Source organism: Pyrus communis, chromosome 5, assembly GCF_041283825.1.
Source record: "Pyrus communis isolate YQ-2024b chromosome 5, ASM4128382v1, whole genome shotgun sequence".
In the NCBI taxonomy this organism is placed as follows: domain Eukaryota; kingdom Viridiplantae; phylum Streptophyta; class Magnoliopsida; order Rosales; family Rosaceae; genus Pyrus; species Pyrus communis.
This window is the reverse complement of record NC_142569.1, coordinates 17,674,763-17,818,941: the sequence shown is the minus strand read 5'-3', so window position 1 is coordinate 17,818,941 and position 144,179 is coordinate 17,674,763. Positions and strand designations below refer to the sequence as shown.

The following is a 144,179-nucleotide window of genomic DNA, read 5'->3' as shown; positions in this document are numbered from 1 at the left end:
TCTCTAGCATCAATCACTAAAAACCTAAACTGCTAGACCTGATCAATTTCTATTCTCTGTGACCTAACACCATGTCCGATAACTTTTTGACACATAGTTTTAAGCATATCTGCTCAATTCTTAACTTTGCACCACATGTCAATCACTGCCAAGGAAAATAACATATGGAAAGCCCTCAACTATAGCCCACTTGCCCAGAAAGAAGCCTGATAAACAGAGCCCATATTTATGAAATCTCATCCCCGGATTTCACTATTTAAAATTACATATCTCGTATTTTGTATTCATATTCGTAGTTTTGACGTGTTTATATTTACGGCGTATAAAAATTTTATTCGATAAGTAAAAAGACAAAATTACCCCTATTGTGTTAAATGAGATTCTTTGTAGACATACTTGATATTTTCATAATTTATCGGATTTCTTTGCATATCTGAAAGGTACATGTTGATACAAACGAAACGTAAATTGGAGTTATAACGAAAGAGTTATTAACGAACAAAGACAAGGGCAAAATGGTCATTTACTTATTAAATATGGAAGGCTCCAGATTTGTTGGAGCAGGAATGGTGGGGATAAACCCACGTGTGTGGCTGTGATAAAGAGAAGAGAAGAGAAAGGGGTGTGGAACTGCCCAATTAGGGGGAAGGCGGATGAATGAGAAGAGAGAGCCGGGATGGGAAGGGAGAGAAGAGAGAAACACCGAATCACCCTAGAACCGACAACCCGACCTAGTTTAGCCAGACTTCCGTGAGTTTTTCGACGATTTTCTGTCAAATTTTCGACAAATTTCTTCGAGCTACCACCTGGAAAACCCTCCCCGATCTTCCCTCTCCCTTTTGTACCCATAATCGAAGAAGTTTGGCCCTAATTTCGCAAAGAATGAAACCTATCAGTGTTAATGGGTGCACGGCGGCGATTCACAGTTTCTGTGAACACTACCGTCGATCACCACCATCAATCGACTCCTCTCAACCCCAGGAGTAAAGCCCAAACATTGGATAAGGCGTTGGAGTTCGTTTGGTGATGAATCGAAGCTCACCTATTTCGGGGTTTCCAATGGTTCAAGGGATTTTCCGGCCAAACTAGGCTTAGCCCAGGTATGAAAAATGTTCCTCTCCTTGAGTTGTACATTTTTGTAAAATTTGGTGAATTTTAGTGTTGGTCGGAATTTGGGGTTTCCATTCGCTAGAAATCGCCTCCCGTGGCGGCCAGTGGGCCAATTTTTCCTTTTTAAGTTAAATTTGATGTTTTTGATTTCAAATTTGATAGTCGTTTGATATAGTTTGATAGTTTGAACCTAGTATGGAATACTATGCGACTTGACCATTTTATGATTCGATGATCCGACCGATGAATCATCACCAAACATTAATATATTATAGTACGTAATATTTGAAGACCATAGGAATTGACGGATTGGGAATCCGACGTACGGATCTTCCTAAATTGAATTTCTATGTTTGTAAAACCAAACGTTGATAGCAACCTAATTCTAGCAATTGGCGGAGATCCGACCGTTGGATTATTCTGAAATTTTATAATATTGTTCTAGAAGATAAATGAGACCCACCCTTAGGAAGTTACCGATCGGAAATCCATGGGCGGATGTTCCAGATTGACTTGTATAAAGTTGTGGACCCCACATTTGACAGAGACTTGACTTTTGTTCAATATGCTACGAATTGATCTTAATTATTAAAATCAGTATTACTAGAGACTATATAGGGATTCGTGGGCCTATATTGGTTAGTGAGTTATCCCAGATAATATATACATCGGTTTACGTGTATGGGACGTCATATTGTGATATATATATATATATATATATATATATATGTTTATTTATCTTCTTAATAATGTGAATGATAAGTATGATAAATGTTATAACAATGTGATCCTAGAATCCTATTAAAAGTATTTTGTAGAACTTATATGCTTGTGTGACATATTAGTTAGTGGCCGTGAGAAGTTGATGGTGTAGGTGACTACGTTGTAACTCATAGGGGGATGAGGTATGGGTAGGCTGTGTGTTGAATTTACTGCACCATGTAGTAGTGGTATATGGATGGTCCTGCTTGGTATATCCGCGATGGGGGACCATACGTTTTTCAGGGGTGATCATGCTTGGTATATCCGTGATGGGTGATCACCGCTTGTATGATTAAACTATGCTTATGGTTCTGCTTGGTATATCCGCGATGGGGGACCATACGCATTCTAGGAGTGATTATGCTTAGTATATCCGCGATGGGTGATCACTACCTAAAGATGTAGGATACAGTCCTGCTTGGTATATCCGCGATGAGAGATTGTTAGGGGTGATTATGCTTGGTATATCTACGATGGGTGATCACTACCTACATTATTAGTCTATGCATATGGTTTTGCTTGGTATATCTGTGATGGGTGATCACTACCTAGAGGTAGGATGTGGTCCTGCTTGGTATATCCGCGATAGGGGCCATACGTATTTAGGGATGATCATGCTTGGTATATCCACGATGGGCGATCACTTCCTGTACAATGAGATTATGCCTATGGTTCTGCTTGGTATATCCGCGATGGGGGACCATACACATTCTAGGGGTGATGAGGATTAGTTGTACTTGGTACATTTTGATAGGCTATCATATTTTGGTTGAATTCCTTTGAGTGGTCTGGAATCCCTACTCTTGCTCATTTCCATAAAATTAGTCCGACCCTAGGTTCGAGTGAGTAGGAATTGCTCATAGTAGACGTTATGTTTATAAACTAAAATTATCATGTTATTACTTGGAATCCAGGTAGGGAATTATGTAGAAGTCCTTTATTAAATTCATGTATTGAAATGCGATCTTACTGATTGATTAATGTAGTTAAATGTTAATATAGTGCATCTCTGATTCTTATGACTGATTAATTGGAGTGATTGTGGAATGATGTTGGATATGATTGCTATTATTATGATTAGACTCGTTGACCAATGTGGCTAGAGAATAACATTGTGCTTCGTTGACTGTTCTTTGAGATGTTGCATACTATGAATTGCGATACTATGTGAAACGTAGTGATTTATATGATGGATAAATTAGAAATCTTGATTGTCATGTGGGTTTGTTATGTAGCCCTGAATCTAGTAATTTCATGCTTGTCAAGTTCTAATGATTGATTGAGGAATTTTATGCCTTTAGGCTTGAATGGACTGTGATATTTGTCAAATTGTAGTAAATGGTGAACTACGAATGATTTGATCCCTATTTAGGATACGTAGGCAGTCTAATGAGGAGGTTAGATGCATCCATAAAGTATACGAAAATTTCTAAGAAATTCGAATCTTGAATTATGCTTTGTACATATCCCAGAGGTGGGGTCTGTTGGATATACGGATACTTGGTGACGTCACTTGTCGATTCTGGACGTATGTCGGGATTGGGGCATGACAATAACTTTTGGACTAAGAAGGCATAGCCTATATAAGGAAGAGCAGAGACCCAAAGAAGGCACTGGATTCTGCAAAGAGAATAGGCTTAATATTGTATCATTGTATGTTCCTTGAAAGCCTTATAACCCAACACATATATTACATATTGTCAGTGAATGTAACCCGTCTCTTTGGATGAACCACTTAAACCCGTTTGTCTTTTAAATGTCAAGTACAGTTGCACTTATCATAGTTAATCGTATAGATCTTTTGTTGATCTCGCCATATTTGAGTGTTAACAAGTATCACAAGCCAATTATGCACTGAACAATGCATAAATGGCTTATGATAGCCACTATAGCATTTTTGTTGCATGATAGTCATTATTAGACTAATGAAGTGGAAAATACTTTTTATGACAGTGTGTAAGTGACTCGTGATAGTGCCATTATGACATTCATGTTGCATGAAAGTTAATTCGATAATTGGACTGATGAAGTGACAAATATTGTTTATGAACAACCAACAACAAGTAATAGTAAGGCAAGGCATTGTCACAACAAAATAGCAACATGGGCGCAAGGATGGCAAGACAAACAAGGAAACCCTAACAAATTTTAGAGGTAAAGGCATAGGCAAAAGCTTAATAAACTAAGATAAGATGAAGGCTAAGGCAAGAGAAAAGTAGGACAAAATCCTAAAAATATAAATTTAGGGTCAAATTTCCTTATACCCAGGTCTACTGAGTTGTAAAATTTTGATAATATTCTAATTCCTCGGCATAATTTCTGAATATGGTCAATTACTCTCCGCCGAAACTTTATTGCCGTCAAGTCTCAATTTCTTCGATTAAAACTTTGAACCTAGACTTATTATGCGACTAATTCATTCCTATCCCACCAGCCACAATCTTCAATCCTTAGAATATTCTAATCCTTATCAGAAAACATCTAAATCCTCAAGAATCCTAACTTATCTAGGACTCGGCTACTCTATCAGCACTACATTTTTCTTCTAAGCCAAGCCCTTCGCCATTGAGCCGAAAATCAATTCGGCCAAAAATGTAGAAAATAAATCAATTCTAATTGAACAAACGAACATAGTTACAAGGACAAACAAACATTTCCAACGATCTAACTTAAAGAGAGATCTTAGACAATAAAATACAATCCTGAAATCCCATAAACTTTTCTATTTTCTGATGCTCCAACAATAACATCCATGTCATCTCTTTTTTTTTTTTTTCTTTTTGGTAAACACCTATATGTCACCTTTATCCTATCCCCACATAGAGTGGGACCAACTTGTTACATACCCTCAACTACAAGGGTCCAAAGTGCAATTAGCTTTAATTTTAATTGATTAATCTTAATGGACAAATCCGTGAAACCCACATTTGATGTGGTTGGTCAGAGTGGCATCCAACCACAGTCCTCTCTGGCGTAAATTTTGGGCACAGCTGTCCGTTAGTTGGAGCTCCGACAGGACTCCAACGGATAGCTCTGTAGTGCAATTTTATTTCCTATAAAGCTCTTTGGTGGGCCATACTCGAATTCGTACGCCAGAACCCGAAAACCGAGAAGGGTCCGAATATTATATGAGTGGCGCTGGCAAATTATAAAAAGCTAAATGGGTGGGTACGTGTGCATTGTGATCCAGAGCGATTTTTCAATGTGATCAGTACATGGGATGTGGTATATCATTTGTTATTATATAAATAGTAAAATATATGTGTTAAAAAATTAATAACTTAAAAAATAAAATTTCCTACCATTCTTATTAAAATACGTGATATACCACGCATGCTGATACGTTTTTAAAAGGAGCCCGAATTATCTGCGGCTTTTTGTCAGTTTCCGTGAGCTGGGCTTTTGATTGCGACACATGTCCACCGTTGGTATTGGCTGAGCCTAATTTGCAATTTTTCAACATTTAAATAGAATATAAAGTAGAAAATTGTAATTTTATAATTTGTTGATTGAATGGTAAGGAATGTGACGAAATGAAAATCTATTGACAACTGGCATTCTGGATGAAATATACACTTGTCAACAAATAAATATTTCATGTGTCATTTTATGAACGTTAAACATGATTTATTATTAATACGTACTTTTCAATTATGCAAGTTATGCAAAGTTTTTCAACATGGAAAATCTTTCCTTATAAATAAGGAAATGTCATCATAACTTTTGTTTTTTTTTTTTTTTGTTCGAAAATTGTCGTTGTATTGACATGCGCATCAGTTTTGACCATTATATGTAGTAAGTATGTGAATTGAATTTTTGTTAGAATATAATTAATTTAATTAAAAACTAAATTGTAATACTCTTATCATTAAATATCCTCACTGTCATGCCATAATGCCGTCCAACAAGACATTTTTATTACTCTTTCAGTTCAGGATTTAAAATTTCTGATCATAAAAACCTATCGTTATTAAATGAGGGGTAATGAAGATATAAATTGTATTAAGACAATATTAACTCGTATTCCTTTATATGTTGAATAGGTATTGTGGCAAAACATATTACAATTAAAATCTCATTTAAAAGTTTCCACACCAGAATGTAATATGCAACACTAAGCATATTTCGGCTCTTTATCGAACTAGTTCTCGAGTATTATCATCACCATAATTTATCTCTTCTAAGTCATAAATCATTAACTTTGTGAAAAGAATTTTTTTTTATCAAAATTTAATTTGTTTATTTCTCCAAATTTTAATTAAATTTATTTTTTATCAAAATCTTCATGTTACGGCCTGTAATTTTTTTTATCTAAAAATACATTTTGACAAATTATAGCGTTAATGTGTTAAATGTTAGGAAGAGCAGTTGGTTAGCAAACTACCATAAAATCCATTTAAATATGAATAAATATTAAATATTTTCCATAAAAATGAAAATCTGAAAGAAGAAAAAAGGAAGAGAGGCCATGCTTAGGTCATTGAGTTCGGCCGCAGCCTATAGATTCTCTGCACATCAGACTCTAGCTGTTTTTACAGCCTGTCTCTCGTCTTCATACTCCATCTTCTTCCAGTCTTCTACCCCTCTCTCCCCCTCTCTCCCCTTATATTCCTAATCCCACCCAAAACCCAACAATCACAACGATCAAACTTCCCAGATCAAACCCTGACCAAAACTCCCAACCCTTTCAATGGATCCGTGCCCGTTTGTACGGATCCTCGTCGGGGACTTGACCCTCAAGTTTCCCATGGCCTCCAGGCCCTCCTCCGCCACCGTCCACCCCTCCTCCTCCCCCTGCTTCTGCAAAATCAAACTCTCCAACTTCCCCCACCAGGTCTCCACGGTCCCGCTCATCGCCAACGACGGCCAAGCCGCGCAGACGGCCACCCACAACCACTCCCTCGCCGCTTGCTTCAATTTGAACAAAACCCAAATCGAGACTTTATCCTCCAAGCGACCCATCTTGAAAATCGCGGTCTACACGGGTCGGGCGGGCTCCACTTGCGGGTTAAACAGCGCGAAGTTGTTGGGTCGGGTTAATGTGCTGCTGTCAGAGCTGGGTGTGGCGGAGTCCAGGCCCGTTGTGTATCAGAACGGGTGGATCGCCATTGGTGGGAAGAAGGGTAACGGCAATGGCTCCTCGTCGGCGGAGTTGTATTTGAGCGTCCGGGCCGAACCCGACCCGAGATTCGTTTTTCAGTTCGACGGAGAGCCCGAGTGTAGCCCTCAAGTATTTCAAGTCCAAGGGAATGTGAAGCAGCCGGTCTTCACTTGCAAGTTCGGCTTCAGAAACGATTTGCAATCGAGGTTAGTTTTCACTTTCCAGTCCTAATCACAAGTTTGGTTGCCGAGAAAATCTCTCAGTTTTGCCCTAGTGCGAAATTGGATTTCCCCAATAGGAAACAAATAAATCGCCACTCAATTACTAATTTTCCTTTTTAATTTCGTTTTGTTTTTCAATAGGTCAATGTCATCACAGCCAGGCACACCGCGAAATTGGCTGCCTTTCGGTGGGACCCACAAGGAGCAAAGCGCGAAGGAGCGGAAAGGGTGGTCGATCACGATCCACGACCTATCCGGCTCGCCCGTGGCGGCGGCGTCGATGGTGACCCCGTTCGTAGCCTCGCCAGGTTCACACCGCGTGAGCCGGTCCAACCCGGGAGCGTGGCTCATCCTCCGCCCGAACGAGGGAACGTGGCAGCCTTGGGGCCGGCTAGAGGCTTGGCTCGAGCGCGGCGGCTCCGACAACGTCGGGTACCGTTTCGAGCTCCAGAACTCGACTCTCGCGAACTCCACCCTTGGCGCAAAAAATGGCGGGAAGTTCTCGATCGACCTGACCTCGAGCCTGACACCGGCGAACAGCTCCCACAGCAGCTTCGACTTAGGGTCGGGGACGTCGTCCAGACCGGGATCGGGATCCGGATCAGACTTCGGGTTCGGGCTGCTTCCCAGCCTGGTACAGAGAGGATTTGTGATGTCCTCTACGGTGGAGGGTGTCGGGAAGTGTAGCAAGCCGGAGGTGGAGGTCGGGGTACAGCACGTGACCTGCACGGAAGATGCGGCTGCTTACGTGGCATTGGCGGCGGCAATGGATCTGAGCATGGATGCTTGCCGGCCGTTTTCTCAGAAACTCCGGAAGGAGCTGAGGCAGCAGTAGATTCGCCGGGGGGTGGTTGTCGTTTAGAGGGAAGGGTTTGTCGTTGCGGAGTCGGCTAGGCATCGGATTCTTTTTTTTCTTGGTGATTAACTGCCAACACAGCATTTTTTTCGGCTGCCGTTTTTAAAATTTTTAAATTTTGTTGGATGAGAGTGTACAGTGAGGAATGAGTCGGCAGGATTTAAAATCTTTAGATCAATTTTTTTTTTTCTTGTAATTTTTGTGAATTGATTGTGCTATTTTGTTAATACATGATTGAGTTTTTGTTTGAGAAGAATCCAATGTTTGGTGGGAAATTTATAAAATTATTTTTGATGGGATGGCACAAATTAAAAAGGCTGGCTGTCCAGAGTGGATATATGTTGATTGATTATTTGATTTAATACTTGGACGTGTGTGTAATTGTAATCCTAATTGTATAATTTTTAGAGGTGGATTGTCTGCCATCTTATTTTCATCTTCTGTTTGTGTGTTGTATAGTTAAAGTTAAGTCACGTTAATATTTTATATTCCTATTACTTTTTATTTTACTATTTCTATAAAAAATTAATATAAAATGTTGACGTGACTTAACCGTAATCACATACGAGAGCATGAGAAGAGTATGAAAATGAAAAGGCAGACAATCTCCTCCATAATTTTTTGGTAGACAATTATGATTTTTCTTTTTATAGAAATTTTTGGTTTTGTAAAAGTTAGACACGTCAATGCAACTAATACCAAAAAGTTCACAAAACCAAACGAATACATAAACATCGGTTTTTTCAGTATTATAGAGTAATGTATAATTGTTGTCTTGTAGCAATTTCAGCCTCTGTAAAACAAGAAAATTGTCAAGCTTTGGTTGTTACGATTTTGGATGCGATTAAGGAAATATTTAAAATGTGCATTATTATTATTATTATTATTATTATTATTTATTTATTTATTTTTTTACAAACTACGAAAGAAGAGAGAGAGATTTCGAACTTAAAATATATGTGGTGTGACTTGAGATACCAAACCCATGCACTATTCTATTTCTCCTGCCAAAAGGCATTGTGCACGATTATTAAACTCTAAATTATTTTAGGCCAGCTAATTTAAAATATGAAAAATGGTGGGATTATTAATCACTCCTGAATTGCCCACCGCTTTCCTCTTTTATCTTCCACTGAACTCTTTTTTTATTAAAAGAATCATATTACTCAGTCCACCCACCCATGTTCTGCCTAAACATAAACTTTGATTGTTTTTAAAAGAAAAAGAATTAAAAACATGTTGCGAGAATCAAACTCATGACTCCTCACATCCAAAGAAAAAATCATACCAATAATCATGAGGTGGTTCAGTGGTTGGCGATGAATTTTAAACCCGTATTCCACACGGCACATCTTAGGTTCAATTCCTGGCGATGGGGAATCGCACGATGGTGGCTATGGGACGCTGAAATGTCTCTGTTAGTCTTTCTGTCCTTCAAAAAAGTGGGTTGTCTTGGCGAAGCCTCCAGCTCATTCTTTTTTATTCATACCACTAGACCAAACACCTAGAATGACATAGTTTTTTTTTTTTTTTTTTTAGTACAACGATATATTTTACACTAAGGGGAAGGGGAGTTCGGCTAAGCTGCACAATGGACAACTTAATTTGGTATCAAATTCTCGAACCTAAACCCTCTCACTTCCAATATCAGACTGTAGTACTAAGTAGCCAGTATGACATAATTTTTAATTTCTAAGTATTTCTTTAAAGATAAAAGGATAAAATTGTAATTATCAATTTAAAGAAAAAGAATTACTTTAAAAAAATAATTTTAATAAAACATTTATGATACTGTTCATTAAAATTAAAATTTTTTTTAACTTTTCGTTAGTTTTTATAAAAAAAGAAAAACAATAGGGTCAGTGACCAGGTGGTTGGGCTGAATGATTTCATGATAATGAACTTATAGCCCACATCCCAACTCGTCCATCAAACGCATTGTGTAGGCTTAAAACCCGAACATACTGGAAACTCCACGGCACAAGGCTGACTTGCCGGTGCTGTGCTGCTCGCCGCTCTGCTGACTTCATTTGCTTTGTTTTGGTTTGCTTTGTTTTGACGCCGCCGCTAGCGGTTTCAAGCTCTCTTGCAATGAAGGCTCTAAGCTGGTGGCTGATGCTAGTGGGTTCGCTCCGGCTGGTCTCCGTCTGGTTCGGGTTCTTCGACATTTGGGCTCTCCGCCTCGCCGTCTTCTCCAAATCCCCCAGTACGTACACCTCTCTCTCTCTCTCTCTCTCACACCTAAATCTCACTCCCATTAATTTTCCTGTTTGGTTGCCGAGAAAATTGTCTGGTTTACTCTTGGTACCTGGAAAGTTGAGAAAAACAACCCCTTTGTCCATTTTTTGTGGTACGTTTCACTGCAGAGAGAGCAAATGTTGATCAATGTGGGAGTTTGGTTGGATATGAATTTATAACTCTTGTGTTCTTAATCGTGTGAGGAAGTTAAGGAAGCTCTCAACTATTTGATTTTATGGATTTTGTGGACATCCAGAGAGATCCAAGGGTCACATTTCATCCATAAGTAAAGTTTGAGAAAGTTTGAGAGTCGTCTCTTTCGATGCAAATCCGTAATGGGATGGTTTTTACTTGAATTATATGTGCTTTGGGGATGAAGGCGTTGTGTGGATGTTCAGATTGTTTGAGATTTTAGATATGTTAAATGCCTCAAATCACTAGCTTTCATGAGGCAGTAGGTACTGTTACTGCATTCGAGATTTGATGTCAAGATCACACCCGATGTTTCTCTCTCGTATTGAGAAAAACCCAAAACTCAGATCACTAGCTTCATTAGGTATTACTACTGTATTCGAGATTCAATCTCAAGATCACACCGAAGTTTATCTTTCATGCTGAGAAAAACCCAACACTTGCTTTGTCTAATTCATGGAAGGGATGCACGTAATCTTCATAGTCCTTAGTTCCCTTATCTCATAGAGTTATCCTCCTAAATTGTTCATTGCTGAATCAGCATCTGCAACCTTGTGATTTTTGTTACTTATGAGACTATTATGTTTCTAATGCAGAATGTAGAGTTCGGTTTTAGTTTCTGCTTCTGGTTCTTAGCTATTCGCTTTGCACTTTTATTGTGTCCTAATTTTTCATGTGTTTTATTTCTGATTCTTTCTTCTGTAGTGACTGAAGTTCATGGGAGGACATTTGGTGTCTGGACTCTTTTAACTTGCACACTCTGCTATCTCTGTGCCTTTAACCTTGAAAACAAACCTCTGTACCTAGCTACCTTTCTGTCGTTTGTCTATGCACTTGGCCATTTCTTGACCGAGTACCTAATATATCAGACGATGGCCATTGCAAATCTCTCAACTGTCGGCTTTTTTGCAGGTATCTATTCACTTGGCTATATTACATCAATATTACTTTGCATCCTATGTTGTTCTGGTAATAATGTGCAGCAATTAGTTTTTGATATCGAAAAAATCTTCTCTACAGCCTGTTGTATGTGATCTTACTTGTTTTAAAGCATAAGAATGTTGCTGTTGCTTTTAAATGCCATAAATCACACTTAAATTTGGGCTGCAAGCACTAGTCGGGACTAAAGACAAATATTTGTATATCTGATGAAACTTATCAGAAAAAAAGAAGAAGAAAGAATTAGAGGATCTATAATTACTTTGCTAATGCCACCTTTTCTGAAGTAAAGTTATTCGGAGAAGAAAATTTTGTTCCATCGGCACTTTTAAAAGAGAACAAGACTCGATTCTCGCTCATTTGATGGAAAAGGAAGTAGAGAAAACGGTGTATTCATAGTCTATTACAGAGTATATTTTTAATTGAAAATGAATCTGTGTGTCTTTCAACTGTTTGCAAACTATTTTTATGTGATAATATCTGATGACAAATAGTGTTTGGATTTCCCGTAAACCCTTAGTTGATGTTTGAATTACTGTCTTATGGTAATACCATATAGTTCTGAATTTCCCTTTCCAGTGATGGTGCTTTTTTCTGATTGCTTATTTTATGTTGAACTGAATTGCATAAGCAATATCCGATGAATTTTCTTCTGATCATGATCAGGCACGTCGATAATCTGGATGCTGTTGCAATGGAATGCACATCAAGCTCAACCTATATTGAAATCAGAATGAAGCGTCTGATTTCTGTCTCGGTTTTCTCTGCACACGTTGATTAAGTGTCTTCTCAATCATGCTTGACTTTTCTGTAACTGTAATTTCAATTTTGTATCTGCTATTGCAATGAAATTTGGTGTAACATTTGAAATTCTAACTCCGAACTGTTCAGAATGCACTGAGTTTTCACTTTCTTTGTAAGCTGCCATTGCGTAACGTTATTTACCTCGGTTTAATTATCACCTGAAATTTGTGCTGTCATTTAAGACGCAGAGTTACCTCGTGCTGTAAGGGCAGCAACGCGAGCAAGTTCCGCTTGTGAGAAGGTTGGATGAAGTTTGGCTTGTGTTCTTGTCAGAGTTTGAGAGTTTGGTTGTCTTCAACGACGAAAACAAGGCACAACCTGTTTCAAAGAAGGTTTGTATGTTCGCGAGGTTTGGTATCTTTACTTAAAGCGGCTCAAGGAAGGTCTTTAGTCCCATGTTTCAAAGGTGTATAAAGATTTGTAAGAAAGCGGACGTTGTTAACAGCTAAGAGATGCAGTCGACATCATTCTCCAGCATATGCTTTGCCTGGCTTTTGCTTGGTCTATTGTATACTAGGTGGTGCATGCTGGTGTACAATTTGACATGAGAGGTGAATATTTTTGCCGTACAACTCTGCAATCTCATTCCATGAATTTGGTGCTGCGGGCTCACGTGCCACAGCATCATTTTATAAGCCGAAGCGAAAGTAAAACTTAAGAGCTATTATTAACACTTCAAAATAGTGATTGTCGTACGTCAAGCCAAAACTTATCCATACGCCAATATGTACCACCAGGTATACAACATACCAAGAAGTTTTAGTTTCATAGCGTCTGGCGAAACTACGTTTTCCAGCACACCAGAGACCACCAACAGGTCAAAGGAAACTGCTTCCAAAACAAAGCACAAACTGTTCAAAACTCAGCAAAACAATTCGCTTATTTTTTTTCCGATTCAATCATTCAAATAACATCCAAATTTTCAACTTGGATCAACAATTCAATTTCATTCTAAAGCATAACGAGCTTCGTCCCAGGAGCTTACAACTTACACAAACAGCAAACAAAAAGAATAGATGAAAAGAAAGATAAAAGGTGCAAATAAACAGCATAGTGGACGGTTGGATTTGGTTTTACAGATTAAACCTGCTGCTGATATAAACTAGCCTACATTTTAATTTTTAACTGCTATATTGATTTTCTCGCCGTGGATTAAAATTCACAAACACTAACCTAGTTGCTTTGCAAAGGCAAGCATGAAAACATGAAGCATCAGAAGAAACCAAAAACCATGATCATCATTCTGCTGCAACCTCTCCATTCTCATCCCCCTCGGTTGTTATCTCTGGCAGTGTAGTTAGATCAGTGCGAGCCTCTTTCTCGTCTTGGGTGATATGGGAATCAGAAGAATCAATTGGCTCATAATGAGTCGTGTCCTCTGTCCCATTTGTGGAGTCTGAACCTTCACCCGTCCTGTCCGATTCACTTGTACCATTAGACTCTTCATTCTGAGCGGCATCTGTGGTCTCCCTTATCGATGAAAATCCAGAACCATCCTCTGTTTCAGCTGCTCCATCAGATCTTACGATATTCTCTGACACATTAGTCGCTACTGTATTAGAGGAGTTAGATGATTCTCCCGACGCCCCATCTGCATTCTCAATTTTAATGGATATTGTTGAATTTGAGACAGATTCATTGTTCTCAGCAACTGTGTTGTTGGCCTGTTCCACAACCATGGTTTGTGCGATCACGTCCTCTCCAGTAGTCCTACCATCCACCGTTCCATTTTCAGAGTGAGCTGACTCAGATACAGTCTCTGTTAAGTTCTGCTGGTATGAACCAGTTGCCTGGTTGATATCTGTTGAGTTATTGCCTGCTTCTGTACTCACCATTGTCAAATTATCTTTAGCTTCGGTACTCACCACGGTTGAGTTATTTCCTGCTGCTTCTGATTGATCATTAGATTGTGTTTTCACCATCGCATTTAAGAGTGAGCTCTCGGCAGGATTGGACATATTACCATCAACTTTCTCTTCACTTGTAGCTACATTTAAAATAGTACCATTTCCAGCCATTCTCTCTTCCACCATTGTTGAATTGTCCTTTTCTAGTGTAGTAGTTTCGGGGTTCTCATTTGAGTTTTCCGAACTTACTTTCTCAGTTTCAGTGCTTATAACTTGATTATCATGGGTCACTGCACTAGAAGCATCATCCCCCTTGTAATTCTCCTCTCGTGCTTCATGAGCATTCTTATCATGGGTATCATTATCTTGGTCATCTGATGAATTCTCATGTTCTTCTTGTTCCTCTCTCTCTTCACCGTCCTTCTTATCACCATCTTTCTCATTCCCATCATCTTCTCTTTCTTTCTCCTCATCTATAAATTCCTCATCATGTTCCACTTCCCCTTCTTTCCCCTCTTGCTCATTTTCATCTATCTCATCATCTCCAGCTCCTCTTCCATCATCTTCCGTCTCCTCGTTCTTGTTTTCTTCCTCCTCTTGCTCTTCTGCCTCATGCTTCAGATCCTCTTCTTCTCGCTTTCCGATTTCATGCTTTGGATCCTCTTCTTCTCCCTCTCCTACTTCATGCTTCTGATCCTCTTCTTCATGCGCGTCTACTTCTTGTTTCTGATCCTCTTCTTCATGCACATCTACTTCAGGTTTCTCGTCTTCCTCTCCTGCTCCTTCGCCTTCCTCCTCTTCCTCTTGTTTCTCATTTTTAGGGATTTCAAGTTTTGGAAGGTCTTTCCTCCCAAGTTTTGGAAGCTCACCCTCACTCAGGCTTCCGGTTGAGATTTTTTCATCTTTCTTATCTAATGCCACTTTCTTATCGTGGGAATGCTTGACCTGATAGAGTAACCAAAAGCAGACCCCAAGCAGCAGACAAATCTGCAGAACATGCTTCACCCTGATTCCTTTGGTTCTTTGGTTCCTACTCGGTGCCCGCTTGATCATGATGTACGCCCCCTAGTACCCTACTCCTATCTTTAGGTCTCCCTATTCGCAAACATAAAAAATATAGTGTCAGAAACCTGCCTATGCTCCAAACTGTAAAACTAATAAACTTAAAAACAATACTCAACCAATGCAAATCAGTCAAATTAAAAGTCTAGAACACAAATCTAGGTTTCATATCATACAAATTTAACACCAAAACTTTAAATTTTTAAAAGAAAACCAAACATTGTCGAAACAGATCCCTTGTGTGCCCATTTTATGTTTAAACTCTCACTCAAACTGCACGTTTTAGGACGCGATTAAGATGACACCAATTTAGAAATTCACCTACTTCTCGACATACTTTGACTCAAAACACCAGAAACATACACCCAAATACGCTAATTTCACTACACAAAAGAAAAGGGAAATTCAGAATCCAAACTAACCCATTCACTTCCTCGTAGGAAAGCGGCAAACTTTACTAGAAGAAGTAAAACCCATAGCCAGAAACATGGTGGAAAATTAACAACGAAACTGAAAGATAGCATCCAAATCATAACTGGATAACGAAGTAAACCCACAAGCAAACCCTACAACACCCCATCAATCAGAAAGATCCTAAATCACGTAAACCCCCAAAAAATCCAATCTGATTAATCCACAAGCAAAACCCATCTTCCAAATTAGTAAATTGTGAGCAGCAAGAAGCTATTCTACACTAATAGATGGAAAATATGGGAAATTACTGATTAATTACTAAAAAAACATACACTTACTAGAGAAATAAAAAAAATGGAAAAGATGTAAAGAAGGAGAGAGATAATGGTGGAAGACAAAGAAGAAGGAAGTACCTGAGAAGCACGCAGTTGGAGTCAAAGTAAAAGGCAGGGGTCGTGGATGTCAAAGCACTTCTCTGTCACACGCGAGTGGAGAGAGAGAGAGGAGTTTCTATACTTCAGTGGAGAATGACCGGATCTAATGTCAACATTAGTTCCAATGAAGCAACGAATAACTAGTAACTTGTATTTGTAGGTAGTAACTAGTAATTAGCGTTCATGTTGTCACCCTCGTGGTTTTTTTTATTTCATTTTAACAAATAATACTATTTTCATTAATGGAGAAGGAGGTGTGCTTAATTTCACAACGGGCGAACAATAATGTAGTTTAAATTCGTCTTTGGCGAGAATCGAAACTAAGACCTCATACTTACAAGTGAAGAAGAATAATATTAGAATGTAGTACTAAGTGAGTCGTTGTCCTAGTGTTTGAAGACCATAATAAATTTATGTGGAAAGAGCTTTACGCATGATATTGATGTTAATAAAAAGTAGCGTTTAACTTGATGGTCAAGTGGACAAAAGAGCCACCAGTGCAATGAGTTTTTAACTTCAATGGTCGTTTTACAAATTTTCAAATACACTATTAAACAGTTATAAGTTTCAAATCATAAGGCTCTGAAGCATAACTGATCATGAAATCAATGTTGCAACAAATCAATTTTTAAAATGTCATATGTCGGTACCATAGATTGGGCTAAACATATATCATTACGGATTTCTCTTTAGGGCTCTTTCGCTATCATTTTTACTTCCTGAAAGGCTCTTATGCATCCATACAAATGTAACTACATTAATATGAATGTAATCCGACTTCGAATAAATCAGTAGATCATTGGATATTTATGTGATTTGCGGTTTAATCTGGTTGCTCTAGTTTGGCATCAACATTATATACTATGGAAAGAAAAATGTAGTAACGTCATGGTAAGTGGCAATTTGTGGACAATGTTTGGTGGGTTGGCGTGTAGCATTCATGCTAGAATTTCCGAAAGAAGAACAATGTAGTGAGCTTGGAAGAAGACAATATATGGCAACACAATCACATACTCCTTGTGGTATTCCTCAACTGTTTGTTCAATTATTACAGTCTGGTGATATTCTTCTTTACTTGAAAATGAGAGGTCTTAGTTTGAATCTCTTGGCTAACAAATCCGATAGCAAATTAGGTAGTACATTATATACATTAGCCGAACTCTCATTCTCTTTAGTGTAAAAATATATCGATGTACTAAAAAGAAAAAAATATTATATACGATTTTCCTCGTATTTGGGCCAAATCTTACAACGTGGGAGGGCCCATACATGTCCCCATTTCTACAGTAGTCGTTGGGCAATGATAAAGTAGATCAGAATAATTTTTGGGCTCCTTTGCCTCCAATGGTCCATCACTAGATGCTGGCATTTATTTATTTTTTATTTATATACACAAAATATTCTGCACTAAATAAAGAGATAATTGGATCAATAATCCCTAATTGTTAGTCTAATTGGAGTTTTTGTACGTGAATTGAAAATGTGTGAGTGTAATGTACATAGGCAAGCTCCATGAATAAAGATGGATTACTACATAGGGCTCCTTCACTATCATATTTAGTCTCCCAAAGGTTCACTATCATCTTTATTTCCCTATTTTCGGTCGGACCGGCGGATCTAGAAGGATTACTAAACATTTTTTGGTTGGATCTGTGGGCGTTCCACCGCATGGCCTAGATTGGTCAACGAAGAAAGGATGTGAAAGTGCAACCTATATTTTTATAGTAGAAATGAATGAAAACTACGCGCTATTTTCCTTTTACTGCCAGATCATGTGACTTAGAAGGATTATTGATCATTCTTTGGTTAGATGTGTGGGTGTGCCACCACGTGGTCTAGTTGGTAGATATAAAATGAAAGTGAAAATCTTTAATCTCTAATATTAGAATGGCAGAGATCAATTTTGGAGTCTCAAAGTTTTTTTGTTCGTAGGAAGAATCGAAGGAAGAGCAGCGATTTCGAACATTTTGGAGACACGTACAACTACATACTAAAAGGAGGCATTTTCATGAGGAGGTAGGTTTCCTTTTGCAATTTGCACCAAGAATAAATTTCTCAAATTTTTATCTCACCAAAGAAGCAGATTATAAACTACTCTTTCGGAAGTAAGACGTTATCCGTCTCTTCCTTCTCTGTTCATTTGTTTTTGTGTTAAAATTGTTTCTATGCGAATATGTCAAATTTTAAAGTCCATCAAGGTGCTAAATATTTTGTTAGATTATTCATTTGCAATTTATAGGGTGAAAAAGGGACAGGGATACGAGAGGAGGGGAGAAAGAGGACAAAAAAAATGGCTCTCCTACTTTAAATGGTTTGGGTAAAAAAAGAAAGGTTCACTTCACTCACTTTGAAGAAATATTTTAGTGTACTCGAAATACGGGAGAAGTATACTACGTGTCATTATACAAGTGACGAAATACTTGTGTTAAAAAAATTAACAACTTAAAAAATAAAACTTTTCACCACTTATATAATAACATGTGGTATATCACTAGTGTTTCAGATACAATGTAAAATTTCTTTCACTTTAATTGAACTTTTCATATTTTCAATTTTCTTTTGTTATATCCATAGACTGTTTCTGATTCAGAAAATGTGTCTCTTTTGTAGAGCATGTTGTGTGAAAACATAGTAGCGGGGCTCACTCACACGAGTTAACATTGCCGATATCTTTAGCCACTTGGGAGATTAAATGGTAAGGGGTTTTAACAAAAGGCATCGACAAAAGGCCTCGGAGATCAAAAGCGTGAAATTAACAAAAATGGGCTGGTATCAATCATTAGGTAGTGTGTTTGGATTATAACAGAAACTCCAACTGATTAGTTATCATCGACTTTGCCAATGTGTTTTTTTTTTTCTTTCTTTCTGTAGTGTTTGGAACATTAGCGACCACAGGTCTGTCAAATTAAAAGTCTAGAACACAAATTGAGGTTTCATTTTTAGACACCCAAGTATAATTTCATAACACAAAAGAAAAGTGACAGTAAAAATCAAAACTAAATTCCCATTTATTTTCGGATGAAAAAGACAAAAGAAAACCTTAGAACACCACACAATCAAAAAGATTTGGAAAAATATATCGACTCACATAACTAACAGCCCGCCCCAAAAAAGAAAAGAAAATAAAATCCCATCTATATTCATTTCACCACAAGCAAAACCGTACTCGCATCTTCCAAAACAGTAAATTGCGGAAATGGACGATGATGAAGCTCTGACCCATCCACCCTATGGTGTTAAGAGTAGGATGGATGAATGACATTGACTTTGCGGTTATTTTTAGAATTTATAAATTCTGCAAATGGACGTCTTCCGGAGTGAAACAGTTGGACGGTAGAAGCAGTTTCCCATCGAAAATAAATTTGTTTTTTAATTTTAGTATTTTTTTTTTTTTTGAGAAGAAACGAAAGAAATTTATATAAAAGAGAGAATTTACACAAGTGGAAAAGAGTTCCACCTAGAACCAGGAGTAAGTAGCAAGGACCTTTAAGATAATGCTAATTAAACAATGGTAAGGCTAAATTGTATCATTTAACAGCGGTTGACAAATCCCTTAGTATAGAAGAGAGAGGTTAATCTCTAAACTCAACTGAAACTTAAGCCCAAAGAGCTGCCCAATGTCTTACTCTATCCTAAAGCTCATCTACCCCAACTCCCTTGTAATCCTCAAAAACTCTTTTATTACGCTCCAACCAAATATTCTAGAAAATTGCAAACAGCAGAGAGCCCCACAAGGCTTTAGCTTTCCTCCATTTTCCTAGGGTGTCGAATTTAGTACTTAGAAGGTCGAAACAACCCTTTGGAGGGACCCAACAACCTCTAGCTTCCTTGAACATTTTCCACCTCAGTTGTATGTTGTACGAACAATGAAGGAAGACATGATTGACGCTCTCCTCCCCGGACATACACAAAACACACCAGTGTGGGGAAAATCATGTGAAAGGCGTTTTCCTTTGGACTTGATTGCACGTATTAACCTTCACGAGCGCCACTAACCACACAAGAATTTTGACTTTTGAAGGCACTTTTGCTTTCCAGATCTGAAATAAAGGAGGAAAGTGTTGTACATCTTCATTGTTGCATAGAAAAGGATTATAGGATTTGCATGTGAACAGGCCTGATCCTTCTAAGTTCCATCTTCCAATATCTTCTCTAGATTGACTCAACCGCATGGAGTCCATCTTTTGTAGTAAACCAGCTGCGTCTTCTATTTCTGTTTCACTGAGATTTCTTCTAAAATCAAAATTCCAGCTGACTGGCTGAAGAGAAGAAACTACAAAATTGGAAATGCTTTGGTTTTTTGTCCTTGATAACAAAAATAATCTTGGGAATTGCTCTTTCAACGGTCCACCCTCCAACCAGCCATTATTCTAAAACCTCAACCTCTCTGTTGCCAACCATAAATTTGCAAGAGTGTAGAAAAGAAGGAAGACCAGCCGAGATATCTGACCAAGGACTTCGACACGAGCCTTGACTCGGGGAATTAGCATCCCAACCATTTTCCTCCAAACCGTACTTGCTCATTATCACCTTATGCTAAAGAGAGTTTGATTCCAGTGGGAATCTCCACAAGCACTTGGCTAGTAATGCTGTATTCCGATTTCTCAAGTTTCCCAGACCCAAGCCTCCTTCCTTCTTACTTTTGCTTACTACCTCCCACTTGACTAGGTGATTTTTCTTTCTTTCCTCTACCCATTCCCAAAGAAACCCTTTCATTAGCTTTTCCAACCTACCAATGACCTTTTAAGGAGCTTTGAACAAAGACATGCGGTAGATTGGCAAGCTTCCCAGGACAGCTTCAATCAAGGTTAATCTTCCGCCCTTAGATAAGAACGCTTTCTTCCAACCTTGAAGTCTTAGTTCCACATTCTCCACCACTGGGTCCCAGAACTTAATAGTTCTTAGCCTTCCCCCAAGAGGAAGACCTAGATACCTCACAACCCTAAGAACTTGCTAGCCTTGTGATTTTCTCATAATCAGAGTTAATTCCCACTAAGGAACACTTTGCTTTGTTAATATTCAAATCTGAAACCATGCCAAAAAGATGCAGCAATTCTAATAAATTGTTCGAACCCTCCTCTGGCCTTGCCAAGAAGAATATGGTGTCATCCGCGAATTGAAGATGAGAGATCTCCACATTATCTTGCCCAATACACAACCCTTTGATCAAGTGATTTTCTTGTGCCTTCTCGAACAATCTACTCAACACGTCTACTAATAGGGTGAACAGAAAAGGTGACAGTGGGCCTCATTGTCTTAAACCTTTTGAAGCTTTGAATATTCCCATAGGTTTCCCATTCATAACTGAGAAGTTTGTTGAACTTAAACAGCCAAGCACCTATTTCCTCCATCTATACGCGAACCTCTTTCTAAGTAAGACTTCTTCCAAAAATCCCCATTTGACATAGTCATAAGCCCTTTCGAAATCGATCTTAAAGACCAAACCCTCCTCATTCTTCTGCCTTACCTCTTCTACCACCTCATTTGCTATGAGGACTGCATCCATAATTTGTTTGCCTTTAACAAAGGTTCCTTGAGATGAAGATATTGTATTACCCATGACCTCCTTTAGCCTTGTAGCAAGGACTTTCACCACAATCTTGTAAAGGCTGGTAACTAAGCTTATAGGCTTATAGTCCCTCAATTTCACAGAATCCGACTTTTTTGGAATTAAGCAAATATGAGTTTGGTTTATCACTGCATTTATAATTCCTTTCTCGAAAAATTCCTCCATTACCTTCAAGATATCAACCTTCAAAATATCCCAACTACTTTGAAACATTTGTGTAGAGAAACCGTCCAGGCTTGGGGACTTATCTTTCATGCAGTCAAATACTGCTTTTTGAACTTCGACTTCCTCAAATAACCTTTCAAGCCAGGCTGCCTCAATAACACTTATTGGGCACCAATTACTTCCTTCCAGCCCCCAATACGCCTCTTCATTGCTGCTGTACAAGGACTTGAAAAAATTAATACTTTCGTTTTCGATCTCTTCTGCCCCCTCTACCATTCCGCCATCTTCCACTTCCAGTCTATCTATATAATTTCTCTTCCTTCTCCTGCTTACTATCTTATGGAAAAAGCTAGCGTTACCATCCCCATCTTTGGCCACTCCACTTTACTTCTCTGCCTCCACTTAACTTCTTCTTTAAACGCTAGGTCTTCCACTAGGAAAAGTAGCTCTTCCCTCTTTCTTTTTGAATCAAAATCTAATCCTTCCTTCCCTTCCTTGATGTTAATTTCCTCTATTTTGGCCTGAGCTTCCTTGAAATTCTCCCAATGTCCTCGAAGACCTCATTGCTCGAAGATTGCAACTTCTTTTTGAGAGCTTTCAACTTACTTAAGAATTTGTAACCCTCCCAACCCTACACTGGCTCAGAATGCCACCACTATTTGAGATTGTTTCTAAAGTCTAGGTGTCGTAGGCATGAGTTTTTGAACCTAAAAGGGACTGGCCTCCACTTCGCCTTGTTGGTATCTAGTTCGATTGGGCAATGATCAGAGGTTACCCTTGCCAGAGCCTTTTGTCTTACATGTGGAAACAACTCTTCCCAACCAATGGAGAATAAGAATCTGTTTAATCTTCGACAAACTGTTTTTTCTCGAAAATTTGACCAAGTGAACTGAACGTTGTGCATTTCTGGATATTTGAGTTTAGAATCTTGGATAAACTAGTTAAATATCCTCATACTTGTAGTCGACCTTCCCCCGTTTGACTTCTCATTTTTGAACCTCACCATATTGAAATCTCCTCCCACACACCATCTTGGACCACAAAGGCCATAAAGGCCTGCTGATTCTTCCTAAAAATCCTGTCTCTTTATTTTTGCAAGGGCCATAGACCCCTAAGAGCCACCACTCTAAGCTAGTTGAAGCTCTAATTTTGATGGAAACTGAAAATGCTCCTACTAGAGACTCAACAACTAAGATGTGTTTTATGTTCCAAATTACTACTATGCCACCTGATCTTCCTTGTGCAGGGGCGAAAACCCACTCTTTAAATCTGCTTCCCCACACACTTGCCTCTAGCTTTTTGTCTATTGAGGCTGTTTTTGTTTCTTGCAAAATAATGATGTCGGGCTGTGCACGACGGAAGTGCCCATTCTAAAGTACCATTTTCCTTCTACTACCCAAACCTCTTATATTCCAGATAATTCTCTTCATTAAATTTGACCGTACCCCTTTTGCTTTTTCTCCTATCCTCTCTTCCCACCAGCACCCTTGAGCTCTTTCCAAAGAATAAGGATTTTTTTAGTGGCAACAACGAAATTTTCACGTGTGACATAAAATCACTGGATCAGCCTGCAACCTCCCATTTTTCTAAGACAAGACCGAACCTTTTGCTCTTGCTATATTTTAGCAACTTCTTATTCTCTTCAGTTGCCATGATTTAAACTTGTTCTACTACCTCTGAGTCTCCTCTGTGAACTTGTAGAGAACCTCCATCTTCGAGCACCGTGATCATTTCTATGGCTCCATCGGAAAAGAGATTGTGAAGTGTACCTTCACAGCTATCAATAGCATCAAAAGTTACCTTTTCATCTTGCGATGAATCCCCAAGCTCTTCTTCTGATTTAGATAGTTGAGACCAATTATCCTCATCTGCATGTGGGACCTGATAAGAGTAATCGAAATCCACAGTTGAACCAAAATTGTTGGCGAAGCTATTATTGATGGCCAGTTCCGTTATCTCTGAGACCGATGGTGAACAACGTGGGTTATGACCCACAATGTCTTCCATCTCTTCGTCTTGTTCGGATTCGTTGTCTAAAAGTTGGAGATTGGATGAACTGCTTTCCTTTGGCTTAGCTTCCTCGAGGAGGTACTGTTGTGACCCAAAGTCTTTTGGAAATAAATGTTTAAATCTTTTGTCAACAGTAGTGGTGTCTCCAAATTTCGCAAGAAATTTTAGATTAAAATAAGTTGGAATGAAGTCGGTTTCCTTATCCAGAATATGAGAAGTGCTCCTTGCTGTTGGTGTCCAAACTGTGTACCTTGGTTCTATCGAAAAAGTTGCCTGCTTATTTTCCTTGACTAAACTTTCCTTTCCTTGTGAGATCAGAAAACTTAGCCCATTGAATTCTAAAGTTATGGGGCCCTGAGGAGGCCTAAGTGCCAACCTAAGTTGAAGCGGTCCAACAAAAAGTTTGTGTGGGCCAAACCCCACCTTCCTTTTAGAGTTAATATTAAAATCCTCCTGAAGGCCCACATGCCTCCCAAGTCTTATCTTTATTCTTATAGAACCTACTTTTTAGAAAATTAAAAGACCCAATTAGGATATTACTAATTGCCTTTTGGGCAAATTAAAATAATACCCGCCGCCTATTGAAGACGTCATTGCATCCTCCAGAACACGCTTTCCTTTTGGGGAGTTACTCCCAACTTCTGTCAACTTTTCTAATCTTAGTAGCACACCTTGCTTTCTGCCAGAACCAGTAGTGACAGGACATTCAAATTCTCCAATTCGAAAGCACACACTTGTCCCCGCTATAGGGCCTGACTGTTGTTTCGTAGTTGAAATTGTCTTCATTGGAGAGAAGATTTCGGTCACCCTTTGTGTCTTCAGTTCAGCCATCATGGGACGTTGCGACACATTTGAGTCAAGAGAATCACCACTATCGGCTACCGAAACCTTAGATCTCCTTGTTAGCGAGAGTTTCTGATTTTAACCCTGAAAACAAAGTTTCCTTCTGCTATCTTAATGAACTTTGGAATAAACCTCATTGTGTTCTGTTTGATTTTTAATTTTGCTTCAAGCAACTATTCAAAATTAGCAGTTCTGCGATCAATTTCTACTAGACCGCCGTAGGCGGTGCCAATTTTTTGAAAAAACGTCGTCGGTCCATAGGTGTGGCGGTAAGCATTCCAGAGTAATCCATCCTCCGTAACTAACCAACTTTCGCTCGCCCGATTTGATACTTTCCCACCACCCAGACAACACCACATCTGAGAACTCACTTATGGAAAGAGTGCCAAGTTGAGCAATCTTTGTTGCTTCCTCGACATTCTGACAAACAAACAAAGCCTTGTTGCATTGGAAGGGCGAAAGGCAAATTTTCTTTCCCATGAGATTTAGAAGTGAGGCTTCCACCTCTCTCTAAGGCTGAAGCACCACTTGTCTCTCGCAGACGATTACACTTCCCTAGTTATAGATTTCCAGGGAGGTGTCTCTCTTGGTCTAGCTTTCCTCGATCCATAATTTATCTTTTACATTTAAAAGCGGAGCCAAATTTGTTGACTTTTTGCCTCCAAGAACTACATCTCTATAACTGAGGGACAACGCCCGAGTGGCTTCTCATGGACTCAGTTATATCCCTCATCACGTTCCTTATTGACTTAAATAGACTACTACGAGAATACCCCGCTTTCTTTCCCCCTTGTAGAATTTCAGATAGTAGCTCCTCCATTCTTCTCTAGCCAAAAAAATTACTTCATTTAGGAACAATGACATTCCTGACAAGCCCATCTTTTTCCGTTTTGGAGAGAACAAGGAAAATCTCATTCTTGTTGTTGAATCTTTCCACCCAAAACTGGTAGTTATGGCCTCTATATTATCTAAAAAACTCTGACCGTTATCTACTACCGCCGCCTTTACCTGAGCAATGAGCCATGAAGCACAATCCAAGTCGAACGAGATCTGGTACCCTCTGAATCTAGTTATCTCAATTAATTGGATCCTTTAACCAAAAGACTTGTCTTCCACTTGTAAGATGAAGACCTTTTGCTCAACTTTGAAGTCCTTGGATAAATGTTTATAGCTCATATTCCTACCGGAAGGCCGAGAGATGGGTAGTTCCCTTTCACCTCTCACCCTTGTGCATCTCTCCCTCCCACCTCTCATCTTATGTTAGCTTTTAATTCGCTTAGAAAAGCTGATGCATGAAAAATTCCTGGAGTTGCTTATGGTTACTCCAAGTCTCTTCAATTTTAGTATAATTGTACGAATATTTTGATTTCAATAATGAAATAATTTTCTTTTAATATTTTTAACTATTTTTTGTTTATAAAGCTTACCTGACTAAAGTTTCATCGGGTTAAATACATTATATAATTTTTTTCCCGTAAATTTAAACTTTTCCCCAGGAAAATATTTGTAGGCATGTGTCTTTCGTTGAGCCTAGTAAGTCAATATAGTTTTGCGCGATGAAATGATCGTCGATAAATCTGTCGGGCTTAACAATGTTCCCTATGGATTCTAATTTTCATCAGCGCAAACCTTGGTGTGACGGCTTTTGCGTAACAAACAGTACCCATTTAAAAAGATCATGCTTCATGCAACAAATTCTTTTCATCTAGCAAGGTGTTTTTTGTAGTGCTTGAATCCATCTGAAAAGATTTTTTTTTTTAGAACAATAGCTGGAAGCGACCACATTTTGTCAAATTAGAAGTCTAGAACACAAATTACGGTTTCATTTTCAAGCACCCGAGTACTAATTTCATAACACTAGGAAAAGTGAAAATTTAAAATCAAAACTAAATACCCAATTCTTTCCTCTCCCCTTGACGGCAGATTGTAATTTTATTTCTTCTTCCAGCTTCCTCTTCTCATCGTCATCTTCAAGCTTCTTCAACAGTTTGCCTTGAGAGGGAATCTTCATTTTTGGATTGCCCTTACGGTTAGAGGTCAGGAATTGAGACAATTTAATCGCCCAAAGATTTCATTGTGTTGATGTGTATGGCCTGTGGATGGTGTTGGTGATGTTGAATGGCGTTTGACTGGAGAGGGCGGTGGTTGTGGGGATTGATTGAAAGGGGGTGTTGGTGGTGTCCGTGTTGATGAACACGGTGCTGAAAATCAAGAAATTGAGAGCTCTGCTTTGCTTTGCTTTCGGAGATCAAAAGGCGAAATTAATAGAAACAGGTTAGTAACGATCATCAGGTAGTGTATGTTTGGATTACAACAGAAACTCCAATTGATTAGTTATCACCGACTCTGCTACTAATTAACCAATCGCTGAAACCATGTCTTTCGCAATAATATTTTTTTCTTCTGGCAAGATTATTTTTTTTTTTTTTTTTTTTTGCAGTGCTTGAATCCATCTAGAAAAACATTTAAAAAATATATATATATATATATATATATATATATATATATATATATATATATATATATTTGGTGGCAGCGACCAGATGATGTCAAATTAAAAGTTTAGAATACAAATTAAGGTTTCATTTTCAAACGCTCAAATACTAATTTCATAACACAAAAGAAAGTGACAGTTAAAATCAAAACTAAATTCTCAATTTTTTTCCTAATAAAAATGAGAAGTCGTAGAACACCCCATAATCAGAAAGATTTGCCAAAATACATCGACCCACATAACTAATACCAGCCAAATAAAAAAAAAAAACAAAACAAAATCTCATATGTATTCATTTCATCCACAAGCAAAACTGTACCACCATCTTCGAAAACAATAAATTGCGGAAATGGACGATGATGAAGTTCTGTCCCATCCGTCCTATGGTGTTGAGAGTAGGATGGAAGAATGGCATTGCTTCTACGGTTATTTTCAGAATTTGTAAATTCTAGAAATGGATGTCTTCCAGGATGAAACAGTTGGACAGATAAAGCAGTTTCCACCGAAAATAAATTTGTTTTACAATTTTATACAATTGTAAGAATATTTTGATTTTTTTTTCAATATAATTTTTAATTTTTTTTAAAGGATTTTTTTTGTTTATAAAGCTTACCCAACCAAAGTTTCATTGGGTTAAATACATTTTATAATTTTTCCCCATAAATTTAAACTTTGCTCGAGCAAAATATTTGGTTGGGCATGTGTTTTTCGTTGAGCCTAGTAGGTCAACGCAGTTTTGTGCGACAAAATTGTGGTCGATAAATGTTGCCCTATGGATTCTAATTTTCATCGGACAAACCTTGGTGCGATGACTTCTGTGCAACAAACAGTGCTCGATTGAGTTTTATCGCCTAAAATTTTAGGTCATGAACTTGTGTTTTATGCAACAAATTTTTTTCGCCTGACAAGGTGTTTTTTGTAGCCCTTGGATCCATCTACAAAGATATTTTTTAGAGCATTAGGTGGAAGCAAATTTGATATTGCCTCGTATGTACCAAAATGAATTACAAGCAAATTTCAAGCTTTACAAGACGAAGCCTCAACTTGTAACAACCCGTTCCAAATTTTACGTTTTTATTTTATTTTAAAAGCGTGAATTTACGAAATTGCCCTAGAGGCAAGGACTTTGACTTCTGTTGACCATCGACTTGAGAGATGTGGGACTTATTCTTTTAGCATATCCTCGTAGTACTCATTGGTACGAACGTATAGGCGAAAACCGTTTGCGAGTCCGGATTATAACGATATACTTATGGACGTTTGAAATTGGTTATTTAAATATTTGAATTCCCACCTTGTGGGATTAGTGGACCAATTAAATTAAAGGGACAAGGAACCAATTAGAAAATTAAAGTGAAGCTTGCAGCCAATCAGAAAGAAAGAAGAAAAGAAAAGAAAAAAAAAAAAAAAAAAAAAGGGGAAAAAGCTTCCCGTGCACCCATACCCGCACCACCGCGAGTCCATTTTCCAAGGCCGATTCCGGCCAACTCCGGTGGAGTTTTTCGATGCCACCACCACCATCTTGAAGCTCTCATTCCCCTCTACAAAACCCACCCAAGAACCACCTTGATTAACCATGGTATGTGGCGGTTTGAGGCCACGAAAGTTGACGAAAATCAATGGTGCTTCGGCCACCCTTTTCGATTTTCCTGCAAATCGGCAAAGCGATGGCCGATGCCACCACTTGGGCTTTGTAGCCCATCATCCCAGGAGCAAAACCCAACCAACCTTGACCCTGTTGGACCACCGTAGACGACGAATCGACGTCGGGAAGTTTTAGGCACCTGCCAGCTTTGTGGGCAAAATTGACCATCTTCCGTCCACTTTTGGACTTCGTGGCAGAGACCAATCATTCAGGACGCCTCGATGTGTGCACTAGAGAATCATAGCGTGGACTCCAGGTAAGTGGATCTTTTCCTTTTTATCGTATATATTGTTGAGAGTTATATCGACACTTTTAAATTGATTAGGTATATTACTTTCATATATAATTATTGTGAATGCTTGAAGTACTATATGAACTACGAATGGCTTGATCCCTGTTTAGGGTACGTAGGCAGTCTAACGAGACGTTAGATGCAGCCATAAAATATTTGAGACAAAAGCCTTGCTTGGGAAATTGACTAATGCGAAGGAAATTGGTAAAGGCAAGTTTTAGTTTTATGAATTAGTTTGTTAAGTTAGTGTTAAGAAAAACTCTTATTTTGTATATTCTTGCATATTTGATATTTTATAGTAGTGTATTGATACCTTTTTTTTTTAAATTTATTAAGCTCTTATTTTAAAGTATGTAGTACTTAATGACAAATGTGTTTTTATGTTTTGAAGACATATTTATGTGACAATGTGTTATATGCAAATTTAAAATAAAATTATATATATATATATATATATATATATATATATATATTCTTAACGAGTTAAACGGATCGGATCATTTTGCCTATTAATTTTAACGAGTAAAGTGATTCGACTTGTTAAGAACTCGTTAAGATTATGAGTATGATATGACACGACCCCTTATGATAACATATGTTACACAAAATAACACGAACATGACAAACACAACCTGTTTGTCAGACTTATTTGTGAGTTTGGCATGAGAGAGAGTGGAAAAGTGATTGGACATGTCAAGAAAGAAGGAAGAGGATCCTCTCCTGAGCTCAGGAGAGGATCGTCCTGACCATAAAATTCGGATCGTTCAAATTTAATCCAACGATTCTAAACAGGAAGGTCTTCTAAAAATTATAATAATTGCAACCGTTAGATTAAATTTGAACGGTCTGAATTTTGTAGTTAGGAGGATCCATATCCTAAGCTCAGAAGATCCTCTTCCAAGAAAGAAGAGAGAAATGGGAAAGAGAGGCTAATGACAGAAGATACAAGGGGCTAGGGCTCGGCGTTAAAGCCTAGACTATATGTATTGACTGGTAAAAGCATGAAACGTATTGTCAGGAAGATCATCTTGCTTGCATTCATCTTTGGACTAGGATTCTTCCTTTTTTTTTTTCTTTTTTCTTTTAATTATTGTTAGGAAGATCATCTTGCATGCATTCATCTTCGGATTAGGATTTTCTTCCTTTTTTGAATTTTTTAATTTTTTCATTCTCTTCCATTTTCATCTTTCATATTTTTTATTTTATCTTTATATTTTATTAAAATAATATAAAATATTAACATGACTTAACTGTAATCGTTTAAATAGGAAATGAGGAAACGAGAGAAGGAGGGGAAAAAAAAAAGGGAGAGAATCCTACTCCCTTTCATCTTCTTGGTCTCTCTCTTTTCCTGACTACAGATTGATTTTTTTTTCTTCTTGCAGCTTCCCTCTTCTCGCCGCATTCTTCAACCCTATTCAACAGTTTCCCTTGTGACGGCATCTTCATCTTTGGAGGGCCCTTGCAGTCACATGTCATTGGAATTGAAACAACCAGGTGTTTGACTCGAGAGGGTGATTGATGGGGTGGGCAAGGGTGGTGGTGATTGATGGGGTGGGCGGCGGCGGTGGCGGTGGTGAAAAGCTGAAAAATCAAGAAATTGATCGGGAGCTCTACTTTGCTTGCTTTCGGAGATGAAAGGACGAATGAACAGAAATGGGGCGGTGTGTTGGGATTATAACAGATTCCAACTGATTCGCTGACCATGCTCTCCAACTGATTACGCGACAGTTAATTACGGAGTTGGTTCCTCTGTCAAATTTATCATCCTTTAGTCCAATTTTTCTTTAATAGGTTAGCCTATTAGTAGTCTAAGAAATAAAAGGTCATGATTGACTCTCAGGAATCCGAAGGCTGGAGAAAGATTTCATGAAACTTTAGTAAAACGGGGGCAGTTTGTTCTACTCATCAAGAATTCATGAAACTTGAGGATGAAGATGATTATTTACTTGATAAAACTTGGTTCAAGTTTCAACTTAACTTAACTATAATTATATGTAAAATAATAATTAGTAGATAAATAATTCAAGTTGGCTAATAAAAAGATAAAAATTACAAAGTAGTTAATGCTTAGATATGTAACCCAAAATCGTCTGTGTATCATAGACTTGGAACAATCCAACTGATGGTCCGAAGCCCTGCTGGAATTTTGATAAAGTATCTCTCAAATCTTCCATTATCTAAAGAAAAGACGCCGATGTCAGGATATGTAAATAATTTTGGAACTACTGAATGGGTTGAATTATCAGCAAAGTAAATGCAATTGCTGTTTAACTCTCTAAAATCACTCGCCCGAAGAGAGAAGGAAGAACAGTCAGTCAAAAATAATACTTGGCCCTCCAAACTTTGTACAACAATAAATTTGCTTCTCTCAGTGTCAATTTTGAATACACAAAAGCAACTTGCCCTATAATATCTGAGATTCTCATCTTCGTCATCAATGTCAGATTCATTGTCGCTGGAATATATGGCATTCTTGTCTTCACTATCAATGTCAGATTCATTGTCGCTCGAATATATGGTATTCTCGTATTCGCTATCAATGTCAGTCAGATTCATTGTCGCTAGAATATATGGCATTCTCGTCTTCGCTATCAATGTCAGATTCATTGTCGCTAGAATATATGGCATTCTTGTCTTCAATGTCAGATTCATTGTCGCTAGAATATATGGCATTCTCATCTTCGCTATCAATGTCAGATTCATTATCGCTGGAATATATGACATTCTCCTCTTCAGTATCAATGTCAAATTCTTTGTCGCTGAAATATTTGCCATTCTCCTCTTCTTCCTCCTCATCATCCTGGTCATCTTGATAATTATCATCAAAGTTGTGTTCCACCTGATCAAAACCATCCTCATTGTCCGCGTTTCTTGGAGCTTGAAAAATATGATGCCATTTATGGATTAACAGGACTTCATTGTTGGTTGATTCCAATAAGAAGGACTTCCATGCGCCATTGTACGTCACTGTGTAGCACTCGTGATGATAAATGTCTGGTTCAATCGGTTCGATATTATCATATATCAACATCAATTCCACTGCATGATCATCTCCAAATTGTAAGCTGTGAGCTACAATAAGCTCATTCTTAGTTTCACTAGTCACCAAAGAGTATAGCTTTCCTGTACTGGAAAACAATAACTGGTCATGACCCTCATTTTCATCTAATACCTCAAAGACACTCCATGTTTTGTCCCCAGGTCTGCATAAACCCAATACATGCGAATCAAAAATTGCCGCCACCATGCATCCTGGATGATCGACATCTGAGGTAGATAACACAGTATGAATGCAGAAACTGGAGGCACCATGAAGTTTCCATGCTTTTGTTTCTACAAAATTTTGGAAAGATGGAATTGTTGTCAAGGATGGAAGTTGGCGTTGGGCTCCCGAAATAGGGTTGAATAGAAACATATCTTTTTGCTTTTCTTTGACCATAAATAACCACCCTTTACTAGAACCAAATAACCTCCCTCTTTGTATTGGCTCTGGCACCCTCAACTTGTGAAATTTGCCGCCATCGAAGGGGCTGAGAAACCTCATGCTGTCGTCACAGATTCGAGGGAGCAATAACCAGGGGAGCTCTTGAGCACCACGGACGTCTCCCGGCATACAAACTGACGCCCAAGACTTGCATGATAAGCCTAAGCGTATTCGATCACTTAAATTCAGGCGCCTTACAACAATCTCCAAGATATCACCATGTGTTCTCTGCCACCTACAATACTCAACGTCTGATGTCTTGAAGAATTCAAGAGGTAATAGTTTCTTGAGCTTGAAGAAAGGGAACCAGCTTCTCAAAAAGCGGTAGTCACCCAAATTTTGATAAACCGAAAATAGATCACTCATCCCTCTCTTTAATTATATGCACAAAAGATTAAAGAAAGATAAATGGTCGATATTCAATTCTGGGATGTCAATGCTCTATTTATAGGACTGCAGCTTATAGTTATTCATATCCATGTAGGAATGAAATTCCTTTATTTACAGTGTTTTATTCTTTTCTCTCTTAATTTTAGCAAATTTCCTAGTCCTAGTGAAAGACTACCTTTTCGTTTGGAAAGACGCGGTTGCAGCTATGGAACCGGACGTAAAGACCCATAAGATTGACGATGTTGTGACCCTCTTTTCAGACAACTTCCGCCCCTTTTACAGAACACCACAGCTGAAACACCTTTCCAAGGTCATTGCTGGAACCGCCCGCCTAGGAGAAGTTGCGACGATAAACTAGATCAGATTAGTTTTTGGGCTCCTTCGCCTCCAAGAGTCCATCTCCGGTGCTGGCATTTGTTTTTTTTTTTTTTTTTTTTTTTTTGTTATTATTTTTTTTATTTTATCCAACAACAATATTTTACACTAATAAAGAGATAATTGGACCAGTCCCTAAATTTTAGTCTAATTGAAGTCTTAGTGCTTGAGTTATAAACATGTGAGCAATAGTACTTGAACTTGTTACAATATAAAACACTAGTTTGGGAAATATAATTAGAACTTTCAATTTTTTTTTACCCCCTTTAAAACTCTTATTTTGGATGGAACTTCCAATAACTTCTCAAAATGACTATTACTTCACACTGCGAGTAATTCAAAGACTAATACTCATGAATTAGTTCATGAACCAAAATTCCAATGTTAAAAATTAACACCAGCTCATTAAGATCAGTTGGTACAAAAAAACTAAATTGTTCTAGTTCAAATATGCATGTGAGGTGGCAGTGCATGCATTGAAAATGCTAGACAATTCTAGCACCAAAGTATAACTAGAAGGTTAGTAAAATGTGAAGCGCATGTTGGTGGGCTGTTTGTGTAAAGAAGTAGAAATCTAGAAAAATGTTTTTGTTTGTAGAAAAGTCTAGAACAACTTATTGCTACTAGGATGAAATGAGCCAAGAGAGAGTAACTAAGAAGAGAGAAACTAAAAACGGAGAAGGAAGAAAGCAACTAAGTAAGAAAGTAAGAGTAGCAAGTAGGCAAGCAAACCAAGTGAGAGTGAGAAGCAAGAGTAGTTTTGTGTGGAGTGAGTGATTTAGAGTTTGTCTCTAAAAAGTGAGAGAGTGTCATAACTTCTAAATTGTGTCTTTAAGAATTGTTGTGTTGTAATATTTTGTGAGTGTAATACAAGTAATTTGTTTACTTGTTTTGTTTCTCCAACACTTGTGCTAGAGTTATGTACTCTAATTTTCCTCAACATCCAATTGAGCCGATTGCTATCTTGCCCATTTTCTTCCTCATAGAAAAGCACATTTTCTCTTTTATGATTGAATGTTCTTTGTTCCCATGCATTTTCCACTCCGCCTCCCATGCACTCAATACCTCCAAGAAACCAGAATCAAAACCATGACTGACAATAACAGGATTATCATCTTTACTGGGCTTTTTCTTACTTGATATCGATTCGCATCGTAGATGCCTCCGTTGTTTCACCTAGCCATGTAAACGCTTCAGCTGATGGCAAGACAAGGAGTTTAAAGCTTGACCAAGAATCCGGTACATGATCAATATTCATAAACTCTCTTAATTAATTTTGGCATATGGCATGTTTTTCCTTTGCAAGATGCCAAAATGTTTCTTCACTTTTTGGTTATATTGAATTTAAAAGAAAAGGCAAAGGATGTATTCGTAGGGCCTCTGACTACTCTAGTGGTAGAAAACCTTGTTTTTTTTTAATTTTATTTTGATTTCCATGAAAAAAATTAAAGGGCTTTCCAATAATTATTCTAATTTAGTGGCACCAATTTCCACTTTGATCATGCAGATTGTTAGTTTAAATATGGTAAATGAGATTTTATATACTTTTAATCAACGAGTGCCTGTTGTGCATGAGATTTGAACTCAAGACTTACAATAAAGTATTAGGTGCTATTAAATTAACGGATCATAATGATTTTGTTATCTTTAATTAGTGATTTAAATATATCATTAATGATCTTTTCATCCCGTATTCTGCATAAGAAGTGGTGGGTGATCCTACTAGACTGACAAAATTAAATATGACGATAACAGTACACAAATCATGTTTCATGAAGGGTTTGTATTTGGCCTTATTAAGTCAGATATGTAACGAGTTGACATGATAAGAATACATTTCTTTCTTAATTGGTCGGATTCTTGATTATTCACGACATTTAACACTCCAATACACGTTTTTATAAATGTTGCATAATGCGGTATATTTAAAATTTTATATCCTATCGACAAAATAAAAAAAAAAATTAATGAGTAAAATTGACAAATACCATAAGATTAAATTTATGAACAGATTGACATTTTCTAGCTCATTGTGAGATTAACCCGAACCCCCTCCTTTTAATTGTAGAGAATATCGTTTGTTAAGAGATTGAATTTGTGGTGGGAATATTTTCACCCGACACGAGTACGATAAAACACGAAACGTCGCTAAACAATCTTTTTCCTGAAAAATGTGATGACAGAACGGTGACCCAATCAAGAAAGGTCCATATTTTAAGAAAAAAAGGCCCATAGTGATTAAATGGTCTGAAGGCCCTAGGGTTGTGAATTAATCAAGCCCATTACATGATCTAAAATTCTAATGCAGCAAAATTAGAATTAAAGAAAATAAAAATTGCCGTTTCGTTAAATGTTGTCGCAGCCAAAAACCCTAAGCCCTTTGAGTGCACAGACAGAGAGGAAGATGGGAAATACAAGCAAGGACCTTCTGCAATTCGAGCACAAAAAGGCTTCAACTTCACCTTTAGGTCTCTCTCTCTCTCTCTCTCTCTCTCGCTCGCTTTCTGTGGAAACTCATGTAGCTTACTCGGTGTATTCTCTTGCAGAAAGCACGCTACTTGTCTGTAAAAATGCCTCAACGAAGAAAGCCCAACCCGAAGGGAAACTCGGCCCTGCTCTTCCTCTTCCCAAAAGCCAAGGTTCTCGATTTTTTCCCATTTAAATTTGGGGTTTTTTTTTTTTTTTTTTTTCAATTGTGAAAACTTCAATTTAAAGGAATTTGAATTGTGGGTTCTTGGTAAGAGATTGAATCTGAGATCGATTTGATATGATGGGCACATATATGAATGTTTTTATTTTCCAGCTGGTAATTTTCTCTGTTGGTTTCTACTTGGCCGGCTAAATAATGTTTAATTCTCAAATGGGTCTATAATTTGGTGATGGATGCTTAATTTCTTTTATACAAGGTCTCGACGCTAATCAGTTAATCAGCATAACGCCTGTGCTGCTTGTCTCCTTTTTACATTTCCTGTATTATATTTTGTGTTCGAACTTGCTAAGTTACTAAGTTGTAGTGGTTTGAGTTATAACTTATAACTTAGAAGGGTGTGACTCAAGTCTCCTGTCATTGGGTTAGTCTCATCCTTCATAAACCTGCGCTGAAATTTCATAGTTTAATTCGACGAGATGGGATTATTTTTGTGCTGTTTACCTTTTCTTAGCCCCTGGTGTTATTATTTTCTTCCTCTTTTGGTTCATTGGCAAGAATCTTGCTTGAGCTAGAGGGTAGTAAGTACTTCATTGTCGGCTTGAGATTGGCTTGAAATCTCTGTTCATGTCTATCCACTACAATCAATTACATACCTTACCTTGGAATTCTGTTTCTCATACATTGTTTCCTTATTCATATTTTTCCGGTTCAGTAGAGAATTTCTACCTTTACATGTCAATTAGTTTTTCGTTCTCTCTTTCATTAGAGAACTTGCTTTACTTAGTTCTAGCTGAATTTTCACAAATGTTTAGTAGTCAATGTGATGCTTTATACGCTAGCTGATGATTGTGTATGTCGTGAAGGGGTCGTAAGAATGGTTTAGCGTTGAGAAAAATCAAATGTGTGGCATGATCTCAGGTTAGAGGATTTCTGCAATTGGGCAAGCCTATGCCCCAAGCATTTAGTTGTTTTAGGCAACTGAAGTCTTCATTGATGATCAGAAATGGTGACGATAGAAATTTGAAATAGATTAGAGAATGTTGTAGTATCAAATCTGAGGCCGAAGAGACAGATGTTCTAAACTGTTTTGCCTTGCCCCTTTTTTTGGCTCAAACATAAGTTTTCAATTTATCATGTACTTGTGATTCTCTGCTTCTGTTTTATTTGTAGTATTGTTTTGTTAGAAGTACCTTGCAAAATTTTGTTCACATTATTTGCTTGTTTGGGCTGCAGTTTTGGGACAAGTAAGGGACTTCTTGGGAGTCATATCAGAAGCAAACGAACGACTAAAGCAGGATGCAAAGGTTGGCATATTGATCTTGCAACCAAATCTAGATTGTTTATCCCAATTCTAACATCCTTTAAAACACATAACCTATGTTTTCTCATTTACTGATATGTAGGATAATCCAGAAAACTATGATATTGAAGTGCTCACTGGAAATGAATCTCGAGTCATTAATATGGTCCCCATCTCTCTTTCACTCTTGCTCTCGTGCATGCACACACATACACATACACGCTCACAGATTGTTGATGCCCTTGGATAATAATTGATTTGTGGGTGGATCTGAATTGACAGGAGTTGATGCTGGGCGTTGCTGATCTTCAAACTCCTGAGGCTGTGGCTGCTGCTGAATCTGCAATTGTTGGTTGTCAGCCTGTTATACCATTGGTCGTAAACAGTAGCGGAGAGGAATCAGAGGGTAGCAGTGATGATGACAGCAGCAGCGATGATAGTGACGATGAAGATAGTTCCGATGATAGTAGCAGCAATGATAATGACGACCAAGATAGTGATGAAATCAAAGATGATACAATTGATAAAGAGGATAAGAAAACAACCTCTCATGCAAGACTCAAAACACGCAAGTCGGATAAAGATAATTCTTTGAGTGAAGATGCTGGTAACAATCGGTCCCAAAAACGACTGAAAATTGTTGAGCTCTCATGAAAGTCTTGTGTGATCTAGTTATATATAGAGTTAATGTTTATGGAACTATCAATTTATTGTAATAGTTGGGCAGTTCTTAAGACTTTCACACAGTGACAGTAACAAGGGCATATGATGAATGATTCTGGGAGAATCTGGAAGAGATAGCGAGTTGTATGAAGAGTACAAAATATCATTATATTGTTAATGTGATTTCATATGTAATTTCACGGTTAAACCCGAATCCTTCTGAGTATGATGTTTGTCGATGAATTTTATGATGAAAGGTAATTGTACTGCAAATTTATCAGTTTTGATAAGTTCTTCTCCCACTCAAACTGTATACAGTTCGAGGTGAATCTATGCATTGCAACTTCTTCCAACATCGAATGAACAACGCTTAAAATGTAGAAGAAAATCCTTTGGCAACATTGTCATGCATTTGGCAAATACCACATAGAGGAAACTTAAAATTTAAGTTACAAGGGCAACTACATCGACGTCCCTAGGATGACAACACGTCGGGCCGGAGTCGGATTTGCCCTGCCATCTCTGGCTCTACAAAAATTTTGCCATCCCTATCCCCGTCCCCATAAACAAAGGGATTTAGTTGTAATAATTTTTATTTATTTATTTTGTACAAGGGATAATGTGGTTCAAATTCATCTTTCACGAAAATAGAACCTAATACCTTTCACTTACAAAGTGAAAAGGAATACCACTAGACCGTAGTATTAGATATGAATAACAAAGAATTCAAGCATTATGTATAGAGGAAATTGTAGCAATGGTCCCTCAACTTTAACGCAATTGGAGTAATGATCACTTAACTAAAATCTATAACTATTAGTCCCTTAACTCATCAAAACATGCAATTATGATCCTTCTTGTCAACTTGGTTAGAACTTTCGTCAAAATGAGTTACATGTCATGCACGTGAGGCTGAATCAAGGGTTAATATGGAAATCCAAATGAGAAAAATTGTAGTAATGATCCCTCAACTTTATCCCGATTAGAGAAATAGTCCCTCAACTTTAACCCAATTGGAGCAATGGCCCCTCAACTTTAACCCAATTGTAGCGATGGTCCTTCCAACATGACTTATTTTGACAGAATTTTGACAGAGTTGACAAAAAAGACCATAGTTGCATGTTTTGATGAGTTAAGGGACCAATATTATGAATTTTTAGTTGAGTGACCATTGCTCCATTTGGGTTAAAGTTGAAGGACTATTGCTACAATTTTCTCTTATATATATGCAAGAAAGCTTACCCCTCAATATTAATCATATATCTTGCTTACCTACCCACAACTACAAGACCAAGCAATAAATTAACAAGGTGCAACGCAAGACAACCATTATTTTATGTCCTTTAAAATGGGCCGGCCACACCCTATGTCAAATATGTAAGGCCCTAGCCCATCTCATAGGCCGAGAAAATTTGGGCCTAGCAGCGGGCCCCTAAACTTTGCTCTTTCGGCCTTTCAATAATTTAAATAAAAGAAAAAGTAATAAGACCTTAAAACGCAAGGTTCAGACCTTACACATTTAAAATAGGGCCAGATAAAGCTCGACTTAAGACTGGATCGGGCCAGCCCAGTTCCAAAAAATAAGGTTAGGCTCGAGCTGACCCATCGGGCCTTGGTCTTATTTCACCCGCATAAAATGAAATTACATAAATACCCTTGATAAGAGTAAGCAAAATTCAAAGATTTTGTGGTTTGGTCATAAAAAATTGACGGTTAGATTGTTGAAATACATTACGGAAGTAAGCCTCACAAAAAAAAGTGTTTCAAATAGATGTCAAAATTGTGTGTCCCTGAATCCTAACCAGAAATATTTTAATACACGTATTTATTTAATTTTATTAATAGTCTCTAAAGTATCAAATTATATCATTCTCTTATTAGCAGTTGAGGTCCAACTCCAAACTTTCGTTAGTCTTTTATTAAATAAACTCACGTGACTATCACATGGAGGGTCAATTTTGTCATTTCAATCCAAATTACATCCTATTCTATGGACATCTAGTATGAGTTAGGGTTTAATTGAAATTAGATTTTACAAAAAAAAAAAAAAAAAAAAAAGAGCTTGAATGTGAAGAGTGAAACTAAACCTGTAAAACCATATCAATGGCTAGGAGAAGAGGTGAATGTGAAGTCGTGCCTTTAGGTATGATTTAATTTCTTTTGGAAATCCTAATACTTCTAATAAAACATTGTTTTTGTCAATGTCAACACGTCTTTGATCATGAATTAGAGTCTTAGTCTCACTTGAATTTACATTCATGTATCAATTTGTACCAGTCTGAATGCATATATGCCTTTCAATTTTATCTTTAATTGGTAGTGTGGTTTGCTGCAGGCCGTAGTTGGCCAGCACACAACCTTTCAAATTTTTTTCTTAATCTTCTTTGAATTTTGATTCTTTAAGTTTCTTCCGCTCTTGAAGTTCACATGCGGAAGGCAGACTTGAAGATTGAATTTTTTGCAATGCCTTTCACCCATTGTCTTGAATTCTCTAATTCTACAATACATTTCACCACGAGGATTTGGGTTTGGATCTCAATTGCTAACAGAGTTCACCACAAAGCTTGAATTAATAGCTTTTTCGCCACAAAGGTCAGATTGATAAAAGTGGCATGTCATCACGGCTATAGTGTGGAAATTGTGAGGCTGACTTGTATGTATTGGGACATTTTTATTTTGCATTGGTCCAATATTTTCGTAGATAAGGTGTTGAGTTTTTATTGATATGTCTTGAGTTCGAAACTCTTTCATTTCTTAAATTATTATACACTATGGCCTGTATGTATTGGGATAGTGTGGAGTTTTTTTTTTTTTTGTTAAACTCCAAATGGATTGGTGATTTTAGGTGTGGGTTACGTTTAGTTCGATTCTGATTTTTGTCAAAATTGAAAACCAAACCGAAATTATTATTCGGTTCGATTTGATTTTTTTTTTTCAATTCGTTTTGTTATTGGTTCAATTTTTCAGTTTGGTTTGGTTTCGATTCAATTATTTAAAAAAAAAAAACCCGAAATTTATTTATTTTGGTTTAAAAAATTCTGAAAATTCTGATGCAAGATCCATTTCCTCTTCCTTGCCTGTCGCTCCCAATCAAATCAAATACAAATGTATATGATTGACTTAACTAACAACAAAGAAGAAAACCCAGAAATGTAAAACCAATTAGCAACAAAATCCGATAGAAAACCGATTGCAGGAAAGAAGAGAGAGAGAGAGAGAGAAGAAGGGGAGAAGTTGCAAAGAAAGAAGATGTTGGAGGAGGAAAGGAGGTTAAGTAACTCAACGGAGAATTGGGGAAGCTTTTGAGTGGGTTTCCAGTGAGGGATGTCGAGTTTGTATGTGAGCGATGCTTGCTGTAGCCAGAGAGAGAAGATGGGATGTTTGTCAGGGATGTGGGGATGCAAGGTTTGCATCGTGTCCAGAGAAAGAAGAAGGGGGAGATACTGAAGAGAAAGAGAAGTCAGGTGGCATCATTTCCTAACAGCCTTGCATTACAAACCGACGTCGCCAAAGTTAAAAAAAAAGGAAAAAAAGGAAAATTAGAATGTCCTACATCTTTTTTATAGTTGTTAGATTAAATATTTATTTATTTTTTTAAATATTTGATTAAAATGCTTTGATCAATTGTCACCTCAATAATTTTTTATTTATTTAATTCCGATGTCATTAATTTAAATGCATTTATATAGAGGCATAAAGTAGCTTAGCAACTAATTGCCTATAATATAGGAATTTAATTTCGTCAATCCCCTTCTACGCATTAAATGATATCTTTTTAATAAAATAAAATAAAAAATTAATTAACTAATTCCTCATTACCTTATTATCAGTATTTAAAAAAAAAAAAAATGTCTCAATAAAAAGTCTTCAATGCATATTTTTTCACGTATAGATATAAAAAAAAATACACTTAAAACTTATGGTACATTTGAGAACAAAAGTATTATGTTTAGATTTCAAATGTACTGAGAAACCAAATGTACCAAAAATTCAAATGTACCATAAAACCAAATGTACCCATTGTTATGTAGCCCTTTTGGTACGTTTAGATTTCAAATGTACAGAGAAATCAAATGTACCAAAATTTCAAATGTACCATAAAACCAAATGTGCCCATTGTCAGGTAACCCTTTTGGTACGTTTAGATTCTAAATGTACCAAAAGACCAAATGAACAAAAAAATCACAAATGTACAACAAAACCAAATGTCTCTATCAGATAACCCTTTTGGTACATTTACATTCCAAATGTACCGAGAAATACAAAAAATCAAATCTACTATAAAACTAAATGTGTCCATATTATAGGTAAATAGACGTAGCTATATAATCAAACAAATCTTTATTATGTGTTGGGTCATCTAAATAATAAAATCTGACAATTTTTTATTATAAATATTCTACTATATTCACAAAAAAAAAAAAAAAAAAGTAAAATTATAACAAACAATAAAAAAAATGCATAGAGATGGATAATAAATGCATAAATATAGGGATAAGAGGAAAAGAAAAAAAAAATGTCCAGGAAGAGTTGTGAAAAACTAAAATTCTAAACGAAATTGAACTTATGTGAAAAATTGAAATTAATAACCAAAATTTTAGGAAAATGTTTGATCAAATTTTCAAAATGAGTGTATATTTAGTCTAAAAAAATTAAAAAACGAGGTGCCTATATCAAGACGTCCCAATAAACAAATTGATGCTGCTGATTAATCAATCTTTAACAATTGGTTGCCATGACAAAATCTTAATTCTTCATTCACTCATTTGGGATTTTATTATCTAAATGGATATAAAGATGAATTTACATATTGAATCGGGTTTGTGAGGGTAGTTTAGGTAGTAAATTTGGGTTAAAGAGAGATTGATTTTTTTAATAAAAATAATGTGGGTGTAAAGAGTAAGTTGGGTGTAAAAAGGGTTATATAGTTCAAATAAAATTTCCCTTAGGATAGGCTAGTGTTTCTAGTTTGGTTTTAGACTTTTATACTTGAGCTTGAAATTGTGCTAGGATTCTGTTAAATTAGACTAATATTTTACTTTAATTTGGCTTCAAAAATGAATACCCAAAATAAATAAATAAAATTTAAATTAATATACATTTAATTCGGTTTGGTTTGATTTTCAAACTACTGAAACCAAAATCGACCAAAAAGAATTCGGTTCCTATTTTTGCTTCGATTGGATGTTCAGTTTGGTTTTTTTTTTAATTTTTAATTTCATTTAATTTTTTTTTTTTGTTTTTGTTTTTTAAAATTTTTTTTATAACCCTTTTTGGCTTCAGATTATTATGGAAAAACATGTGGAGTGTATTAAGATAAATTTTAATTGAAAAAGTCCAAATCTTATAGTTGCCAAGTCCAAATCTTATAGTTGCCAAGTTCAAATCTAACTCCACCAAGTGTTGATTTGTTTAAAATATTGTTATTAAAAAATTCTTTTGGACAACCAATCTAGTTGATAAGGACAAGATTTAAATATAATTACACTAACTTTTTTGCATGCGCTTTGTGCATGCAAAAGACCTTTTTTACATCATGGCGTGCTATGCGCAGCATTCAAAGTTCTTTTTTTCCTTTCACATCTATGCATATGTAAGGACATCTTTACTACAAAAACAATTCATACTTGTTCTTCATGCCTTGCGCGTGCGAAAGTCCTTTTTTACATCGTGAGAAAGTCCCTATATCTTTTACTTTAGATTAATCCATAATATGGAATTTATCTATTGGTTTCTTCCCTTGTTAGGCTTTTATTGATTAAGGGAGCTGCGTGGCCCTAAAATCTTTTAAATATCCGATGTTTATTTGTAATCTAGCTCTAGCTCTCTCTATTTTTACTTTAGATTAATCCATAATGTGTAATTTCTCTGTTGATTTCTTCTTTTATTTTCTACTGGTAGAAAATTTTCACATTTATCTTCTTGTCATATTATATTCTACATGTAAAAGCATAATTAAGATTATTAAAAATTTTTTTTGTTAAAACGCCAGTCATAGGTCTCTTGTGCCTATTAAAACAAACAATGATACTGTCACAACCCGTCCCGGAATTTTAATTCTGAGGACGTGAAGTTATGAAAATGCCCTTAAACGGGACTAAGGGGCGTAAAATATGTTGTAACTTGATGATTTGGGGATTGGGTAGGAACCCACATCCCTCAAATCTCTCCCCCATTTCTGCATCTTGTCTCTCTCTCTCCTCCCTCACAAATCTCTCATTCTCTGTCAGTTCTCTCTCTCTCCTTCGAACTCACACGGACCACCCACAAACCACCCTAAAACTATACCAACGAAGGATCTAAGACCACCATCGTACTCCTGAAGACCACACGAACACGATGGTACCAATTTCAGGTGAGTTTCACTTCGGAAAACATGGATTTCAATTTCACTGTGCGTGTGCACTGTTCATGCACACGTAAAGATTGATGTTTTTTGGGATTTTGAAGCTTGTAGGAAGCTTGGTGAGGTCCTAAGGAAGCTCGGAGTGCTTCGTTTGAAGGATTTGGACGTCGGGATCACGAACTGTAAGTTCGGCCGAATTTTCGTATTTTTGGAAAAGTTTGATTCCGTTGTTTTTAGGCCCTAAAACTAGTCCAACGTGGTAGATTATGATTAGGGCTTCATTTTGGTATAAATTACGTGAAAAATGGACGTAGGAACACGGAGAACGACAAGTTCAAAGTTTGGCCGGAGCTTTCGGGGCTTTTTCCGGCGAATCCACGCCGAGTTAGGGGTCAAGGCAGGTATGGATGTGTTCGTCTCGTCAATACCTTCATTTTGATATATAGTACGTCGAAAATGGTTAAGAAATGAAGAAGTTATGACACTTTGAAATTTACCCAGAAATTCCGGCAAAACACCATCTCCGGCGAAACCAGTCCGGCGACGCGAGGAAGAAGACGCGCGCGTGGGCAGCGCGTGAACAGGGCGCGTGGGGGCGCGTGAGAGCTCCAAATTGAGTTCTGAAAATTGTCACGTGTTCGTGACGTCGTGTAGATCACCGTGGTATATTCATACACCCAAATTGAACAACGTATGAGAAAGTTATAGATGAATGTTTGGTGTATGTGCGTTAAATAACGTCAATTTGGTTACTTTTTGTATAGGTGAAAATTATACAGAGGAAGAATGTAACCAAGCTAGGGGAGGTTCAGGGACCTATGAGACGTCGATGTGATCAGTGAGTGGGCAGTTATTTTTCAGTATATATATATATACGTATGCTTGACGTATTTCCCCGAAAAAGTATTTTAAAAGAAATACGAATTATATATCCTGTCATATATGCATCATATTTTAATATGTGCATTACCATAATTATGCATACTGTTGCATGGTGCTGAGGAGGCCCAGATAAGCTACATTTGAAATACTATCATCACATGCATTAGTAGTGGCATACATTTATATATGTGTATTTGGTGCTGTGGACGCACAGGTAAGTGCAAGGTAAGTGGTATTCCTGTTTGTATTTCAGTAGTAGTTTGAGATGTTAGAGAGCTCATAATCTGCACCCCCGGTGTTAGTGCTCCCGCCCAGGGCCAGGGCATAGTCCTTCACGTGATGTTCACCAGCACCACACGCTCGCCTTGGATCCAAGTTAGGTGCAAGCCTTGTCGGACAGACTACATTAGGTGGTTCCGACTCGTAGGTGACCCGCGATTATTCGCACAGTCTTCACGTGATCGTAGCACTAGAGCGTATATATTACACCCAGTCCTGTCGGACAGACTACATTAGGTGGTTCCGACTCGTGTGCAGATTCAGATGTTGAGTTGAGATTGGAGCTCTATATGCAGCGGTACATGTCACATTAGGTGACTCCCGGCTGCCAGATTATATGTTATTGATGTGAATTACGCTTGAGCATTTATATTTGATTATGAGATTCTGTTGTGGCATATTCTCAAGCATGAATGGCATATTTATGAGCATGAATGATATATCTTTGAGCATGACTGGCATATCTATACATACGTATATATGTTATTTTCTGGGAAACTATACTTGTTTTACGGCGAGGGGTTAGTATATGCAAAAGAGAAAAGAAGGTTTTGAATACGTTCGTTTTGCTGACCCACTCAATTTTGTTTTGCGCCCCTCCAGGTTCAAGAATTGCAAAGGTGTGGTGACTACGAGGAAATTCAACGGTGTTCTGACAGAATGGACCAAATGAGGACTAACCTTCGGGTGTTTCATTTTAGAAGTTGTATATTTTAAAGCTTCCGAACTGTGCAAATGGTTACGTCACTCTCACGTGACGGCCAGCATGCCCTCCTTCGGGACGGGGTGTGTCAGATACAAACCAAATCAAATAGTCTGTAAAGAAAAGGAAAAAGCACCCCAATTGAATACATTGAGCAACAAAATTACATGAAAAAGCTAGCATATAAAAAATAACACACATCAACCAACGAAGAAAAGCTCACATTGTTTACAAAAAAAGTCCTCGAGATGCTTTGATGCATTCCGTATCCTTTTTTGCTGCTTCAAATCCTTGGTAAATTAATGGTTCCTCATGAAACTACAAATTCTTTTTCAAATATAATCACACTAGCTTTTTTGCACGCGCTTTGTGCGTGCAAAAGGCATTTTTTACATCACGGCGCACTACGCGCAGCTTTCAAAGTTTTTTTTTTCTTCCTTTCACATCTATGCATACGTAAGGACATCTTTACTACAAAAACAATTCATACTTGTTCTTCATGCCTTGCACGTGCGAAAGTCCTTTTGTACATCACGCGTAGCTACGTACAGAGTTTCTTACTCAAAGTCCCTCTATCTTTTACTTTAGATTAATCCATAATGTGGAATTTATCTATTGATTTCTTCCTTTGTTAGGCTTTTATTGATTAAGGGCGCTGTGTGGCCCTCAAATCTTTTAAATATCCGCTGTTTATTTGTAATCTAGCTCTAGCTCTCTCTATTTTTACTTTAGATTAATCCATAATGTGACATCCCACATCGCCCAGGGGAGTGATCCTTATATATATATTCTCATACCTACCTAGCACGAGGCCTTTTGGGAGCTCACTGGCTTCGAGTTCCATCGTAACTCCGAAGTTAAGCGAGAAGGGGGCTAGAGCAATCCCATGATGGATGACCCACTGGGAAGTTGCTCGTGAGTTCCCAAAAACAAAACCGTGAGGGAATGGTAAGCCCAAAGCGGACAATATCGTGCTACGGTGGTGGAGCGGGCCCGGGAAGTGGTCCCACCCGGGCCGGGATGTGACAATTCGTATCAGAGCCTAACCCTGGTCGCGTATGTGCCGACGAGGACGTCGGGCCCCTAAGGGGGGTGGATTGTGACATCCCACATCGCCCAGGGGAGTGATCCTTATATGTATATTCTCATCCCTACCTAGCACGAGACCTTTTGGGAGCTCACTGGCTTCAAGTTCCATCGGAACTCCGAAGTTAAGCGAGAAGGGGGCTAGAGCAATCCCATGATGGGTGATCCACTGGGAAGTTGCTCGTGAGTTCCCAAAAACAAAACTGTGAGGGAATGGTAAGCCCAAAGCGGACAATATCGTGCTACGGTGGTGGAGCGGGCCCGGGAAGTGGTCCCACCCGGGCCGGGATGTGACAATAATGTGTAATTTCTTTGTTGATTTCATCTTTTATTTTCTACTCGTAGCAAATTTTCACATTTATCTTCCTGTCATATTATATTCTACACGTAAAAGCATAATTAAGATTATTAAAAAAAAAATTTGTTAGAACGGTAGTCATAGGTCTCTTGTGCCTATTAAAACAAATAATGATACAAACCAAATCAAAATGTTTGTAAAGAAAAGGAAAAACCACCCCAATACATTGGGCAACAAAATTACATGAAAAAGCTAGCATATAAAAAATAACACACATCAACCAACGAAGAAAGGCTCACATTGTTTACAAAAAAAGTCCTCGAGATGCTTTGGTGCATTCCGTATCCTTTTTTGCTGCTTCAAATCCTTGGTGAATTAATGCTTCCTCGTGAAAGTACAAATTCTTTTTTTGCTACTTCACATTGTTTGCAATCAAACTACAAATTCTTTTTTAAAAAATAATTACACTAGCCTTTCTGCACGTGCGAAGGCCTTTTTTACATCACGGCGCGCTACGCGCGGCATTTAAAGTTTTTTTTTTCCTTTCACATCTATGCATACGTAAGGACATCTTTACTACAAAAACAATTCATACTTGTTCTTCATCCCTTGTGCGTGCGAAAGTCCTTTTTTACATCACGCGTAGCTACGTACAAAATTTCTTACTCAAAGTCCCTCTATCTTTTACTTTAGATTAATCCATAATGTGGAATTTATCTATTGATTTCTTCCTTTGTTAGGCTTTTATTGATTAAGGGCGCTGCGTGGCCCTCAAATCTTTTAAATGTCCGATGTTTATTTGTAATCTAGCTCTAGCTCTTTCTATTTTTACTTTAGATTAATCCATAATGTGTAATTTCTTTGTTGATTTCTTTTTTTATTTTCTACTAGTAGCAAATTTTCACATTTATCTTCCTGTCATATTATATTCTACACGTAAAAGCATAATTAAGATTATTAAAAAAAAAAAATTGTTAGAATGCCAGTCATAGGTCTCTTGTGCCTATTAAAACAAACAATGATACAAACCAAATCAAATAGTCTGTAAAGAAAAGTAAAAACCACCCCAATTGAATACATTGAGCAACAAAATTACATGAAAAAGCTAGCATAGAAAAAATAACACACATCAACCAACGAAGAAAGGCTCACATTGTTTACAAAAAAAGTCCTCGAGATACTTTGGTGCATTCCGTATCCTTTTTTGCTTCTTCAAATCTGTCACATCCCGGCCCGGGGCAGATCACTTCCCGGGCCCGCTCCACTACCGTAGCAGGATATTGTCCGCTTTGGGCTTACCATTCCCTCACGGTTTTGTTTTTGGGAACTCACGAGCAACTTCCCAATGGGTCACCCATCATGAGATTGCTTTAGCCCCCTTCTCGCTTAACTTCGGAGTTCCTACGGAACCCGAAGCTAGTGAGCCCTCAAAAGGCCTCGTGTTAGGTAGGGATGAGAATATACATATAAGGATCACTCCCCTGGGCGATGTGGGATGTCACAATCCACCCCCCTTAGGGCCCCGACGTCCTCGTCAGCACACACGCGACCAGGGTTAGGCTCTGATACCAAATTGTCACATCTCGCCCCGGGGTGGATCACTTCCCGGGCTCGCTCCACTACCGTAGCACGATATTGTCCGCTTTGGGCTTACCATTCCCTCACGGTTTTGTTTTTGGGAACTCACGAGCAACTTCCCAGTGGGTCACCCATCATGGGATTGCTCTAGCCCCCTTCTCGCTTAACTTCGGAGTTCCTACGGAACCCGAAGCTAATGAGCTCCCAAAAGGCCTCGTGTTAGGTAGGGATGAGAATATACATATAAGGATCACTCTCCTGGGCGATGTGGGATGTCACAAAATCCTTGGTGAATTAATGGTTCCTCATGAAATTACAAATTCTTTTTTTGCTACTTCAAATTGTTTGCGATCAAACTACAAATTCTTTTTCAAATATAATTACATAAGTTAGTCTATTCAAGAATTGCTTCGTGCTTCATTAACATTATCTTTTTAAACCAAGCTTTTTTTTAATCACGGACGCTACGCGCCTCTTAAGATGTTTTTCATTTGTTTAAAAATAGAAAATATAATATTTTTAATAAACAGCTGATTGTATGATGATTTGATAGAGTCAATGTAACTTTACATATATAGCTCTTACAAATTCAAAGAGTTGTACATGGCATCATTAATGAATCTATCATTGTGTAATAAAAAGGAAAAAACAATCTGAAGAGTTAGAATGAAAGAATTGTACATAATCCATTGAATCGGTTACAGAGTTACTCTAATGAGAAATAATTGTCTCTACGTTCCTCTTTGAAGTACTATACAATAAGTCAAATAATATAGTAATTGTAGCAGCTCTTTCTTGATCAAAATGCTCATATGTCCTGCACCTATTTTCCAAACACTCAAGCGTTAGTGTCTAAATAATTTCGTCCCACAATCCAAAATAAAAAGAACCTTATCTGATGAAAATGCCAATTTTTTCTAAAAATGGAGTCCAAAAATTTATAACATCAACCTCATGTTGGGACTTGGCTAAAATTATATTTTAAGCATCCAAAAAGTAAACTAACCATATTTAGTTCTCTGTACCTTTGTATGAAGATCACACAGGAAACCATTAGTGTTCCTGCATGCTATGTTGGAATTTGGGGGCTTAGGTTACAGCCACATTTGAGTTCGACATGGAAAGTGAGGAGAACCATCTATTAGTACCACACACAATATTGTCGAAGCCCTGTTAAAACCTCTTACCAGTTAATCTCTCTGGTGACTAAAGAATCAACACTATCTACTCGTGTGTGAGGCCCCGCTGGTGTGTTTCCACACCACATGCTCTGCAAAAGAGACACAATATGAGAATCAGAAACACATAAAGAAGAAACATATAGACTATAGATATAGCAAGAGAAACTAAAGAAAACGAAAAGTTCAATCAAATTGAATGAATGAAACCGTTTTTCTTTTACCCAAAGTATTGAAAGTAGCAGGAACCATTTTGTTGTCCTCTTTCTCCACTCTTCCAGTGTCCCTCACTCTTTTTCACCCTTTAAAACGATAACTGATAAGGAAAAATAAAAAATTGCTATTGAATGAATCTAACAAATCATTTAGCACCACCAATTGCCAACCTGCAATCTTGAGTTTGCTAACATTCCAAAATTATTAACATCAGTAGAGTCTCCATATAACCTTTTTGTTTCGCTTCATTTCCTTCTCTTTCCCAACCAACAACACATTTCGTATCATCCTTCTTATTCATATATATGGATCAAAATAGCAACAACATTAGACTGGAGAATTCCCCTTCTCGAAGTGCAATAGGTGTGAAGTTGACTTATTAGTTCCTGCTTGTCGATTTCCCAACCGCCAAGATATGCATACGGAATATCAACGTTGCTGCTGTAGACATTTTCCGTAAACAAAGACAAATAAAATTCATTAATTAGCACACAAAAAAACTCCGTAGTGGAGAACATGAAATAGCTATACAGAATTACTAAATATTATTAGACCAAATTACAGATTCGAGAACACATAATGACGAAGAAAAAGTTAGGGAGAAAGTGATTCTCTTTATCTGTGGCTCTGTTTCCATTCAAATCTTTATCCTTCTACACATTCAAAGAAACAAAGAAAATGAAAATACTGACTTGACAGAGAATTTGGTGAATCGACAAACATAAATGTGTAATTTACCAGACTGCATCGTTTATACATGAAGCCGTGGTCATGTCATGCCTTGTGAGGATCCCATGTTTTCTTATCATGAACTGATTAGGTATGAAGTTAATCCACTAAGAAACGCAACACCTTACCATATAAAAAACCAACCAATCCAACAATTAGTCAAGTAAAAATAATTAATCCAAAATAAATGAACAAATTGAGATAATTAAACTCCACAATGAATTAAAGGAACCAATAGAATTGAACAAATTAAATAAGACAAATGTGCAGATAAGACATTTTGTTTATAACAAAATAGAAAACATAAATGCAAAGGGTTGACCATTTGGTTCCTTCTTCTTGCTTATAACTAATAGAAAACATGAACCCAATTTTTAAAAGTTTATAACAAATAGAAAAGGTTCAAACTTTAATTACCAACGAACAAAAAATGAACATTTTGTTTATATTAGTTAAAACCAAAATCATGGACAGAAGGCAAAATGAAAAGGGATGAAACTATGTTACCCAAAATAGAAAAGGATGACTCAATACTATTTCGATTCCCTCTTCTTCCGCTATTTCTCTTCCTTCCATATTTTCCCTGTGAAACAAACTTCAAAACTGATTACACAAATAAAAGTTCAAACTTTTATTTTCCCAGAAACCATAAGTAAACATTTATACTAAATTAATTAAAATTAATTCATGGACAGGAGGAAAAAAATTTAAACGAAGTTACCCAAAAGAATGGAACTATTTGTTGCCCCTCTTCCGTATTTTTCCTGTGAAACCACCAACTCATATATTGAAAACGCATCATTCACTGGGGGTTCACCCCTATATATTTGATCAAATCTGGAGTTAATGATAACAAGGGAAATTAAAAATAAATCAAACTTCAAAGTAATATACCTGAGAGTGAAGACGATTTAGTTTTTGCGGGAAAGGAATAAAACCAATTGCAACTGCTAATTGCAGTTTCAAATTTGAACACCAATTTTTTTTTTTAACGTGTTAAAATTATAACCGCTCAGTTTAGGAGGATAATGATCTCTTATTTTTTAAAATAGGAAGATAATTATCCAACTTTTTCTCCGCCCATCTTCCCACGTTGGTTTTTTATTTTCTTATTATCTCTCCTAAAATGGAGGAGGAGTTTGATCAGCACGTTCCCTTTTTCTCTCCTTATTATCTTTTATTAACAAATTTTAATTTTTCTGACAAAATTGCCCTTGCGCTTTTATATGTATCAAATTCTATCAGTTTTAGATTTTTTTTTTTTTTTTGTTTTAAGGGTGTTTTAATCCAAAAGTTTTTGGTGAAGCCTTGAGACACCAAAGTAGTCTTCTTGCTTTCTAATATTAGAGATTAGAGATATAAATTGAAGGTGGATGAATAAATTGGTTATAAACATATCATTTACAAGATTTAAACCTGCCTCTATTACATTATTTAACCATAAAACATGTAGAGACACACCAAAACTTGGCCTAAATTGTCCCCGCGCACGCAAGTAAGTGTGAAATCCTGCCATCGAGTTTCATTATTCAATTTTTGCGTTTCATATTTACATGATTTTATTTTAGTTTCTTTAAAATTGGATCTTTGGTTGGTAAGTTAAAGTTTGATTTTCTGCAGTTAGCCAATAAAAATCTATAACTTTTAGGGGGTCAATTTTGAATACTCGAAAGCAACTTGCCCTATAATATTTGGGATTCTCATCTTTGTCATCAATGTCAGATTCATTGTCGTTGGAATATACGGCATTCTCATCTTCATTATTAATGTCATATTCATTGTCGTTAAAATATACAGCATTCTCGTCTTCGCTATCAATGTCAAATTCATTGTCACTGAAATATTTGCCATGCTCCTCTTCTTCCTCCTCATCATCCTGGTCATCTTGATAATTATCATCAAAGTTCGGTTCCACCTGATCATAACCATCCTCATTGTCCGCGTTTCTTGGAGCTTGAAAAATATGATGCCATTTATGGATTAACAGGACTTCATTGTTGGTGATTCCAATAAGGACTTCCATGCGCCATTGTACGTCACTGTGTAGCACTCGTGATGATAAATGTCTGGTTCAATCGGTTCGATATTATCATACATCAACATCAAGTCCACTGCATGATCATCTCCAAATTGTAAGCTGTGAGCTACAATAAGCTCATTCTTAGTTTCACTAGTCACCAAAGAGTATAGCTTTCCTGTACTGGAAAACAGTAACTGGTCATGACCCTCATTTTCATCTAATACCTCAAGGACACTCCATGTTTTGTCCCCAGGTCTACATAAACCCAATACATTATGCGAATAAAAAATTGCCGCCACCATGCATCCTGGATGATCGACATCTGTGGTAGATAACACAGTATGAATGCAGAAACTGGAGACACCATGAAGTTTCCATTCTTTTGTTTCTACAAAATTTTGGAAAGATGGAATTGTTGTCAAGGATGGAAGTTGGCGTTGGGCTCCCGAAATAGGGTTGAATGGAAACATATCTTTTTGCTTTTCTTTGACCATAAATAACCACCCTTGACTAGAACCAAATAACTTCCCTCTTTGAATTGGCTCTGGCACCCTCAACTTGAGAAATTTGCCGCCATCGAAAGGGCTGAGAAACCTCATGCGGTCGTCACAGATTCGAGGAAGTAATAACCAGGGGAGCTCTTGAGCACCACGGACGTCTCCCCGCATACAAACTGACGCCCAAGACTTGCATGATAAGCTAAGCGCATTCGATCACTTAAATTCAGGCGCCTTACAACAATCTCCAAGATATCACCATGTGTTCTGTGCTACCTACGATACTCAACGTCTGATGTCTTGAAGAATTCAAGAGGTAATAGTTTTTTGAGCTTGAAGAAAGGGAACAAGCTTCTCAAAGAGAGGTAGTTTCCCAAATTTTGATAAACCGAAAATAAATGGTCGATATTCAATTCTTGGATGTCAATGCTCTATTTATAGGACTGCAGCTTATAGTTATTCATATCCATGTAGGAATGAAATTCCTTTGTTTACAGTGTTTTATTCTTTTCTCTCTTAATTTTAGCAAATTTCCTAGTCCTGGTGAAACACTACCTTTTCGTTTGGAAAGACGCGGTTGCAGCTATGGAACCGGACGTAAAGACCCATAAGATTGACGATGTTGTAACCCTCTTTTCAGACAACTTCCGCCGCTTTTACAGAACACCACAGCTGAAACACCTTTCCAAGGTCATTGCTGGAACCGCCCGCCTAGGAGAAGTTGCGATGATAAACTAGATCAGATTAGTTTTTGGGCTCCTTCGCCTCCAAGAGTCCATCAGCAGATGCTGGCATTTGTTTCTTTTTTAATTTTATCCAACAACAATATTTTACACTACTAAAGAGATAATTGGACCAGTCCCTAAATTTTAGTCTAATTGGAGTCTTAGTGCTTGAGTTATAAACATGTGAGTAATAGTACCTGAACTTATTACAAAATAAAACACTAGTCCTTTTGGGAAATATAATTAGAAGGGTAAATCTCAGTTTATTACCCTCAAATTTTGTGGTTTTTAACATTTAGTACATGAAGTTTTTTTCATCCCAGAGTCATAGCTAAAGTGTTAATTTTGAGACAGTCTTATACATCCGTTAGTCTGGCTGTTACGTCTTCCGTTAACTGATGACGTGACGTCCATGTGGACAATGACTGGGCGCCACGTGGAAATTAAAATCATTTAATTAAATCTTTAAAACTAAAAAAATAAAATCATTTAATTTTTTTGGGTAAATTACATTTTATCCCCTTAGGTTTAGGTTCGATTTCAATTCCTTACAACATTTTTAAAACATTTTAATTTCACACATGTACTTATCATTTTATTTCAATTTCATACATCCGTTAGAAAAGCTGTTAAGCAAATTGTTAAGTGATGACGTGGCAAATATGAGATCCACATTTGTGTTGACGTGGTTGTCACATTCGTGCCACATGGCTAAACACTTAATAAAAAATTTAAAATATTAAAATAATTAATTAATTTATATAAAATAAAAAAAAAAACCATAAACTCCATCGTCTTCCCCACCCCACCCCTCCTACCCACCCGAGCAGCCCACCCCCAAATCAAATACACTCCCTCCACTTGTTGGGCTCGGTGGGGATGAAGCCGAGCTGGGAGTTGAGGAGGAGAGAGGGTAGAGAGGGGTGGGACCTGGGCCGGGTGAGGAGTTGGAGAGGTTTGGACATGGTGGTAGTGAAGAGCATCGGAGGTGGAGGGGTACGGTGGGGAGGGAGAAGATGGGTTTTCTGGGTTTGTATGTTTTTTTTAATTTTTTAATTTTTTTTTATATATAAAGGTAAATATTATTATATTTTAAATGCATAAAAAATAATTTTTTTTGTCACGTGGCACAAATGTGGCAACCACATTAGCATAAATATGGATTCTATATTTACCACGTTATCAGGTTTACTTAACAGATTTTCTAACTGATATATTAAATTGAAATAAAATGATAAGTAAATGTATTAAATTGAAATGTTTTAAAAATGTTATAATGAATTAAAATTGATGACCGAGGAGGTAAAATAATTTTACCCTTCTATTTTTTGCATGGAGACCCACCTCTTATCTCCCTCGCCTTTCTTCCCCGTTCCGGTCTTCCCCCAACCCAGATCCCACACCTCACACTCCCCCGCCTCACCTGCTCCCTCGCCACTTCCTCCTCTTCTCAGGAGTTCAACATCACATGAAACAAGGCAAGTACTCGATTTGGGATCGGTTCAGTGACCTTTGAAATTTACTCTTTGTTGCTGCAATTCTCTCTCTGTGCTGTGTGAGTCGTCGATTTGCGTCAAATTAATCACCAGGAGAAGCAGATTCAATGGAAAAGGAGGGTTTTTTTTTTTGGTTCTTTTGTGAAAAGTAAATAAATTTGGGGCTTTCTATTGTGTGGAAATTGGTAAAGGTCTGCCTTTTTTGTTGTGTGTTTGTGAAATGTTCTTGTGGCTTGAACATTATTTCGTTTCGAAAAATTGGGAATTGGAGACTTTTTGACAATAGTCTTGCTTGACAGTTGAAATTAGTTTAAGATTGTTAATGTTATGGATAGAGGAAAGCTTGATTGGCAGTATTACTTTGTTCAATTTCAGTAAAAATTAGTTATTTTGGGACGAATACTTCTTCGCGATCATTTGTTGTGAATTTTCTTTGCCTCGATACTCCTGAGAAGCGGGTGGCCACGGCCGAGCCCAAGTACTCGAAGCCGGCCGGAGGTTCTACAACGAGAATTTCAGAGACGCCAAGCAGCAACTCAGCAAGGTGAGGCGGAAGTGGCGAGGGAGCAGGTGAGGCGGGGGAGTGTGCGGATGGGGATGAGAGAGAGGGAGGTGGGATCTGGGTTGGGGGAAGACGAGAGCGGGGAAGAAAGGTGAGGGAGGTAAGGGGTGCGTCCTTCATGCCAAAAAAAAAAAAAAATGATTTTATTTTTTTAGTTTTTAATAGTTAATCAAATGATTTTAATTTCCAAGTGAACTTCTTAATGGCACGTGATGTTTAATCATTGTCCACATAAGCGTTACGTCATTAGATTTAACTGTCAGACTAACGGATGTATGAGACTGTCCTAAACTTTAGGTATGACTCTGGGACAAAAAAAAAACTTTATATACTAAATGTTGAAAACCACGAAACTTAAGGATAGGAAACTAAGATTTACCCTAATTAGAACTTCCAATTTTTTACCCCTTTAAAACTCTTATTTTGGATAGAACTTTCAATAGCTACTCAAAATGACTATTACTCCGCACTGTGAGTAATTGAAAGACTAATACTCATGAATTAGTTCATGGACCAAAAGTTCAATGTTAAAGATTAACACCAACTTATTAAGATTAGTCGGTACAAAGGAATTAGATTGTTCTAGTTCAAATATGCATGTAAAGTGGCGGTGCATGCATTGAAAATGCTAGACAATTCTAGCACCAAAGTATAACTAGAAGGTTAGTAAAATGTGAAGCGCATGTCGGTGGGCTGTTTGTGTAAAGAACTAGAAATCTAGAAAAATGTTTTTGTTTTTAATAAAGTCTAGAACAACTTATTGCTAGGATAAAATGAGCCAAGAAAGAGTAACTAAGAAGAGATAAACTAAAAACTAAGAAGGAAGAAAGCAACTAAGTAAGAAAGTAAGAGTAGCAAGTAGGCAAGCAAACCAAGTGAGAGTGAGAAGCAAGAGTAGTTTTGTGTGGAGTGAGTGATTTAGAGTTTGTCTCTAGAAAGTGAGAGAGTGTCATAGCTTTTAAATTGTGTCTTTAAGAATTGTTATATTGTAATATTTTGTGAGTGTAATACAAGTAATTTGTTTACTTGTATTGTCTTTGCAACACTTGTGCTAGAGTTGTGTATTCTAATTTTTCTCAACATTCAATTGAGCCGAAGAACATTGCTTGAATTTTCTCACAAATAAAAGACGAACACAGATATTAAACTTGCCCATTTTCTTCCTCATAGAAAAGCACGTTTATGCATTTTCCACTCCGCCTCCCATGCAATCAATACCTATATATATATATATATATATATATATATATATATATGTATGTATGTATGTATGTATTCCTCCAAGAAACCAGAATCAAAACCATGACCGACAATAATAGGATTATCATCTTCACTGGGCTTTTTCTTACTTGATATCGATTCGCATCGTAGATGCCTCCGTTGTTTCAATTGGGGACTTCAACAAAGATTTCTTTGTCACATGGTCTCCTAGCCATGTAAATACTTCAGCTGATGGCAAGACAATGAGTTTAAAGCTTGATCAAGAATCCGGTACATGATCAATATTCATAAACTCTCTTAATTAATTTTGGCTTATAGCATGTTGGAATTCCGATGATGATGTTTTTCGTTTCCCCTGGGCGCTGGTTTTGCTTCAAACCAGATGTTTTTATTTGGACAAATTGACTTGCAGATTAAACTAGTACCAGGCCATTCAGCAGGCACAGTTGTGGACTATTAATAAGCTAAAAACAACCATTTTTCCTCAAACGAACATTTTTGCTAATGACTGAATAACTAATGGATTGTATATGATCAACTTGAAATTAATCAATGCAGTTGACATCTAATCAACCTAACCGTGACGAGGTAGACTATGAGTTCCCTGGCAATGTGGAAGGCAAACCATATGTCCTCCAGATAAACACTGGGAAGAGAGGATCAATCTATGGTTTGATCCAACAAAGGACTTCCATTCCATATTATGGAAAGCCATCCATCAAATCTGATCAGTACTACTTCATTTTAGTATTGCTTTTACATATTTTGTTAAGTACACAAAATAAATTTATGGGAAAAATTTGGTGTACTTTTGCTGCTTGTAGATTTATAGCGGATTGGGCTCCTATTAGAGTGTACAGAAACCATGCAGACAAAGGTAGCATTTCCAACGTGGCAGCCAATGAACATCAAAGCCTGTTAGAATTTCTGATCTCAATTATAATACTTCAAAATCTCTCATATTTAGGCCTTACGGGAAGGCTTTGATATATACACCACAACAACAACTTTACAGATTAAACTGTAAGTGACAGCATGCACACACATGCCGCAGCACAATCTATACACCTTTACACATTAAACTACTAGGTAACAGCACACACACATGCAGCAGATAGGTAACAGCACACACACATGCAACAGCACCATCTGCTGTCTTCTGACAGCACACATGGGAAAATGCTTTAACAGTAACCAAGCACGCATGGGAAGACTTCGGACAGCACACATGCACATGCACATTCCTTTCCCTGCTGTTCATGAGTCAGCAAATGCTTGCTGTGCTGTCTGTACAAACAGCTTGAGCTTGACTTCGTCTAACACCCCCCCGCAAGCTAACAGGTTGAGGAACAACTGGAAGCTTGAACACCAACAAATTGAATCGAGACGAAGACAGACCTTTGGTAAATAAATCTGCAAGCTGATCTTGTGAACAAATATAATTAACCAACAGTTCACCACGAACCACTTTCTCCCTGACATAGTGATAATCAACCTCTAAATGTTTGGTTCTAGAATGGAACACCGGATTGGAAGCAAGAGCAATTGAAGACACATTGTCACACCATATTTGAGGTCGAGTAAGATGTAACTGCAAGTCCCGAAATAAAGACCTCAACCACGAAAACTCAGCTGCGGTGTAGGCAAGTTGCCTATACTCGGCCTCAGCACTCGATCGAGAAACAGTTTTGTGTTTTTTTGAACTCCATGAAACCAGATTTGACCAAGATAAATACAAAACCCCCCAGTTGAATGCCGAGTATCCGGATTCCCAGCATAGTCCGCATCTGAAAAAGCAGAAAGATGGGTAGTACCTGGCTTGTAAAGGAGACCATGACTATGCGTCGCCTTCAAGTATCGTAGAATCCGTTTGACTGCCATCCAGTGAAGAGTTGTTGGAGCATGCATAAGCTGGCATACTTGGTTAACTGCATAAGATAAATCGGGACGAGTTATCGTTAAGTATTGTAGAGCACCGACAACACTACGATACATTTCTGGTTTATCAAACGGATCTCCAACATATGCACTGAGTTTTTGACCAGAAGACATGGGTGTAGAAATCGGTTTGGCATCAGTGAAATGTGTGCGTGACAATAAGTCAAGAGCATACTTGGATTGGCACAAATGCATTCGATTTCCATCGTACTTAACCTCTACACCCAAAAAATAATTAAGTAGTCCCAAATCCTTCATGGAAAACAAAGTACCCAGCTTTTGAATTAACTGAATGATGTGAGAAGAACTGTTGCCAGTAATCAGAATATCATCCACGTAGATGAGCAGGATAAGATACACCCCTTTTTGGTTGAACACAAACAAACTATAATCACAAGTTGATTCCTGAAAACCAAGTTGAAGCAGGAAATCTGAAAACCTCTGAAACCATGCCCTCGGAGCCTGTTTAAGACCGTAAATGCTCCGTTGAAGTTTACAAACATGATTGGGTAACTGTTGATCAACAAAACCCGACGGTTGACGCATGTAAACTTCTTCGTTCAAGAAACCATGTAGAAACGCATTTTGGACGTCAAGCTGCCTAACTGGCCAACCTTTGGAAACTGCAAGACTTAAAACAAGCCTAATGGTGCTGTGTTTAACCACAGGACTAAAAGTCTCATTATAATCCACACCAGCCTTCTGATGAAAACCATTTGCAACAAGGCGAGCCTTATAGCGCTCAATTGTTCCATCTGCACGTCTTTTCAATTTGAACACCCATTTATTTGGGAGCAAATTCATCTTTGGATGAAACGGGACCAAACTCCACGTGCCACATCGTTGTAGCGCATTAAATTCCTGTACCATGGCATTTCTCCATTCCTGAGACTTAACAGCTTGACTGAAACAAGTCGGTTCAATTGGAAACTGGTCAACAGTTACATGCATAGCATATTTAGGGTTAGGTTTTTGGATGCCAGACTTTGATCGTGTAGTCATTCGATGGCCATTATTTTATGACAGCACTTGTACTGATTCCATGGATACCACAGCTTGTTCATGTGAAGGTATGGGTGATGACAGAGGTAAGGCCGACACGGGTGTAGTAGGTGCGGTGGGTGGGGCAGGTTGAAACTGTGTAGTGTTTGGAGGATTGGGGACAGGTTCAGACGGTGCAGTGGAGGGTAAGGAAAGAATTTCATTAGAAGGACAATTTTGACGGAGAGGAATAGCAGGTACATTAGGTGAGTGAGATAAAGGAGACGTGCTAATATCATCAAAATTAAATAATACCACGGGAGAGTTAAATGTACCTGAATCGACGACATTTTCTGAGGTAGATGTGAGTCCCTTAAAAGGGAAAGAGTCCTCATCGAATAGGACATGGCGAGACAAGTAAATTCATCTTGTGGACAATTCCAAACATTTGTAGCCTTGGTGATTCAGTGAATAACCTAAGAAAACACAAGCTTTTGATTTTGGTTGCAGTTTATGTTGTGTGTATGGGACTAACCATGGAAAACATCGACAACCAAACACTTTCAACATGTCATACTTTGGAACTCTTTTAAACAACTTCTCATAAGGTGACATATTGGATAAAAGTTTTGTTGGCATGCGATTTATCAGGTACGTAGCGGTAGAACAAGCATCAAACCAAAACTGATTAGGAACGTGAGATTGAGAAAGCATAACTATACTGGTTTCAACAATATGGCGATGTTTCCTTTCTGCAAGTCCATTTTGTTCAGGATGTTTTGGGCAAGAAAAACGTTGTGAAATCCCACTGTCAGAAAGAAACTGTTGAAAAGCACGACTTTTATAGTCCCCCCCTTCATCACATTGAAAGGTTTTAATGGCAAGATTAAACATGTTCTCGACAGTGGCTTTAAATTTTACAAATATCTCAAAAACTTCACTTTTATTTTTCATGGGAAAAATCCAAGAATACCTAGAGTAGTCATCCACAAACAACACATAGTAACGAAAATTTTCATTAGAAATAACGGGAGAAGACCAGACATCAGAGTGCAAAAGTTCCAATGGAGACGTAGAAACAGACTCGGACAAATTGAAAGGTAACTTTTTACTCTTTCCTAAGGGACATGACTCACAAAAGCTTACATGCGGAGTACCATGAAGTGGTACTAGTTTATTGGAAATTAAAAACTTAATTATTGAGTTGGCAGGATGACCAAGTCTAGCATGCCATTTTTGCACTGAACACCGTACACCTACCAAGGCTGACATTGAAGACTGGAACCGTCCACTGCCATTTGGAAATGGGTATAACCCATTCTCACATCTCCCTCGGAAAAGCGTCTTCCGAGTCTTGAGGTCCTTAACAAGAAAAAAATATGGGAAGATTAGCAGGTAGCAATTGTTGTCTAAAGTAAACCTATGAGCAGATATGATGTTTTGAGAAGCAGTTGGGCAGTGAAGAACGTCATTCAAATCAAAAGAACAAGCTTTAGTATTTAGTTGTTGGAAACCAAAATGAGAAATAGTGATGCCAGAATCATTACCTACACCCCCAATAGTTTCATTACCAGTGTACTCTTTGGGATTAACCAAATTTTGAAGGTCAGGAGTGACATGTGCATTCGCACCACTGTCTAACAGCCAGGTACCATTGGATTGCTTGTTGAGAGTAATAGGCGAGAAGGACATGGTTGTGAGTTTGTGAGCAGGAATCCGACCTTCATAAGCAGAATTCATTATTTGGAAGCAATCAAGCGCAGGATGACCTGGTTTGCCACATATTTGGCAAATAATACGCTCACCAGAAAAAGAGGATTTCTCACCATTAAACTGCTGGTTGCGCTGATTGGTGGGATTGCGAGGATTGTTGCCACGCTGATTTGACAGAAAAGCACGGGTGAAGGAAGACATTCCTCTTCCATTCCCACACGATCGTCCACCTCCACGTCCTCTAGTGGCAACGAAGGCGTTGACAGGTGCAGGTTCAGCCAAGGAATTATTCTGATCCACCATTTGTCGTTCAGTTGTCAACAGAAGTGCCTCAAGGGTGGGATAGGTGATCGGGGTATCCCAAGCTTGAGCAGCACTTACTGTCATCTCAAATGCAGGTCCTAGATTATTCAACACAATCTGCATGAGTTCATCATCACTGACCGGTTGACCCGCGAGAGCAAGATTATCAGCAATCGCATTCATGCGATCCAGGTAATCTGCAACAGAAAGATTACCTTTCTTTGTCTGCAGCAACTCATTCCGCAGGAACAAAATTCTGTTCTGAGAAGTGGAGGCATACCTTTGCTCTAAAGCTTCCCAAGTGGCACGCGCAGTTCTCTTGCTTGCCACAGTAGCTAAAACAGACGCTGTCAAGGAGCCATTTATCCAACTCAAGATCATTTGATCTTGTTGAATCCACGCACTGTATGCAGGATTGACAGTGGTAGCACCAGGCAAGTTTTTTGGAGGGCACACCAAAGTACCATCAACATACCCCATCAGATCTCTACTTTTGAGAATTGGGAGAATTTGAGCCAACCACAGTGGGTAGTTGGTTCTGTCAAGCTTGATATTAACAATAGTGGAAAACGGATGAAACTGATTGGTGGTAGGTGGGTTGGTGGAAGAACTGACATTGTTTTCAGCCATTGAAGCGTGGGGAAAAAAAAACAAACAAACAGGATCTAGTCGTTAGACAATGAGAGGCTCAATACCATGTTAGAATTTCTGATCTCAATTATAATACTTCAAAATCTCTCATATTTAGGCCTTACGGGAAGGCTTTGATATATACACCACAACAACAACTTTACAGATTAAACTGTAAGTGACAGCATGCACACACATGCCACAGCACAATCTATACACCTTTACACATTAAACTACTAGGTAACAGCACACACACATGCAGCAGATAGGTAACATCACACACACATGCAGCAGCACCATCTGCCGTCTTCTGACAACACATATGGGAAAATGCTTTAACAGTAACCAAGCACGCATGGGAAGACTTCGTACAGCACACATGCACATGCACATTCCTTTCCCTGCTGTTCATGAGTCAACAAATGCTTGCTGTGCTGTCTGTACAAACAGCTTGAGCTTGACTTCATCTAACAAAGCCAGCCTATGGAATGGCGACAGCTGGGCAACGAGAGGCGGCTGCGACAAAATTGATTGGTCAAAAGGCCCCTTCACAGCTTCATTAAGAAACCACAAGATTGATGCCTGTGTTTGGAAGGGAAATGCCAGGTTTTGCAGGGCAGAGAGCCTTACAAACAGGTGGAACAAGGAGAGGTTCAGTGCCCTATCAAATGCACAGAGAAGGTTGTTCAAATGGATTAGGAAGTACCACATGATTTATGATTATTGCCAAGATAAGGAGAGGTTCCAAGGCAACCCTGGAAGCATAAATATATATATATATATATATATATATATATATATATATATATATATCATAGACTTGGAAGTAAAGTAACATTTTCTTTTGGAATTCCTTTGCAAGATGCTAAAATGTTTCTTCACTTTTTGGTTATATTGAATTTAAACGAAAAGGCAAAGGATGTATTCGTAGGGCCTCTGACTACTCTAGTGGTAGAAAACCTTGTTTTTTCATTTTATTTTGATTTCCATGAAAGAAATTAAAGGGCTTTCCAATAATTATTCTAATTTAGTGGCACCAATTTCCACTTTGATCATGTGGATTCTTAGTTTGAATATCGCAAATGAGATTTTATACACTTCATTGATCAATGAGTGATTGTTGTGCATGATATTTGAATTCAAGACTTACAATAAAGTGGAGATTAGATGCTACGAAATTAACAGATCATCATGAATTTTGTTATCTCTAATTAGTGATTTAAATATATCATTAATGATCTTTGCATCCCATATTATGCATAAGAAGTGGTGGGTGATCCTGCTAGACTAACAAAATTAAATATGGCGATAGCACTACACAATTTTGTCTCATGAAGGATTTGTATCCGGTCTTATTAAGTCAAATATGTAACGAGTTGACATGATAAGAATACATTTCTTTCTTAATTGGTAGGATTCTTGATTATTCTTGACATTTAACACTCCAGTACACGTTTTTATAAATGTTGCATAATACGGTATATTTAAAATTTTATATCCTATTAACAAAATAAAAAAATTTAATGAGTAAAACTGACAATACCATAAGATTAAATTTATGAACGGATTGACTTTTTCTAGCCCATTGTAAGTTTAATCCTACCCCTCATCTTTAATGTAAAGAATATTGTTTGTTAAGAGATCGAGTTTGTGGTGGAAATATTTTCATCCGACACGAGTATGATAAAATGCGAAACGTTGCTAAACAATTTTTTTCCCGAAAAATGTGATGACAGAACAGTGACCCAATCAAGAAAGGCCCATATTTTACAAAAAATAAAAAAATAAAAAGGCCCATGGTGTAAATGGTCTGAAGTCCCTAGTGTTGCGGATTAATCAAGCCCATTACATGATCTAAAATTCTAATGCAGCAAAATTAGAATCAAAGAAAATGAAAATTGCCGTTTCGTCAAATCTTGTCGCAGCCAAAAACCCTAAACCTTTGAGCGCACAGACAGAGGAAGATGGGAAATACAAGCAAAGACCTTCTGCAATTCGAGCACAAAAAGGCTTCAACTTCACCTTTAGGTTTCTCTCTCACTCTTTTTCTATATATATCTCTCTCTCTCTCTCGCTCGCTCGCTTTCTGTGGAAATTCATGTCGCTTACTCTCGGTGTATCCTCTTGCAGAAAGCACGCTACTTGGTTGTAAAACTGCCTCAACGAAGAAAGCTCAAGCCAAAGGGAAACCCGGCCCTGCTCTTCCTCTTCCCAAAAGCCAAGGTTCTCGATTTTTTCCCATTTAAATTTTGGGGTTTTATTTATTTATTTATTTATTTTTTTCTTCAATTGTGAAAACTTCAATTTAAAGGAATTTGAATTGTGGGTTCTTGGTAAGAGATTAAATCTGAGGTCGATTTGATATGATGGGCACATATATGAATGCTTTTATTTTCCAGCCGGTAATTTTCTATGTTGGATTCTACTTGGCTGGCTAAATAATGTTTAATTCTCAAATGGGTCTATAATTTGGTGATGGATGCTTAATTTCTTTTATACAAGGTCTCGATGCTAATCAGTTAATCAGCATAATGCCTGTGCTGATTGTCTCTTTTTTACATTTCCTTTATTTATATTTTGTTTTCGAACTTGCTAAGTTACTAAGTTGTAATGGTTTGAGTTATAACTTATAACTTAGAAGGGTGTGACTCAAGTCTCCTGTCATTGGGTTTGTGTCATCCTTCATAAACCTGCGCTGAAATTTCATAGTTTAATTCGACGAGATGGGATTATTTTTGTGCTGTTTACCTTTTCTTAGCCCCTGGTGTTATTATTTTCTTCCTCTTTTGGTTCATTGGCAAGAATCTTGCTTGAGATAGAGGGTAGTAAGTACTTCATTCTTGGCTTGAGATTGGCTTGACATGTCTCTGTTCGTGTCGATCCGATGCAATCAATTAAATACCTTACGTTGGAATTCTGTTTCTCATACACTGTTTCCTTATTCATATTTTCCTGTTCAGTAGAGAATTGTCAATTAGTTTTTCGTTCTCTCTTTCAGTTGAGAACTTGCTTTACATAGTTCTAGCTTAATTTTCACAAATGTTTAGTGGTCGATGTGATGCTTTATACACTTGCTGATGATTGTGTATATAATGTCATGAAGGGGTTTTAAGAATGGTTTGGTACTGGTTTGGTATTGAGGTGCTTTTATAAAAAGTGGGTATAAAAAAAGCTGAGCTTAAAAAGGTGTTTGGTCAACACTTAAAAACAGCTTATTTTCACAGTTTTGGGTGAAAAAAAGATGAAAACGTGAAGCAACAAAAATAAGCTTATTCTCATAGCACAACAGAAACAGTTTTTTTTTCAAAGCACAACAATATCAAACCAGCCCTTAGTGTTAAGAAAAATCAAATGTGTGGCATGATCTCAGGTTAGAGGATTTCTGCAATTGGGCAAGCCTCTGCCCCAGGCATTTAGTTATTTTAGGCAACAGAAATCTTCATTATTGATCAGAAAGGGTGACGATAGAAATTTGAAATAGATTAGAGAATGTTGTAGTATCAAATCTGAGGCCGAAGAGTCAGATGTTCTAAACTGTTTTGCCTTGTCCCTTTTTTTTGGCTCAAACAGAAGTTTTCAATTTATCGTGTACTTGAGATTCTCTGCTTCTGTTTTATTTGTAGTGTTGTTTTGTTAGAAGTACCTTGCAAAATTTTGTTCACATAATTTGCTTGCTTGGCTGCAGTGGGAGAAGTAAGGGACTTCTTGGAAGTCATATCAGAAGTTAACGAATGACTAAAGCAGGATGCAAAGGTTGGCATATTGATCTTGCAACCAAATCTAGATTGTTTATCCCAAATCAAACTTCCTTTAAACACATAACCTGTGTTTTCTCATTTACTGATATGTAGGATAATCCGGAAAACTATGATATTGACGTGCTCACTGGAAATGAATCTCAAGTCGTTAATAAGGTCTCTATCTCTCTTTTGCTCTTGCTCTCGTGCATGCACACACAAACACATACATGCTCACAGATTGTTGATGCCCTTGGATAATAATTGATTTGTGGGTGGATCTGAATTGACAGGAGTTGATGCTGGGCGTTGCTGATCTTCAAACTCCTGAGGCTGTGGCTGCTGCTGAATCTGCAATTGTTGGTTGTCAGCCTGTTATACCATTGGCCGTCAACAGTAGCAGATAGGAATCAGAGGATAGCAGTGATGATGACAGCAGCAGTGATGATAGTGACGACGAAGATAGTTCCGATGATAGTAGCAGCAATGATAATGAAGACGAAGATAGTGATGAAATCAAAGATGATACAAGTGAGAAAGAGGATAAGAAAACAAGCTCCCATGCAAGACTCAAAACACGCAAGTCGGATAAAGATAATTCTTTGAGTGAAGATACTGGTATCAATCGGTCCCAAAAACGACCGAAAATTGTTGAGCTCTCATGAAAGTCTTGTGAGCTCTAGTTATATTTAGAGTTAATGTTTATGGAACTATCAATTTATTGTAATAGTTGGGCAGTTCTTAAGACTTCCACACAGTGAGAAGGGCATATGATGAATGATTCAGGGAGACTCTGGAAGAGATAACGAGTTGTATGAAGAGTACAAAATATCGTTATATCGTTAATGTGATTTCATATGTAATTTCACCCGAATCCTTCCAAGTACGATGTTTGTCGATGAATTTTATGATGAAAGGTAATTCTACTGCAAATTTATCTGTTTTGCTAAGTTCCAGTGCCACTCAAACTGTATACAGTTCGAGGTGAATCTATGCATTGCACCTTCACGCTTAAAATGTAGAAGAAAATCCTTTGGCACCATTGTCATGCATTTGGTAAATACCACATAGAGGAAACTTAAAAATTAAGTTACAAAGGCAACTACATCGATGTCTCTAGGGTGACAACACGTCGGGCCGGAGTCGGATTTGCCCTTCCATCTCCGGCTCCATAAAAATTTTGCCATCCCTATTCCCGTCTCCATGAACGAAGGGATTTATTATTATTATTATTAATTTTTTTTTTTTGTACTAGTGATACTTCATCTACACTATGAGGGTGGGGAGCTGTTATCCCGAGGGGGAGGGGTGGGGTTAGATAATATGGTTCCAATTCACCTTTTGCGAAAATATAACCTAATACATTTTTCTTACAAGTGAAGAAGAATATCACTAGACTGTAGTATTAGATATGAATAACAAAGAATTCAAGCATTATGTATAGAGGAAATTATAGCAATGGTCTCTCAACTTTAACGCAATTGGAGTAATGGTCCCTCAACTAAAATCCATGACTATTAGTCCCTTAACTCATCAAAACATACAGTTTATGGTCTTTCTTGTCAACTCGGTTAAAACTTTCGTCAAAATGAGTTACATGCCATGCACGTGAGGTTGAATCAAGGGCTAATATGGAAAACCGAATGCGAAAAATTGCAGCAATGATTCCTCATCGTTATCTTAATTGGAGAAATAGTCACTCAAACTTTAACCTAATTGAAGAAATGATCCCTCAACTTTAACCTAATTGTAGCAATGGTCATTCTTACATGACTTATTTTGACGGAATTTTGACAGAGTTGACGAAAATGATCATAGCTGCACGTTTTGATAATTTAAGGGACCAATGATTATGAACTTTTAGTTGAGTGACCATTGCTCTATTTGGGTTAAAGTTGAATGATCATTGCTATACTTTTCTCTCCTTGGTGAGAGTCCCAGGTTTAATTTGTATCTTTTGTTTTTCTGATCTCGTCTATTCCCAATGGGAGTTATGATTTGTATGGTTTTTTTCTGGATTGTTTGTTCAATTGGGTTTCAAGGGTTCTGTCAGCTTTTGGTTCACAGGTGGTGTTGGGGGTTGGTGAATCTATTAATTCCTCAGTTCTGCTGCGGGTTTTTTTAGTTTGGTTTAGGGGAATTTTCGGTCTGACTCAGCTTGCTTTTCCAGAGGGGTGGTGGGGAAATAATTTCCCTTATTTAACCCACGATTTGTTGTAGGCTTGTGAGGGCTAGTCAAGACTTTGTACTTCAATTAATGATGGGGAGTAACTACAAGCGAACCGACTTAGCTATTTTAGCAGATTTGCTGGTTCCACCATATTTCAGTTCAGGATATCCGAGCATCAGGGTTTCGACTGCTTTGGAGCGGAGGTATTTCACTATCTTTCCTACTTTACTTTTATGTCTGGTTTTGTGTGTGGAAGGAGAATACGGCAAACAGAGTCCAACGTAGAGAATTAGTATGCCAAACTAGTCTAGGGTGACTTTGGGTAGGGCATTCACAATTTCTTCTTCATATACTGCAGTACAAGTGGTCCACCAAGAACGCAATTGCCAGAGACAAATGGCAAATAAGGAAGTGGAGGAATTGGTGGTGCACCTGGAACAAACGATGGATTTGTCGACTATGGAACAAGGGATCAAACTAGTGGGTACGGCTCTGGTAAATAGGAACCTGAATAAGTGGGGTATTAGAAATATTCTTCGGTTCTCATGGAAGGATCTGGGGGAGATTGATATCAAATGGGTACGGGATAATACATATATTATCACAGTTCCAGAAGAAAATGTTGCTGTACAGATTTTGAGTCAGGTCCCTTGGGCGGTTATGAAGTAGAATTTTTCGGTTAAGCGGTGGCCTCAGGACCTGGGGTTGGAGAAGGTTTTGTTAGAGTTGGTTCCTTTTTGGATTCAGGTGATACCTCTAGGACTTAGCTCAGAGGCTAATATATGACAGCTAGTTAAAGATGTTGGAGACTTTATTGAATTTGAAGATCCATCCAAAGCTCGGGGTTTCCTTCGAGTTAGAGTAGTTGTCAACACACTTAATCCACTGGTCACTGGATGCTGGTTATCACGGGGGCAAAATAAGGATACGTGGGTGGAATTTTGGTATGAAATGGTGCAAGAATTTTGGTACAGGTGTGGGAGAATTGGTCATGTGAATACTGAGTGCTCTTATGAACCTTCTGGGAGTGGGTCAGCTGGATATGAGGAATGGACTAAGGCTCCTCCAATTAGGGACCTGGTGGTGCCTTCAAGATTTCTTACTATCGGGGTTGGGGAGAGGAGATTTTCAGGAGCTCCTTGCGGAATATCAGGATTTGTGGGAGGTTTTGGAGGAGGAATCGAAGCAGGAGAGGGACGCATTGTTGGCTCGTAAAGTGGGTAAGTCTTCTTGAGGTGGTGGCGGCTGGCCTTCAATAGCCGCACGGTCAACATGAGTTACATCTTTTGGAACTGCCGTGGTCTTGGGTTGGACACGGTAGTTCGGGCCCTTTATGGGCTTATTAGAAAATATAGGCCCTCTATGATCTTTCTCTCCTAAACTAAGATGAAGGATCATAGGATTGGTGGTGTGAGAAGATGTATGGGATTTAAAAACGGTTTCAATGTTTCCCTAATTGGTAAATCTAGTGGATTGAGCCTTTGGTGGGATGATCAGTTAAAATTGGAAATCTGTTTTTCTTCAAAACATGTTATTGATGCTCGGGTTCAGTTGGAAGGGGCGGCTCACTGGGTGAGGGTAACTGGAGTCTATGGTATTGCTTATAGGGGGAGAAAGCTCAGTTTTGGGAATGAATGGCTACTTATCTCCGCCCCTCTAGTATTCCTTGGTTGTGTGGTGGCGATTTTAATGAGTTCCCTTGGGATTATGAGAAATCGGGTGGCTCGCCTGTTTTGTATAATAGACCTCAGTATCTGGCTGATTTTATGGCAAAGGCGGAGTTGGTGGATCTTGATTTTAATGGACCTTCTTTTACTTGGCATGGTTCTCGAAATGGCGAGTTGGTAGAGGAAAGTTTAGATAGGGGGCTTACCAATCAGTTATGGCACTCACGGTACTTTATTGGGGTTGGATCATTGCCCTTTTATAATCCAATGTGATACCCGGAGGATGATGGGTTGTAAGTTATTTCGATTTGAAGCTTTTTGGGCCCAAGAGGAGGAATGCCAATGGTTGGTGAAAGCTTCTTGGGATCGTCCTTGCACTGGTAATGCGTTGGATCATTGGCAACACAGAATAAATAATTGTCGTTCTCAACTTATTGAGTGGAGTAAAAGGAAATTCAAAATGAGGACTCAGGAAATTGCGGAGCTTATGTCCTAGCTCGGTGAGCTTCAAAAAGATTGGGGTGCTCATCTCGATGAGATCAAAGAAAAGTCCCAATTAATTGATCGGTTATCGGCGCAAGAGGAAAGTTTTTGGCAACAAAGGTCAAGGGTTAAATGGCTGCGTGAAGGAGATTCTAATACCAAGTTTTTTCATCAATCCACTATGCAACGTCGAAGGCGAAATCATGTGATGAAACTTAAGAAGGTGGATGACAGTTGGGAGGATCGGCCTCATAGTGTAAGGAAGCTAGTCGATGATTACTTTCTAAATCTTTATACCTCTATGGGTCAACAAGAATGCGGATCAGTTTTGGAGTGTGTAAGTCCGTTGGTTACTGCTGGAATGAATGAGGCCCTGCAGGTTCCATTCTCGGATAGCGAAATCAAAGATGCAACGATGCCAATGGGTGGGTTAAAGGCTCTGGGTCCTGATGGCTTCCTGGGTGTGTTTTATCATTCTTTTGGGAAAGTACTAGGGAGTAAGTTAATGCATTGGTACAGTTGCTGGAATCTAGGTAGGTTTCTCCTTGCCGACTCAATGCCACTCGTATTGTGCTAATTCCAAAGGTTCCAAATTCGGAATCTGTTTCTCAGTTCCGATCGATTAGCTTATGTAATTATTCTTCTAAGATCTTGGCAAAGGTGTTGGCGAACCGGTTAAAGCCATTGCTCCCCAATCTTATTTCTCCCATGCAGAATAAATAAATTCAAGATAATATTGGGATTGCTCACGAATTATTCCATTTTCTTAAACTAAGGAAAGCAAAAAGTCAGTTGAGCTTGGCACTAAGCTGGATATGCAGAAAGCATATGATCGGTGATAGGGATTTTACCACCTGCAAAAGTAGGGATAAAAACACTAAAAAATACTTGCAAGAGAACAAGGTAGTTGTAGTATAATCGGCTCAAGCAAGGTCGTTTTCTGCAGGGATTGAATGAATAATTTATGTAAATATCAAATCTTAATTAATTATTTGAAAATAAAGATTGGAAGAGGTTGGTTTTGAATTTAAAAATAATAAAAACGAATTTAATTAAAAAGGTTAAAGAAATTAGCAAAGTAAAGAAAACAAAGGAAAACGTTTTGAAAACCAAATTGTAAAAGCCTAGGGTTCCGCTGTTCACTTAATAATTCTACGTAGTTCATCTAATTCCTTATGAATTACACATGCATATTTTGAAAATTAGGTTTTCCTAAAGTATGCCCTACTTGGAACCCCCAACATAGAACGTATGTTTAACATGCAACCCGTCCGTGGCGTTCAGATCGAATGTGAACATGCAAGACTTATTAAATTTTGTGAAAACCTTTTGAAAAACTATGTAACTCTTAAGACGTGTCGTCCATCCTTAGTAGTTACACATGTTAACCACAAGAAGCCTTAGTCAATTCAGCCTTCTGCCAAAATTGCATTCAATTACTTATCTAAACATTCTAATGGTAACTAAGTATTAAGATATAGAGACAGTTTAAAGCACAGTGATTAATAATTAAAAGTATGCATGTATAATATCATAAGTAATTAAATAAAAACTACATATTCATGCTAAGGCTCAAGGCATTGCCCTAGCAAATGAAACTAGTTACTAACAACCATAAAACAAAATATTATTAAGAATATGGATAGAAAACACCTTGAAAATAAACTTGAATTGTTAAAAGCTCTCCAAAGCCAAAGTATTGTGTTCTCCCCCCACTCTCCCTTAACCTAATGTCTAAAAAGCCTTATTTATACTACTACAAAATAAAATCCTTCCTAGAAAAGGTCTTAGAATAAAACTAGGAAACATAATTAAATGATAAAACAGAAAATAAAATGTTTCCTATTTGAACTAGAATTCGGACTTCTCAGAAAATTAGTCTTTTGACCGACCAAATCAACTCCGATTTGGTCCCAAAAGGTCGCTTTTAAAGCTGAAGATGTCCCCTACAAATTCTCAGAGGGAATCTTCCTCAAAATACGCCATCTTGACCTCCAAAATACCCAAAACGTCTAGAAACGTCAATTTGGGAAAGCTACGTGCTGGGCCTTAATTTCATCGCCACGGTCAAACAATTGGGTAGAAAAATCTGGAATTTTGATACAATCATGTTAAAAGGCACACGAACATCCTTCAATTGGAATCACTCCAAAATTCATCCGTTTGATCACTATTTGCTTCAGAGGAAGTCGAATGTCCTACATTGAAAATATAATCCAAAGTATCAAAATTCTACCAAAATAACTAATAAATTATAACTAAGAATAGGGTAAAATATATGGTATAATATGGACTCATCAATCGGGTTGAGTGGGATTTCCTCGATGAGGTAATGGAGAAGATGGGATTTAATCTTCGGTAGCGGAAGCTTATCATGGGCTGTGTGAGCTCAGTTAATTTTGCCCTACTTCTTAATGTGTAGCTGGGTCATAAATTTGCTCATTCAAGAGGCTTACGACAAGGGGACCCTTTATCTCCTTATTTATTCCTCATGGTTAGTGATGTCATTTCCAGGATGCTTCAATCGACGGTGGCCAACAGGTGTTTGGACGGGGTGCACATGAATCTGCATGGTCCGGTAATTTCCCATATTTTCTTTGTTGATGACACTCTTATATTTTTGAAGGCCACTAGAATGAATTGTTGCAACTTGGTTAAAACTTATTCATGACTATTGAGAGGCTTCGGGTCAAGTAGTTAACTTCCAAAAGTCATGTGTTTTCCTTGGCGCTAATACGCCAGAGGCTGTGTCGACGGACTTGGGTTACATTCTTAATATGCCTGTAGTTTCTGATCCGGCCACATATGTCATGCCTCTGATCCCGACATACATCCATGATCGACACGTGACGTCATAAAAAACCCGTATATCTAACATACCCAGCCTCTGGGATATGTACCGAGCACAACACAAGCCTCAAATTATGTAGTAATTGTTTGTATACTTTATGGCTACATCTAACCTCCTCGTTAAATTGCCTACGTACCCTAAACAGGGATCAAGCCATTCGTAGTTCATCATTTCACTACACTTGAACATTCATCACATAAATTGCTATGTCTCAACAATATACCACAATTCAAGCATGTAGCACCTTAAGGAACATTCAACGAAGCACAATAATATTCTCTCGTCTTCTTGCCAATCACCCACACATATGCATTCCAACACCATCCAATTATCACACCAATCAATAACACGTACAATACACTGAAACGCAGGGCTAGAGCGACATAGTTCGGCTGAAGCTGAAAATAAATACAAGGAACCAACAAGTCAAATGATAACTTAACAAAATCCATCAACATCCGGTTTTGGACCACTCAACGTAACCAAGACACTAAAGGGATTTCGGACCACTCAACAAAATCCAAACCAGGATACGATTCCAAACCATCACTTAACGGAATCGTGAAGTAGAAGGGATTTTGGACCATCACTCAACGGAATCCTAGTGGATACGATTTCGGACCATCACTCAATGGAATTGTGAAGTACAATGCATATAGAACCACTCAATGAAATACAAGTTGGATACGATTTTGGACCATCACTCAACGGAATCGCGGAATAGAAGGGATTTTGGACCATCACTCAACGGAATCCAAACCAGGATACTATTCTGGACCATCACTTAATAGAATCACGGAGTACAATGCATAACAAACCACTCAATAAAATCCAAGGCAGGATACGATTCTGGACCATCACTCAATGGAATCGCGGAGTATAAGGGATTACGAACCATCACTCAACGGAATCCAGATAGAGCAGGGAACTGGACCTCTCAATGGAACCCCAACGGATACCCAGTTTCGAATCACTCAACAGAACCGAGTGGAAGACCAAGAGAAATAACAACGCTTGAAGAAACAATACAAGAACCAAGTACTCAATTTAGAAAGGCTGAACGAAACAAAAAGTGAAATAGGGAACCAAGATGTGAAACAAGTGTTGAAGCAACAAACCCCATAACAATGGGTTAACGGTCCACTACTAGCCCTTACATTTCATCACATCAAGCCAATCATACAAATCAAACCACACATTCGACAACAAGTTCAATACATAAGTCAAATCACATAAAATAATCAAGCATATCACCATATAATTCCATCATTACGTACATCGAGGTGCACATCAATTGAGGAGACACATCATCACGATGAGCCCATCAAGCTCCAGAAAATCTCAATTGCAGTTTAATATTGGCAACACGCTAAAAGAACTCATTCTAGTTAACTGAAAAGTTAACCACCGATCAAGGTCGAAAGTAGGGTCCACAACCCTAGAAATATAAACCGGAAGATCCACCAATCAGATTTCTGATCTGTAACTTCTCAAAATCCACATTATACTCATAGAACGACATACTAAATTCTCATTGCGATCCGACGGTCAGATCTTCGCAAATTGCTAGTATTAGGTGGCGGTTTACAATTAATTTTACTAACTTAAAAATCCAATTTGGGAAGATCCGTATGTTAGATTCCCGATCCATCGGTTCCAGTTATCCCAAATATTATGTTCTATAATGCATTAAAGTTTGGTGACGATCCAACGATCGGATCATTGATTCATATTTTGATCAAGTAACATATCATAGTGAAATTAGGTTCAAACGATCAAACCATGTCATATGAATATCAAATAAAAAATTAGGACATCAAATTGAACTTAGAAAGGCATTGTTGGCCCACTGGCCACGCGCAGCCGCCTTAACTCGCCGGAAAATTCAACTATTTAAAAAAATTACCAAATTTTTTAGGCAAGTACATCTCAGTCAGGGGAGCAATTTCATACTTGTGACCAGGGCCAATTTGGCCTGGAAAAGCCTCAATGCACCACGGACTCGCCGAAACCCTAGAAAATGTGAGCTTCGATTTGACTTCTCCGGTGCTCCGCCGCCTCCAAGGTTGTTTGGACTTTGCACCTGGGTTCAAGGAGAGTCTAATGGTGGTAGAGATCGAGGGGATTTCATTCAAAAATGATAGATCGTCGTCAATGATGCAGTCAGCATCATGCTTTTACTTTCACGAAATTGAACCCAAAAGCCCTCAAATTTGAGCTAAGATGGTAGATAGGGGGTTGTGGAATAGGTTGTAGGTGATGGAAAGGTGAATTTCAATTGAAAAATGGTGGAAATTGGTTGGAATCAAACCGGGTCAATGTTGGGTACACGGTGGGTGAACCCGTTTCCCCATTTCCTTGCCTTTCTTCTTTCCCTTCATTTCCCTATTTCTGATTGGTCCTCCCCCTATCCTTTCCCTCCTTTATCTCATTTCTCTTATTTTCTTTCCATCACAGCTGTCCATCTCTCCCATTTATTTTCTTTTCCTTTCATCCCAGCCACACACAAGGCACATCCCTTTGCTCCAGAAAATCTAGAACCTTCTAAATGAGGGTCAAATTACAAAAATGTCCCTAACTTTAAACGTTAATAACTTTCTCGTTATAAATTCGTTTCATGAATGATTTACGCCTACGCGTTTGTGAGATCGGGTTCTATTTGAAAATATAAATTGTGACCACAAAAGGTTTACAGATTTTAAATAATTAATTTCCAAACTTCACTCTTTGTAACTAGTTTAATTAAAATCGAAATTCAAATAAATTAATATAAATTCTCGAAAAATAATATAAAATCTTAATAATACAAATACGTAGATTATAACAGTGAAATCCAGGAATGGGATTTCACAACATATCTTGGTCTTCCTGCTTAGTGGGGGCGTTCAAAGAGGGCATGCATATGTCAAAGGCCGGATTTTGCAAAAACTTCAAGGATGGAAGCAATGCATTCTCGTAAGCGGTTGCTCAAGCGATCCTAGCATACCATATGAATTTATTTAAGATTTTGGTGATGGTGTGTAACGAGTTGGATTCTCTGATATCTAGCTTTTGGTGGGGGGCAATTGGTGAGGAACGGCGCATTCACTGGGTGTTTAGCCATATATTGAGTGTTTCGAAGTAGGATAAAGGTATGGGGTTCCACAACTTTACTGCTTTTAATGATGCTTTACTTGCAAAGCAGTGTTGGCGCCTCATTCATAACCTAAACCCTCTTTGGGCATTGGTCCTTAAAGCTTGATATTTTCCAAATTGTTCTTTCTTTGATGCTCAGCGGAGGAGTAGGCGTCCTGGTCCTGGTCTAGTCTTTCGGTGGGTCGGGATTTGTTAATGAAGGAGGCCCACTGGTAAATCATGAATGGGTCTAATGTTAGGTTGTGGGTGGATAGGTTACTTCCTTCCTTTCGTTGGGTCATCCAATGCTTTGTGGGGAGGTGTCTATCACTCGAAATACTATAGTTGCGTCCCTCATTTGTCCTACCTCTCGTTGTTGGGACATAAGTTTCCTACACCCATTCTTGTCGGTAGAAGAGGAAAATGCTATACTATCGATAAATATTGGGGATCCTAGCAGATGTGATAGACTTGTTTGGCCTTCCACTAAGAATGGCTTGCATGTGGACAAGTCTGGGTATCACTATGCGAGATCTTTATGGGGTTCTCCGGTGGATAGTCGACCCTCCTCTTCCCATTCTTTCCTAGCACATTTGGAAAATCATCTGGAAACTTTGAACCCCACCGAAACTTCATCATTTTTTATGGTGGGCTGCTTATCGTGCCCTGCCTACGATAGAAAATTTTTTTATTAAAAAATCTGCGCCTTCACAGATGTGTCTTGTATGCCATAGTTAGGAGAAATCTATTGAGCATTTACTTTTATTATGTCCTTGGGTTGAGACTATTTGGTTTGGTGGCGTTCTCAATTACAAAGTTGATCGAACTGGGATTACTTCATGGGAGGATTGGTTTCATTCCCTTGTTACTCAGCGGTTTGGGTCTTCGGAGGACCATGGTCTTTTGCTTTCCCATGTGGCATTCACTTGTTGGCATATTTGGAAAGCGAGGTGCAAGTTTCTGTTTACTCAAGCTCCCATTTATGCTACCTAATTCTTCTTGCAATTTCAACCTCTGTTGGTGTGTTTTATGATGCCATTGTTGTTCCTCATCTCTCTCCTCCTCATATCACCATAGTGGATAACAAGGTTACACATTGGTCTTCCCTTTCAGCCCCCTTCTTGAAAGTTAACGTTGATGCTAGTTGGTCGGCTTCGGCATGAAATAGCTTTATGGGGATTGTGATTAGGGATTCTATGGGTCACTTCATGGCAGCGGCAAGGTATCCGGTTCAGGCTACATAATTTGCCTTAGCAGAAGCTTTGGCTGTTTTGCGTGGCTGTCAGCTTGCGTTTGCTTTGGGATACCGTTGGGTAATGGCAGATAGGAAGCCTTTCCTACCTTATTGGCTGTTAAGCGGGTTAGGGAGTTTTTTTAGGATTGTCGCTGGTCTTGGGTTCCAAGATCAGCCAATACGGCAGCGGATACTTTGGTGTTGCGACTCAACTTAGAGATATGCAATTTCACTTAGGTCGATAGACCTCCATGTTCGTTGTTTTATGTGCTCAATAAAGATGGATTATCTTGTCCCCATTGATGTTTTTTTTTATTGGTGCAGTTGAAGGGGAGACGCTGGAACTTGGTTCTTGTGTCTTGCTTATTATCCCCTTCACTGCTTTGTTTTGTTTACGTGGTTTGCGTGTTGTCATGTTCGAGGCTTTCTTTGTAGTTCTCTAGCTTTGTGCCCTGGTAATATATTTCCAATTTTCTCTTATATATAAAGGAAAGCTTACCCCTCAATATTAGTCATATTTCTTGCTTACCTACCCACAACTACAAGACCAAGCAATAAATTAACAAGGTACAAGACAACCATTATTTTGTGTCCTTTAAAATGGGCTGGCACACCCTATGTCAAATATGTAAGGCCCTAGCCTATCTCATGGGCCAAGAAAATTTAGGCTTATCAGTGGGCCCTTCAACTCTGCTCTTTCTGCCTTTCAAAAATTTAAATAAATAAAAAAAGTAATAAGACCTTAAAACGCAAGGTTCAAACCTTATCCATTTAAAATAGGGCTAGATAAAGCTCGACCCTAAGACTGTATCGGGACAGCTCAGTCCCAAAAACTACGGTTGGACTCGGGTTGGCCTATCGGGCCTTGGTCTTATTTTACTAGCATAGTTTTTTATTTTCAAAAAGAAATGAAATTACATAAACACCCTTGATAACCAAAAGCAAACAGTGCACCATCCCTTATTTCATCAGAAGTCTCAAAGGATCAATCCTTATATTCTTTTTGTGATTTTAACTAATTAGTAGCCATGCATGCATCCATGGATCTGGGCATATTAGCTTCTAATTATCATAAGAGTAAACAAAATTTAAAGATTTTGTGGTTTGGTCATAAAAATTTGACAGTTAGATTGTTGGAATACATTACGAAAGTGTGCCTGACAAAAAAAGTGTTTCAAATTGATGTCAAAATCATGTGTCCCTAAATCCTAACCAGAAATATTATAATACAAGTATTTATTGAATTTCATTAATAGTCTCTAAAGTATCAAATTATGTCATTCTCTTATATTATAATATGTGAATTAATAACATTATATATTCGCTAAAAGCGAGTTTGAACCATGTTATTGCTAGCCTATTGTGAGATTTAGCCCACTCCCCTACCCCCTTAGTAGAGATAATACTGTTTGTCAAAAAAATAACTCTATATATTGATGGTACTAGGATCACCCCAAATATTTGTTTTTAAAAGCGATATCTATGTGGTTATCCACTTAACTCAACTTTTGTATAATTAACCGAACACCAAATTTTTTTCGTAGTCCCTGTGGTGACACAACATTTTTAATGTGACCCTTATGATGAAAAAGCTTTTAATTAACCCCTCGTGGTGGGCCTTGTTAGCCATTGAGGTTCAAATCTAAACTTTGATTAGTCTTTTGTTAAATAAACTCATGTGACTATCACATGGAGGGTCAAATTTGCCATTTCAATCCAAATTACATCCTATTCCATGGACATCTAGTATGAGTTAGGGTTTAACTGAAATTAGATTTTACAGAAAAAAAAAAAAAAAAAAAAAAGAAGCTTGAACGCGAAGAGTGAAACTGAACCTACAAAACCACGCCAATGGCTAGGAGAAGAGGTGAATGTGAAGTCGTGCCTAATTTCTTAGGTATGATTTAATTTCTTTTGGAAATTCTAATACTTCTAATAAACCATTGTTTTTTTTCAATGCCAACACGTCTTTGATCATGATTAAGAGTTTTAGTCTCACTTGAATTTTCATTCTTGTATAATTTGTACTAGTCTGATTGCATATATGCCTTTCAATTTTATCTTTAATTTGTGGTGTGGTTTGATGCAGGCTGTAGTCGGCCAGCACACAACCTTTCAATTTTTTTTCCTAATCTTCTTTGAATTTTAATTCTTTAAGTTTCTTACGCTCTTGAAGTTCATATACGGAGGGCATACGTAAATATTGAATTTTCTGCAATGCCCTTCACCCATTGTCTTGAATCCTTTAATTTTGCAATGCCTTTCACCACGGGGATTTGGGTTTGGACCTCAATTGCTAACAGAGCTCACCACAAGCGTTGAATTAACAGTTTTTTCGTCAAAAATGATCAAATTGAAAGTGACATGTCATCACGGGACCACAAAAAAAATTTGACCGTAACCGAATAGCATTATCCACGAATATCCTTGGACCCCGACGCAAGAATTCCACCCTAGAGTACACGCATGTTGTGATGGCATTATTGGCATTAACATACTTTTTGGCATATAGCCAATAGGGTGGCTATTCTTGTGACTATGAAGCTAGGCTGTAGCGTGGAAACTGTGAGGCTGACTTGTATGTATTGGGACCTTTTTATTTTGCATTGGTATAATATTTTAGTAGATAAGATGTTCAGTTTTCATTTATGTGTCTTGAGTTCGAAACTCTTCTCTCTCTTAAATTATTATAACTTTCAAATCATTCGCCTCCCTTTAATTATAATATATATATATATATATATATATTTTTTTTTTAAATTAAGACCATATTACAAATATTTGGTTGCGTAAGAAAATGTGGGACACTATGGCCTGTATGTATTGGGATCAAGGTTCTAAAAGACGCTATGCGCTAGTCCGACGGCGGGTTGGGGCCTAACGCCTAGGCGGGCGCCTAGGCAGAATAGGCTGATTTAAATAAATCTATTATATTTTGTGTAAATAAGTGTATGTTTATGCTTAAAATATATATAATTTTCATCATAAACTAGAAAATGGAATGACATATCTATTGTGAGCTATTGGAACATAATGAAAACGTGGGAACAAACATATAATGTATGTTCATTTAAGTATTCAACAAGTCTATTTTCTATCTAAGTGAGCCGCAACCTAGGCGGGTCTGGGCGGCCTAGGCGGTCTAGATGGGCACCTCAGTAGGTCTAGGCGTCATTTTTTAATTTTCAAACGCCTAACACCTAGGTGTGGCCTAGGCGGGGATTTTTAGAACAGTGATTGAAATTGTGTGGAATTTTATTTATTTATTTATTTTTTTTTTTGTTAAAGTTCAAATGGATTTGTGATTTTAGGCATAGGTTACGTTTAGTTCGATTCGGATTTTTGTCAAAATCGAAAACCAAACCGAAATTATTGTTCGGTTTGGTTTTTTTTTTTTTTTGATTTGTTTGGTTATCAGTTCGGTTTTTCAATTTGATTTGGTTTCGATTCAATTTTTTTAAGGAAAACGTACAAAAAGGGTTTGAAAACTTTGACTTTTAACGATAAAGACAAAATAAAGGGTAAATGAAATAGCATCAGGATTGACTTTTTAGTGTAAAAATGTGGTTTTCGTTAAAGTAAATAGTATCGTTGACTTTTCGTTAAAACTTCCTTTTATTTTTTAACAAAACCTGAGATTTATTTATTTTGGTTTAAAAAATTATGAAAATTCTGATACATGATCCATTTCCTCTTCCTTGCCTGTCCCCTCCCAATCAAATCAAATACAAATGTATATGATTGACTTAACTAACAACAAAGAATGAAACCGAGAAATCTCTTTGAACTACCCAATCCTGAAAGCAATACCAGATCTACTCTAACCCAGAAAACCGATTGCAGGAAAGAAGAGAGAGAGAGAGAGAGAGAGAAGAAAGGGAGAAGTTGCAAAGAAAGAAGATGTTGGAGGAGTAAAGGAGGTTAAGTAACTGAACGAAGAATTCGGGAAGCTTTTGAGGGGGGTTCCAGTGAGGGATGTCGAGTTTGTATTTGAGCGATGTTTGTTGTAGGTCTGTGAGAGAGAGAAGATGAGATGTTTGTGAGGGATGTGGGGATGCAAGGTTTGCACCGTGTCCAGAGAAAGAAGAAGGGAGAGATATTGAAGAGAGAGAGAGAAGTCTGGTGGCATCGTTTCCTAACCGCCTTGCACTACAAACCGCGTCGCCAAATTTATAAAAACAAATTGATGCTGCTGGTTAATCGATATATAAGAATTGGTTGCCATGACAAAATCTTAATTCTTCATGCACTCATTTGGGATTTTATTTTCTAATTAAATGGGTGCAAAGATAAATTTACATATTAAATCGGGTTTGTGAGGGTAGTTTAGATAGTAAATTTGGGTTAAAAGTGAGATTGATTCTTTAACTAAAAATAGGAAATTGTTATTAGCACTCCAAACTTTTCATTTAGCACTCCAAACTTTCTATATTTAGAAAGAAAAATACATTTGTGAGGAGTGTCAAATGAAATTTTTGGAGTGCCAATAATAGTTCCCTAAAAATAATGTGGGTGTAAAGAGTAAGTTGGGTGTAAAAAAGGTTATATGGTTCAAATAAAATTTCCCTTAGGATAGGCTAGTGTTTCTTATTTGGTTTTAGACTTTTATACTTGGGCTTGAAATTGCGCTACGATTCTGTTAAATTATACTAATATTTTACTTTGAATTTGGCTTAAAAAATGAATACCCAAAATAAATAAATAATTAAATTAATATACATTTAATTCGGTTTGGTTTGGTTTTTTTAATTCAATTCCTTATTTTTGCTTCGGTTGGGTGTTTAGTTCGGGTTTTTTTAAAATATTTTTTAACCATTTTTGGCTTCAAATTATTATGGGAAAACATGTGGGGTGTATTAAGATAAATTTTAATTGAAAAAGTCCAAATCTTATAGATGAAAAGTTCAATTCTAACTCCACCAAGATTGTTGATTTGTTTATTGTTAAAAAAATTCTTTTGGACATAACACTTCTAGTTGATAAAGACAAGATTTAAAATCTGATACTCTGAAACACTATACAATTCTTTTTATAAAAGATATAAATTGAAGGTGGAGGAATAAATTGGTTATAAACATATCATTTACAAGATTTAAACTGCCTCTATTACATATTTAACCATAAAACATGTAGAGACACACCAAAACTTGGCCTAAATTGTCCTCGTGCGCGTGAGTAAGTGTGAAAATCCCACCATCGAGTTTCATTATTCAATTTTCACGTTTCATATTTACATGATTTTATTTTAATTTCTTTAAAGTTGGATCTTTGGTTGGTAAGTTAAATTTTTGATTTTTCGTAGTTAGCCAATAAAAATCTGTAACTTTTAGGGGGTCACTCTTGGACTTATTGGATAGAGCTCGATCTCATGAGCGTGAAAGCAAAAAACCATTCGCAAAACGAAGTTTTAATGAGGAAGATATAACAAACAAAGGCAAGGAAAAAATTTATAACTTGGATCGTCTATCATAAAAAGCCCGACCAATTTGTAACCGGGCTTATTATTTTTAGAAACCCAGCTAGCGAGTTAACCCGTTAGCCCGATTCGCTTGGCAAAATTTCAACACATTTTCGACGTGAGCAATGCCACCACTAGGGTACTCCTCTCACCACCATGAACAAAAGCCACCAAATTTCACCCAGATCGACCATTAAGCCTGAAAATTCTGAGTTTTCTGTTAGAGAAAATGTAGAATTATGGAGAATAATCCGAAGATTGACTTTGAGTTACGACTTGAATCGTTTCCTTAAAGTGTTATTTGCCCCCACTCGAATGAGTTTGCTAAAGGGTTCTTGGCAAATCACTTCCAGGATACAACAAAGTATGGAATATTCAATTAGCAAAACCGAATTATATTCCCTTAGAAATAACTAGAAACAAATTGTATGAATGTGATGGAGAGAGAAGAGAGTAAGGAATGTAGAAATAAATTTATGAAATTTTGTGTATGAAACATTATGCCACAACATGTATTTATAGACATCAAAGTACCCGTTCATCGAGCCCTTTCATTTTAGTTGAAGATACACAACCCTTCTTAATAGTGTTTACCCAAAAGACATATCTTCTATTTAGAATTTTCAGAAAATAAACTTGACTAATTATATCTTTTAATTTTACTCATACATTTTGAGTAAGCATTATGTCTTTTAACCAAAAGTTGCAATTCAATCAAAAGGTATAAGGTTGAATTAAATCCAACCTTTCTATACATATGTTGCCGCACACATGCTGCGGATCATAGCAGCGCTAGGTCATATATATCCATATATTATATATTAATATATATATATATATATATATATATAATAATTATTGAAATCTCTAACGATCCTTCCTAATTTCAATAATATGGTAAACTATATGATAAAAATTCTCTCTTTATAATTAATCACAAGCATACTGGTATAATCATGCATACAATAAAGGTGTCTTTCAAATTAAACCTTTAATTAGTGTAAGTAATTCAAGGTTATAATGAATGTGATGGTGACCTAAGTTTAGACCACCTATTCTTATGTTAAAACCGGAATCACTACACACATAATTCTGTCTTATTTCGTTAAAGAAATTTCTGAACCAATTAAGCACTATTATGACCTTGTGCTTCATCCTGATTTCATAAACATTTACAAGAGAAAACCCAACTCTTGGTAGAAGCAATACCACTTATGTTCATATAGGTGAGGTTCCTTCCCATGTCCCTACTACTATAGACATAACTACAAATAACCTCATTAAGAGATAAAACTCATCCTCCTAAACGTAGCAGACTTGCATTGATCATCCTGGCATGAGCTATTGATAGGAGCATATTTATGCTATTTAGTTATGTTGTTTCCTTACACTTAGTGAGTTAATTACTATGTATTTCAGTCTTTTAAAGTATTTTCGTGTGTTTTTAGGTTCTAATGGCAAAGGGAGCAATAAAGTGCATTTTGAGGCTATTTGGAGCATTTTTGGGCATGGATTGGATAGCTTAATCATGGAGCAAAGAGGATGGACGAAATTGAAGACTAGAAGAGCTAGGAAAGGCTACAAATCTGGTGGAAGAAGTTCTATTCCAATGAAGATAAGGAAGAAGCAAGAAACAAGGAACCTTATCCCACCTTATCCAAACCTTATCTTATCCTATCCTAGAAACCTTATCCTATCCTATCTCTAACATTATCCTATTCTATCCTATCCAAATCAGATTGGGACCTAAACCTAGCTACTTAGGGAGAATCAAATACACATTTAAGCACATAATTCAATTTCTAGAAGACTTATCCACTAAATTACCGCAAGAACTCCATTCCTTGTAGGTTTAGGAAATGCAATCCTTTTCCTACACAAATATCATGTATCCTTGGCCCTTTAGGTTTAGGAATCTGCCCTAAACCTTCCCTTCTAGAAACCCTATCTCAGCCCTATACATGTGCCGCACCAAAAGCCTTCTAGAACTCCCTAAATCCTAGCCGAATTCCCTATTCCAAATCCCACTTAATTTCTGCCTTGAGTTAACCTTTTTCCAATGGGTTTAGGCAATCCTTTTCCTACACCAAGTGTGCCAAACTAGCCTATATAAACAGCCTTGCCGTGCCATTTAATCACCACCACCCTTCACACAACATTCATACACTCCTCCAGAAATCATCCTTTGCCGTGACCTTGCAAGCACCCATCCATCGTTCCCCTACTTCCATACATCCATCCCAACCTCCATACACCACCATAACCCCTTGCCGCACCACCATACATACCTAAACCCATCCAAAACCCAGAAAATCATCCACAAACTCACCTTAGACCCTTGTGCCGTGACCTAGCAAGGAGGAGGAGAAGGAAGACCAAGCCTTGGGCGTTTGTACATTCAAGTTGGAGTGTTGGACGTTTTTAGGTGTAATCTATCCTTTATTGTTAATGTTTAAATCTATATTGCTTTGTTTTGTCATGAACATGAGAGGCTAAACTCGTTTTAGCCTAGGGATGCTTTGAAACCATGATTACATTTATAATATGAGTTGATTAAGTCCAGTTGTGATTTCATAAATTATGAAGGCAATTTACTTAACCGTTTGATGGATAACTTATTCTTGTATGTTTATTAGGGAGGCCTACTTAATTTGCATGCTTGAATTTGGGGCTAGAATATAAGAGTGTTTCACATAATCGTTACAAACTTATATTCACAAGTAGTTAAGGTTGTTTTCACAATCATGTTAAGTAAATTCCTAGCATGCGTATCATGATGTCATAGTTACAAGTGCTTTGTCAATACTTATGATTTCCATTGAACATAATGATCTTTGACCGTATCTCTATTATGATGTCATGTAGGGGACGTTTTGAAGAATGCTTTGGGTTGTCGTATGATGTCATCCAATCCAATAACTTAAGGGAAATCTGAGGGTTAATTAGTGATGTCACGGTTAATCTGGGGTATTGAGGTTCATGGTTTATCGGAAAAGCAACTGGAAATCAATTTATGTTAGAAAGTATCATGTGTGGAGAAGTATCCCTTGGCTATCCCATCATCCATTAGTTTTACTCAAATTCGTCCAAAAATCTGTTTTAAAGTTTTAAGTTACTTGTTTTCTTTTAAATTCGTCCAAAATCAAAACCCCCTTTCTTATTTGTTCCAAATCTGTCCAAAAGAGTCTTTTTGAGTCTTTAGAGTCAAAACCAAGTGTATTTTCGTCCAAGTTAAGTCCTAGAGTCTAAATTGAGTCTTTTTGGTTGTTTTAAGTTGAATTGAGTCTTTAAAAGTTGTTTTGAGTCATACAAGTTAGTAAGAGTGTTTTGAGTTTATTTAAAGTGTTTTAAAGCCTATTTTCACTTCTTTGAGTCAATTTTCATTAGGTTAGCAATCCCTCCTAATCCCCGGCCTAGAACGATCCCTACTTATATCTATACTACAATTGTCAAAAAGAGGGTTTAATTTGTGTGCTTATATAATTCGCATCAGCTATATATTAATTTTCAGTGCTTTTACAACCACTTATCAATAACTTGTTATTACCCATTAAACTTTTAAACTAGTGATGTTCTAGAAAAGGTCGGGTTACCATTATTGGTGGCTAATGTTCAGTAAAGGGTTTTAGCCCCATTCCACAAGATGTACTAACTACCAAAGCTCTTGAAAGTGCTTTCGTTAACGGATCCGCCAAGTTATTACTTGATTTAACATAAATAGTATTAATAACTCCATCAATTATTAATTGCTTGACATATTCATGTCTCCAGCTAATATGTCTATACTTTCCATTGTATACTTTATTGTATGCTCTAGACAAAGTAGCCTCACTATCGCAGTATAAAGAAATGGATGGCATTGGTTGTGGCCACAACTCTATTTCCAATAACAAATTTCTAATCCATTCTGCTTCTTTACCTGCTGCCGCTAATGCTATAAATTCAGATTCCATAGTTGAATGTGTTATACATGTTTGCTTCTTCGAAGCCTATGATATTGCTCCTCCAACAATTGTAAAAATCCATCCTGATGTAGGCTTATTATCATTAGCACTTGTTATCCAACTTTCATCTGAATATCCTTCAAGTACTGCTGGAAACTCATAGTAAGTTAAACTCAGGTTTATAGTTCTTTTAAGATAACCAAAAATTCTATTTATTGCTTTCCAATGAGCAGTACTTGGATGACTAGTGTATGGATGACTAGTGTATCTAGAAAGTTTGCTTACTGCAAATTCGATATCTGGCCTGGTACAATGCATGGCATACATTAAACTTCCGATCACACTAGCATACTCAAGCTGTGCAACGGACCTACCAGAATTATTAAGCAAAGTTTCACTAGGGTCATAAGGGGTATTTGCTTCTTTTATTTGTAGATACTTAAACTTAACAAGCAATTTTTCTATATAATGTGACTGACACAAAGCGTAACCCCTATTATGTTTCTTTACTTTAATTCCCAAGATAGTATCTACTTCATTCAAGTCCTTCATCTTAAATTTTGAATTTAGATACTCTTTAGTTTCAGATACACCTTTCATGTTTGTACAAAAAATTAGCAAGTCATCGACATATAAACATATAGCAACATCATAATCATTTGTGAATTTAGAGTATATGCATTTATCAGCACTGTAATGTATAAATCCATATGATAAAATGACAAAATCAAACTTTTCATGCCATTGTTTTGGTGCTTGCTTCAATCCATATAATGACTTTAATAATTTACAAACCTTCTTTTCATTCCCAGGGAGAACAAACCCTTCTGGTTGTTCCATATAGACTTCTTCATCTAAATCACCATTTAAAAAAGCCATTTTCACATCCATTTGATGCACATGCAAATTATATAAAGATGCCAATGCAAACAATATTCTAATTGATGTGAGCCTAGCTACTGGTGCATATGTATCGAAATAGTCTATTCCCTTTTTCTGCTTAAAACCTTTGGCAACCAGCTTGGCTTTAAATGTCTGAATAGACCCGTCAGAATTGTATTTTCTTCTAAACACCCACTTACAACCTATTGCTTTTGATCCTTGGGGCAAATCTACTAAAACCCATGTTCGATTAGATGTTAATGATTCAAATTCATCATTTATAGCCTCTTTCCAAAAGGCTGCATCTCTTGAAGTCATTGCTTCGCTTAGACTTTTAGGATCATCCTCAACATTCAACAATATGGGTATTTTTTTTAAGAACTTTTGTTCTATTTCCTTCGACTAAAAATATAATAGATTGAGATGAAATAAAATCAGAGCCTAGAGTCTCTTCTTTTCTTACTCTTTGGCTTTTCCTTGGTTCATTAACAGTTTCAGAGTGTTTTCTTTTCTCACCTTGACAATGATTACTAGCTGGATTAGAGAAAAGTGTTTGATCATTCTCTTTTCCAGACATTGAGTAGTCGTTATAGAATTTATTTTCTATAAATTCGACATCTCTAGACTCAACTATTGTATTTCAGTCTAAATTAAGCAACCTATATGCCTTTGAATTTTCTGCATATCCTACAAATATGCTTTTAATTCCTCTTGGACCCAACTTGGATCTTTTAGGGTCCAGTGCCTTGTAAAAGGCTACACAACCCCATACTCTCAAATATGACAAATTTGGTTTTCTTCCTTTCCAAATTTCATATGGTGACACATATGTCTTCATAGATGTAATTCTATTGTGTATATGGCATGCAGTAAACAATGCTTTACCCCATAAATATTTTGGAGTATTAGCATTAATCATCATAGAATTAATCATTTCAGTGAGTGTCTTATTTTTTCTTTTTGCCAAACCATTTTGTTATGGTGTATAGGGTGTTGTTCTTTGATGTATAATACCATGCTTATCGTGCCCTGCCTTGTTTATTAGAAAATCTGCACCTTCACATATGTGTCCTATATGCCATAGTTAGGAGAAATCTATTGAGCATTTACTTTTATTATGTCCTTGGGTTGAGACTATTTGGTTTGGTGGCGTTCTCAATTACAAAGTTGATCGAACTGGGATTACTTCATGGGAGGATTGGTTTCATTCCCTTGCTACTCAACGGTTTGGGTCTTCGGAGGACCATGGTCTTTTGCTTTCCCATATGGCATTCACTTGTTGGCATATTTGTAAAGTGAATGCCATTGGGTAATTCAATTGTGATTAGGGATTCTATGGGTCGCTTCATGGCAGTGGCAAGGTATCCGGTTCAGGCTACATAATTTGCCTTAGCAGAAGCTTTGGCTATTTTGTGTGGCTGTCAGCTTGCGGTTGCTTTGGGATACCATTGGGTAATGGCAGATGGGAAGCTTTTCCCACCTTATCGGCTGTTAAGCGGGTTGGGGAGTTTTTTGAGGACTGTCGTTGGTCTTGGGTTCCAAGATTAGCCAATACGGCGACAGATACTTTGGTGTTGCGATGCAACTCGGAGATGTGCAATTTCGCTCGGGTCGATAGACCTCCATGTTCGTTGGTCCATGTGCTCAATAAAGATGGATTACCTTGACCCCCTTGATGTTTTTTTTATTGGCGCAGTTGAAGGGGAGACGCTGGAACTTGGTTCTTGTGTCTTGCTTATTATCCCCTTCACTGCTTTGTTTTGTTTATGTGGTTTGTGTGTTGGCATGTTCTAGGCTTTCTTTGTAGTTCTCTGGCTCTGTGCCCTGGTAATATATTTCCAATTTTCTCTTATATATATATATATATATATATAAAGGAAAGCTTACCCCTCAATATTAGTCATATTTCTTGCTTACCTACCCATAACTACAAGACCAAGCAATAAATTAACAAGGTACAAGACAACCATTATTTTGTGTCCTTTAAAATGGGTTGGCACACCCTATGTCAAATATGTAAGGCCCTAGCCCATCTCATAGGCCAAGAAAATTTAGGTTTATCAGTGGGCCCCTCAACTCTACTCTTTTTGCCTTTCAAAAATTTAAATAAAAAAAGAAGTAATAAGACCTTAAAACACAAGGTTCAGAACTTACCCATTAAAAATAGGGCCAGATAAAGCTTGACCCTAAGACTGGATCGGGCCAGCTCAGTCCCAAAAAATAAGGTTGGACTCAGGCTAGCCCATCGAGCCTTGGTCTTATTTTACAAGCATAGTTTTTGACCTTGAAAAAGAAATGAAATTACATAAACACCCTTGGTAACCAAAAGCAAACAGTGCACCATCCCTTATTTCATCAGAAGTCTCAAAGGATCAATCCTTATATTCTTTTTGTGATTTTAACTAATTAGTAGCCATGCATGCATCCATGGATCTGGGCATATTAGCTTCTAATTATCCTAAGAGTAAACAAAATTTAAAGATTTTGTGGTTTGGTCATAAAAATTTGACAGTTAGATTGTTGGAATACATTACGAAAGTGTGCCTGACAAAAAAAGTGTTTCAAATTGATGTCAAAATCATGTGTCCTTAAATCCTAACCAAAAATATTATAATACAAGTATTTATTGGATTTTATTAATAGTCTCTAAAGTATCAAATTATGTCATTCTCTTATATTATAATATGTGAATTAATAACATTATATATTCGCTAAAAGCGAGTTTGAATCATGTTATTGCTAGCTTATTGTGAGATTTAGCCCACTCACCTAGTAGAGATAATATTGTTTGTCAAAAAAATAACTCTATATATTGATGGTACCAGGATCACCCCAAATATTTGTTTTTAGAAGCGATATCTATGTGGTTATCCACTTAACTCAACTTTTGTATAATTAACCGAACACCAAATTTTTTTCGTAGTCCCTGTGGTGACACAGCATTTTCAATGTGACCCTTATGATGAAAAAGCTTTTAATTAACCCCTCGTGGTGGGCCTTGTTAGCCATTGAGGTTCAAATCTAAAATTTGATTAGTCTTTTGTTAAATAAACTCACGTGACTATCACATGGAGGGTCAAATTTGCCATTTCAATCCAAATTACATCCTATTCCATGGACATCTAGTATGAGTTAGGGTTTAACTGAAATTAGATTTTACAGGAAAAAAAAAAGAAGAAGCTTGAACGTGAAGAGTGAAACTGAACCTATAAAACCACCCCAATGGCTAGGAGAAGAGGTGAATGTGAAGTTGCGCCTAATTTCTTAGGTATGATTTAATTTCTTTTGGAAATCCTAATACTTCTAATAAACCATTGTTTTTTTCAATGCCAACACGTTTTTGATCATGAGTTAGAGTCTTAGTCTCACTTGAATTTTCATTCTTGTATAATTTGTACTAGTCTGATTGCATATATGCCTTTCAATTTTATCTTTAATTTGTAGTGTGGTTTGATGCAAGCCATAGTCGGCCAGCACACAACCTTTCAATTTTTTTTCCTAATCTTCTTTGAATTTTAATTCTTTAAGTTTCTTACGCTCTTGAAGTTCATATGCGGAGGGCATACGTAAATATTGAATTTTCTACAACTCCCTTCACCCATTGTCCTGAATCCTTTAATTTTGCAACGCCTTTCATCACGGGGATTTCGGTTTGGACCTCAATTGCTAACAGAGCTCACCACAAGCGTTGAATTAACAGTTTTTTCGTCAAAAATGATCAAATTGAAAGTGAAATGTCATCACGGGACCACAAAAAAAATTTGACCGTAACCGAATAGCATTATCCACGAATATCCTTGGACCCCGATGCAAGAATTCCACCCTAGAGTACATGCATGTTGTGATGGTATTATTGGCATGAACATACTTTTTGGCATATAGCCAATAGGGGTGGCTATTCTTGTGACTATGAAGTTAGGCTGTAGCGTGGAAACTGTGAGGCTGACTTGTATGTATTGGGACCTTTTTATTTTGCATTGATATAATATTTCAGTAGAGAAGATGTTGAGTTTTCATTTATGTGTCTTGAGCTCGAAACTCTTTTCTCTCTTAAATTATTATAACTTTCAAATCATTCCCCTCCCTTTAATTATAATATATATATATATATATATATATTTTTTTTTTTTTTTTTTTAATTAAGACCATATTACAAATCTTTGGTTGCGTAAAAGATGCTATGCACTAGTCGGATGACGGGTTAGGGCCTAGCGCCTAGGCGGGCGCCTAGGCAGAATAGGCTGGTTTAAATAAATCTATTATATTTCGTGTAAATAAGTGTATGTTTATACTTAAAATATATATAATTTTCATCATAAACTAGAAAAGAGAATGACATATCTATTGTAAGCTATTGGAACATAATGAAAACGTGGGAACAAACATAGAATGTATGTTCATTTAAGTATTCAACAAGTTTATTTTCTGTCTAAGTGAGACGCAACCTAGGTGGGTATGGGCGGCCTAGGTGGGTGCCTAGGCGGTCTAGATGGGCACCTTAGTAGGTCTAGGCGTCATTTCTTAATTTTCAAACGCCTAACACCTAGGTGTGGCCTAGGCGGGGATTTTTAGAACAGTGATTGAGATAGTGTGAAATTTTTTATTTTTTATTTGTTAAAGTCCAAATGGATTTGAGATTTTAGGCATGGATTGCGTTTAGTTCGATTCGGATTTTTGTCAAAATCGAAAACCAAACCGAAATTATTGTTTGGTTTGGTTTGTTTTTTTTCGATTTTTTTGGTTATCAGTTCGGTTTTTCAGTTTGATTTGGTTTCGATTCAATTTTTTTTAAGGAAAACTAACAAAAAAGGTTTGAAAACTTTAACTTTTAACGATAAGTACAAAATAAAGGGTAAATTAAATAGCACCAGGATTGACTTTTTAGTGTAAAAATGTGGTTTTCGTTAAAGTGAATAGTATCGTGGGCTTTCCGTTAAAACTCTTTTTTTTTTTTTTTAACAAAACCTGAGATTTATTTATTTTGGTTTAAAAAATTATGAAAATTCTGATGCATGATCCATTTCCTCTTCCCTGCCTGTCGCCTCCCAATCAAATCAAATACAAATGTATATGATTTACTTAACTAACAACAAAGAATGAAACCCAGAAATCTCTTTGAACCACCCAATCCTGAAAGCAATACCAGATCTACTCTAAGATTTTTCCAAGAAATGTAAAACCAATTAGCAACAAAATCCGATAGAAAACCGATTGCAGGAAAGAAGGAGAGAGAGAGAGAGAGAGAGAGAGAGAGAGAGAAGAAAGCGAGAAATTGCAAAGAAAGAAGATGTTGGAGGAGTAAAGGAGGTTAAGTAACTGAACGGAGAATTGGGGAAGCTTTTGAGGGGGGTTCCAGTCAGGGATGTCGAGTTTGTATGTGAGCGATGTTTGTTGTAGGTCTGTGAGAGAGAGAAGATGAGATTTTTGTGAGGGATGTGGGGATGCAAGGTTTGCACCGTGTCCAGAGAAAGAAGAAGGGAGAGATAATGAAGAGAGAGAGAGAAGTCAGGCGGCATCGTTTCCTAACAGCCTTGCGCTACAAACCGCGTCGCCAAATTTAGAAAAACAAATTGATGCTGCTGATTAATCGATATATAACAATTGGTTGCCATGACAAAATCTTAATTCTTCATTCACCCGTTTGGGATTTTATTTTCTAATTAAATAGATGCAAAGATAAATTTACATATTGAATCAGGTTTGTGAGGGTAGTTTAGGTTGTAAATTTGGGTTAAAAGAGAGATTGATTCTTTAATTAAAAATAGGAAATTGTTATTAGCACTCCAAAATTTTCATTTAGCACTCCAAACTTTCTATATTTAGAAAGAAAAATACACTTGTGAGGAGTGTCAAATGAAATTTTTGGAATGCCAATAATAGTTCTCTAAAAATAACGTGGGTGTAAAGAGTAAGTTGGGTGTAAAAAAGGTTATATGGTTCAAATAAAATTTCCCTTAGGATAGGCTAGTGTTTCTTGTTTGGTTTTAGACTTTTATACTTGGGCTTGAAATTGCGCTACGATTTTGTTAAATTATACTAATAATATTTTACTTTGAATTTGGCTTAAAAAATGAATACCCAAAATAAATAAATAATTAAATTAATATACATTTAATTCGGTTTGGTTTGGTTTTTTTAATTCAATTCCTTATTTTTGCTTCGGTTGGGTGTTCAGTTCGGGTTTTTTTTTAAAATATTTTTTTAACCATTTTTGGCTTCAGATTATTATGAGAAAGCATGTGGGGGTGTATTAAGATAAATTTTAATTGAAAATGTCCAAATCTTATAGATGACAAGTTCAAATCTAACTCCACCAAGATTGTTGATTTGTTTATTGTTAAAAAAAAATTCTTTTGGACATAACAATTCTAGTTGATAAAGACAAGATTTAAAATTTGATACTCTGAAACACTATACAATTCTTTTTATAAAAGATGTAAATTGAAGGTGGAGGAATAAATTGGTTATAAACATATCATTTACAGGATTTAAACCTGCCTCTAGTAAATTATTTAACCATAAAACATGTAGAGACACACCAAAACTTGGCCTAAATTGTCCCCGTGCGCGTGAGTAAGTGTGAAAATCCCGCCATCGAGTTTCATTATTCAATTTTCGTGTTTCATATTTACATGATTTTATTTTAGTTTCTTTAAAATTGGATCTTTGGTTGGTAAGTTAAATTTTTGATTTTTCGTAGTTAGCCAGTAAAAATCTGTAACTTTTAGGAGGTCACTCTTGGACTTGTTGGATAGAACTCAATCTCATGAGCGTGAAGGCAAAAAACCATTCGCAAAATGAAGTTTTAACGAGGAAGATATAACAAACAAAGGCAAGGAAAAAAAATTATAACTTGGAGCGTCTATCATAAAAAGCCCGACCAATTTGGAACTGGGCTTATTATTTTTAGAAACCCAGCTAGCGAGTTAACCCGATGGCCCGATTCGCTAGGCAAAATTTCAACACGTTTTCAACGTGAGCAACGCCACCACTAGGGTACTCCTGTCACCACCATGAACAAAAGCCACCAAATTTCACCCAGATCGACCATTAAGCCTGAAAATTCTGAATTTTCTGTTAGAGAAAATGTAAAATTATGGAGAATAATCCGAAGATTGACTTTGAGTTACGACTTGAATCGTTTCCTTAAAGTGTTATTTGCCCCCACTCGAATGGGTTTACTAAAGGGTTCTTGGCAAATCACTTCTAGGATACAACAAAGTATGAAATATTCGATTAGCAAAACCAAATTATATTCCCTTAGAAATAACTGGAAAGAAATTGTATGAATGTGATGGAGAGAGAAGAGAGTAAGGAATGTAGAAATAAATTTCTAAAATTTTGTGTACGAAACATTATGCCACAAAATGTATTTATAGACATCAAAGTACCCGTTCATCGAGCTCTTTCATTTTAGTTGAAGATACACAACTCTTCTTAAAAGATATAATTAGTCAAGTTTATTTTCTGAAAATTCTAAATAGAAGATATGTTTTTTGGGTAAACACTATTAAGAAGAGTTGTGTATCTTCAACTAAAATGAAAGAGCTCGATGAACGGGTACTTTGATGTCTATAAATACATGTTGGCATAATGTTTCGTACAAAAAATTTCAGAAATTTATTTCTACATTCCTTACTCTCTTCTCTCTCCATCACATTCATACAATTTCTTTCCATTTATTTCTAAGGGAATATAATTCGGTTTTGCAAATCAAATATTCCATACTTTGTTGTATCCTGGAAGTGATTTGCCAAGAACCCTTTAGCAAACTCATTCAAGTGGGAGCAAATAACACTTTAAGGAAACGATTCAAGTCATAACTCAAAGTCAATCTTCGGATTATTCTCCATTATTCTACATTTACCTCCACCACTATCGAGAAGCTTTCGACGTCTAGAGAAAAACCCTAGCTTTAGATTGGACGTTAGTGCAACAATGACGCAACAAGGTTCCTGATACCCAGGGGCTTTTCCAGTGAATTTTACCCTTTTTCATCAGAACCAAGCTCCAACAAAGGTATAAACCTTAATCTTTCTTGTTGTGAGCTGCATTTTGGAATTGACTGGATTCTGGCAAAGTTTGGTTGGCCCACTGCCGTGTACGGCGTACGTGGCATGATGACCTAGTTTGTCTTTGTAAGCTAAATTTGATGTCCTAAACCCTTTTCTAATGTCTGTTTAACAAGATTAGACCGTTTGAACATAATTCAATAATTGACTACCACTTGACCTTTATTGTAGGTGTTGATCCGACAGTTGGATCATTATGGAACTGTAGTATATGTTGTTGTTGAAGTAATGTATTGATGCTCTTAAGAACTTATGGATTGGAAATCCGAGGTACGGATCCATCATATTGGAATATTTTGGTTATTGACCATAGCAGGAGCCACTTTGATTGAAGGTTAATTTTTGGTCAACAAGTCCCTAGTTATTCTAGAATATTGAAGTTAGCATTACTAGATAGCTGATACAGCTTAGTAGGCTTACCTTGGTCTGCGTGCCATCCTGGGTGATGTGCATCTCGGGTTGTATGCAAGTTGCACCTTACCTTCATTTAAGTGTTTATTGGGTTTCTCGATGAATGTATTCTATAAATAGTAAGCTAAATAATGTTTGTATACTTTAATAGGTTTTGGCTGACTTATGGGTCTTATGTTGGCGTGCTTTCGAGATCGCATTTGCATTGGACATGAGGTGAGTAGTTTGTTTACTGTCCTTATATAGAATACCAAAATGCGTATATGCCTCTATGTATGTCCTATTGAAGTTAGCATTGCTATATAATATGAGATAGAGATAAAGATATTTGTAATGTGTGGTTGCTAGTATAAAATAATGAGTCAGTGACTCAATTAGAATTTTTAATATAACTAGTAATTAAGGGAATTCTTTGTGATATTGCTTCGTATGATGAGATGCTTGGTTGACACGTTGAACCGATAGTGGATGTGATTATTATGTAAATCATGTTGGGTTGATGTATGGTGTATGACGGGTGATAATGTGACTGCATCATGTAGCAGTATGGTACATGGATGATCTTACTTGGTTAATTTGTATTGGGGGATCATGCAATTATATGCATGTCTATGGTTCTGCTTGGTTAATTTGCATTGGGAAACCATAATCATTCTAAAAGTGATCATCCTTTGTAAATCGCCAATTGGTGACCACTTCCAAGTTGGATTCCATTGAATTGGTCTGGAATCTTACTTCATATATGGTTTTTTTGATTTGGTCTGAAAACCCTATATTCTGTTTATAGAGTTGAAACTTATGGTGCAACCATACATAAAGTAATTAAGATTTAAACCTTATAACAATTCAGTAATAAAGGCAATCGACAGTACAGGGATTTCCATACCAATTCAATGGAATCCAGGGTTTTTAGATCAACTCTGTTATAGAGTTCCAGCCTTTGTGCAACTAGACCTGGATTGTTTTTTCCTTCCTCCCCATTTATTTATTAGTTATAGAGTTGAAACTTACGGTAAAGTGATGTAGTGAGGGTCACGGTATCAACGGGCAACTCTTTGCGGAGCAAAAATTGACCGCATATCCAGTAATTTTCTGTTGAAAAAACCTTTTGAATTTTGACTTCCTGTAATTATGGCCTTCCCATGTTAAAGTCTGACGTAAAAAAAAAAAATAATCTGAATAAGATGACTTCACAATGTTCTAAATATTAAAACGGTCTAGTGATATTATTTTTCACTTGTAAGTGATAGGTTTTAGGTTCAATTCTCATTAAAGTTGAATTTGAATCACATTATTGCTAACCCATTGTAAGGCTAAGCCCATCCTCTTCCCGTTAGTGTAGATAATATCATTTGTTTAAAAAAAAAAAAAAAAAAAAAAAAAAAAAACTACATATTTTTTCCCCAAAAAAAGTCTTAACTCATTAAATTTTGATAATTTACATTTAAAGTGTATCACAAACAAGTTTTTGAAATGTAAATTGTTTCTGGTTATTTGATTTAAGTTGCAATGGTCTACTTAAGTCAATAGATTCAAATGTAGGGCCTCGATTCAATTTATTTATGTATGACTTAGATTGTAGCCAAATGTCTTGCTAGTATTGATGACCGTGTGTATGACTTAGATTGGATTTAGCGCAAAGGTGTAAGAGAATGTTTTGCTAACGTGTGCTCTGCAATGGGTTGAGCCGCACCTTTCCTTACACAGGAATATACAAAACTTTTCGTTCTCGTTCTTTGAGTTTTTCTTCAGTCTTATTTCCCAATCCATAACTTAAGAAAATAATCAAATACTAAAAACCAACACAAGTCACGTAATTTAAGTTTAAAAAAAATTACATAGCTTACAATCTAGTAGAAGGGAAGAATTTGGAGGTTTTAATGAACTTAAGGATATTTGTTTGAAAAAATATCATTAAGGAACTTAATTGTTTAAATGGTTGGATTATGAGAGATATGTTGAAATGTGTGTAATTAAGGAAATGAACTCAAATAAAAACTAAAAAGTATTTTTAACTTGTATTTACTTTGAAGGTTTTGTTTTTGTTCATTTTTCTTTGTTTCTTTCATTCCCTTCCACCAGTATTCTTCATCCCTCATTTTCCCCTCCACTCTTCTTCATCCCACATTTTCTCCAAATAATTTCTCCATAACTCAAACATATAAAAATGAAAACTAAAAATAGAAAACAAAATTTCACAAATATGATCTCACATTTCCACGATATAATTTTCCTTTATATTTATGGAATAGTTATTAGCTCTTAAAAGTCATTATGCATTCTTTAAATATATAGATTTGACAAACCGGCATTATATCTATCAAAGACAAGGAGCAAGAAATAATTGCTTGGTCACAAGTCAATAATAATTTCTTTCTAATTAACATGTGTAGTAGATTACCAAGAGAAGTTTTCCACAAACATTCATCATTTCAGCCAAATAATGTAAATTAGGTTTTTCTTGGTTGAGGCAATAGTAGGACTTCAAGCTAGGCAAGTAATTATGCAACTTTGATCGTAGCATGCATGTCTTACTAGCAAGTTACCAAAATTTATTTTAAATAAAAATAGTGAATTCTTGATCAATTGAAATTTACCGTCCACCATGCCAGTGGAAGATATATACAAATGATCGATCATCACTTATTTATTCATTTTCTTTATTCTTAATAACATAGCTTATCTTCTTAGATATATCCATCAGCAAAAATTGCTAGAGTGGTTGTTGATTCTTCCATAGCTAGTACGGTTTCTCCCCAACATAGTTGCCTGGGGGATCATAGTTGCATCCAATGAAGGTACCCCCACTGCTGCACCTCACTTTTGCGCACCCTACACGAGCCGAGTTACGCCAAACCACCTGTGTATAATGCCCACACACCTTTCCATCAGCACACGAGTTCGACTCATAATTGTAGTCGGCTTTCTCCGCCACCCACAGGTCCACAGCTGCCGTTCCTGACATGTCACCAGTGCTCATGGCAAGGTTTTCACCGTACGGCCCACCGGAGTGCACGAGACTGCAGTCGCCAACATGTTGGTTGGCGTAGTTTTGTGCATAGCCTGCTACATTGTCATCCCACGTCAAGGGACCAACGCCTACTGCTTCTCGAGCGGTGTTGTGGGAATTGAGGTAGTCTTGGGGTGTGTCTTGGGCATGAGAGGATTGGATAAGGACTGAGCCTAAAATGAAAAGGAGAGCTAGGGAAATATTGCACAACCCCATGTTAATGGTTTGTTCTCTTTGTGGATGGGCAAATGAGATGTTATGGTGCAGAGTATTTATAATAGCGGGGAACGGTAAATGTTGATATTATGAGCTCTGAGAAATTGAGGCTGTGGAAATTTATTTGCATGACTATCAAAGTTGAACTTTCATTACGTTATCAACTGAAGAAACCAAACCGTCGCCGAACTGATGAAAGAAAACCCTACTTCTATATTTCTTTACTTACAACGGCTTACTTTTACAAGTCAAATTTACGAGAGGATTAACTTTTTTTAGTACTACAAGCAATATTCTACATAGTCTAGACGAGGATGGAGAGAGTTTGAACCAAGAAAAAAGATTTGAACCACTATGATAATCTACCACTTGCATGAGAAGTACGAAGATTAGTCAAACTTTCTCGAGGTAATTAAATTGTCAGTATAACAAAAATAAGCAATCGCAACAGCAAAAATGTGGCTACTGCTGGGGCAGCAATAATATCGATCACTGACCTAGATATTATGTTGCTATGCAATACTTTAATTTCCCGATATTTGGTAACACAATTAACAATCCCTTGAAACCTTTGAAATTCATGTTGATGATGCAACATTGCAACAAATTGGAACTAATTGCTTTGGTAAATAAGCAGATCTGCTTCTTCGAATTGCGTTTGTCATATCTGTTTACTTCTCTTTTAGAAAAGTATATGATCGATGCATGTAGGAAAAGTATATGATCGATGCATGTAGGAAAAGTATATGTTCATCTGTGAAGGAAAGGTCTACTAAGCCTTCCCGCCAATTTCGGGGAACAAATTGATCGTAATTGTTGGATTCATGTATGCAGTAAACTTTGAAAAAGAAAATTAGGTACGATGTGGAAAAGCATGTTCTATGCACTGTTGCAATACGTGTGGTATACGAGTCTTCTCCGAAGTTCTATTCTGGATTAATTACACAAACACCCTTTGAGGTTTTTTGTGTTTTCACAAAACCCTCTCAGGTTCTCAACATATCACAAACACCCCCTTGACGTTTTAAAATCATTTCATCAACCTCCCTCCATGACAAAAAAAAAAACCCCTAGCAGTCATGACATAAGTTATGAAAATACAAAAATGCCCTTACGAAGTTAAACTAGTGTTTGGCTACAAGTTTTAGTTAGACCTATCATTATTTAGAAGAAGAAGAAGAAGAAGAAGAAGAAGGAAAAAAAAAAAAACTCTAACAGTTCTACCGTATAAAAACCTTTTTTTCACAGCAGCGTGAACACAAATATCTTTCGTTGGTTGGTTTCTCCAACCCTTGTTGCTCTGATTGCTTGGCCTAAACCTAATTAAGCTTCATTAATGAAGGTTGCTGAAATAAAGCAAAAAGCTACCTTTGCCATGCAATTGAAGGTTGGTTTCATTAGGACATGCTTTTATTCGTTATTTTTCCATAGTCTTGTTATGGTGTGGTCTCATTATTCTATTCTATTCTTTCCATAGTATATCTTCTTCTTTTTTAATTTTTTAATTTATTTAATTTTTTAATTTTAATTTTTCTGAAACACTTAGTATGACATTTTTTTATTGGACCAGGTGAAGACGAGTTTGAAGCGAATGACATTTCCCAAAAGCACATTGTGCGATTGCCTACAAGCCACTGCAGTTGTATGGAATGGAAAATGGAAAATTAATGGGATTCGACGTAAGCATGTGTGTGAATGCAATATATGGAAGCGAGCCAACCTAGAAGACTGCTGTCATGAATTCTTCACCAAAGAGAAGTATGTGGCATCATACTCATATCATATTCACCTTATTTCAAACGAGAGATATTGGGCAGACGACCCTTATGATGCCATTCATCCCCCACCCTTAAGGAAACCCTATGGGAGGCCCACAAAAAATAAGAGAAAAGAGGCGGATGAACGTAAGAACGGGTAAAAGAGAAAGAGATCTTGTGCATTATCATGCAAAATTTGTGGTACATTGGATCATAATAGAAGAAGGTGCCCAAATGGAGATCTTGAGACGATTCAAAGAAGAGGTGTGAATGTTGCAAGGGGAACGGGAAGAGCGAGCAGAGGAGTCAATGCACCAAGGAGAACTAGTAACACTAGGAGAAAAGGTTAGAATCTATTTTTTCTACTACAATGTGATATTTTGTTTTTGTTTTCAGTTTTTACATATGAATTCATTATTCACAATTTCATTTAATTTTGGTATTTATGTTGATAGTGCTAAACGAGGGAATTCAAATTGGTGGCACTCATGCAACAAGCCAAAAAAAATTGGAAGTCAAGCTCCTGAACCAAGTCAAAAGATTAATTAGAAGCCAAGCCAATGCAACAAACCAAGTTGTTGGCAATCAACCATTTCGAAGAAGTTGCTACAATTGGATTATGACTTTTATTTTATATTTTGGGTATAATATGATAATCTTATGTTTGGTTGTGCATTGTTTTTAAATTTATCGTGTTAAGTTTTATTTTGAATTGTTGCAGCCTGTTGAAAATATTAGATTGTTGAATGTTGAATTGTTCTTAAATCTATCGCGTTAAGTCTTATTTTGATTGTATATTTCTTTAATGCTTGAAGCACGCAATCATATGATTAGCTGCACTCAGTGAATTGGTTGTTAGTAGAAGGGAATAATATTTTGAACAAGAAAAAGATGATCATGAAACATAGGGGAGAATTTTTTGTATCATGAAACACAAAGCCATTAGGCTAGTCTAATTGGAATAATATGATAAATATTATGTTTGAGGTGTTTGGATGCAAGTGTATCATATTCCTAACTGGAATATCATATTTCTAATTGGAATATAAACAAGGTTAATTTTGTCATTTACTTTTTTTTTTTTTTTTTTTTTTTTTGTTGATGTCAGCATAAAACTTATAGAACTCTAATTGAAGGGGTTTTGTGAAATGATTTTAAAACGTCAGGGGGTGTTTGTGATATGTTGAGAACCTGAGAGGGTTTTGTGAAAACACAAAAAACCTTAATGTTTCTTGATACGATTGCTGATAGGATTGCTTAGCATAGAGGTTCTGTCATGCCCCAGTGCTAAAGTATGTACCAAGACATTCGTTGAGATCTAAGTCCAGTTCACCTTTGGAGAGGCTTGCTACTATGAAAAGCGATAAGGTGGACTTTGCTGCTAAAGTAGTGCCAATGCCTATTCCTCTTGCTGCTGAGACTCATTCGCCTATTGCGAAAGAGGAGACTACTTGCGTGGGCAGTAATGAGAAATCCGCCAAGCCTGTTTCTGGAAAGGCTGCTGAAATTTGTGTGCTTTTGAAGCCATATCTGCTAGAAGATATAGACGTGTGCGCCAAGCTTGTTGATGGTGTTAGAGGGATTATTTACCTCAGTTCCTTTGCGAATCATTCAACCCAATGTCGAAGGACTACTCTTTTAGTTATAATGTTGAAAAATGGCTATTCTGGCATCCGAATCTATGCTCTTTGACCAAGAAGATACCAAGACTGCTAAAGATGTGCCAAAGACTATGACAGCTAAAGCTTATTCCTCAGCTGATAAGATCAAGAGGTTGGAGTCTGAGCTTGTTACTTTGAAGGGGTCTAATATCTTTGCCCCTACTTCTTTGAGTTTGAGACCGCTCGCCAAAAGATTGTTGACTTGAAAACTAGGCTTGACGCAATCCAAGTTAAGTATGAAAGTGCAGATGAGGAGATTGGATGTTACATACCTCAGATTCAAGATCTTGAGAATGGTGTTTCTGAGCTTCGTTCTGCTGCTTACGTAAAGGATAAAGAGTTGATCGTTGTATATAATCAAGTGATCCATTTCAAGAAGATCGTCGATAGGCTTGAACCCCAAGTGTTGAAACTCCAAGGTACATTGAAGATCAACGAAAGTCTGAAAAAATGAGCTGCAGCGCATCTGTTTTGGCCTACTCGAGGAGAACGAGTAGCTAAAGGGCTCGAAGCTAGGCTCCAGGCTTCGCTTGTTTAGAGTCAGGTCAATTTCTTCAAGATGGGTTATGTAGATAATCTCTTTGGTAGGCCGCCTGACTTTGATTTTACTCGGAAAAAGTTTGAGACCTTTTCTATTTCTCCGGAAGACTTGCTTGCCTTTATTTTTTAGGCTTCCATTGGTAAAGTAGTCGGAGAAGTTGGTGCCTAGGTTGAGGCAGTTGGGGGTGAAGTGCTGGATAATGCCGTTGTTGAGAACGTCGTGGCTACTGAAGGTGTGGCGACTGAGTAGTCATGGGATGTTCAAGCTGGTGAAGAGTAGTCTTCTAGGTAGCCATTAGAATTTTCTTGGTTTTCCTTGTTGCTTTTTTCTTTGCTTGAACTCCTTTGACCTTTGCTATTTGTTTGTCAATTTTGCTAGAAAATTTAATAAACTTGCTTCTTTTGTTTTTCTTCATCTTCGCTTCTTTTGTTTACACCTAACCTTAGACCTTTAGACCAGCGACATGCGTGCTACTTTTCTATAAGCAGACAGGCCTGCATAGCCTATGCAGTCGTAGGCATTGGTGTAGAACTTTTGCAAAGTTGTTATCCATAGGGTCGGCAGCCAGACACCTTACTTACAGAAGCAGACGAGTCCGTGTGACCACTTGGCTATTAACCTTGGCTTTCTTCAATCCTTTGAGTTGTGTGGCCTGCATCACAACATACTAAAGATTTTTGGGTTATGAAATTTGCTAACCTTTCGTATCAAAAGTACCTGGTCGTATGGAATTTTGTAAGCATAGGTCTGAGAGAATTCTTTGCTTTTTATGTAGCCAATTTCATGCGTTGCGTAGCAAGTATCACAACATTTTAGGAATTAGTGTAGATCTGAACGATCAATCCACGCTTGGCAGAGGTAAAGCTTATCGACTGCGTAGCATGTCGACAGTGGATAAAGCTTCGTATATGCATGCTAACTTGTTTAACCTTTCACAAAAATGTGTGGTTGTATAAGTTTAGCACGGCTTACTGCTCGAAGGACAAGTTGTAGGCAGTGTTTTGGAAACCGTAGGCTACCTTAGTGCACTCGGAAGCAGCTTTAGGGTTTTAAGGCAGCCATCCATAAGGCGGACAGCATAATGTGCCCCTTTCGTCTCTAGGGCTCGGTTCCCCACAGATTAGGCCAAGAGACCCAATATCCGTCAGTTAGCTAAGCCTTGAAAAAGGCCATTGTGGCTATTTCTAAGAATCCCGACGCAAGCGATTATGCACCTAGTTATACTAGGGCAACCCGACTCATCCACATTTGGATATTTGAATTGTAGAGTTTATCCTCCCGCGTTGGAGAGCAGACCAATGTGGGTGTTGGGGAATTGGTTTACCCTCTCGCACTGGAAAGCATTGTTGGTCCCTCGGGGGGGGGGGGGCACAATTTCTGCGATAAGTCCCTAAGAATGACGCAATGTTCTTTTGAAGTGTATGAGTGATTAGTTGTTGTAAGCATGCAGTTGAGCCAAGTTGTGATTTACTTCTGAATTTCTCGTTGAAAAACGAGTGAAACGAACAAAAACTTAGTTGTAATGTAGAAACTGCGTAACACCTAGATAGTCTTCAGCTCGCGAAGTAGTGCTCGGTAAGCTGCTTGAGTCTTCAGGCTTTGATGTAGCGGGTGGTCACATATGGTACTTCATCAGATTGTAGGCGTTCCACTGCTTTTCGATCTTTTTGTCGTTCATAGTGGCAAGGGTGTAGCTACCCTTACTGCCTACTCTGCTGATCATGTACGGACCTTCCCATATGGGATTTATCTTTTTGAAACTTTCTGTTTAGGCAGTGCTGAAGGCTTTTCTTAGGACTAGATCTCTGGGTTAGAACTACCGGATCTTGGCCCTTTTGTTGTAGCTAGAAAAGAATTGTTGCTGGTAGGTTATGATGCAGGTGATGAGCTTTTCGCATTTCTCTTATGCCAGATCTAGATTTTCGGCCATCTCCTTTTCATTTTGCTCGACGCTTAGCAGTAAAGTGCTAAAACCTGGCACGATGACATTGGGATGAATGATTACTTTTGAACCAAATGCCAAAGAGAAATGAGTGTTATCGGTTGCTTGTCGTTTGGTTGTCAAAGAGGGATTTCTTGAGGCAATCGATGATCGTCTTGTTGGATGATTCGGCTTGCCTATTACCTTGAGGATATCTCGGCGTGGACATGTGCTACTTGATGCGATATTTCTGGAATAACTTCACCAAATCTTTCCCTACAAATTGCAGGCCATTATTTGTGACGATGGATTGCGGGATGCCAAATCGTCAAATGATGTTCCATCGTATGAAATGCTCTATATCCGTCTGAGTTGTGGTTGTTATGGGTTATGTTTCTACCCATTTGGTGTAGTAATCAATTGCCATGATCATCATGTCTCTGCCCCCAGTAGTGGGCAACATCAGCCCTACTGAGTCGATTACCCACTGCATAGATGGTCAATGACTTTTCTGCGGGTGTAGTTTACTGGCAGGCAGTGCTGGTATAGGCTTGTAACGTTGGTAGCTGTCACACTTTTGTACTAATTCCTTAACGTCTTCATGCATAGTAGACCAGTAGTAGCTTGCGTTAAGAGCCTTCTGTGCTAAGGATCGGCCTCCGGAGTAATTTCCATAGACATCTTCGTAAATCCAACTTGGAACCTTTTGGTCGTCGAGAGGTGTTAGGCAGTGAAGATGTGGACCAGTGTAAGATCTTCAAACAAGAATGCCATTCCACATATAGTAGCATGCTGCCTTCGTTTGGAGCTTTCTAGACTCCAACCTTTCCATGGGGAATGTGCCATTAATCTGGTAGTCTATAATGGGACTTTGCCAATTTGGAGTTGTAACCTCTGACACCTCGGCTGCCGGCTCCACCTTTATACTTGGCTTATCTAGATACTTCATCAAAATATAGCGTTTGAGTTGGTGGTCTAGGATGAAGCCTAAGCCGGCTAGTGCGTCCGCATGAACGTTGTCTACCCGTGGAACTTGAGTAAGAGTATAAGTCTGAAATGCCTTAAGTAGCTTTCGTACCTTCTCTAAGTATTACACCATCTTCAGATGTTTTGCCTCGTACTTCCTAGTAATCTGGTTGGTGATTAGCTAGGAATCAAATCGAGTTTTTTCACCGCCAAGTCTTTTGCCATTCTGAGGCTTGCTAATAGGGCCTCGGACCCCGCTTCGTTGTTGGATGCTTTGAAGCCTATAGTGATCACCTGCTCGAGCATCGAATCATCTGGGGTGACAAAGACCACGCCTGTTCTCGAACCTTTGTAGTTGGATGCGCCGTCAACATGCAAATGCTAGAAGTCGGGTGGAGCAGGCGTGGCTAAGATGTGCTCGGCTGCCTCTGGGGCGTCTTCGGGCAGCTTTGTTGCGTCGTTTAGGCTAGACGTGAATTCTACTATGAAGTTTCCCAAGGCTTGGGCCTTTATCGTAGTGCAGGGTCAAAAAACTAAGTCGTATTGGCCAAGTTCCAACATCCATTTCATTACTCATTGAGAAACATCCAGTCTATGTAGAATTGATCGTAGAGGGTATTGAGTCATGACGATGACTGTGTGAGCTTGAAAATATGGAATGAGTTTCCGAGTTGCAACAAATAGCACCAAAATTAGTTTCTCCATCTTCAGGTATATAGTTTTCCCATCGAGAAAAGCATTAGAAGTGCAAAATACCAGCAGTTGGGCCCTCTAGATGGCCTTAAAAAGGGCTTGTATCAATTGGTGGATCGTTAGAGAAAACGGTTGAGGGCGGCTGCTCGTCTGGTCAAGCTTTGGATCTCCTTCAAGGTAGTTGGAGACTTCCTCTCTAGGATTGCTCCAATTTTTTTAGGATGTGCTTCAATTCCTCGTTTGGTTACTAGGTACCTTAAGAATCTGCCTGAAGATACTCCACATGTACATTTGGCGGGATTGAGCTTCATCTTGTATCTTCTAAGGATGTTGAAAGTTTTCGCTAAGTTGCTGATGTGGTCTGATCGCTACTTGCTTTCACCATGATGTCGTTGATATATACCCCTCTATGGTTACTCCAATTTACTTCTTGATCATCATGTTTACTAACGTTTGGTAAGTGGCTTCTGCGTTTTTGAGATTAAAGGGCATGACTTTGTAGTAGTAAGTGCCTCGCTCAATCACAAACGTGGTTTTTTCCTTGTCAGGCTCATACATGGCTATTTGCTTGTAGCTGGAGTATGCATATAAGAAACTGAGCAGCTGGTTCCCAAAAGTTAAATCTATTAATAGATCGGTTCGAGGGAAGTGGATAAGGATCATTTGTTCATGTTTTGTTGACGTTGGTGTAGTTTACGTAAAGCTTCCATTTTCCCTTCTATTTTTTCTTTACTAGCACGACTTTGGCAAGCTATGCTGAGTGTGCTACCTCTTTTATGAATCTAGCCTTCAATAGCTTGTCACATTTCACCTTGATGATCGCCACTCGCTCGTGTGCAAAATGCCTTTTCTTTTAGATCACTAGTTTAGCACCAAGATTGATGTGCAACTTGTGGCAAGTTATCTCGGGGTCAATGTCGGGCATGTCAGAAGGTGACCATGTGAGATGTCACGATTTCTCCTAAGGAAAATCATGAGTTCTTCCTTTTCCTTCTAGCTCAGAAGTGAGCTGATTTTAGCAGTCTTCTCCAGCTGCTGGGGATCAAGAATGATTTGTTCAGTGTCCTCCTCAGGTTTCCATCCCGTCTCGTCTGATGGTGCGTTGGTTTGAACTCTATCTTCTTGATCCGACTGTTGTAATTGCTATTTGGCAGCTTCATTGTCCCTTTGGACCTCAATTACCTCTATGGGGGTAAATGTCTTCTTTTTTTATTCCTTCAGTACTTGCACAGTGCATCGTCGAGATGCGGCCTAGTCAGAGTTGATTTTTCTAACTCTTCATCCCGGGATGTGGAATCAGATTTTTTGATACTTGACGGAAGTGATGGCGTCCAACTTTATTAGCCAAGGTCTCCTTATAATCTCATTGTAGGGAGACGGGTCGTTTACTATTGTGAACGTTTACTTTGAAACAATTGGCGATGTTTTCACGTCAAGTGTGATGTGATCGATGGCTGTCGAGGTGTGTTCGTTGAATCTAATGAATAACTCTGCTCGGCGTATGATTGTGTTTTCCAGGCCCACTTCTGAATTACTGAGAGCTGAAGTTGGTTGACTGCTTTTCCATTGTCCACAATCATTCTGTCGATTATGGCATAAGCCAATGGGATATATACTACTAGTGCATCGTCGTGTAGGAAATCTACACATTTGGCATCTTACTCGGTGAAACCAACAATGGGTCCAGGTTGGGTGTTGGTTGCCTGGACTTATGAGACTAATAGAGCTTGATGCATCTTTTTTTTTTAGAATTGTTGTTGGTCCCCAAGTGCTCAGATTCGGCGAAGATGCCATTGATCCGAATCGTCTTGTTAGGTGGTTCTTTGTTGGCATCCGCGTTTCTTCTAGGCTGCGTAGCCGGCTTCTCCAAGTATCTGATGACTTTTCCTTCTTTCATGAGCTTTTCTAGGTAATTCTTCCAAGTGTAACAGTCGTCAGTTGTGTGATCGGGACCTCAGTGGAATGCGCAGTACTTGGTGTTGCCCAACTTGGAAGTATCTCCCTTTGATTGTTTCGGTAGCTTGAACCATGGTTCATTTTTTATGTCTCGGAGGATTTGGTGAATTGGGATCGAGAACTTAAAATAGTTCTTGGATGCCAGCATTCTTTAGTCGTGGGTCTATCCTTACATTTGGCCTTCTGACTGCTTTTGCTTTACTGTTTCATGTCCTTCTTTTGAGATACTGCCGACTCTTTTCGAGGTTGCTTGGGCGCCTTATTTGCTCACCGAGCCTTATCCCAAAGTGCATGCTTCTCTGCCAGAGCAAAAAAGTCTGCCAAAGTTAGATATTCTTTCATGATAAATTCTCTAAACAATAGGTGGTCTGCTAAGAGTCATTTTTGGAAGGCTGCGCTTGCTATCGAGTCATTGTATTGAATTATCTTCCCCTTTTCTGCTTTGAGCCTCTTCACATAGTCGTGGAGCGACTCATTTAGGTTCTTCTTCATGTTGACCAAGCTGTCGGACTTCTTCTTGATCGAGCAGTAGGACGAATATTCTTTGGTGAAAACCAAAGAAATATCATCGAAACTTCGGATAGACCGTGGCGGCAAGGTATGGAACCAATCTTGCACCTCGTCTTGGAATGTGGTGAGAATATCTTGCACAAAAGGACATCGTTGTTCCGATAAAAGACCATCATGCTTCGGTAGTACTTCAAGTGTCTCTCTGGATCTCCATCTTTTTTGAAAGATATGAAATGTGGCATGCTAAACTTGCACGGAGGTTCTGCCTACTCAATCTTGTCCGTGAAGGGCGACCTGCTTATGTTGGTCATGTCTCGACATAGTGCTTTCATCGGTGACCTCATTACATTGAAAGTTATGCAATTAATTAGTCATGAGCCTTTTTACTTCTTCCTAAATTTGCCTTTGTCGGGGTAGCAAGTTCTCGGCTGCCCCTGTTCTTGACCTGGTGGTCTAGTCTATTATTCTATATGTTCGGCTCGTCCAAGCCATGACTGCGGTGCATGTGGTACATCCCTAGCAAGCGAATGAATTTCTCGTAGGCCACTGGTTAAACTTGAGCTGGATTGAGTGACTACTTTTCTCCATCCGTTGTGTTGCCTACTTTGATGTGAGGTGGATGATGCTCTTTATGGGCCTAACCGCGAATGAACATTTCGACTGGAAGGTTGCTCATGTTGATTGTCAGAGTACGGTCCCAACCATGAATGTATGCTCATCCATGGGCCTAATCGAGAGTACATGCTCTTATGCGTGCTAAGACGGGAGTATACACTATCTCGAAGGCCCAATCGGGAGTGTATACTGCTGGAACGCTACGTCTGTGGTTAGTTAAGTGGCTGCTTGCTGGGACATTGTTGGAGAGGTTGCTCTTCTTCCATTGTCATACTTCTAGGCACCTCGTTAGGGTCAGGTTGCACCTCAAGAGCTAATTCACCTAGGTTGTCTACTATGCGAGGGCTCTCGACAACTCTATAACTTGTCGAGACAAATGTTGTTCGCCATTTAGTGGAAGAGCTTGGACGAAATGTGTCTACTTGAGTAGTGGAAGCGTGGTAGACTCCGAGCGCGTGATTTGAGTTAGGAAATGTCAAATCCACGGAGAAATGTGGTGAAAATGCCCCCGGTTCAATTGTTGGCCCAAAAATCTGAGAGTCGGGATGGTTGAAGGGTTTTTGGACCGGTTTGGGCTGCTTGGGACACCACGGGAGTGGGTTGCGGTGCACATGCATGTTGGGCTTGGGCTCGGCTCAGGTGCGTGGTAAGCTTTGGCCAAGTTGTGGCTCAAGCCGATTTCTCCTAAGCTTGGGCCTATGTAACTTGGAGAAGCGCGAGGCGCTAGGCCATTTTTGGCATAGCTTTGGCCTGCACTTTTTGGGCCGTCCGTTGTGCTTATTGCCCACCATGGGCTATGGGTTTGCCAAATGTTGCCACGGTGGTGGTTGCCGTAGTGGTTACTATGGTGGTGTCCCGTGGGAGTGGCGCTGCTCCACTTGTCGTTGTGTTGAGCCTTGTGGATTGTTGTGGTCCTAATTCTTGAACGTTGGAATTTTCGTTCGTCGTGGTTTTCGAATCTCTTGACATCATACTTTTCTTTTATGTTTATTCAAAGAATTTTTGTATAAAAAATTCTAGAAATAAGAATGTACGAAAAATCTACGAACGAGCAAAAAATTAGAAACCTTGAATGCGAGAGTCTTCTACGAGCGTGTGACTCAAACTCTCAATGAAAGCACTAATTTATGGATGAAAATTTCCGCCTTCTTCTTCTTGGAAGAAAATGCACCTGCAAAACAATCAACACCTAAGATTAAGGCCAAGAGCCTCACGCGCCCACGATGAATATGGGGTTTTGGCCGAAGAATCTCCAATGCCGAAGTTAGAATTTGAGAGAAAATGTTTAAAGAACTTTTGGGAGAGAATTGGACTTAGGTTTTTGGAGAAATGAGGGGCTATATATAGAGGTGTGGCCGGCCCTATTAGGAGAATTGGGACTAGAGGTGGGCAAACGGGTATAGGAACCGCGGGTAGGGGCAGGTCCAAAATTTCTGAACACAAAATGGGGCAGGGCGTTTCGGGTATACGAAATGGCCGGGGCGGGACAAATCTTAAAATAAGAAGGAACGGGCCTTCAGTCCGGCCTGTTTCTAACATGGAATAGAATTAAGACGAAGTCTGAAACCTAGTCTTCTCAATTTCTCCTCCCAACTCCTCTCATTTCACTCAGAGTCTCATACTTCACTTCACTCGTTCTCGAATCATTTGACAATCCCTGTGCATTTCTATTGATCTAAACACCCTGCATCCTCTCCAGAAACCCACACAAAGACATGTCGTTGTTCTCGTACACCTCGAATTCAACCCCACCGGTGACCCTCACGCTATCAATGCTAACATACATCACCTTCGATGACTCCTTATCGACCCGATCGTGGTGGAGCATAAGCGAGGCCGAGTTCGATGCTGGAACTGCCGAGTCTTGTTGATTTAAAATGATACCCCAATCTCGCGTCGAAGGTGGCGGAGCGTGAGGTGGTCGAGAACCAGTCATCTCCTTCGTCTGACTTAGACCCATTTTTGCAACGCATGTCTCTACTCCTCTTCAGTTTTAAGGTATTACGTTTTAGGGATTTAGGATTGAAAATTAAATTAGGGTTTTCTAGACTTAGGGATTTTGGTGGGTTCTTGATGACCTCTGTTATGTTCCAATTTCAAATCTTTTATTGAATTGAATTTGAATCGAGTGAGTTTGAAACTTCTGCTGAATTAAATTGAATTTGAATCGATTATGTGTATGAGTATATATATATATATGTGTAAGAATTGATGTGCAGTGTAACCTTAGTTTTAAAAAACAGCTCCTGTAATTTTCAAATCTGTTTATCTTGGATTGCTTGTGTTATGCTTGGATTGGTTCAATTAGATTGTTATAAGTTGGATTTGTTAATTTGTTTTAAACTGCCCATGCCATCAGGAAGATGCATTTGACAAAGGCTAAAAGGTACTTGGAAGGTGTTTTAGTCCACAAGCAAGCCATTCATTTATGCCATTTTTGTCGCAGTGTTGGTCGAACTGCTCAGGCGAAGAACCACCAGTCCAATGGCCAGGGACGTTGGCCGGTTAAGTTTGCTAATTTCATTCCAGTGTTGTTGTAGTGCACAGTAGCACTGCATTTTATAAATTAAAAAAAGAAAAGAAAAAAAGTTGGACCCATGGACTCGCCCTGAATTGGCCTGTTTGAAACGGGTCGGGTTCGGTTCGGTTCCAAAACTCAAAACCCCTCTACCTGGACCGGCTCACCCCGTTACTGTTTAAAACGAGTAAGGTCCGGTTCATTCAAAATTGAGCCTGGCCCGGCCGTGCCTAGCCCTAATTGGGACCGGCCACATATGGTTGATTTGTAGGATTGATTGCAAGCTATTATGTAAAATAATATCTTGCAATTAATTTGGTAATTAATCCCAATTTAAAAAAAATATTTGGTAATTAATCCAACTCGCTCCATATGTTTTTTGATTATTTTTGGCTCCACAACACATACATCCAATAGACATAAATATAATGAATAAAAAGCTAAAACCGAGCAGTTGTTTTTCAATCAATTAATCAGGCTAGTTTTGAGGGGCATACTTGATATTAGAATAGAAAGGAAAATTGCACTAGTAAATAATGGTTGATTCATCACCCTATTAAGGAAAGTTTGTTGAGGTGGAAAGGTGGTCAGAGGGCTGAAACTTACTTGTCTATTTAAAAGCAAGTAATCCCTTATCACAGTAGTGAAAAGGTGTTGATCCCTAATATGACAGCGCAAGTTCAAATCCTGTCGGTAACTAATCTAACATTTAATCTAACAAAATCCATCATTTGACCAAAACAAAAATGTCTATTTAAAAAAATATTTTTCGGACATCACCACTTTAGTTAACGAAAACAATGTAATTGGCCCTTTATCACAGTGGTGGAAATGTTTTAAGCATTTGTATGGCGGTGTGGGTTCAAACCCCGTCAGTGGCTAATCTAATATTTAATTTAACTAAATCTATCGTTCGACAAAAAAAAAAAAAAAAAAAAAAAAAAAAAAAACAAACACAATGATTTAAAATTCGATACTCCAAAACACGATAAAACTATTGCTATGCCTATGCCATCTTTTATTTTGAGAAATTGCAACACGCCATGCACAATAATATGACAGAAATAACGGCGTTGGAGGATATGCTGGGGCCTAGATTCTGAAAATCCCTTAAAGATCTGTAGTTTACAAATCTTAAACATGAAACCTAGATTCTGGAAATCCCATTAAAAATCACATATTTCCAATGACATGCATACCACATGCACACCACATGCACATGATATACTCACAAATCTGAGCCAACCCTAAAACAAAGAGCTCATAGCTCTCCTCAAAATCAAAAAAATGACATCACCTGTGAATTTTTACATTTTATATGTCGGTATTTTGATCATTTCGCTTTTGTGCATGGTGTGCATGACCGGTTTCTCCTATTTCAGTCCTAAGATTAAGAAAATGGGTAATTTTTTTGGCAATTTTCTTTTTATTTTTAGAAAAACTAATGAAAATGATTTGAAAATTTTGAATGTCAATCAAAAGCCATATAATAACTTTATTTAATAGTTAGGACAAAACTCAACACTAAACCAATCCAAATAAAATGGCCCAAACAATGAGTGCCCCATTTTGCCCCTAATGGCAAAGCATTTCTCCGTTTAATATCTGTTCCTTCATGGATCTTTGTGCTATGTTCTGTCTCCCCCATTTCTTCTCGACATGATGACAATGATCTCCTTAAGAATGAAAGGAGAGGAGATGAGAGATCCCATACTATTTCTTGAACTACAATAAAATTACATACTATTTATGAAAATTGAACCAAAGTAATCAACATTATTTCTGGAAGGGAACAAAATAATTAAACTATCTTTGAAACTGAACTAAAATAACCACACTATGCCTATAACTACATCACAATAAGTTGCATTATTTTTAAAACGAAACCAAAATAACTCACACTATTTCTAAAAAGGAACAAAATAAGCATTATTTCTAGAAATACAGCAAAATAAATCACACTACTAAAATTGAATTGAAATGATTCACGCTATTTCTAAAACTAACACAAAGTTGCAAACTATTTGTGAAATAACTGTAAAAAAAATATAATTTGATATAAATTTCCAGTTCCATCCCTGTAGGTCTTTGAATCTTATGAAGCAAGGTCCAAAAGATACAACAGTAAGTCATATAAAAAGATGAATTAAGATGCCAAAATTAACTGTATGAACGAGGATATAAGATGACCGTAAATTTACTTGTAATTTTTTTTTTTAATTTTTTTTTTTTACTTTTATTAGGAAAAATGGAGATTTTGAAATTATTACAATAATTTAAGAGATGAGAGAGTTTCAAGCTCAAGATGCATGGATAGAAATCCAACACCATTTGTACTAGTGGCTCTTAGCCACTAGTACAATAAATATTCATACCCTTTTCATTAAATAAAATTATTATATGATTTTTAGTTAAATGAAAGTCAGCTCAAGCATTTTTCATTAAAACTCCCTTTATTTTTCTAACTTTCGTTTTTTGCACTTCAAAAAGGGTCAAGTTGGTAGAAAACTATACAATGTTTGTGTTACCCTTGTCTATACTGCATTTCTTATAAACAACATAAACTGAAGGTGGAGGAATAATTCGGTTACGAATATACTATTTACAAGATTCGAATATGCCTATATTGCATTGTTTAACCATAAAACATGTAGAGACATTTCACCAAAACTTGGCCTAAATGGTCCCCCGCGCGCGAATAAGCATATACTATAAAACAATATATAGCATCGTTGTTATTTTCTTGACTGTTTAGTGAGCAACAAATTTAGGTCCATATGCATTGGTATATAAACGCTTCTTGATGAAAATGGATACGATATAATCCTATCACCGTTATATGTACGCAATACGTTGCGTAAATTTTTCTTAGGGATTTACCCCTATCATGCATTGAGGGCCACCGGCGTACATCATTCGGTAGAGAAATTTTTTATTATGATCGAAATACGGATGATACATTACGTATTTTTATATAAACGTTGGAAAATTTTATTTTTTAAAATTATTAACTTTTTAGCATATATATCTCATTATTTGCATAATGATATGTAGTGTATCATCCTATGTTCTGATTACACTGAAAAATATCTCCTTCCATCCTATGTGCCAAGAAATAATTTTTTCAGGGGATGCGCATGACACCTGGTGTTCCCCACCTACTAGCATTTCACACCTTGGATATCATCTTTTGAAATGACTCAATCCTTCGATCTTATTTCTGAGAATATAAATCAAACTAATTTTAAGAAAAAGTAAAAATCAATCAAATAAACAGACAAACAATCCAAATTACGTCCAGGATCTGGAACCCTCCGCCCCACCCATACCCATTCCTCCCTTTCCCTCACGTCTCTGTTGCCCTTTCTCTTTCTTTCTCTCTCATTTTTTTCTTTCACCTCCTCTCCTACGCCGGAGAAGAACACGGGAAGGCCGACCACTTCACCATCAATTAGATCGGGATTGGGGACACCAGATTTCTGGTTAAGTTGCCGCTGAACATCCCTCCGCTTGTATGTCGAAATAAGAGTGGAGAAATAGAGAGCAGATGAGAGAGAAAAATGGGAAGAGAGAGAGAGAAGAGATGGGGTGTTGCCGGTAAAGTAGTCAGCCGACGATGGGGTGGGTAGTTGCTCTCTGATGGGTGATTGGCGTGGACGAGGTGGGGGTTTGTTCACTGGGATAGGGGTAATTTAGAAATTGTGTTAGATAAAAATTCTAATTTGGATTTTTAATTGATTTTTTTTTTGTTAAATTTTTTTATATTTATATTTTGGAAAATAAAATTCAAGGATTGAGTCATAACCAAGGTGTCAAATGCTAATAGGTGGGGAACACCAGGTATCATGTGTACCCGACTCCTGGAAAAATTTCTCGTCCGGTGTCATAAAAGTCTCTCTCATAAGTTGACTCATCATGTATACCTAGCTTTTTGTAAAATCGACACCCTTTTCTCATCCTTGTGGTTAAATTGTACAAAGTACAAACCCTCTTATTTACGGCCTGATGATGCCTAAAAAGCCAAAAAACGAAGTCATTATTGACTAGCTTTTTTAAGGGCATTTACAAATTTATAAGTAAAAAAGTATTTACTTCAGACAATAATCATGTTTTAATCCGTTAGATGAAAGTTTAGCAACTCTAATCTACTGGATGAAAATGATTGACCATAAGGTTTACATATGTTTTATAAGATGATATCATTAATGCACAAAGCCAAATTTGTATTATTCAAATACATCAAAAGGATGTTCTTTCACAAAGCTTAGTAAGAAAAACGACAATCACTTCTTAGTTCATTTTATTCTTGAAAACATAGTTATAGCCTTACATAATATCAGAAAATACTTAATATAACAGATAATTAATGAACGCTTAAGTGATTATCGAATATTAGTTAATTAGTAAGGTCTCTGCCCAGCATAGTTGCCTGGGGGATCATAGTTGCATCCAATGAAGGTGCCTCCATTGTTGCACTGCACTTTCGCGCACCCTAGACGGGTTGAGCTGCGCCAAACAACCTGAGTATAATGCCCACACATTTTCCCAGCAGCACAAGTGTTAGAGTTGTAATTATAGTTAGCTTTCTCGCTCACAAACAAGTTCACGGCTGCTGTGCCCGACAAGTCACCGGTGCCCTTTGCTATGTTTTCGCTGTAGGACCCACCAGAATGAACACGATTGCAGTCATTGATGCGGGAGTTAGCATATCTTTATGCATAATTGACTAAGTTGGTATCCTATGACAAGGGGGCAACGCCCACCTTTGCACGAGCGGCGTTGTGGGCATTGAAGTAGTCTTGTGGTGAGTCTTGGGCATGAGAGGATGGGAGTAGGGTTAAGCTTATGAGACAAACCAAGGCAAATGAAGTCTTCCACAACCCCATAATATTGGTTTCTACTCACACTGCAAATATTTGAAATGAGAAGTGTAGCATGTAGTATTTATAATGAAAAAAAAGGAGAAAGGGGATTGTATTTTCCATGGAGATACCATAATTTCCAACCACGTTAATTTGATATGGTATATCAAAGATCTAATGCATTAATGTGGCGTATCCATGTCATATTGATATTTAATTAATTAGAAGTATTTTTTTCAATATCACATATAAGTCTTCTTTTGGACTCAACTAGTTAGTAGATATTTTATTATCATTTCAAAAGTCATTCTACTGGTGGGGTACCAGTGTATGATGACGTTGTATAAACGCCAGTGTACGATGACATTATTTTTCTCTCTTTGTCTGCAATGTCGTCATGACCTAAATGGCTAAACCCTATGAAGACGTCAAAACTGTTAGAAGGCAAACTAAATCCCGATGGATGAGGGATTATATTTGACAAATACGTGTGTAATATGTAAATTGATTTGTATAGCAGTTAGATGCTAGTTTATAGGAGGACTTTTGTATAAATCTTTCTCACTGATATCAATACATTCATTCTGGCAAACATATTATTTTCCAAGTTGAGCAAGATTAATCATTGCTTTGCTTTGCCTTCTCTCTTCTGCTGCTAGATTCCTCACGTCTTCCATTTGGGACAAGTTCAATTTCTACTGATTGTCCTTTCTCTCTTATACACTGTGACATTTGGGGTCCTCACAAAACCATTTCACTCGCCGGTGCACATTATTTTTTAACCATTTTGATTGCTACTCGAGATATACATGGGTGTACCTCATGTGCCATAAATCTGAAACACAAGGAATCTTAAGTCTTTCTTTGCCCTTGTTCAAACTCAATTTCATTCCAAAATACAACAAATATGAGTAAACAATTGGGGTGAGTTTTATTCTATGCGCCAATTTTTCCAAGATAATAGGGTTATTTATCAACATACATGCGTCTACACACCTAAGTAAAATGGTGTTGTTGAATGTAAACATATGCATCTCCTTAAGACCACTAGAGCATTAATCTTCCAAAGTGTGCTTACCGCTGCCTATATTATTAATAGCTTGCCTACCAAAGTCCTTGCCACGAAAACACCGTTTGAGAAACTTTACAACGAGCCCCCTACTTATAATCGTATGTCCAAAGTCCTTGCCACGAAAACACCATTTGAGAAACTTTACAACAAGCCCCCTACTTATAATCGTCTGTGTGTATTCGGATGCCTCCCCTATGCCACATCTACTGACCCCACTTTTAAATTCACCCCTCTTTCCACAAAAAGCTTTTTTCTCGGTTATCCCATTGGGTAGAAAGCTTATCATTTATATGATTTGGACACCTGCAAAATATTCACTAACCGTGATGTTTTTATTTGAAGAAAATTTTCCTTATCAATCCAAAGATAATACCTACTTAGCCCAAACAAAAAAGGCCACATCAAGCCCACTAACTACACCCGTGCTTCCAATACGCCGAATTCCTCTTTTTCTGATGTAAATTGTCCTTCTCCTTAGCCAAACCCAGAACCTAACATCGGTCCCCATGTACCAAATTCATCTTTACGTGATGTAATTTCTTTTCCTCAGTCAAACCCCGAACCTTCAGCGTCGGTGCCCTCTTCTCCCCAAAAAAATGTCGATAATTTGTTTACCCACGTCAACTCACCACCAACTACCGTGGCACCACCAATCGTGACGCCACCTCTTCATCTTGATTCACTAAATTTTTTTAGTAGTTCTTGTGGTGAGACGGCATTTTCAATGTGACCGTTATGATGAAAAAGCTATTAATTAACCCCTCATGGTAGGCCTTGTTAGCCATTGAGGTCCAAATCCAAACTTTCATTAGTCTTTTGTTAAATAAACTCACGTGACTATCACATGGAGGGTCAAATTTGTCATTTCAATCCAAATTACATCCTATTCCATGGACATTTAGTATGAGTTAGGGTTTAACTAAAATTAGATTTTACAGAAAAAAAAAAAAAAAAAAAAAAGCTTGAACACATAGAGTGAAACTAAACCTATAAAACCATGTCAATGGTTAGGAGAAGAGTTGAATGTGAAGTCGCGCCTAATTTCTTAGGTATGAATTAATTTCTTTTGGAAATCCTAATACTTCTAATAAAGCTTTGTTTTTTTCCAATGCCAACACGTCTTTGATCATAAGTTAGAGTCTTAGTCTCACTTGAATTTTCATTCTTGTCTAATTTGTACCAGTCTGATTGCATATATGCTTTTGAATTTTATCTTTAAGTTGTAGTGTGGTTTGATGCAGGCCGTAGTCGGCCAGCACACAACCTTTCAATTTTTTTTCCTAATCTTCTTTGAATTTTAATTCTTTAAGTTTCTTACGCTCTTGAAGTTCATATGCAGAGGAGGGTAGACATAAATATTGAATTTTTTGCAATGCCTTTCACCCATTATCTTGAATCCTTTAATTTTGCAATGCCTTTCACCATGGGGATTTGAGTTTGGACCTCAATTGCTAATAGAGTTCACCACAAGCGTTGAATGAACTGTTTTTTCATCACAAATATCAAATTAAAAGTGACTTGTCATCATGGGACCACAAAAAAATTTGACCGTAACCGAATAGTATTATCCATGAATATCCTTGGACCCCGACGCAAGAATTCCACCCTAGAGTACACGCATGTTGTAATAGCATTATTAGCATTAACATACTTTTTGGCATATAGCCAACAGGGGTGGCTATTCTTGTGACCATGAAGTTAGGCTATAGTGTGGAAATTGTGAGGCTGACTTGTATGTATTGGGACCTTTTTATTTTGCATTGGTATAATATTTTAGTAGATAAGATGTTGAGTTTTTATTTATGTGTCTTGAGTTCGAAACTCTTCTCTCTCTTAAATTATTATAACTTTCAAATCGTTCCCCGCCCTTTAATTATAATATATATAAATATATATATATATATATTTTTTTAAATTAAGACCATACAAATCTTTGGTTGCGTAAGAAAATGTGGGACACTATGGCCTGTATGTATCGGGATCAAGGTTCTAAAAGATGCTATGCGCTAGTCGGACGGCGGGTTGGGACCTAGTGCCTAGGCAGAATAGGCTGATTTAAATAAATCTATTATATTTCGTGTAAATAAGTATATGTTTATGCTTAAAATATATATAATTTTCATCATAAACTAGAAAATAGAATGACATATCTATTGTGAGCTATTGGAACATAATGAAAACGTGGGAACAAACATATAATGTATGTTCATTTAAGTATTCAACAAGTCTATTTTCTGTCTAAGTGAGTCGCAACCTAGACGGGTCTGGGCGGCCTAGGCGGTCTAGATGGGCACCTTAGTAGGTGTAGGCGTCATTTCTTAATTTTCAAATGCCTAACACCTAGGTGTGGCCCAGGCGGCTTTAGGCGGGGATATTTAGAACAGTGATTGGGATAGTGTAGATTTTTTTTTTTTTTTTTTGGTTAAAGTCCAAATGGATTTGTGATTTTAGGCACGGGTTACGTTTAGTTCGATTCGGATTTTTGTCAAAATAAAAAAACCAAACCGAAATTATTGTTCGGTTTGGTTTGTTTTTTTTCGATTTGTTTGGTTATCAGTTCGGTTTTTCAGTTTGATTTGGTTTTGATTCAATTTTTTTTAAGGAAAACTAACGAAAAGGGCTTGAAAACTTTGACTTTTAACGATAAGGACAAAATAAAGGATAAATTAAATAGCACCAAGATTGACTTTTTAGTGTAAAAATATGATTTTTCGTTAAAGTGAATAGTAACGTGGGCTTTTCGTTAAAACTCTTATTTTTTTTTAACAAAACCTGAAATTTATTTATTTTGGTTTAAAAAATTATGAAAATTCTGACGCATGATCCATTTCCTCTTCCTTGCCTGTCGCCTCCCAATCAAATCAAATACAAATGTATATGATTGACTTAACTAACAACAAAGAATGAAACCCAGAAATCTCTTTGAACTACCCAATCCTGAAAGCAATACCAGATCTACTCTAAAAGCCTTGCACTACAAACCGCGTCGCCAAATTTTAAAAAACAAATTGATGCTGCTGATTAATCGATATATAAAAATTGGTTGCCATGACAAAATTGTGTTAGATAAAAATTCTAATTTGGATTTTTAATTGATATTTTTTTTTTTGTTAAATTTATTTTTATTTATATTTTGGATAATAAAATTCAAGGATTGAGTCATAACCAAGGTGTCAAATGCTAATAGGTGGGGAACACCAGGTGTCATGTGTAACCCGACTCCTGGAAAAATTTCTCGTCCGGTGCCATAAAAGTCTCTCTCATAAGTTGGCTCATCATGTATACCTAGCTTTTTGTAAAATCGACGCCCTTTTTTCATCCTTGTGGTTAAATTGTACAAAGTACAAACCCTCTTATTTACGGCCTGATGATGTCTAAAAAGCCAAAAAACGAAGTCATCCTCGACTGGATTTTTTAAGAGCATTTAGAAAATTATAAGTGAAAAAGTATTTACTTAAGACAATAATCATGTTTTTATCCGTTAGATGAAAGTTTAGCAACTCTAATCTACTGGATGAAAATGATTGACCATAAGGTTTACATATGTTTTATAAGATGATATCATTAATGCACAATGCCAAATTTGTATTATTCAAATACATCAAAACGATGTTCTTTCACAAAGCTTAGTAAGAAAAACGATAATCACTTCTTAGTTCATTTTATTCTTGAAAACATAGCTATAGCCTTACATAATATCAGAAAATACTTAATATAACAGATAATTAATGAACGCTTAAGTGATCGTCGAATATTAGTTAATTAGTAAGGTCTTTGCCCAGCATAGTTGCCTGGGGGATCATAGTTGCATCCAATGAAGGTGCCTCCATTGTTGCACCGCACTTTCGCGCACCCTAGACGGGTTGAGCTGCGCCAAACAACCTGAGTATAATGCCCACACATTTTCCCAGCAGCACAAGTGTTAGAGTTGTAATTATAGTTAGCTTTCTCGCTCACAAACAAGTTCACGGCTGCTGTGCCCGACAAGTCACCGGTGCTCTTTGCTATGTTTTCGCCATAGGGCCCACCAGAATGAACAAGATTGCAGTCACTGATGCGGGAGTTAGCGTATCTTTGTGCATAATTGACTAAGTTGGTATCCCATGACAAGGGGGCAACGCCCACCTGTGCTCGAGCGGCGTTGTGGGCTTTGAGGTAGTCTTGTGGTGAGTCTTGGGCATGAGAGGATGGGAGTAGGGTTAAGCTTATGAGACAAACCAAGGCAAATGAAGTCTTCCACAACCCCATAATATTGGTTTCTACTCACACTGCAAATATTTGAAATGGGAAGTGTAGCATGTAGTATTTATAATGAAAAAAAGGAGAAAGGGGATTGTATTTTCCATGGAGATATCATAATTTCCAACCACGTTAATTTGATATGGTATATCAAATATCTAATGCATTGATGTGATGTATCCATGTCATATTGATATTTAATTAATTAGAAGTATTTTTTCAATATCACATATAAGTCTTTTTTTGGACTCAACTAGTTAGCAGATATTTTATTATCATTTCAAAAGTCATTCTATTGGTGGGGTACTAGTGTATGATGACGTTGTATAAACGCCAATGTATGATGACATTATTTTTCTCTCTTTGTCTGCAATGTCGTCATGACCTAAATGGCCAAACCCTATGAAGACGTCAAAACTGTTAGAAGGCAAACTAAATCCCGATGGATGAGAATATGTAAATTGATTTGTATAGCAGTTAGATGCTAGTTTATAGGATGACTTTTGTATAAATCTTTCTCACTGATATCAATACATTCATTCTGGCAAACATATTATTTTCCAAGTTGAGCAAGATTAATCATTGCTTTGCTCTGCCTTCTCTCTTCTGCTGCTAGATTCCTCACGTCTTCCATTTGGGACAAGTTCAATTTCTACTGATTGTCCTTTCTCTCTTATACACTGTGACATTTGGGGTCCTCACAAAACCACTTCACTCGCCGGTACACACTATTTTTTAACCATTTTGATTGCTACTCGAGATATACATGGGTGTACCTCATGTGCCATAAATCTGAAACATAAGGAATCTTAAGTCTTTCTTTGCCCTTGTTCAAACCCAATTTCATTCCAAAATACAACAAATATGAGTAAACAATGGGGGTGAGTTTTATTCTATGCGCCAATTTTTCCAAGATAATAGGGTTATTTATCAACATACATGCGTCTACACACCTAAGTAAAATGGTGTTGTTGAATGTAAACATATGCATCTCCTTAAGACCACTAGAGCATTAATCTTCCAAAGTGTGCTTACCGCTGCCTATATTATTAATAACTTGCCTACCAAAGTCCTTGCCACGAAAACACCGTTTGAGAAACTTTACAACAAGCCCCCTACTTATAATCGTATGTCCAAAGTCCTTGCCACGAAAACACCATTTGAGAAACTTTGCAACAAGCCCCCTACTTATAATCGTATGTGTGTTTTCGGATGCCTCCCCTATGCCACATCTACTCACCCCACTTTTAAATTCACCCCTCGTTCCACAAAACGCTTTTTTCTCGGTTATCCCATTGGGTAGAAAGCTTATCATTTATATGATTTGGACACCTGCAAAATATTCACTAACCGTGATGTTTTATTTGAAGAAAAATTTCCTGATCAATCCAAAGATAATACCTAATTAGCCCAAACAAAAAAGGCCACATCAAGCCCACTAACCACACCCGTGCTTCCAATATGCCAAATTCCTCTTTTTCTGATGTAAATTGTCCTTCTCCTTAGCCAAACCCAGAACCTAACATCGGTCCCCATGTACCAAATTAATCTTTACGTGATTTAATTTCTTTTCCTCAGTCAAACCCCGAACCTTCAGCGTCGGTGCCCTCTTCTCCCAAAAAAAATGTCGATAATTTGTTTACCCACGTCAACTCACCACCAACTACCGTCGCACCACCAATCGTGACGCCACCTCTTCATCTTGAATCACTAACTGCCATGCCACCCACTACTCTTGTACCGCCCATCACCCCGCCACATGCTCACCTCAAACCTCCATTACCTGCTCATCCTGTCCGTCAATCGCAATGTCCCAAACAACCCTCCGTTCTTCTCAAGGACTTTGATTGTTCGCAAGTGACTCTGTCACCAGACCTTTCGTCTTCGTCGTTGCTCACTTTTTCACCAGGTACTCGTTATCTTCTTTTTCTAAGGCAAACTAAAATTTCCTTTAGCAATACAGAACTTGAGGCCCTCCAATCCAACAACACTTGGACGCTCATTTCCCTTCCTCCGGGCAAATGCCCAATTGATTGCAAATGGGTATATAAAATCAAGCGTTGTTTTGACGGTTCAGTTGAGTTGTATAAAGCTCGACTGGTAGCTAAGGACTTCACCCAAACAGCAGGCATTGACTATCATGAAACCTTTTATCCCACTACAACAATGATTACAGTTCGTTGCCTTCTCGCCATTGCCGCAGCTTGCAATTGGTCTCTCCATCAACTTGATGTCAACAACGCATTCCTTCATGGCGATCTTCATGAAGAAATCTATATGCATCCTCCTCCTGGTCTCCGGCGGCAGGGGGAGCACTTGGTATGTCGCCTCAACAAATCATTATATGTCCTTAAGCAAGCTTCGCGCCAAATGTTTATTCAATCAAAGGCTGATTACTCATTATTTATCAACAGGCAAGTACGTATTTCACAGCATTGTTGATCTATGTTGATGATATATTGATCACCGGAAATGATGAAACGACTATAAGGTCTCTCAAGCAATTTCTTTATACTTGTTTTCGTATCAAGGATTTTGGGGGTTTGAATTTTTCTTGAGGTTTCCCATTCAAGGAAGGGTATTTGCATTTCACGGATGAAGTACACTCCTGAGTCTTGACATTGTTAAAGATGGTGTCATATTAGGTGCTCGTCCAGTCTCATTTCCAATGGAGCAAGGAACCAAGCTAATCGACTGTGGAGAAATGCTAAGGGATCTGTCTCAATATGGGCAATTGGTAGGTCGTCTAATCTACCTCACTATCACAATGCCTGATATTACATATGCCACACATGTTCTAAGCATGTTTATGCATGAGCCTCGTAAACCACGCATGGAGGCTGCATTACGTGTACTCAAATACCTCAAAAAAGCACCTGGACAATGACTTCTATATCAGCCAAAAACAACCTGAAGTGAGTGCATTCTGCGACTCAGATTGGGCTGGTTGCCCAAATAGTCGAAGGTCTACTACTGGGTATTGTGTGTTCCTTGGAAACTTTTTAATTTTATGGAGAATGAAAAGGCAAAAGACTGTCTCTCTTTCCTCAACGGAAGCTGAATATAGAGCAATGACGAGGGAATGTTGTGACAACCAGACAATTTTACATATAGCTACCAGTCCGATCTACCACAAGAGAATGCGACATATTGAAATAGATTGTCATTTCATTTGAGACAAGATTCAGGATGGTTCAGTTAGTACTAAGTATGTTGCTTTATCCCAACAACTAGCAGATGTGTTTACGAAGCCTGTGGGCAAAGATGACTTCTTAGTTATGATACACAAGTTGGGAGTTTTCGACATTTAGTCTCCACCTTGAAGGGGAGTGTTAGAACGCAATCTAAATCCTGATGATTAAGGGATTATATTTTCCAAGTTTTACAAAAACACCCCCTCGAAAGGTGATAGATTGCCATCGCCCTCGAGAAAAATTGGTGATGTACTATGGATTAGGATCATCTCCGGATCTTTTAATCCTAAGTATTTAACATACAATGAACGGTAAAGATTCAAGTCGGAAAAAAAAAAATCGTTGTCATCTTGCCCGCAGTTCGTAATCCCACAACTGCCATCATGTTTAGGCTTCACTGTCGACTTCTCAAAAACCCATGTCGCCACTGCACCAGATTCGCCTACATCACCTGTTGCCTCACATCGCCGCTACATCCACCTGCTAACCTGCGTCTAACTCGCTGCATCCATGTGTTGCCTTACATCGCCGTAGCACCACATCCGCCGTCCATCGATATTGGCAATCTGTTGCATCTTCTCGAACACCTCCTATATCAAAGCTATGTACCTATTATACCAGCACTGACAATCCGCTTCTCCTTCACTCACATACTTAAATCGTGGTCGTTCATAGGGTACTGAATGCTCAAAGATTAGAGGATCCTGATGGTAAGGATCCAGAGATGATCCTAGTCTCTATAATGTAAAGTACAATTTGCATTAGGTCGTTTATATAATTTCAACATGCATGATTACTTTTCAATGTGTGCTAGTTTAAGCACAGTTTAGAAACACACTTCCGGACACAACAGTTGAAAAAAAAAAAAAAAAAAAAAAAAAAAAACTCAACTTATGTACTTTTTTTTAAACTATTATTCATTTCTTTTCTGGCCCAAACCTAAGAGAAAATACCGAAGACCACATCTAGTCATGGGCCCTTGCCTTTGACTTTAAGGTTTGGGCAAACAACCTTAAGGTTTGGGCAAACAACCCTCATCTCTTCTCTTATCTCCTATTCTCTCCTTTCACTTTTCTGGGATTTAGTCTTAACTTTCCTGAGCTTTGTCTCAGTTTTTATCGGCTTTAGTGTTAGTTCTTCTAAGCTCTATCTTAATTGAGCTTTGTCCAAATCTCCTCATTTCTCCTGATTTCAAACAAATCATTAGCCCTGCAGTTTGTTTTTTCCTTTCCCTCCACCACCTTGATTCTCATCACTCCAATACCCATCCCTCTCACTTCGCTCATTTTCCTCAATTCTCACTTGCTTCAATCTTCTATTTCCTCTCTCGATCCAACATCAGTCTATGTCTGCAACCACTAATCTCAAACGAATAATATCACACATTTCTTTGACAATGTGTAGAATTTAAACTCGGGTGCTGAGGGACGTCATTATGTGCATGGCTTTGTTGGTTCTATTACTTATGGGTTGGTTATTCTCACTGGTTTCCTCTATTTCATGGTTGCAGTTCCATTAGCGTGATTTTTTAATTGATAAGTGTGGAGTGGTCGGTTGATCTCGAACTGTATCTTTGGAGAATTTTGGGCTTCTTCTTTTTTGCAATTTTAGGGCTTTGTTTTGGTTGATTTCAAGCTTTGGCAGGAGGTGTTGTGTTGGTTTTTTGGTTGTCTTCTTTTTGTTACGTGTTCATGCAGCTGGTATATGCTTATTGCTTGATTATTGGTGACCGCATCCATGATGTTCTCAAGTCATTCGATTAGATAGTGTTACAATCCTTCCCTAATTTTGTTGTATTTTATTCCCCGAAGTTGTGAAATGACCAAAATTCCCCTGGAAGGACTAAGTGGAAATTTTAAGTGGACATGGAACCAAATTTATGCACCTCCTTAAGCGATGGTTGAGCACAAATTAGTCTAGAATAACCTGCAAAATAGTAAACAACTGTAAGTAAACACTTGGCCGGGGAAGGGGGTGTGTATGCCAGCCAAAGGCTCTCCGACGGTCAAGTTAATGAATGATTTGAGACTCAAGCAATGGCCAAGAGAATTTAAGTGTACATATTACATTACCATAGTTGAATCCTAGACAGGTATATTTATACCCTGGGAGAGAGACCTTTTTAGGATTGAATCCTTGTTCTAAGCTGGGAGAATCCGGAAGGACATTTAGAAGTAGATATTGCAACCTTATAGGAGTGTAATTACTTGTGGCCCATTCTTATCCCTAGATTGTAGAAACTTCATGACTTATAGGATTTGATTGAGTCCATATCCAGATCAAATTGCGTGTCTTGCGGAACAAGCATGTTCATCCAGCGGAGTAACTTGGACTCCACCTATTGCCCCAGAGTAGGATGATAGTGGCATCCTGCTTTGTCTGACACAGCTCTGCCTGGAGTTGGAAAGTTCATGACCGGGTTTCTAAGGTAACAGTATTTGGATCAACCTTACTCTGGCCCTTGAAAATCATGGTCACACAATTGCCCTTAACTATGTATCTGAGAGGCAGCATGTTCCCCTTGAGGATGGATTGTTACAAAAAACCAAGCCTTGTGAAGTAAGTTGGAATACATATTGTTTGGTCTTCATGAATGTGAGGTGACTTTTAACTTTGACGTGACATCGTTTTGGATTTGGGTGTGTATCTTCGTGTAGAGTGCCATAAAATTTGCAATGATGAAACGGCATGTCTGAAGTTTGCTCACAGAAAACGAGAAATTTCTTTTGAAATTCTTTGCTTCTCCTAATTGTCAAATCGATTGGTCCAAATTAAGGGAGTCAGTCCAGATTCAACGGCTTGTAGAACTCTTCAAGCGATGTTTATATATCCTCTAACATCTCTTCATTCTTTCATCTTAAACCCTCATTGTCAGAAAAAGCTCTGACCTCTCTTCATTCTTTCACCATAAACCCTCATTGTCCAAAAAAGCTCCAACTTTTATTTGTACCTATTTCAAAATTTTCTAATCAATTTGAATCTTTACCTGATGGCGTCTTCGAGTAAGAAATGCAAATCGATTAGTGTTTCTCTATACAATCTTCATTTGACGAGAGTTTGTAACCAAGAAGAGGATGAATCTTTTGCCGAAATGCACTGCAATATTCTGAATGATTGTAATATCTGGTGGGAGCCTGGCCACGATATTTATGTTGATCTTCCATCATCGAATCCTAGTCGTCCCTGCACCAGAGTTTATCCCTCCTTTTTGGATTTGAGCCTTCGTTTTCCCTTTTCTGCCTCTATGAAGGGCATTTCATGACCATAACTAGTCTTGCTTGGGAGACTTATATCAGAACATCCCTTGTCATGACAAACATTAGTGGAGTTTGGATCCAATATAGCCCTCCAACCATTCCTAACTTCAAAGACGAGTTGCCTGATATTGGAGTGTGGCGTCCGGACTCGATTCGTCGAGCAATGCAAATTTCACTATTTATCGTAACTAGAAATGGCTATTCTCCACTGAGCGCTTCAATGACCCAGGGAAGGACATTGACGCGTTTCACTGTTTTATATTCCCTTTAAAGGATCCAAAGTGGGTGGAAGCTGGCAATGTTCATAGAAAGACTCATTCCTTTAAACCAGCAGCGACTCTGTCACTTGTCTCAAAAAAGCAAAAAATGCACTGAGAGCTCTTTTTCTCATCTAATTATTGTAACTCTTTAGCCTTAACTGGTGATACTTGCCCTCCGAAGGTTTTGGAGAGGAAGAAGAAATCCATCTTCAAAGAAAAATACACATGGCTGCTCTAGTGTCGCTGATTCCCAATGTCTCTACCCTTGCATCTGTGGTAGATGAATCACCTTATTTAATTCCCTTATTTCCTTTGGTGGTGCTGACCCATTCGTCGCAGCTGGATTCTTATTTTACTTTTTCGGTTCTTCAACCGAGTATTCCATCCATGCCGAGAGAAGTTGTTTTGCCTTCTATTTCCTTGGCGTCACCTTCTGTCCCTCTGCCGCCGGTGTTTGTAGATGAGCACTTAAGTTATAATGATTTTCCCCTAACGGTCCCGTCAAGATCAAAAAAGAAAGCTCATCCTCCTCTTGTGATCCGACCTTTAATTGACCAAATTCCTCTTCTTTCAAACACTAGTGATCTTTGAAATACAGATTATGCACGTGCATTGCTTGGAGTTGCTATTACCCCTGTTAACTTCAAATGAGCTTGTACCTCTTTTGACGATACCATGATGCAGTGTTACGGGAGTCGTTATGAGGTATTTATCTTGATCTTTCCAATTTTACTTCATTGATATTCATAAATTCCCTTTGATATACTCTTTGTGATAGACCAACATTTAGACAAATGTTACCTTATTTCAATAAACAAAGCGGATCTAAGAGTTTAAGTAAGTTGCAGGTCTTGAAACGACATTGAGGATTAAGGCGGAACAACGGTTGTTAACCTAATCTAAAGAACTCAAAAGTCTGCACGCTAAGTAGCAAGCTTCAGACTCTACCCATGAGGTAGAGATAATTCATTATATCGACCTGGCTCATGTCGAAGAGGTGAAGTCCAGAGGTTACTGGGAAAGATTTGACCAAATTCGAGAGGAATTGAGGCTCGAGAAGGAGGCTAAGGCAGAAACAAACCAAGATCTTGCTGTCTTGAAGGAAGAATCAGAGTGTGCATTAACCTCTGAACAGAACACTTGGGCTATGAAGTAGAAAGTTCTTTTAAAATAGGTGAATGATCTTTGTCAGGAGGTCTTCTGTAAAGATGACGAATGCATTGCGGAACTCTAATAGCTTACTGTCAAATATTCTTTCGAGGTGTCTGTGTTCCAAGGTCATAAGAAACTACTTGAAGAGGAGTTCGACGTCAAATTCAATACGCTCGGTGAGAGCATCCCAAGGGATGAAATGTCTTTTGAATTCATGAGGAGATCAAGCACATGGACTTTCTTCTTCACCAGCACTAGGAATAAGTGGTGGAGCGGAATACAGATAAGTTTATGGGGTTGGGATAGAGTACATCAGCTCTCTTTGGTAATGTTGATTCGGGGTGAACGTTGCATTCCAAACTTAGTATTCGTAAAGTATTCTCATTGCGATATCCAAAACACCATATTATAACAGTACTAGGACTTAAGCATTAAACCCATGAAAACACACTTACTTCCACACTTATTGTACTGCATTCATTGAATGCAAGAGTTTCAATGTACAGCTAATGATATTCATTCAAGTGGGAATCAGTTTCTTCGCACCTTGCCCCGACTCTTGAGGCAAGGGTTTCGGAACTTGCAATGTGGTACCAGTAGGATTTCTCCCAGGTCTAAAATTGCATGTTCGTTTCTAGTGCATCTGAAGCTAAAGTTCTTTGGAAACTTGGACGTTAATGTGTGGGTCGGAAATCTTAAGTTAAAGTTTTTTTAATCCTTTTGTCAGACCCTAAGTATTAGACTTGAGCCTTTTTGATCAGACGTAAATCTTAAGCTAAAGCATTTTCGTATATCTTAAGCTAAAGCATTTTCACATATCGAAGCTCCATTTAAATAAATTCTTCTAGGGGATTGCCTAGTTTGGATGCCCTATTTGGACCTGCTAAAACTTGGTGTCGCAGAGCTTACTTAGCTTAGTAAGTTGGTCCGGGATAGAAGTAGTCGTACTTGGGGTCGGATTTCAGAGCCACCCTTGGATGAGTGTCAGATCGCCATTTCGACTATTGATTCAGATGGCTTAGGCCTAGGTTTGAATGTTATAATCTATAACCTTGTTGGCTGCATAAACTTTTCGAAGGCCAAATGTTGCATTCGACTTACAGGTCAATGACTCATGTGCCCGTGTCGATAGCTCGCTAATTGTTACCACTCTTATTATGGTTCGAGTCTCCTAAACTGCTAACTGTTCTAGATGGATTAGGTTAATGAACGCTAATCTGATAGTGTAACTGTGAACGTTTTTAGACTTGCACTGTCGTAAAGTTTTCAAAGTTAAGGCCCTATTTTCAATGAGTAGTGTACTCACTGCATCACCAAAAAAATATAGAAAGTACACATTGAATCCGAGAAGGATTGCCTACATATCTTTGGGATGGAGAATCAAATCACTGGTGTAGTTCTAAAGAAAAGATGATATGACATAAAAAGTTACATCCGAGATCACTTTCGATGATAAGCTTATGGTAGGGTGTTAGGAGATGAGTTCTCTGTGGACTTGTCTTCGCAGAGATAGTGGCATTGCGATTGGGTCTGGATATGATTGCCTACATATCCCGGGAAGGGAATTAAACCGCATGTAGTTCGTGTGGTCTTTGTCTTAAGTCAGCTAGAATGGTCTGCAAAGGCCTTGATTACCTTCAATGAGGACCTCATCTCCTAGCATAGTTCCTCTAGTTTCTCTATTGTTGAATCCTTCACTGCTCGGTAACATTCTAGGGTAGCGAGGCGAGACTCTGTCTTTAAATGAGACATTTCCTATGGCATGTAACCAAGGTGTTGAGCAGGGTTCCCCTAAGGGTTTAGATAGTAGACTTTCTTGAGTTGACCTCATCCAAGATGCCCATTTTTATTGCTGCCCTCTAAAGAAGATGTTGACTTCTAACCCATTATTGATCAAGACTCTTTCGACCATGCCATGTTGGATTTTGTAGCCTGATAACTAGGGTGTCGTGGGGATGTGGGTAAGCAGTTCTTGGTCTGGTTAAAGGATCTTTCACCTGAGGTTCTCTCTAGGTTGTCTTCCTCATCTTTTGTACTTTCTTGAAGTATTCCTGTTTTCTTTTTAGGTGATCAATGTTTGGGAAAGACTTCTTACTTGAGTGCTGGTGAATGACACTCTAATCGAGTGAGGGTTTCCTCTTCAGCTTTCATTCTGTCATTCAGGCTAGCAAATTGCTCTTTCTCAGACCTGTAAATTCTTTTTGAGGTCATTCATCGACGTGTGCACCTTCAGGACGTCGCTCCAAACTTGATTGGTGAAAGAAGTCTCTTCTTCATCCGGGTTCATAGTTTGCCCAAGTAACAACTTTCTGAGTGTGGTTTACATGGAATAAAATGGTTTGATCGAGAGGAATATGGGTATTCTCTAAATGACAACACCAATTCTTGGAACTAAATATGCACACTTCCATAAGCGGTGGTTAAGCATAAATTCGTGTAGTTTGGAACAACTTGCAAAACAATAAACAACTGTAAGCCACCCTTTAGTCAAGGGTGGAGGGGTATACTGGCCAAAAGCTTTCTGATGGTCAAGTTAGCGAATGATTTGAGACTCAAACAGTGGCAAGAGAATTCAAGTGTATATATTGCATTACAGTAGATTAACCCTAGATGGATGCATTTATAGTGTGAGAGATGCATTTTTAGGATAAAATCCTTGTTCTAAGCTGGGAAAATCCGAGAGGATATCTAGTAAGTAAATATTTCATCCTCTTAAGAGTGTGATTACTTGTGGCACACGCCTATCCCTAAATTGTAGGGACTCCAAAACTTATAGGATTTGATTGAGTCAATTTCCAGATCAAATCACGTGTCTTGCGGAACAATTATGGTCATCCAGCGGAGTCGCTTGGACTCCGCTTAACCCGGAGTAGGATGATGGTGGCATCTTGCTTTGTCTGACACAGCATCGCCCGGAGCTGGTGAATCCATGACCAAACTTCTGAGGTAACAGTATTTAGATTAGCCTTACTCCGACCCTGGAAAATCATGGTCCCACAGACATTTGAGCTCATTTCATATTTTATCTCCTTTCGTGCCATATTCTTAAAGTACTCGTCACTACGACCACATGAACACAAACGAAATAAATTTAGAGTTAATAAAAAATTCTATGAAATGTTGGCATCAAGGATATTTTGGTAATTCTATTATTTTCTGGACGCTTCTTATTTTATTTTAGTTTTGTGTTAGTTTGCCTGCCACCAGGACCAGTTCCCTTTCTTTTCCCACAGATCCCCCTCACTCTGGTATATTTTCTCTTCTCATTCAGCTCAACTCTTGATTTCTCGGTCCCTCTCCACACTCTATTTCTTCTCAATCAAAACACATAAATCGGTGAAGTAATCATTGTTCGTTATCGAACTCAACCTTAATCATGTGAAAATTAAGCCACAAACTCCGATCTTGAGGCTCCAACGACGTCCCATTTTCACGGTGAGATTTTTGCCACCTTTGGCGAAGGTAAGCTCCACCAGCATCACCATTCACTTTATATTGTTGAGTAGATAAAGATTCATGTTTGGGTTGCTTTGATTGGCTTCGTTACCAAGCAGATTTACAAAGATCATATTTTCTGCAGCTTCTGGCGAAGTAGTGTAGAAAATCGGCAAGGTTTTTCGGTCGATTCCCGTTAAATTGGGCGAGTTTGAAGTCACCTATCAACTAATCATCATTTGTAGAGCGAGATTCGAGTATTGTATGCTTGAACCTATCTCGAAATCAAGGAGATCCCATAACTCCAGTTCAAGCCTAAATTCTCCTAGTGGTTTCTTGCTATTTCTGGTCATATTTTTGTTGGTATTTGAGAGTTTACTAACTCAATACCAAAAATATGTGGGTGATAAGTTTACAAACTCTATCACACCTCTTTCACTTTGCACTCTCAAATAAAATTGGACAAAGAAAGAAATAGAGAAATGAGGGAAGCAACAAGCTTTGGCAAAACACTTGGACTTTGATATATGAAAAAGGTTTACAAACTATTGGAATAAGAAAGCTTACAAGCTTCTTCACAATTGGAAGTGGGATTAGGATGGGATGATTTACAATGCTTGAGAACTTGGGTATTTATAGCAAACCAAATGATTAAACTAAGATTATTTATTACCACACAAAACACATTAATTGCACCTAATAATTTTTATTCAACCATACCTAACATTGCCTAACTTTCAATGCCTAACTTTGACATTGATTTTCAACAATAGCAACCTGTTTTGATTTGAATTTCCAACACACCTCCTCAAATCAAAACGCCTTCATTCCTAGCATTTCACGCAGTAGCCGGAATGTTTCAATTGGCAATGGCTTTGTGAAGATGTCTGCCACTTGTTCCTTGGTGTGACAGTAGACAAGTTCAATTGTCTTTTGCTTCACATGGTCCCTTAGAAAATGGAACCTGGTATCAATATGCTTGCTCCTTCCATGTTGAACAGGATTCTTTGCAAGTTTGATTGCAGACACGTTATCTACGTGAATCACAGTCGATTCCACTTGTGGATGACACACTGACTTCAACAGATTTCTTAACCAAATTGCCTCACACACGGTTGAGGCTACAGCAACATACTCGGCTTCACATGATGACAAAGCAACAATTGATTGCTTCTTTGAAGTCCATGAGAAAGCTGTTGATCCTAGAAAAAACACATAGCCAGTTGTGCTTTTCCTTTCATCTTGGTCACCTCCCCAATCACTATCTGAATAACCAAATAATTTTGCATCTTCACCAAAATTATAAAATAGACCATAGTTTAGAGTACCTCTTATGTACCTCAAAATTCTCTTGGCGACCAGCCAATGAGACTCCCTTGGTGTTTCCATGTATCGATTCACGAGTCCAACACCATAAACTATATCAGGTCTTGTGATTGTAAGGTACCTTAGGCTTCCAACGAGGCTTTTGTACACTGTTGAGTTTACAAACTCACCCTCTCCTCCTTTGGACAGCTTCAATCCAGTTGCGACTGGGGTATTGACAGTGTTGCACTTGTCCATATTGAACTTCTTCAATATGTCTCTCATGTACCTTTGTTGAGAGATGTAGATACCATCACTTTCTTGCTTTACTTCTATGCCAAGAAAGTATGACATTAATCCATTGTCAGTCATCTCGAATTCACTGAACATGGATTGCTTGAACTCATGGAACATTGCCTCATTGTTTCCTGTAAACAATAAATCATCTACATAGAGACAAATAATTAAGAACTCCCCTTTTTCACCATTCTTCATGTAAACTGAATGCTCGTATAGACATTTCTGAAATCCATTTTGGTGAAGGTAGTTGTCGATCCTTGAGTTCCAAGCTCGTGGTGCTTGCTTGAGGCCGTACAAAGCCTTCTTCAAACGATACACCTTATCTTCTTCTCCTTGTACTTGGAAGCCTTCCGGTTGTTCCACGTACACTTCTTCCTCAAGTACTCCATTAAGGAAGGCTGACTTGACATCTAGTTGATAAATTTTCCATTTATGATGTGCGGCAAGAGAGATTAGCAATCTTACCGTGTCAAGTCTCGCAACTGGAGCATAGACTTCATCATAGTCCACTCCATACTTCTGTTTGTAGCCCTTTGCTACAAGCCTTGATTTGTATCGATCCACACTCCCATCTGCAGTGCATTTGATCTTGTAAACCCACTTGACACCAATAGCCTTCTGATTTGGTGGGAGCTTTGTCAGCTCCCAAGTGTCATTCTTCTCGATGGCATGGATCTCTTCTTCCATGGCTTTCTTCCAACAATCTTCTTCCACAGCTTCATTGAATGAGAAAGGCTCGTGGTCTGCATACAAGCAGAAAATGTTGGTTTCTTCTTCTTCTTCTTGTCCATAAATCTCTGTGAGACTCCTTAACCTCACTGGAGTTGAGGAGCTGCTTTCCTCACTAGATGTAGGACCACTCCTTGCAATTCTGTGCACTGGAGTTGTTGTGATTGTTTGAGCAGGCTGTTGCTCAATCGGTGGTACAACTTCTGGTTCTTCAAAATCAGTGGAGACGATCTTCTCTTTACTGACTTCTTTGTTGTTCCACGTCCATGTCTCTTCTTCACTGAAGATGACATCTCTACTAACCACTAGTTTGCCAGTTAGTGGGTTGTAGAGCTTGTATGCCTTGGACTTTTCACTATAGCCCACAAACACACACTTCTCACCTCTATCATCAAGTTTCCTCCTCTTGGCTTCTGGAACTTGAGCATATGCAACACACCCAAAAATTCTTAGGTGTGTAACATTCGGCTTGTATCCACTCCAAGCCTCTTGTGGTGTCATCCTCTTAACACTCTTTGTTGGACATCGATTCAACAAATCAATCGAACAAGCTACAGCTTCTGCCCATAACTCTTTTGGCAAATTCTTCTCCTTAAGCATGGACCTTGTCATGTCAAGGATGGTTCGATTCTTTCTTTCGGCTATCCCATTTTGCTGTGGGGTATAGGCAGCAGTAAGTTGATGCCTAATTCCTTGCTCTTTGCAGTATGCTTGGAAAGCATTGGAGGTGTACTCTGATGCGAGATTTATACGCGCATAAATTAACCCTCTTTTTATCGATTGTAGTATATGTATAAGTAGGGATCGTTCTGGACCGGGGATTAGGAGGGATTGTTAATCACTTGGATTTGACTCAAAAACGTAAAAACAAAGTTAAAAACGTTCACAAAGACTCAAAGGACTCAAAACAAGTTCAAAAGACTCAAAACTGCCTAAAAACACTAACTAGGCAGTTTCTGACCTTAAATCCAATGTTGGACGAATTTAAGATTATGGCTTGATTCAAATGTAAAAACACAATATAAAACACTAAACTAGACTCAAAGAATGTAAAACTAAACACTTAAAACACTAAAACAAACCAAAAGACTCAAAACAGCACCAAAACACTCAAAACTGCCTTAAAAACACAATCTGGGCAGTTTTGAGCACTTTGACTACTTTGGACGAATTTGGGAAATAAAATGAATCAAAACACTTAGAAACATAAACTAAGACACTTTCTAACTAAAGTGGACAATAAAGTAAAGGGGGATTTGGTTTTTACGAAATTAAACTAAAATGCACAGATTACAATTTAAAACAGAATGTAAATATGAAATAGATGGAATTGAATGGATGGGAACCTAGCTAAGGGGTTCATCTCCATACATGTTACACTTGCATAATAAAATGATTTCCAATTGCATTTCAATAAACCATGAATTCTCAACACCCCAAGTTAACCGTGATGCACTAATTAACCTTCAAATCTTCCTAACATTATTGAATTGGATGATGCATGCGACAATTCAAAACATTCCCCACAAGTCCTCAACATGAATGCATAGAAGAGATACAAGCAAGAATCATTACGCTCTATGAAAATTATAAGTGTTGACGAGGCATTCGTTACTATGGATTGCATGAAACTTATGCCAAGAATTCGTTTAACGCGATTGTTTATAAGCAACCTCCACTACTTGTGAATATAAGTTCGTAACTATTAGGTGAAACTCACTTATATTCTAGCGTCCTATTCATGCATGAAAATTAAGCGTGCACTCTCAATAAACATACATAAATAAGTTATCAATCAAACAGTTAAACAAATTGAATCCACAACTTATGAAACGCAATTAGAAGTAATCAAATTAAAATGCAAGCATAAACATATATTTCGAATCACCCCCTAACCAAGGGGGGTTTAGTTCCTCATAACTTTGAAATCAAAGAAACACCTAAACATTCCAACAACTCAAACTTGAATTGTATGAACGTTTAGGCACTCTTCTCTTCCATTCCTCATACGTACAAAACAAAGAGAATTGAATTTAAACATTGAAATCAAAGAAACACCTAAACATTCCAACAACTCAAACTTGAATTGTATGAACGTTTAGGCACTCTTCTCTTCCTCGTTGTTGTAGCACAAGGTCTAAGGATAGTTTGATGGTGTGAATGGTTTGGGGAGTGGTGTTTGGATTAATAGGGAAACTCACGGCACAAAGGGGGAAGTGTTGGTGGTATGTACAATGTAATGGAAGTGTTTGTGGAATGGGTGAATTTCTGGCACAAAGGCCTTATTTCTGTGGTGAATGGATGATTTTCTGAATATGGACGAATTGAATGAGAATGAATGAATGTTGTGTGAAGTGTGTATGGTTTTTATAGGGAGATGAATGGATGGGAGAGGGAACATGACAGCTAGGTTAAGTGAATGCATGTGCAAAACAGCTAGGATGGCTGAAATTGTAAGGGGAATGCATGTGCAATGTTGGAAATCTGATGGGAGAAAGGTGGATGCATGTGTTGGCTGATTTAAAGAATGTGAGGGAATGATGAAAGGGGAAACATGACAGCTAGGTTATGATGATGAGTGCATGTGGCTGATTTATGAAGAGTGAATGCATGTGGCTGCAAGGTGTGAATGATTATGGGTGCATGTGGCTGCAATGGATTAGGAATCCTTCAATTTCGTCCATTCCTTTTGCACCAAACATAAGCTATCCATTCCAAGTCCAATTTTGCTCCAAAATGCATCTTTTTGCTTCCTTAGCCATATGAACCTAAAAACACACGAAAATAGCTTAAAGTACTAAAATAACTAAAGAAACATAAGGTAAATGCACGAGAACAAGCCATTTAAGTCGCATGAATATGCTCCTATCAAATACCCCCACACTTATCTTTTGCTAGTCCTCGAGCAAAACAAAACAACAAAAGAACACGAAACTGGACAAAACGAACAAAACACCACCTACACCTTCCAACAATCGTCTTACGGATTTCCAATACACATGACAAGTTAAAAATCATTATTCCCACAGATTTTAGCCATCTTTACACTTAAATACATTCTTACTCATAGTCACCACATACTAGTTCACAATTAAGCATTTAAAACACATTTCGAATGTAGTAACATGCCTTAGAGAATTTCCTCAATTCCTTACTAGAATGCACTCTATTTTCACACAGATTTTCTGACTACACACCCTACACTAGTTATATGTGAGAGAATGATGTAAACATGAAAGACTAGTATCTCACATATGTTATAACAAAGAAAGCATTTTCTGGATTTACGACAATGACATGAATATGATCTCATGAATGGAAAGCTACTACTTAGAACGAGAACCAGTGATTCCATATGCTCATACCAAATTCAAACTCCACATATTGAATACATAACATCAAGATAGAAGTTGAGGGTTGTAACGGGGCTAAGGGTAATGGTTTAACAAAGAAAGGTAAAGTAAAACAAAGGTTCTTAAAGTAATAGGAAGCGAAGTAATGAAATTGACACTTAAACTCACTTTTAATGGCAGAAATCAACTTTTAAACACAAGGGAAGATTCATGCAACAACTAGGGTCAAATTCACTCTTTTGGACCCTTCCTTCAATAACCAATGCTTGTGAGATCATTCTCACTTACTTTTCAACTCTTTTTTCTTTCTTTTCAACAATTTTTTTTTTCTTTATTTCATTCTTTGGCTGTGCCCTATTATCTTCCCCCACACTTATTTTCTGCAGTATATTGATCAAAAGGAGTTCATTCTAAGTCATGCTTCACTATCCTTTAAGAACAAGGGGTTAACAAAGAAAATAAGCTTGAAAAGGCTCAAAAGGGTTAAAACTTACAACAAATAAGAAATATGAAAAGGGATAGGCTTTTTGGCTTTGGCTTGACTAACAACTTCATCTTATTCTATGTTATGCAAACAATATCATGCTTTGAATGAATTGGGTATGAGTTCTAGTATTTGGAACTATAATGAAATGCATTCCAAGTAGCAACCAAGCAAAGAATGATGAGATCATGCAACGACTTTAGAAAACAAGAAATCACAGAGAATAACTCTCCAAAGAAAGTAATGGCTCGAGTCTCACAGGGTTGTAGCCTTTGTTTGAGTTCCTTCCTTCAAGCATGTTACAAAAACGAATTTTTCTTTTATGATTGCATGTGAAGTCATATATTATAACCATAACCAAGCATATACCAAGAGTAAATCAAACTTTTCTCTATGTTTATAACTCTTTTTAATAGTCATGCAATTACAAACCAAATCCTTATCATTGTGTTGGAAGGTACCCTAAGACACAAACACACAAAAACGACTCAAAATACTCTTTTTAGGCTTTTCAAAACATGTTTTTCAAATTTTTATGTGATTTTCGGATTTATAAAAACAAAACATACTTTACACTCTAAAACATCTTAAAAACACCTTAAAACAGCAAGGAACAACATTTGAAGTTATGGGTGATAAAATCCCACGAATTTGCATTAACAACATTAGTTACCCCCCCCACACTTAAATCAAACATTGTCCTCAATGTTTTAAGCATAGATTCACACAAAGCATAAGTAAACACACAAAAAGCAACTAAACATACTAAACATGGCAGAATGTAACTAACAAAGAGAAGAGTTTAGGGACGCAAATCTGGTTATGGAGTGTAAATTCCCTCTTCTCCTTGGTGATTGCATTGAGGCTTTGATCTTTGTGATTCCACAGGCTCATTCTTGAACTGGTTTCCTCCCATCGTTGATTTTCCTTTGTGCTACTCTTGAACTGGGCAGCAGGATTCTTTTGGTCTCCCCCGGAGGTCTGAGCTTTCCCCTTTTATCTGTTTCTTTGTTCAATCTTTGCAGGAGTGGTCCCTTCTCTGGAAGTGTATCAACCGTTGAAGATGACTACTCGAGAGCAACGCTAGGTAAGCAATCAGGAATAAATTCCAGACAGTCGGATCCAGATCGGAAGACTGACTCCAAGTGCCGGCTGATTGCTTCTTTCACTTTGCCATGCGAGTAAGAACAAGGACAAAGAAAAAGACAGGGAAAGAGCATGATATGAGATACTTTTGCTTTTGACCTTGATGATATGAGATACCTTTGCTTTTGAAGAAGCGGTGAACGAATCAGCACACTTCAATCCGCCATTTCCTCCTGGGTCATCTGTACTCCAGGCATCTGGTATCATCTTTGGGGAAGAAGAAAGAATTGAGTATTTCGAAAGGCTTTGCTGGGAGTGCACCCTCAGAGGTGAGGGAGAGTTGGGCATTTTCTTCAGGTTTGCCTTGCCATAAAAGACGAAGGTCGACATATATAGAGATAATATCAAGTGGTGGTATTGTTCTTTTACCCGTGTCGACAAACGTCTCTTCGATTTCTGAACGGACGCCTCTTCGATTTCTGCACGACGCCCCTTCGATTTCTGAACGACACGTAGTAGTGCGTACGCGGCTCTGTCTGAGCTCTTTTGACAAAGTCGCACGCGTTTTCTGAAAAAGCAGAGAAAGCGTCGCCGAAATTTACGCTTGTCGGCAAAAGTGTAGCTGCGATGATGACCTCCACGTGAACTTTTGACAAAGTTGCACACGTCTTCTGAAAAGCCGAGAAAGCGTCGCCAAAATTACGCCGGAAATTCCGGCTTTTTGAATCGGTGGACGCGTCGCCTTGGCTTTTTTATTGAGCTATCGATCACCACAACATACACACTCTAAAGATTTTCCATTCTTGAACATCGTCTCCGGCCCTTTGAAATTAACTCCATCCACCCCTTCTCTTTGAACACTTTTGAAAAATGGCAAACCCATCGAACCTTAGCTTAGAATTGAGTCTCAGCAGTGATACGGGCGCGCCCCGTCAAGGTAATGTATGGCGTCCTTCTTTTTTATCTTCTAACGGTCCTCTCACAGGTGAAGACTCCGTGATGCAGGACGCCACAACAGCTACAATAGTAGCTAGAAACCTCCTTACTCCAAAAGATAGTAGGCTGCTGTCAGGACGGTCCGATGAGTTGGCCGTTCAAGAGTCCCTCGCACTTAGTGTTCAGTGTGCGAGTTCTGTGTCCAACATGGGCCAACGCCTGCTTGCCCGCTCCCGTCAGGTGGAATCATTGATGGCGGAGGTGGAAAGTCTTAAGCAAGAAATCAAACTGCTTAAGTACGAGAATAGAAGTTTGCATGTGCTGGCAAACAACTATTCGACGGGCATGAAGAGGAAGCTTGATGAGCTGCAAGAATCCAATGGTCGTATGCAAAGTGACCGTCAAAATGACCGTCAAAGGCTTGCGGCTTACTTCCAGAGGCATATTTTTCCTGGGTTATCCAGCGCTTGGCCAAGTATTGAGGCCTGGAATGCTCTAGCTCCGATGGCTTCCGCTCCGATGGCTTCCGCTCCGATGCCTCCCGCTTCGATGCCTTCTGCTTCTATGCCTTCCGCTTCTATGCCTTCCGCTTCAAGAGTATTGCCACGTAGTGGGGCTTCAAACAAACAACCTCTGTGAAGGCTACATCTGCTTTATTTTTTTTTTCTTTTTCTTTTTTTTTTTTTTTTTTTTTTTTTTTTTTTTTTTTTTTCTTCTTTTTCAATCGGCATGGAATTTATCTTTGAATGGGCGGTGATACTTGAAATGATCCGGTAATAGTTTAAATTCAAGACTGGGTGCCTGAATCATTAACAACAGATTAGTAATAAAGAAAATTGAAATTAGGGGAGGCGGCTTACCTGTGTGCTCCGACATGAACTCAA

General features: G+C 37.8%; 8 protein-coding genes, 2 long non-coding RNA genes and 2 pseudogenes across 18 annotated transcripts; 6 read left to right on the top strand and 6 right to left on the bottom strand.

The window, feature by feature from the left end:
• Positions 1 to 6,346: 6,346 nt before the first annotated feature.
• Positions 6,347 to 8,365, top strand: LOC137725958 (uncharacterized). Its single transcript, XM_068464804.2, has 2 exons — positions 6,347 to 7,179; positions 7,336 to 8,365. The coding sequence occupies exons 1-2, from the start codon at positions 6,563 to 6,565 to the stop codon at positions 8,027 to 8,029; spliced, it is 1,311 nt and encodes a 436-aa protein (XP_068320905.2). The 5' UTR covers positions 6,347 to 6,562; the 3' UTR covers positions 8,030 to 8,365.
• Positions 8,366 to 9,996: 1,631 nt separating this feature from the next.
• ERG28 (ergosterol biosynthesis protein) lies at positions 9,997 to 12,380 on the top strand. Its single transcript, XM_068464045.2, has 3 exons — positions 9,997 to 10,256; positions 11,186 to 11,392; positions 12,086 to 12,380. The coding sequence occupies exons 1-3, from the start codon at positions 10,142 to 10,144 to the stop codon at positions 12,154 to 12,156; spliced, it is 393 nt and encodes a 130-aa protein (XP_068320146.2). The 5' UTR covers positions 9,997 to 10,141; the 3' UTR covers positions 12,157 to 12,380.
• Positions 12,381 to 13,142: 762 nt separating this feature from the next.
• On the bottom strand, positions 13,143 to 16,111 carry LOC137725381 (uncharacterized). 3 transcript variants are annotated; one of them, XM_068464042.2, is made up of 2 exons: positions 15,960 to 16,111; positions 13,143 to 15,165 (listed from the first exon to the last, which is right to left on the bottom strand). In XM_068464042.2, exon 2 carries the CDS (start codon positions 15,121 to 15,123, stop codon positions 13,462 to 13,464), a length of 1,662 nt encoding a protein of 553 aa, XP_068320143.2. In that variant the 5' UTR covers positions 15,124 to 15,165; positions 15,960 to 16,111; the 3' UTR covers positions 13,143 to 13,461. The 3 variants fall into 3 exon arrangements, with proteins under 3 accessions (XP_068320143.2, XP_068320144.2, XP_068320145.2); XM_068464043.2 differs by having other exon boundaries at positions 15,885 to 15,982; XM_068464044.2 differs by lacking the exon at positions 15,960 to 16,111 and adding an exon at positions 15,555 to 15,852.
• Positions 16,112 to 31,543: 15,432 nt separating this feature from the next.
• On the bottom strand, positions 31,544 to 32,851 carry LOC137724899 (uncharacterized). Its single transcript, XM_068463550.2, has one exon. It carries the CDS (start codon positions 32,849 to 32,851, stop codon positions 31,544 to 31,546), a length of 1,308 nt encoding a protein of 435 aa, XP_068319651.2.
• Positions 32,852 to 35,551: 2,700 nt separating this feature from the next.
• LOC137726059 (uncharacterized) lies at positions 35,552 to 37,946 on the top strand. 2 transcript variants are annotated; one of them, XM_068464919.2, is made up of 5 exons: positions 35,552 to 35,718; positions 35,797 to 35,889; positions 37,134 to 37,204; positions 37,304 to 37,366; positions 37,483 to 37,946. In XM_068464919.2, exons 1-5 carry the CDS (start codon positions 35,601 to 35,603, stop codon positions 37,852 to 37,854), a joined length of 717 nt encoding a protein of 238 aa, XP_068321020.2. In that variant the 5' UTR covers positions 35,552 to 35,600; the 3' UTR covers positions 37,855 to 37,946. The 2 variants fall into 2 exon arrangements, with proteins under 2 accessions (XP_068321020.2, XP_088550783.1); XM_088694657.1 differs by lacking the exon at positions 37,304 to 37,366 and having other exon boundaries at positions 35,564 to 35,718.
• A 6,105-nt stretch (positions 37,947 to 44,051) lies between these two features.
• LOC148696908 (uncharacterized) lies at positions 44,052 to 46,134 on the top strand. Its single transcript, XR_015962047.1, has 4 exons — positions 44,052 to 44,218; positions 44,314 to 44,872; positions 44,974 to 45,047; positions 45,974 to 46,134. It is a non-coding gene; the product is annotated as an uncharacterized LOC148696908 (long non-coding RNA).
• A 3,501-nt stretch (positions 46,135 to 49,635) lies between these two features.
• LOC148696907 (uncharacterized) lies at positions 49,636 to 52,262 on the bottom strand. Of its 5 annotated transcripts, none has more exons than XR_015962045.1 (7): positions 52,053 to 52,262; positions 51,880 to 51,922; positions 51,666 to 51,741; positions 51,168 to 51,281; positions 50,600 to 51,082; positions 50,438 to 50,515; positions 49,636 to 50,305 (listed from the first exon to the last, which is right to left on the bottom strand). It is a non-coding gene; the product is annotated as an uncharacterized LOC148696907 (long non-coding RNA). The 5 variants fall into 5 exon arrangements; XR_015962044.1 differs by having other exon boundaries at positions 50,600 to 50,870; XR_015962043.1 differs by having other exon boundaries at positions 49,636 to 49,858; positions 50,061 to 50,305; positions 50,600 to 51,741.
• Positions 52,263 to 65,024: 12,762 nt separating this feature from the next.
• On the top strand, positions 65,025 to 67,855 carry LOC148696906 (uncharacterized; annotated as a pseudogene). Its single transcript, XR_015962868.1, has 5 exons — positions 65,025 to 65,272; positions 65,375 to 65,467; positions 66,930 to 66,997; positions 67,096 to 67,158; positions 67,275 to 67,855. The product of XR_015962868.1 is annotated as an uncharacterized LOC148696906 (transcript).
• Positions 67,856 to 69,241: 1,386 nt separating this feature from the next.
• Positions 69,242 to 70,366, top strand: LOC148696905 (uncharacterized; annotated as a pseudogene).
• Positions 70,367 to 99,626: 29,260 nt separating this feature from the next.
• On the bottom strand, positions 99,627 to 100,536 carry LOC137725748 (pathogenesis-related protein 1). Its single transcript, XM_068464523.2, has one exon. It carries the CDS (start codon positions 100,491 to 100,493, stop codon positions 100,008 to 100,010), a length of 486 nt encoding a protein of 161 aa, XP_068320624.2. The 5' UTR covers positions 100,494 to 100,536; the 3' UTR covers positions 99,627 to 100,007.
• Positions 100,537 to 117,819: 17,283 nt separating this feature from the next.
• LOC148696904 (pathogenesis-related leaf protein 4-like) lies at positions 117,820 to 118,539 on the bottom strand. The gene is given in 1 exon segment (XM_088693279.1): positions 117,820 to 118,539. A coding segment is annotated over 1 exon segment (486 nt). The 5' UTR covers positions 118,518 to 118,539; the 3' UTR covers positions 117,820 to 118,031.
• A 4,590-nt stretch (positions 118,540 to 123,129) lies between these two features.
• LOC137726306 (pathogenesis-related leaf protein 4) lies at positions 123,130 to 123,839 on the bottom strand. The gene has a single exon (XM_068465221.2). It carries the CDS (start codon positions 123,811 to 123,813, stop codon positions 123,328 to 123,330), a length of 486 nt encoding a protein of 161 aa, XP_068321322.2. The 5' UTR covers positions 123,814 to 123,839; the 3' UTR covers positions 123,130 to 123,327.
• Between the last annotated feature and the right edge of the window lie 20,340 nt (positions 123,840 to 144,179).

What these genes read in the sequence shown, in the direction of transcription:
- LOC137725748 (XM_068464523.2), bottom strand. Translation starts at nt 100,493, where the DNA reads ATGGGGTTGTGCAATATTTCCCTAGCTCTCCTTTTCATTTTAGGCTCA.
- LOC137725958 (XM_068464804.2), top strand. Translation starts at nt 6,563, where the DNA reads ATGGATCCGTGCCCGTTTGTACGGATCCTCGTCGGGGACTTGACCCTC. An exon ending in AGAAACGATTTGCAATCGAG is followed by an intron (nt 7,180 to 7,335) that starts GTTAGTTTTCAC and finishes GTTTTTCAATAG; the next exon opens with GTCAATGTCATCACAGCCAG.
- LOC137726306 (XM_068465221.2), bottom strand. Translation starts at nt 123,813, where the DNA reads ATGGGGTTGTGGAAGACTTCATTTGCCTTGGTTTGTCTCATAAGCTTA.
- LOC137726059 (XM_068464919.2), top strand. Translation starts at nt 35,601, where the DNA reads ATGTTGTCGCAGCCAAAAACCCTAAGCCCTTTGAGTGCACAGACAGAG. An exon ending in TCCTCTTCCCAAAAGCCAAG is followed by an intron (nt 35,890 to 37,133) that starts GTTCTCGATTTT and finishes TTTGGGCTGCAG; the next exon opens with TTTTGGGACAAGTAAGGGAC. An exon ending in AATCTCGAGTCATTAATATG is followed by an intron (nt 37,367 to 37,482) that starts GTCCCCATCTCT and finishes CTGAATTGACAG; the next exon opens with GAGTTGATGCTGGGCGTTGC.
- LOC137724899 (XM_068463550.2), bottom strand. Translation starts at nt 32,851, where the DNA reads ATGAGTGATCTATTTTCGGTTTATCAAAATTTGGGTGACTACCGCTTT.
- ERG28 (XM_068464045.2), top strand. Translation starts at nt 10,142, where the DNA reads ATGAAGGCTCTAAGCTGGTGGCTGATGCTAGTGGGTTCGCTCCGGCTG. An exon ending in CGTCTTCTCCAAATCCCCCA is followed by an intron (nt 10,257 to 11,185) that starts GTACGTACACCT and finishes TTTCTTCTGTAG; the next exon opens with TGACTGAAGTTCATGGGAGG. An exon ending in AACTGTCGGCTTTTTTGCAG is followed by an intron (nt 11,393 to 12,085) that starts GTATCTATTCAC and finishes GATCATGATCAG; the next exon opens with GCACGTCGATAATCTGGATG.
- LOC137725381 (XM_068464042.2), bottom strand. Translation starts at nt 15,123, where the DNA reads ATGATCAAGCGGGCACCGAGTAGGAACCAAAGAACCAAAGGAATCAGG.